This window comes from Tenrec ecaudatus, chromosome 5 (assembly GCF_050624435.1).
Source record: "Tenrec ecaudatus isolate mTenEca1 chromosome 5, mTenEca1.hap1, whole genome shotgun sequence".
Classification (NCBI taxonomy): domain Eukaryota; kingdom Metazoa; phylum Chordata; class Mammalia; order Afrosoricida; family Tenrecidae; genus Tenrec; species Tenrec ecaudatus.
The window spans coordinates 82,575,666-82,718,193 of NC_134534.1; the positions used below are offsets into that span (position 1 = coordinate 82,575,666).

A 142,528-nucleotide genomic window follows, 5' to 3' on the forward strand; every position below is an offset into this window, starting at 1 on the left:
ACTAATAGATCACAAAAACCCCACTCTCCCACTACCAGGAGACCAGAAGAACTTGAGAGTGCCCAGCGACTTACTACACTCTACTGCTCTAGACAAAATCACATAGAAAGTCCCAGTTGCCTACAGATGGGCTTTGGGTTCCCACTCTGCACTCCCCCTCATTCACAATGATGATTTTTTGTTCTTTGATGCCTAATACCTGATCTAATCTACACTCCCTGATCACACAGGCTGGTATGCTTTTTCCATGTGGGCTTTGTTGCTTCTGAGCTAGATGGCTGCTTGTTTATCTTTATCTTTAAGACCCTAGATGCTATCTCTTTTGATAGCCGGCCACCATCAGCTTCCTTCACATTTTTTTATGTACCCGCTTTATCTTCAGCGATCCTGTCAGGAAGGTGAGCATCATGGAATGCCAGGTAAATAGAACTTGCATTGAGGGAGTACTTGAGTGGAGGCCCAATGTCCATCTGCTACCTTAATATTAAACCTATAAATATATACACATAGATCTATTTCCCCATTGTCATATATAAATATATTTACATATATACATGCATGTATTTAGACCTCTGTAAATGCCCTTGGCCTTTTCTCTCCTCTATTTCCTTTTATTTTCCTCTTATCCCACTATCATGCTCAGCCTTCATTTGGGTTTCAGTAGTTCCTCTTGGGTTTACTGCCCTTGATCAATCCCTACCAGGCCTCTTACACTCTCCTTGCCACCGATTTTGGATCACTTGTTCCCTTGTCCCTGGGTTTGTTAACACAACATTTTTTACCCAACCTTCCCCTCTTCCATGTCCCCCTGAAAGGTCGGTCCCATTGTTTTCTCCTCCAGATTGTTTATCCAGCCTATCTTATCTAGATACACCTGCAGAGATAACAATATGCACAAAAATGAGACAGCAAAACAACAAGAAAAACCAATGACAAAAAAAAACAAACAAACCTGTAAATAGTTCTTTAATGCTTCCTCCCCCCACTATCATGACCCCAAGGCTGGAGGCAGGATGGGGTAAAGAGGGGGAACTGATAGCAAGGATCTACATATAACCTCCTCCTTGGAGAATGGACAACAGAAAAGTGGATGAAGGGAGACATCAGATAGTGTAAGATATGACAAAATAATAATTTATAAAGTATCAAGGGTTCATGAGGAAGGGGCAAGTGAGGAGGGAGGGGGGAAAATAAGTAGCTGATGCCAGGGGGTTAAGTGGAAAGCAAATGTTTTGAGAATGATGAGGGCAACAAATGTATAAATGTGCTTTACACAATTGATGTATGTCTGGATTGTGATAAGAGTTGTATGAGCCCCCAATAAAATGATTAAAATTTAAAAAGAAAGAAAATAAATTGGTTAATTCTACTTGCATATACTATTTAAATTATAGCAGATGTGTAAGGGAGTGAACTTTTTTTATTTTAAAATGTTTTTAAACATTTTATTAGGGGCTCATACAACTCTTATCACAATACATACATATATATACATCAATTGTGTAAAGCACATCTGTACATTCTTTGCCTTCCTCATTTTCAAAGCATTTGTTCTCCACTTAAGCCCTTAGCATCAGGTCCTCTTTTTTTCCCCTCCCTCCCCACTCCCCCTTCTCTCATGAGCCCTTGATAATTTATAAATTATTATTTTGTCATATCTTGCCCTGTCCAACGTCTCCCTTCACCCCCTTTTCTGTTGTCCATTCCCCAAGGAGGAGGTCACATGTAGATCCTTGTAATCGGTTCCCTCTTTCCAACCCTCTCTCCCTCTACCCTCCCAGTATCGCCACTCACACCCCTGGTCCTGAAGGTATCATCTGCCCTGGATTCCCTGTTCCTCCAGCTCCTATCTGCACCAGTGTACCACCTCTGGTCTAGCCAGAGTTGCAAGGTAGAATTCGGATCGTGATAGTGGGGGTGGGGGTGGGGTAGGAAGCATTTAGGAACTAGAGGAAAGCTGTAGTCTTCATCGGTGCTACATCGCACCCTGACTGACTCATCTCCCCAGCCCTCTCTGCCAGGGGATCTCCAGTGGCCGACAAATGGGCTTTGGGTCGCCACTCTGCACTTCCCCCTTCATTCATTATGGTAAGATTTTTTTGTTCTTATGATACCTTATACCTGATCCTTCAACACCATTTGTCCTCAGCGATCATATCATGGATGTGTGCACCCAATTATATGATTTTTTTGTTCTTTGATGCCTGATAACTGATCCCTTCAGAACCTCGTGATCACACAGGCTGGTGTGTTCTTCCATGTGGGCTTTGTTGCTTCTGAGCTAGATGGCTGCTTGTTCATCTTCAAGCCTTTAAGATCCAGAAGCTATATATTTTGATAGCTGGGCACCATCAGCTTTCTTCATCGCATTTGCTTGTTCACCCGTTTTGTCTTCAGCAGTTGTGTTGGGAGGGTGAGCATCATAGAATGCCAATTTAATAGAAGAAATTTTTAAATTATGACTATTCTACCCATATCTCTGTAACTCCTACTAAATGATTGGGTGGAATTAGCAAATATGGCACGTGTGACGGTAATAGATGGGATTGGTCCATTTTATTGCCACCCCCCTGAAGATAAGGATGAGCCATCCTGACTAGAGAAGAAAGAAATCTCAAGACCATTGGAAGAAGCACCACCCATGCAGCATGTTCAAGACACAAGTCTGAAGTGTCGGAGGTCGAGACCAAGGGCACCAGAGGCCAAGGCCAGGAGGTCTTGAAACAGAACAGAGAAGCATTACCAAGATTGTAAGTCTGTGAGACAGAGGAGTGAGCTCGCTTCCTGGGTCACGGAGGCAGAGGCCAAGGGACCACAGGACTGAACGGCTGAGGACTGGAGAGAGATTTGACTGCTGACTGAGAGGAGGTGCTGCTGTCTCCTGAATGTTTTCTAATCCTGACTTGTGGAAGCCTATTAATTCTCCTAAGAAAGTTCCATAGAAACAAACTCGCTATCATTGATTGGATGCTTATTCAAGTGACCCTAAAGGACAAGTTAGACTTGTCTCTGTGAGTTTCCAGACCAACTCTTTCCAGGAGTAGAAAGCCTTGTCTTTTTCCCTCAGAGGGATTGGTGATTTCAAACTGCTGATCTTGCAGTTAGCAGCTCAGTGCATAAGCACTATGCCACCAGAGCTTACCAAGGGCCCTCAAACCTTTCAAACAGGGGCCAGTTCACTGTCCCTCAGACCCGTTGGAGGGCCGGACTATAGTTTAAAAAAAAACTGTAACGACTTCCTATGCGCACTGCACATATCTTATTTTGAAGTAAAAAAAAAAACAAATGAGGCAAAAACACCCGGCAGGCTGGGTAAATGTCCTTGGCGGGCCACATGTGACCGGTGGGCTGTAGTTTGAGGACTCCTGGGCCTTAAACTCTCTTAACTGCCCAGGAGTTCTGTGTTGCCATTGCAACAACTTATGCAACCCAGCAGAGAAGTAGAGTGCCCTGGGAGGAACATCTGGGCATGTCTGACCTCTGCCGCCTGGCAATAGGGAGGCCACGTGTGGCCATCCCATGCTATTTAAGACAGAAGCATTCTGACTCTACATCTTCCAAGATATTTGTTCCTTTTTTTTTTTTGCTAACATCACAATTCAAAGGCATCGATTCTTCAGTCTTCCTTCTGTAGCGTCCATCTCTCTCATGCTCATGCGTCAATGGCATAAAGGTCCGGCACATCTCAGTTCTCAAGGGGACATCTTTGCATTTTAACACTTTAAGGAGAACTTTTGGAGCAAATTTGCCCAGTGTAATAAATAATTTGGTTCCTTGATCGCTGCTTCCAAGGGCATCACTGTGGGTCCAACGATATTTTCCAGGTAAAAATTACCTAAATCGTTTCCCTGCTTATCATAATGTTGCTTATTGGTCCAGCTATGAGAATTTTGCTTTATATTATGATATAAGCCACATGGAAGGCTGTAGTGTTTGTTCTCCATTGGTACCTGCTTCAAGTCCTCTTTACTTTCAGCAAGCAAAGTTGCGTCACCTGCACACTGCAGGTTGTTAATGAGTCCTCCTTCAGTCCGGATGCTGCATTCTTCTTCATAGACCAGATTCTTGGTTATTGGCTCAGTCTTGTCGTAGGGGGAAATCATTTCAAAGTTAAATAGTGAGGAAAGACTATTTCACTTGACAGATGCAGTAAAGAGAAAAAAAGAGGTGAGAACAAGGTGACATAGCATCAAAGCTATGTCTGAGTAAGTCCAAAGAGCACTACATGATCTTCTGTTTATATAGAGAATTGGTAGCAGTTTGATCATTTCAATAGATAAGCTACTGTTTAAGTTCTGCAAGGGTCTTCGCTAAAACTTTTTGTAGTAATGACAGTCGGAGGGGGGGGGGGGCTTTTGTGGATCCATCGGGCAAGAATGGGGAGGACCAAGGAGATAAGGCCTTCTGTTCACTTATCTTCATCTTGAGGAGACTCCTTAAATCATCCTTCCTTATTCTTTGCACGTGTTCTAGCTTCATCTGTCTTCCCATAGGTAAACTGTGCCTCCCTACCTTCCTGGATCATTGAGGGAAATTACTCAGGGAATCCTGGTGGTGTAGTAGTGACTCATCGGGCTGTGATCCAAATGGTCAGCAGTTCAAAACCAACAGTAGCTCCACTGGAGAAAGATTGGATTTTCTGGCCCCATAAACAGTTACAGTCTTGGAGACCCACAGGGGCATGCTGTGAGTCGATATTGACTGGATGTCAGTGAGAATGCCTGTCCCTGTCTCCTGGTGGCTTCAAATCTCCAGTTTGGCAGTTAGAGAGTGAATATGGGATGCTCAAAATGGCATTAGGACAGTTCCCATGCTTAGGGGATGAAACTGGGGCTCTGGCTGCAGTGCCTTTGGTTTTCAGCACTAACAGGGGATGCAGATTGAATAAACATGGTGAACGGCTATAGGGTCACTATGAGTCAGAATTGACTGGATAGCAGTGAGTTTTTAGTTGGTGAAGGGATACAACCCTGACACACACCATTCTTTATTTTGAACCATGGAATATGTCTTGCTGTTCAGTTTGAACAACTGCCCGTTGGTCTTCGTACAAGGTCCCCATGAGCAGAAGTAAATGTCCGAGAATCTGCCTTCTTTGAAGAATTACTCATAGTGTGTTATGATTCTTTTCACAGACAATGAAACACAAGTAAAAACCTTTTTAGTGTTCTCTGCCTTCAGTCCCACCTGACTAGCAATAACATCCCTCATTTCATATGCTCTTCTGAATCCAACTTGAATTTCTTACAGTTCCCTGTCAGTGTACTGATGCATCTATTCTTAAATTGTCTTCAACACGGTTGTTCTTACATGTTGCTACTAATAATGTTGTTTGATAAGCTCCTGTATTTTGTTGGATCACTTTTATTTAGAGTAGGCATGTTTAAAGTTGACTAAGTAGCTGCTTCCAAATTTCGTGGCACAGATGAGAGCTTCAAGTGTTATATCCACCGGTGGGATTCAAAGAATTTAACAACCAATTTGTTGCCCAAATGATCATTTTAAGTATAGAAAAATGATGTGCTGAAAGGTAGCTTAGTATTCCATACCGTTAAATAAGAACAATAAATTAGGTACACAAAACTAGATTGTGTCATAAAGTTTTTGAAATATTAATGAAAAATATCCAAAAAATACCTGACCAGCAATTAAATAAATCTGTTAAGATATTTCCATATTGCTTCTTAATTGGTGTTCTCACTTGCAACATTCCTTGCTTTTATCTGAGCATGATTGGCTGTGTGATTTATCCTTAACCGTCTTTCACTGCAGGAGGAGGACCCCATTCCTTTAGCGGTCGGCCAATTGGACAATAGTCACTGTGTTCGACGTCTTAGAAACAAGCTTGCTTCTCCTCTCTGAACGTAGTGTGTTCATCTTGGAAAACACCCTTTCTGTTTTTGCGGCATCTACAGCAATTGTGCTGACAATACTTTTAGCTCTTTGAACACTTGGGAATTGTATGATTCCCTCTTAACATCTTGTGGGCACTAGGGGCACCACACAGAGCTGAACTGAATGACAACCTGTCACCTTCTAGTTGTTTGACACTTTTTCTCTTGACGTGATATATTTGTTTAAGAAAGCAACAAATGCAAGGGAATAATAATGGAGCATGCCGTCAAAGTATAACAAGTTTTGTGAAAATGAATGAAATAAATATTACAAGCATAGTTCCATTGCTTCAAATAAGTGGTTGTGTCGATGAACGTTAAAAAGAGTCAGGTATGAAAGAAAATGATTAGGGAAAAGAATGTGCAGATGTGCTTTATACAATTGATGTATGTATATGTATGGATTGTGATAGGGTTGTATGAGCCCCTAATAAAAAAAAAAGAGTCAGGTATGTAAATTTGAGATTTCCACATTAGAACCTGGCGACTACGAGCACCAATCTGGATAAAATCTGACAGTCACTAAAGGGATGTCCTTGAAGTAACGTGTGATGGCCCCGTCTACAAATGTGAACTAACAGACCCAAAGGAGTGCAGTGGAAAGACAAATAAATAAGAAAAAGTCAACATTTTAATATTGTTAGTTATTGAACCTTAAAAATCTTTAATTTGGAGGTTAATAATCATGTGGAATTGTGACTTCACACACACACACACACACACACACACAGGATTAGGATTGGCACTACTACGAAACAAACAGGTCAGATGAACTGAACACGCATCTGCAATGACAAGCATGATACTGAGTTTAGACCTCAAAGCTCCTTCCAAATTAACTGGAAATCTTCGTTGCACTCTCAGGGGTTTTGATGTTCCGATGTTAGTACTTTTATTTGGACATGATTCTGCAGTTACTTAATTCATATATTCATTCGAAATGCATTCAAGATTAAAATAATTTTTTCACTTGTCTGTAACAAAATCCTATGGTAGCATAAATAAAACAGAAATTAATTGGATGGTTTGCTTAAGTAGAAAGTTCCGGATAGCTGTGGCTTGCAAAAAGCTGCATTCAGATAGCCAATGCTAGGAGGCCTCTCCCTGGAGCTCAACTTCTCTGAGCCCTCTTCCACAGACAGGCTCTACATATGGGACCTAAAGGGTGGCAGTCAGTGCCAGGCACAGTGCCCACTAGTTATAGCACAGGTGACCACGAATAAGGATGACTGCCCTGGGGCAACAAAGCCAACCCACTAACGCCAAGCTACAGAAGAGAAAAAGAGAGAGAGCTTATTAGCAGGTGACACTAGCCAAGAGTCCAACAGCAGCACGGGCTGTCCTAAGAGAATCTTATTTTTAATCAGACGACGTAGTGGTTATACATAATTTACTTTAGGATTCACTTTGGGAAGTCATGTACAGATGATTTACATTAACTCAGCTTTTAAGAAAACCATGGGAAATAATTCCGCTCGCCTCAAAAATTAACCGAAGCCAGGCCAGAGAGAAGAAAAAGGGGAAGTTTATTCTACTCTTTCCAGGAGGGATTCACGGACTCCAGCAGAGCGAGAGCGAGAGCGAGAGCGAGAGCGAGAGCGAGAGCGAGAGCGAGAGCGAGAGCGAGAGCGAGAGCGAGAGCGAGAGCGAGAGCGAGAGCGAGAGCGAGAGCGAGAGCGAGAGCGAGAGCGAGAGCGAGAGCGAGAGCGAGAGCGAGAGCGAGAGCGAGAGCGAGAGCGAGAGCGAGAGCGAGAGCGAGAGCGAGAGCGAGAGCCCCTGAAGTCCTGGGCGAACTCGCGGGCCCCAGTGGGGGGACCCGAGAAATCGCGCTGATCTGTGGTGGAGAGTGAGTTTTAAGCTGGTCAGGAGGAGGGTAAAACAAAAAGAGAGTGGGTAGAAACCGCAGGTGGGTAAATATAGAGGACAGGGAGAGGATTCTCAGCTTCATGGGCTTTAAATGGGTCTCCGTCCGGCCGTAAACATTCCGAGGCAGGGTGGTGCTTTGATCCTTCTGCTTGGCACTGAGGAATTACTGGTCCGATAGGGGCAGGAAGGCTTTTCCTAATGTCCTCAGACCGGTCCCTGACCCATCAATGATTATTGACCATGAGCAAGCAGACGGAACAGGCAGGTTCTTTAAGTTTAAGCCAGTCTCAGGATATTTCTGTGGACTACCTAGATAGCAAGAATTAGCCTTTTGGTCACAAACAGTCAGACAAATAAGAGAAGATTCTCGAGTTTTCTCGTCCTTCCGGGAGACAACGTCAACCTATTTACTTCTGAGCAATGTAGCAAGTTATTAAAAAACACCCACAGAGACTACAGTGAAAGCAAGGCAACCATGACATGAGTTACGCTAGCTACAAACAAGAACATCCACTGTAGGTATGGATTGTGATAAGAATTGTACGAGCCCCTAATAAAATGATTAAAAGAAGAAGAAGAAGTACATCCAGGCGGCGTGCTCTAAGGAAATGAAGGGGTCAAGGCGGAGCGCTATGAGTGACAGTGTCACCAGGGCCACATGAAGGGTCCGCGCTCCCTGTTCACTGAATGAATAAAAAAAGATGTTTAGAAATCCACGGGAAACAAAAAGTAGAGCTACACCATTCCACTGCAGTGCCCTCCTGCCTTACACTTCTGTTATCAGCTATACTTTCACAATGGGGTTGCTTTACAAAACTAACTTGGAGATTTAAAAAAATATTTAAGGGGGAAGAATCTTTTGATTTCAAAGCAGTTGGTTCATCCAATTATGGAAAGACAACTTAATATGATTGTATGGGATATCATATATAAAAAATGGTTTCTATCTTTGCAGTCATGACCATTAAGAAAATAAAAATCATAATTGCCTGTCTTATTATGGCACCGAGGGAGAAGAGCCAGAAAATGATAAGTCATTTGCGGTAACCATATGTGATTTCATTTTCCATTTGCGAGTTGCAAAACAAGTAGAAGAGTACACAGGTCTCCTTGGGTCATTTAATAAGAAAGTTGCTACATCACTTTGAAGCATGAGAACAGCAAAGAACTCTCCCAAGACTTGTGTTTATTCCTTTAAAGCAGTGGTTCTCACCCTTCCTCATGCTGAGATCCTTTAATACACTTCCTCATGTTGTGGTGACTCCCAACCATAAAATTATTTCCATTGGTACTTAATAACTGTAGTTTTGCTACTGTTATGAATCATAATATAAATATCTGATATGCAGGACGTATTTTCATTATTACAAATTGAACATAACAATCGCTGAATATAAAAAGACCAAACAGCATCCAGATTAGGTTCCCATGGTACAGATTTTACAGTGCATGATTTTACATTTACCCAGTAATTATAATTCATGAAGTGTCGTTTTGCCTCCAATGCTGCTGCTTTCAACACAGTAGCTGCTCTCTACACATGTGTGACTGGTTCGCATAAGTACATTATGGCACCAATTCTGTCATATGCACCTGTATTTGTACAGGGTGTATGTGATGGAGTTGGCAGGATGACGTCATCACGCTGGTACTTGTATGTGGGCGTATTTGCATGTGGGCAGACTTGCCTGGAGACAAATAGAGGAGAGATGTCTCGGTTCCTAAGAGCATCAAAAATGTGTTTTCCTATGGTCTTAGGCAACCCCTGTGAAAGGGTCGTTCTACTCCCAAAGGGGTCGTGGCCCACAGGTTGAGAACCACTGCTTTAAAGTCAAGGGTCTAAAACATTACCAATCAGGAGTTATACCCTATTTCTGCAAGTCTTCAGTCATGGTAATAAAACATCCAACAAAATGTCACCTCATGGAGCATTCTTTTCATTGCCTCTCTGGCATAGCAAGAACTGTAACACACTGATGTACTCAAGACGAACTTCAACTATTCCATGAGGACTCGCTAGGTTGTGGGAGTGCTGCTAAGGTGCTACAGCTATTGTAATGAACAAGTTTCCTACAGAAACCTGTCAACTCTAAGTTATTGGTTATCTAATAAAGCCTTAGTAACAAGACTTTCCCCCAAACACTTTTCTGGTACATTAGACTGGTTTCAATTGCTTAAGCTTCCTTCAATGTAATATTTCCATTTACACCCAGGTGCTGTGTAACTCTGTTCTGTTTCCTCGGAAAAGCAGCTGCAGAGTCAGAGATGACTGCAAAAACCTAAGACACACACACACACACACACACACACCATACTCCTTTGAGTCTATTCCAACTCATATCAACCCTACAGAACAGAGTGCTGCTCTGTGATGGGTTCCCAAGACTGTACATCCTTTTGAAAGCAAAAAGCCTGATCTTTCTCCGATAGAGCGGCTGGTGGGCTTGAACCATTGACCTTGCAGCTAACAGCCTAATGTGTGACTACTACACCACCATGGCTCCATATGTAGCTAAGAGAACTGAACAACCTATCTACACCAGCTATGAGGTGGGTGCGCTGACCATGGAGAGACAAACAATAGTGAGGCTGAAGGAAGAGTCCACATAACGGAGAGGAAGCTGCACACCAAAAGGAGGACTCTTCTGAAGGCCTAGGAGTCCTGTGGGAGCTGGGATGAGGCTAACACAGCCATACTAATTATAATTACTGGGTAAATGTAAAATCATGAACTGCAAAATCATACTAATGCATGGCAGATAGTAGGACCTGCTTACTTGCATACCGAGGAAGGGAAATGTGCACTGCTTCACACCAGGGACGATGCCCAGACTTTGACTATCTGATCCTGGTCTGGAGTTGTCCTCTGTTGATCCTGATGCCAGCTGTACTCTGTTACGTCCTTAATAAACTACTTTACCTGTAGGCCTGGTCTGTGAGTTCTGTGTGGCCATGACAATCAGGTATCAAAACCAACAGAGAAGTAGAGTGCCATGGGAGGGAGAGATGGTGTCAGAATCAGTAAAAAAGTTGCAATGGCATGTCTGATCACCACACGGGAATCAGTTTTAGGTTGATCCTGGTAATTTTCCTACCTGAAGTCCGATTCTGATGCTACTTATGATAGATCAGTTGTGTCCAGTTGGCTGGGCCAGGAGTCTCGATGATTTGGTATGTAAGTCTTAGTAATCCACCCTGTTGCTAAGTAACAGGATATAATCAGCACCATAATGGTGTCTGCTGTGAGCAGCCAATCAAATTGTAGAAAATTAGGGTGAAAAGCAACCTCCGTACACAGATTATACCCCTGATCGAGTTTCCTCAAGGGCGAGGCCTACTAATAAGAAGAATATGCTGACTCATATCGACTTATGACATTGGCTATTGAGGCAAGATATCCCTACAAGTGAAATAGATGAAAAACATACTAAATATTTACTTGACCCCCTGGGAACCCAGGCCAAGTGCCTTACAGACTGGGCAATGAATCCTGTATCTTCAAGACACGCAACATGTTCCAAAGGCCACCCCAGAGGGATCCGATGTGGAAACTCCACTAGAGGAATGAGACTACCTCAAACACACCTGTAACCTGAGGACTTTAAGACTGAAATTACCTGGTGTGTGAAGCAGCAGAAGACAACTACACCAAGAGTATTGAACTGACGGTAGGTGAACCAACATTGCCTTAGCGCATCAATGCCCTAGTTGCTGTATTAAGATATATATTATTCGGGCAGACCTGTGATTGACATTGCCAGTGAATATTATTGCAAATTTTGCCTGCCATCTAACTCCCATTGTTGGTGTAAACAGCATCCAGCCATGTAAAGATTCATTCTAAGTGAATAAATCAGGCGTGGTCAGATGTAGTTAGCCTACCATGGTTCAGTCGCCCTCTCTCAATGATGTTTTACAGGTCCAGGCGGGCCGTAGCACAGGATCCCCAGGGCGGTGCTGCAGCAGCTGCACGGGCCAGAGGCAGTGGACTACACATGGCGAGTCTGGAGAGGGAGAACATTCGGAAGTTGCAGGGGGTCATGTGCCCATGCAGCGCCAGCTGTTGTGAGGACAGCCTGGTGTCCATGTGGCAGCTGCACAGAGTATTGAGCGCTGCCGTGCGCCACTCATGCAAGCCCAGGCCCTGGTGACGAGTGACTGAAGAGGTCCCAGGAGCCCTGGCCTGGAGCATCATGCACTGCAATGACAAAGCCAGACTCCATGGAAGCCGGGAGTAAGGAGCTGCAGGTGAAGCAGCTGCTGGAGAGCTGTGTGGCCAGATGTGTGGATGGCCTCAGGCTTCTCATCCCATCCTTCCAGGACCAAGGAGATGAAGGGGTCTCTCAGCCACTGCAAAATAAGTGTCTGTGCCAGTGATCACTGGGGACCAGGGCATGAATCTATATTAAAAAGAAGGGAATTTGGGTCTTTTAAGGGAATTTTATAAAAGAAGAAGAAAAAAGGATAGCAACAAGTTTAAGGAACACCTCCCCTGGTCTGGACACTGGCTCTTTCATTAATTCTAGTTCACAGGACGTGAAGTGGGGAAAACGGGTGCTGTAATTTGGGTTGGAGGTGAGATGAGCGAGTTATATGGAGCCGACACTGGTTATGACAGGTGCTTATCCTGGCCGTTGGTCTCTCCCCTTGCTGTACCAAGCCAAGTCGCCCTGGTTTGTGCAACAAACCAGCGTCTCCAGAGTTTACAGGGACCAGCAGGCTGGCACATTCCTCCAACCTAAGATCTAGTGGACTTTTCGGAGGACTTCTGTTTCCTGCCAACCTCCTGTTTGCAAGAAGTAGCAGCACCCCATTTTCCACAAGACAAAATCCACGAGCGCACAAATTCAGAAGAGCAAAACAGATATGTAGCTTTTTGTTTTGCTTGCTTTTGGTTTACATACAAGGGCCCGACATTGAACCAAGTATCAAGTCGGGTGACAGGGTGGTCTGAGTAAGACCTCTGGCAGACTATGGCCTTCATCTGGCTGTCAAGATATGCTGCTCTTGAAATTCTCACACATGGAAATCTTTCAGCACGGAGACGATGCAAAACCATGAAAGGTTCTCACTGGCAGTCCTGGTGGCCCTGAGGCTGTGTGCAGTAGAGACAGGACGATCTCTCGGTGACACTTCCCCTTGAAAGAAAAGGGGGTAAGGGGGTTTCGACAGTGATGTACCGCACATACCGGGATCAGGGAATGAACGGTGAGAAAGAAACCATTGGCTGCCGAGTGAAATGAAAGCCTAAACGTGGTGTTACTTACTTGTTCCTGTTAGTTGCCATTGAGTTGACCTGACTCGTGATGACCTTTGGTGTAACAAAACAGAATCTTGCCCAAGCCTGTGCAATCGCTATGATCACTGATGTGTCTGAACCCATTGGAGCCGTCTGTCTCCTTGCGGGTTTCGCCTTTGTTGGCCCTCTTCCAAACACGTCATTTTTTTCCCCCAAAACATGTCATCATTTTTACTGATTGGTCTTTCTTGATGGCTAGTCCATCTTCTTACTTTAACCCTTATATTATCAGAATCTTGTTAAACCAGTATCTGGGCAACAGGACATTTAAGGGAGAAAGAGTGCGTGACTCAGGGGTTAGGGAGACCCGTGACTCCTTTAGAGCGAAGGCGGCCAGCCCCCCAATACCAAATCCAACTTTCTGCCTGAGGCCTCTTTAGTCTGTGGTCACTGCTTCAGTGACACCCTATTTCAGTAAGGGACCTGTCACCTTTCTACCAATTTCATACCTGAAGTGATCATATAAACGCTCCATTTGCTGTTTCAAAGCTGTGATAATATTTCCCTAGTGGTTTCATTTAAATAAAAAGTTTTAATCCCCTACCCACCCACCCCAAAATAGTACTATGGGCCAATCAATGACACTATTAAAAGAAGATCCTTATGCACCAGGGAGATGATCAATAAGATTCTCTACTGTACATTAACAAGGAGGTCTCAGATAAAAAACATAGATCTAGGAATGGATTTAATCTAGCTCCAATCTAAAAACAATTTGTTCTTATGACATGGCCCCATTCGATACTTGCCCTCATGGAGGAAACACAGAAGATATGGGTACTAAAGCAAAGTGTGAAGAAATTAGGTGGTGCCCAGCTGTCAGATAGAATAGGCTGCTTCCATACAAGCAGCCATCTAATTGAGATCTCAACTGAGTCCACCTGGAAGAAGCACATCAACACCAGGAACTGAGAGGATTGTAAATTATATAAGTCAAAGCCAAAGGAGGGAATAGTGTCAGAGCTTAAATTGTGAGAATCTGGGTTGCAGAAGGCTATGGATGACAGTGGAAGCCCAAGATACATTTGCGAGATCTACCCAGGAACTAAGCCTCTAGTGATTTGCCTCTAACCATAACCAAGGGATGGGAATAAACTGGTTAGCAGAGTACAGGAGAGACGACTGTAATAGATTAAAATGATGAACCTGACTTGAACGGTTAAGCCTTGTCACTTGATCTCCCCTCTAATATCCCTTGGGCTCAATCTGGTTTTCGATATTTTCTGGTTTTTTTTTTTCATATTGGGGTTCATATCTCCAATGTAGTTTTTCATTGTGGGTAGTCTTCATGAACCTTTGTTATGTGTTTCTCTGCTTTGTTTATGCACCCCATGATTGATGAAGCTACAGATGCAATGAGAATAAGATTCCTAGAGGGAAGTGGGGTGGAAGGTATGGTGGGCAGTGGCAGCGGGGTGGGGGTGGGGGAACAGTAAAAGGAAGCTATTAACAAGGAGCTCAAGAAGGAAGAACATGTTTTGAAACTATGGTAGCAATTGTGCATTACCACTTTATGTGATTGAACTATGAAATGGTATGTCCAGATTGCTCTTAATAAAATGGTTAGGAAAATAAATGTTTACTTGATCTGTACAAGCAGAAAAATTCTACGTTAGATGTATAGCAGTCTAACTCGATCACCAAAATAAATTTGCAACCTTTCGATCAACTCTGATTTGAGACAGTTTTTATACCCACAATCCCTTAAATGAAAGGCAGGCCAGGTCCCTTTGATAAGACTCCCCTACATCACCAGACATTTATAATGTATGTCTTTGCCTAAAGGGATCTGTAGCCCTTTAGAATAATTTTGTTCATTGAGAGTAAGGAAATAATCAAATTTTCATGTATTGGCTCAGAATTGACACCAATTCTAGGAGACATAACACGATTGAAGGCATACTAGTCAGAGTGGGGTGTATGGGGGTCAAGTCGCCAATACAGTAATAACTCAGGTGCAGCCCATAATGATTCAAGTGGATCCCCCAACCCATCCCACAGTTACTTTCCCAGACCAGGCTGCGTAATTGAAAGAGAAATCAGAGCTACCACGATGGATCTCTGAGGCAGGGTGGACTAGGGCTACTGTGGTAGGAACCCAAGGGGAAGCTGTTAGGACTCTCTCTACTTAGGAAAAGAATAGACCAAAGCAATAGTGTGTTTCTGGTGGGATTTCAGATTAGAGTCACCATCAAGGACTTGAAGGAAACAGGAATCCTAATTCCCACCACATTCCCATTTAAATCGCCTATTTTATCTGTGCAAAAATAAATGGATCTTGGAAAATGACAGTGAATTGTCATAAACTTCACCAGATGGTGACTCCAATTGGAGCTGCTGTTCCAGATGTGAACTGCTTGAACAATTCTTCTTGTGGTACCTGGTATGCATCTATTTACCTGCCAATGTCTTTTTCTTACTCCCAATTTTAAATGGCCAGGACAATACACTTTCATAGACCCCTCTCAAGACTGTATCAACTCTCAGGCACAGTGCCTTAATTTAGTCCACCAGGACCTTGATCGCTTTTCCCTTCCACAAAATGTCATATGGGTCCATTACAATAACAGTAGGACCTAGTAAGAAGGAGCAAAGACTAGACTTGGTGAAACATCTGTATGCTACAGGGTGGGAAACTAACCCAACGAACCCTCAGGTGCCTTTCCCCACAGTGAAATGACAAAGGGTCCAGTGAGGGGAAGCATGCTGTGCTATTCCTAAGGAAGGATACAAAGTGCACCTGGCCCCTCCTGCAACTGAAAAGGAGGCAAACGCCTGGTGGGTCTCTTTGGATCTGTGCTGTCCCTTGTTTGGGTGTGCCCGTCCAGCCTGTTTATGAAGTGACTTACTCTCTGTGAAGTGCTCGCTTTGAGTTGGCTCCAAAGCGAGGGAAGGTTCAGGCTGCCATCAGGGTTGTGTCATTGCTTAGGCCACATGACCCAGCTGCTCCAGTGGTGCTTAGTGTTAGCGTCAAGTAGAGAGGCGGTTTAGAATTTCTGGCAGACCCTCATTGGTGAATCACAGGAAAGAACCTTAGTATTTTGGAGCAAAGTTCTGCTACCTGTAGATTACTCTTTTTGAGAAACAGCTTGTCTTGGGCCTAAGGAGAGACTGGATGCTTCACCATGGACCATCAAGTCGCCACGTACCTGAGCGGCCCATGTGAGCTGGGTGTTGGCTGGCCCGGTCATAAAGGTGGACACGCACCGCAGCACTCCGTCATTAAGCGGAAGTGGTAAAAGCAAGACCTGAAGGTACCTATCAGCTGCATATACCAGTGGCCCTAATGCCCATGGTCTCCCCTTTTCTCACACTGCCTTCCTTGTCCCACTCCACACCTGACTTCATGGGGAGTTCCTTATGCTCAGCAAGGACAACTCAACAGTGGGGGGCAGCAGCAGCACAGGAATGCTTTCCAGGACCTCCCTGAATAACAATGGTGAGAATTCTCACAGCGGGCAGAACTGCAAGCAATACATCTGGCGGTTCATTTTGCTTGGAAGGAAAATGGCGATATGCATGATCGTCTATTGATTCGTGGGCTGTGGTCAATTGTTTGACTGGATGCTCAGGAACTTGTAAGGCACCGGACTGGAAAATTAGTGACAAAGTGATGTGAAAAAGAGGTATGTGGACAGACCTCTCTGAGTCAAAAATAGTTTACAAGACTAATGACTTGCTCATAGAAAATACCTTTTTTTTCAAAAAGACAACTACACAGATACCTTCTCTGGATGGAATACACAGAAATCAAACTGACGACATCCTTGGGAAGAGCCAATAGAGAAGCTCAGTATCAGCTGCTAAAAGTAGGCCAGGTGCTGACTGTGGAACTAATGAAAATTAAAACAGGTCCAACGGAGCCAAAAATAGGAGCCTGAGTCTATCGCACCTAAAAGAACACAGACTTTATATAGAAATTATTAAATGAGAAACTAATTTGCATGCTAACTTTCCTCTTACATACAATTAATTTGGGGGAGTTGGGTTAATGTTAGTGGAGGAACAAGGGAGACTTTTTAAACCTTGCTGTTCAAATAAAATGACAAAACATGATAGTCTTAACAAAAAAAACTTTATTGAATTACAAATTTTTAATGGATCATTTAATTTAAAAGTGAGACTACTGTACACTTCTGAAACGTACTCATTTCAAAATGCAATTTTACCTAAAATGACTAAACAATAAGCTAATTGGTAAACTGATAAAGTACAGGTATATGGGTACCAGTGGCCAAATCCTTTATATGGAGATTAACATGAACCTTAAAACATTGTTTTCTGTATCACATCAAATCCATTTCCAATAAGAAATGGGGGCAAGGGGACAAAGGGAAGTAGAAAACAGATGCTGAGGCCTCTCTCCAGGTGCAGACAGAAAGAAGACACAGCATGATAAAATGCGAACTTGGTCACGGTGTTGTCAGATGGCTATAGCCAATGTACACGAAAGATCCAGTGAGATCACGGATTCCTATGCCTAACAAAGCAAATGGCACCTATTTCAACAAAAATAAAATGTAATTGTAAGATCTGTGCTATTACTTGAGTTACAGCCCATGTATCCCATTTGTTAAACCACCTCATTCAGTATGTAACTGAAAAAAGTCAGGAAATAAAGACGGTACGTATTTCCTATGAACTTCCATGTGGAAAGACGATAGCGTTAACGGTTCATACAATCCTTAGCCATTAATGGATCATAGAGCGTGTAAGCATAGTCCTTGGTAAGAATCATGAATAAAACTCCAGTTGTGAAATGCTTAGAATCAGTAAGTACACTGTAGTAAAATGCTATTTCTCTTCCCAGGGTGACTTCCTCTAAGGAAAAAACAATGGTTGGGAGCTTTAAATCTTTGCCTATGTGGGGATTTACAAAACTCCTACCAAACTACAACAGTACTCTTCTGTAAAACTAAAACTACAAAGTCTAACAGGTAAATAAACAACAAAACCAAACTTATTTCAACAAATCCATGTTTCCAAAAGTAAATCCTATTAAGAACAAGGAATATATACATGTATGTGTAGCAAATTACAAGAAATTATGATCACAGTTACAGATGCAAAATAAAATCTAATTATTCTAGGCTTGTGCACAAAATATTTAAAATCAAATGCTCTCAGTTCAAATATTATTTACAATTTAGATAAACTGGTCAAGTATTATTTGAATATATGCCATATTTTAAAAGCCTGATATATTATCTTTTCTCCTTTAATGAGATACATGCCAATATGAAAAAAATTTAATTTCCATGTGAGCAATAGAGAAGATAGCATTTTAGTGTGTATTTTTCCAAACTGCAAAAAGGGACATTTTTATCCTTTAAGAAAATAAAATAAATCAATTGCCAATGTTTAATTGATAAAAATGTAATGTTAACTTATTTATAAAAATGGGGGGGGGGAAACAATAACAGTACTTTTTGAAAGAGATACTGTGCAATTTTTCATGGTCTCCCTACAGATCTGAATCTATGGAAGGCATGTAAGGAAGGGAGGTTATGTTAAAAACAAAAACTAATGTAAAGTATGTATGCTGATTAAAAATCTGATTTGCAAGAAAACTAGTTGGTTAGCCTAGTTTTAAAGCTAATTACAAAATTCATTTTAATGGTCCAGACACCTTGCCAATTCTTCAAATTCAGCAGAACTGTGGAAAAGGAAGAAATATTTTGTGAGACTTTTAAATGTCAACAAAGGAAGTATATCTCACATTTAATACAACATAAACCTTATTTTGCTAAAGAGCCATATTTTTAAAAATTAAAAGATCATTTTATTGAGAACTCTTACAAGTCTTATAGCAATCCATACATCAATTGTATCAAGCACATTTGTACATATATTGCCATCGTTATTTTCTAGACATTTGCTTTCTGTTGAGCCCTTGGTATCAGCTCCTCTTTTTTTCCCCTCCTCCCTCCCCAAAGAGGCATTTTTTTTAAAAAAGATGCTATACTTTTCAAACATGAACTTCCTTAAAACCAATAGTTGCTATATCAGACCTTATGCTACAAACTGCCTATCTCTAACACCAGCTGAAGTAGCCCACTTCTTTTTTTTAGTTGTTTATCTTTTTGAAAGAGACACGGCCTAGGAATTCGCCATTGACGGCTATGTCGAAAAATACACTAGGGTTGACCATGGCTGGGTACAGCAGGGCCAGACAAGACTACAAAGCCAAAGTATACCACTTCTGAGAATAATAATGTTCTATCACACAAAATAAATCTTCGAACACTATCTGAAAAATTCAGGTTTGCAAAAATGGCCATAACAAATGTGCTGTCCTTACCTTAGGCCATGTAAAAAGCTTCTATCAACTTGTATGGATAGAAAGTATCTTGTTTCAAATCATGAGGACATACAATCATCTCCTCTTTGTCTAATTAAATGGCTACTGTCTCCAACACTTCTAAGTTTCTAGGCAGAAAGTCTCCCCATATTTGTAGGGGATACACACCCATGGTCTGTCTGACTTTCAAGAAATACTTTAACTTATGTAAATGATTCTAAACAAGCAGTAAGCTAAAAAGTCTCCATAATTTAAGAAAAAAAAGAAAAAACTTGCATACATTTCTTTAAAATGTATAAAAAATAGTCACCGTTTTTGGAATTCTGATGATTAACAGGCATTTTAAAATTGAACTCAGTGCTATACCCTAAATATATTATTTCCCTTTAATATATAAGACATTCACAGTTCAGTAACCGTTAAGTGGCATGAGGATTCAAAATGTTAGGCTTCAAAGACTTTTTATGTCTTCCAGGTGAGCCTCTTCAACCTCTCCCCTGCCATCACCATCTTATAATAATACAAGTGTTCTTTGAGCTCATGTACATCCAATAAAATCACCCAATTTGAAACTTTATTTTGGTGGCTTAAAAACACTAAAAAAATGAATCATTTAGATGACAAAAATGTACGTGTGTGGCTAATTTAAGGCTAAACAGACAATACGAGTCTTGGTGAAAACCTCCCACATGACAGCATTCATTTATATTTCTAAAAGCAGTGAGATTGATTTCAATAAGGTAACGTAAAATATGATGGAAGTCATAAAGTATTCCAACAAATACTAAGCAAAACGCTCAAATTGTAAAGGTACTCTTTCTAAGCATATCCTTTATCTACGTTGACGGACTTCTGGGGCAGTGCTTCCATCTCTCAGCCCTTCCCCCAAGCAATGTGCATGCTGTGATTGACAGAGAGATGCTACCCCTGAAGGACTCAAATGTCCTTTTACATGGTCTGTGAGCTTAGGGAGCAAAACAGATCTGAAAGGGCAAGATAAGGGTAGATGGGTAAGGTTTCCCAATGAAATTTTCGGAAGACAGCTCTTACCACCCTCAAAGAATCAATCAAGATTACCTGACTGGAATTAAAAAAAAAAACAGGTGCCTAAACCTCCTGAATTATCTATGGCTTAAATTTAACAAAATGAACAGGATTTTCATAGAAGCCAATGTTTCATCGGACTTTGCTCTTGAGATGGTAGTAGCAAACCCAAGTCTCATCTCTAGGTATGATTCCTTCCCAAACTGATCTTCATTACGGTAGCTATCCATGTCTGTAATTCCCACCAAGTACCTGGGTAGGAATATGCACACAGAGCACGTATAACAAGAGCTGCTGGCTGAGGAGTGGTGTTGCTATAGACCAAAACCTATATCCTTAATGTTTCTGATCCTGGCTTGTGGTAACCTATTAACTTTCCTAATACTCACTGCCATCAAGTGGATTCTCACTCATAGTGACCCTATAGGATAGGGACAAACTGCCCTTGCAAGTTTCCCAGACTGTAACTCTTTATGGGAATTAAAAGTCTCCTCTTTCTCTCTCGGAGTGGCTAGTAGTTTTGAACTTCTGACCTTGTGGTTAGCAGCCCAAGTAACCACTATGTCACCAGGGCTCCTACTTCCCTAATAAGCCCCTTTAATTTCGAGTAGAGGTGGTCTTCTTTCACCAATTCCTGGACTTCAGATCCAGTTTCTCTACCTGTTCAGACTGATAGTCTTTCTCTCTCTTCGCTCATTTTGGAGGTCCTTTGTGATAGTTACATAGTCTGGTGTCCGCTTGAGAATATTAAGAATGAGAAAAATAATTTTTTTTTTTTTAAAAAGAGTGAGGGGGTGGAGTTTATCCTATCAATTAGGTCACAGCTTGATGACTTCATTGGGAGGCTCTACGGAAATAAATAGCTCACTGGAGGCCAGACACACTCTCTGCTACGCATTCCTGTTGACAGCCACATGGAGCTACACTAATGAAGCCAGAGCCCTGGAGCTGCAGGAGCCACGTAGAGACCCAGGCCACTCGATCCATCTAACAATTGTATAGGATAGCATTCTCAAACATGTTGCTAAGTTTCAATTATTTGGTAAAATGTCCATATGAATTTTCTAACAAACAGAATTAGTATAATATAAATGAACAATATATGCAGTAGCCCACATTTAAGATTCATTCATTTCTATTACTCATACTATAAAATAATAAAGAAAGTAACAAGAGAAAGAGTATACAATACATTACACCACACAAGTGGTTAGACACTGACTTCCAAAGTACCAGTAAATGTGAGGATCTAAATATATTCACACATCTAAGTAGACTGTTAAAAGTATTTAAAGGAATGAGGCTACTATAAATGATTGTAATATAAATCAAGAGTGTACAATACCTTCCATCGATTTCCACATTCATTACAGACAACAAATGTTGTCATCGGTTCATCAGCACTACGTGTTTGTACCTGCAGCAAAAAAAAAAGTGGAAACTGTTACCTTTTGCAGTACCACAAAGAGTCTGACCTAATAAACAAAGCCTAGATAAGATATATAATACAATGGACCAAAGTCAAGTAAGAGCTTGAAGGGAGTGCAAATAATATCATAACCAAACAAAGCCTGTCTCTAAATTTCATTTATCAACTTTGACCCAGAGAAGTGACAAAATCAACAAGTTACTCGTTATGTTTGTCTATAAGCATATTGATTATTAAGCAGCATGAAAGTATATTAAACTATATCAATTTTCTCTTACTAAATTGGCAAAGGTATGAAAATTAATTTTTAGCCTGGCAAATGCAAAAAAACACTGCTAAAGTCTTTCTAAAAGTGAGTCTGCATCAGACAAAAGTTTTAAATACTCATTCTATTACCTGGAAATTTGATATAAATTCTATTTTAAATCGACAATTAAAAAGGCAAAGAATGTATGAAGAGTATAGTTTTGAATAGCACAAACACTATAAACGCATTAACACTAAATTCATTGAGCTTCAAAGTAAGAATGAATTTGTGATGAGATGTAAAAGCCCCCAATAATTTTTTTTAAAAAAACAAAACAAAAATAAGAATGAATTCATTTGATGGATTATGTAACCATTAATAGATGGAAAGAATACTCAGTTACTGTACCAAAAAGAACCAGCCAACATTCAATGACTTTAGGTGGCAGAGCATAAACAAGGACCAATAGTGCTGAAGACGTCCAATCCACAGTCAAAGTATTAACTAGAACAAGGCTCCAGGAATTGAAGGAATATCAATCAAAATGTTTTAACAAGCTGATGAAACAAATGGAAGCACTCACTCATCTATGGCAAAAAATTTGAAAGACAGCTGCTTGGCCAACTGAGTAGAAGAGATCCCTATTGTACCCCTTTCAAAGAAAGGTGACTGAACCGAAAGCTCACATTACAGAACAATATCATTAATATCACATGCAAGTAAGATTTTGCTGAAGATCATCCAACAATGGTCACAGCAGTACATAGACAGGGAATGATCAGAGGTTCACACATGAGTCCCACTTCACCACCGCTTCAAAGACTGGAGCCTTCATAGTATCCATCAACTACCAACAAATTTGAACTTAAAAGAACATTATGAAAATAGCAGCATCCTCCTCATTGAAAAGCCTTTAGATTAATGATGGTTTGAAAATCTTCTGAAGTTTTTTCCACCTGCTTAATATCCAGTCTGCTAAAAGTAGCTATAAGGAATCTTTTACTCTCTTAGCAACAACTTTTTAATTGCCTGGTGGACACCTGTTATTCAAAGTCACATTGAGTTCATTTTTATCACAACTTCTGACCCCATTCAACTTGGTTCAGTCATGGTTGACAAGTGACAGCAAAATGGACTAAATGAGAAATTAAACGGGGGGAAATTTTCAAGCTGAATGCCTGATCAAACAACCTCTCTCAGTACCATGTGTGCTGAGTAGCAACCGTATTTTTTGACTGGCCCAGTCGAAGGCAACGGAACTCAAAGGTGGTGGCTGCCACACTGCTTTGCTCTAAATGTGTTGCTCTTCCCAGTCTAGTCTAGCAAGAATCAAATCTCTCACATCAAGCCCCGGAAAAGGGTTACTATGCCTCTTCCAAAACTCCAATATAAGGGCTTTGACCTGCATTTTTCCCATTCAAGACCACCTACATTTGAAAACGTTGGGTCTGTTCTATTTCACTTTGTTCAATGACGACTGATCCTGTTTGAACTGGTGCAAAGCCCCAATTTACATCTTGAACTTTTTAAAAAATCATTTAATTATGGGCATCTTGCACTTTTTAAGAGAACAGCTAATGTTTTCTATCAAAAGATAATGTTTTAATTCCAAGGAGGGTTCAGGAACATACACTAACTTCATCATTGGACTGAACTTTTTCTATTAATGATATAAAATTGATATTTATATTCATCTTAGTTGTTTACAGTCTCATTTTGTAAATCCTTAGTGCTGGTAGGACAGAAAAATGGTACAGCCATTATGGAAAACGGCATGGTACGTCTTCACAACACTAAAACAGAAATGTCAAAAATTCCAACAATTTTACTTGTAGGCATCTATCTTAGGGAAATATGGACAGTGACACAAAATACATAGTTGCTCATTGCCACATTATTCTCAACGGAAAAAAGATGGAGACAACTGAAGGGCTGTGCCCTTCAATAGATGAATTAACAAAATGTGGTATAAATCCGTAACAGAATAATAGGAAATGATAAAGAATAATGAAAAGTCCCACAAACATTTTATAACATGGATGAATCTTAAATAAGTCAATAATAAAAGGAAAAATATATATTATTACAAAAATTATAGGTTTATGCACAAAAAGGGCGACTCACTTAAGAGATGGCAAACACATGTTAATTCTGGTTAAGGGAAAGGCAATAAGCACTACAGAGGAAGTCAGCAAAATGTGACCACAGTACATGAAGATATTGAGGGGTACACAAAATTAAAGACTATGACAAAATCCCGTAATATATATATAGTGATGCAGCAAGAGTAATAATAATCAAAAATGTGTGAGTAAGCAAGTGTATGGAAGTGCATGCATATACATATATACAGTTGAGTCTTCGTATACACACATTAATGTATCCTTCTGTATACTTATAAATATAACTGAACACAGAGATTATAGTTAAGGACACTTCTCAACAATATCCATACATCTTACGGATGTGAGTTACTTGGCTTGAAGGCTCAGGTTTGTCCCAGGGTGCTCCAGCATGATGTGGCTCATAAAGATAGTCTCACATCAAGCTACAATGGAGCTAATGGTCTCGTCCACCAAGAGCAAAGGAAAGTGAAAGAAGTCAAAGACTCAGAGAAGCACGTAGTCCACAGTAATCAAAAGAGCAGGGTTTTTTAGCTGCTGAGCCTAACAGGTTAGTAATATCCTATATGAATACAGAAGTCGTCAATACGTTATAAAAAGGAATAAATAGCCAGGAACCAGACAGACTAAATGCAGGAGAATGAAAAACTTTCCTTATTTCATACAACCAACATCATGTTCCCAGAATACCAGAGTGTTTACAGCTTATGAACTCTGAAGAAACATGCCCATTTTACAAATTGTATTTATAAAATACAGCTTTCAAACTATCAACTTATTCTCAATTAACTGCAATCTGTTACTGTTTAGAAAGATCTTTCCTCCATAAAAAATTTTTTTAATTCAAGTATTCCTAATCAGATTGCTACTTGTTGTCAAATATGACCTCCAAACATTCCTGACAGATAAGTAAGAAACTACAACTGGTCACAAACCTGTGTGTAAGTACAATTCTTCTTTTTGCATTTGCCACATGTGAATAAATCAGTCTGGGTTCCACCTGTCTTAGCCATTTGATGCTCTCTGATGGCTTCTTTGGTCAGGTTTTTCCGCATCTCTTTGAGCTCATCACTAGCCATTTCCTATTAGGAAGGTGGAAATACCAATCAGTTATAAGTACTTTCTACACATCTTTAGTGAAAACTATATTCAATTACTGTTTTGAACAGTTGAACACTTTTTGAAGGCTTTAAACAAGGGAACTCTGTGGTGTCCAGATTCTAATAGTAGACAGTGGCAAACCCATCAGCCCAGACCCCCAAAGCAGTCAGGGACCCTTAGAAGAGCAATTGGCTCCAGAATTAAGCCAGAGTCATGTTCTTATGCCCGAGATCAGGAGGGCTACCAAGATTACGGTCACTGTGTCAAATGGATTCAGACATTAACATAAAAGTATTCCTATTGACCAAAGATAAGACGATTTCAGACTTGAAAATAATTATTTTAAAGGGCCAAGTCCTGCTGGATAAATAAAAACCCATGAGTTTGACATGATAGCTACAAAAGAGACAGTGCACACACATGCAAAACCAGAAATGAGCAGCAACTAGGACACCCAGTATCCACTAAAAATTAGTGTTCGACAGCCCATAGCAGGCTCTACTTCTCTGCTCGGTTCTATGATTCAGCTCACAATTATGGGATTTATTATGGACACTAACAGGTAATAGTTCAGGTAAGAAATGCTCGGAATACAGTTGTTCATTCAGGATATATTACAGTGGAAGAATCGCACTGTTACTACACCCACTGATCAATCTCAGTAAGCTAAGGACAGAGCAACAATACTTAATATGCCTCTTAAAATAATATGAAATAAAAAGTATCACTTATTTCCTACAAAAGGGGAAACAAGAGTGAACTTGTGTGGTAGTTATAGAATTGTTAACCTGAGAGGATTGTGAGTGAAGGGGTATAATCTAGTCTGTCAATCAGATCATAGTCAGTGAGGCTTCTGTGTGGGCATGGCCTTCTCCTGAGAATTCTGGGAAATCTGGTATTTACTCCTAAGAGGTGGAGACACTCTGCTCATACCCTGGGAGACATAGCAGCTGACAAAGCAAATGGACCCACCCTGATAGAGACCCCTGCCAGCACTGAGATGCTTCCAATGACCCTGGATTCAAAGACTTTCTACCCCACTGGCCTCTGATAGTCTGCATTCAGCATCATTGCATGTGTTTTGTGAGTCTGAAGAGGACTTTATAGAATGGTATCGGACATATGGGCTAATATCAGATTTATGGGCTTCATCTGGACTGGGCTGGGATGTTTTCTCAATGTTCAATTGCTCTTGTATATAAATCTCTTTCTTACACACATGTGTCAATGGATTTGTTTCTCTAGTCTACCAGGACTAACACAACTTGGTTCTAACTTAGTTTACAAAATCAGATCAGATCCCAGTTTATGGAAAATAGAGGTGATTTTTTAAAAAACAAAAGTTAAATAAAATCATGAGAAAAACAAATTTAGACTGTTTAGAATACTCAACACAGGAAATGAACTGATTTTTTCAATAGTTCAAAGTCTGCCGACGTGGGCACCAGTGCTGACTGAGTAAAACATACTTTTGTAAGTGAGATGGTTTCCTATTCTTTGCTTGCAATTGAAAGAGGACCTAGTAGAGTTGAAAGCTAAGAAGGCATTGAAACTTTTTTTGATGAGACCAATATGATTTCTGTCTCAGAGTGAGTCCAAATAATCAAATGGCAGTACTGTAACAAAATTCTTTCTCTTCCTATTTACTTTTTAAAAAATTAATCATTTTACTGGGGGTGGAGGAGGGGTCTTACAAATATTTTAACAATCCATCATTCCATAGCATTAAGCACACTTGTACATATGTTGCCAAAAACATTTCCAAAACAATTTCTTTCTGCTTGGAAAAAAAAGCTAAATATAATCCTTAAGACATAAAGTAAAAGCAATGAAATCTGTTATGAAGTAAATAATCTGGCAAATAAAAACTAGATTATTACATAAACATTACTGTAAACATCACTGGATTTAGCAATGTCATTCTATAAGAAAATGATAGTATGTTCACCTTCACATGCTCTCAGATCTGTAACAGTACTAGGCATATGACCTGAGTTTCACAGTAAAGGTTTGTAGGCAGCATGAACGGTCCATACACGACTGTTAACCTAAACATTTGGCAATTTGAAGCCACACAGGAGTACTGCAAAAACACAATTCTGACCATCCTCTTCCATTAAGATTGCAACCAAGACAGCTGTAAAAGTGGATTGTGGTCATGACTGTACAACTTTTCTTGATATGTTTGAATTATTGAATTATATGCCATGCAGATGAAGTGCCAATAAAACTTTTTTTTAAAGATGGCAACCAAGAAAAACCCATAGACTAAATATTACTATATAACAAATCAATGATATCATTTACTTTAATATAATTCAGAAAAAAGAAAAAAATGATGAAGGGTAATAAATTCTTGAAAATCCTTAAAACTGGGTGATGGATATATTGGATTTTTGAAATTTTAAAAATTATTTTAACTGTTTTTTAAAATACAAATTTTAAAAATATAGCATTTTATTAGCAATACAAACAGATAAACTCTTTGATGAGTAATAAAATAGTGAGATTTTAGACACACAGCTATTGTTTATAAACGCAAGCTGTTTCATGTTCTTCATATTCCTTACAAAAATTTAAGCAACAATTAATAAAAAGTGACATATTTTACAGTGTTTATCATGAAAAGAACTTAGGAGTACTATGCCTCCTTGCAATAAGAAATTTTTTTCTACTTAAACCTCTAAGTATAACACTTCTGGTTTTGAACAAGGAGTTAATGCAGTCATCCTCAAATCACATTAAACCTGGGACAGTGAACAAAGTACTGTACCCAAAACGAGTAGGGTCACTTTAACTATTTATCTAGGGCATGGTATTTATCAGTATATCAAAATAGCTCATGAGGATTTAGTACATACGTAATACTTCTCTGCACTCGACACCTTGAAACTTTCTAGGAAGGCATACTCACCTCTGCCGTCATTCTTGCAAATAAGTCAGGAGGAATGTTTCCACAAAGCACATTTTTTCTTAAATTTGGGTTCTTTGCATCTTTAAGATTTGATATCCTGCTTCGCACTCTATTTTTGTATTTCATGTCTGTATTTCTTATTTCTTGATATATAGGTAATAGTCCATTAAAGAAAAAAAAAAAGTTAAATTTTCTCAGTAGATCACTTTTCCCCCTATTCTATCAGTAAGAATTCCTGAACTTTCTAAGTAGTTCGCAAACTGCTTCCAATTCAAATAACATCATTACTATCACTTTTTAAAATTGTTTCTTCCTGTTCCTTAAACTGTAATTAGTAAAATTAACAGCAACAATACTTTTAAATGCCAACAGCACACACGTGAACAAGGTTCCAAAGAGTAATTTAGGAAATCAAGCAACTGCGCAAAGTTCTGAAAAGAAATTTGAACTGAACACAAGCTTTATCTTGGCCCAAACCCGAATTCTATTAAGATCCCACAGTCTCAATGACTATCATTCTTTCTGAGGGCCTTCTGAGAACAGACCAATCATGATGCCTCTAGAGCAGTGGTCCTCAACCTTCCTAATGCCACGACCCTTTAATAGTTTCCTCATGTGGTGGTGACCACCCCCCCAACCATAAAATTCTTTTCGTTGCTACTTCACAACTGTAATTTTGCTACTGTTAGGCATCAGGCGATCCCTGAGAAAGGGTCGTTTGACCCCAAAAGGGGGTCACAGCCCACAAGTTGAGAATCGCTGCTAGATTCATTTCCTCCCCTGGCTAGCAAAAACTAGTTTAGCAGGTTCGAAATGTCTCTGCAGAAGAATATGTCCTAGCAGCCGCTGGACCCTGGAAGCTCCCTTTTAACAAGGCTACTTCCTCAAATAGGCTGTACCTATTGCTACACTGTCAACTAGATGTTCCCTGTCCCCTGACTCTACTTTGGCCCCTCTTCTGGAGCTCTTTTATAGTGCCGGCACAAACATCCTTTTCTCTGGATTAGTGAGTACAGAGGAAGGTACGCTCTCCTGAGTTTCCACCACACCACATACTAGGGTTATGTGTTTTCTATGTCCTTAAGCACACCTGTAACTGAGATGATTGGAATAGTCTGTTTGCCAGCCAGACAAATTTGAATGACAGGAAAAACATAAGTAGATTAAAATTATTTAAATGCTCTTCGCCATCAAAACAATATAATCAAGATAGAAACCAGGAAACAAAACCTTGAATTCTAAACAGTAAGAAAAATTATAACAAATATGTAACAAATTATATAAAGCAATTAGGAATATACACAAAGCAAAGGATATCTTCTTCAATCTGAGATCCTAATTCTTCCTCATCAGCTCCAATAGCAATGTAGTCATCTAAAAATAGGAACAAAGAATTGTCAAGAATAAGTTTAGCATTTTACAGGGCAGACTCAAATGCATTTCTTTTCCTTCCCCCCCTCCCTCCCACCCAAATTTGCCTTACATACAGAATCTTTGTAATTTAATTTCATTAGAATCTGGTCCCTTTACTACCCACTAGACTCTTCCTCTGGATTCACCTAAAATCCAGTGTCCTTGCTCACTGAGACGGCTTATCCCTTAAGAGTGGGACATTGCTCTAGCAGGCAACTCCTCATTTCACAACTCCACTCTGGTTGCTCCAGCATAAAGTAGAGAAAGTTATAGAAAACACTGTCTTGTCTCTTGTGACTTAGGTTTCAATGCAAAGAAACCATTTATTTCATCTGCCAATCACATATAGGAACACACTCAGAAGATGCCATAAATATACTCAAAAGGCTAGAAGAAAATAAAAAGAAAGCTAGAAAGGAAAGAAAATGAAGAAATAGAGCATAAAGGAATCAGAGTAGAAAGAGCAGAATACGAAGGAAAACAGGTCAAACTACCAAAGGCTCAGGACAGAAGACAAGGATGAACTTGTAGGAGATAAATACTCCTATGTACAAAACTTTTTTTTTTCAGGGGAGAGCGCAAACGCAGTCCCCCACTACCACAAATCATGCAGTCGAGTTTCCCACATTTGGGGAAATCGCAGGGGTCAGCACATCCGGAGTGCAATGGACAAGCCTCGCCCTGGGAAAACCACCTTCGTGATCATGGTATCTCCCCTGCCAGGTAAGTATCAAAACTCTTTTTTTAAAATGTTTTATTACGGGCTCATACAACTCTAATCACAATACATACATATATCAATTGTGTAAAGCACATCTGGACATTCATTGCCCTCATCATTTTCAAAGCACTTGCTCACCACGTAAGCCCTTGGCTTCGGGTCCTCTTTTTTCCCCTCCCTCTGCTTTCCCCCCTCCCTCATGAGCCCTTGATAATTTATAAATTATTATTTTGCCATATCTTGCCCTGTCCAACGTCTCCTTTCACCCCCTTTTCTGTTTCCATTCCCTCTTTCCAACCTACTCTCCCTCTACCCTCCCATTATCACCACTCACAGCCCTGGTCCTGAAGGGATCATCCGCCCTGGATTCCCTGTGCCTCCAGCTCCTATCTGCACCAGTGTACATCCTCTGCTCTATCCAGACTTGCAAGGTAGAATTCGGATCATGATAGTGGGCGGGAGGGGGGGAGGAAGCATTTAGGAACTAGAGGAAAGCTGTAGTCTTCATCTTTTAAAGTCAAAATTTTACATAGTAAAACTGGATTGGCTCAACTTAATTAAAAACCCATAGATAAACAATGAGCTATTTTCTACTAAAAAAAATCACAAAAATAATAAAATAAGCCACTTAAGAACATGCAATTTACTCAATACTTATCACACTATTATTTACCAGCAGGGCCCACAATTAACATTATTAACTCACAAATTGAGTCCAAAGTAATTAGTATGCAGATTGAATATAGGGACAAAAACAATTTAAACTTCCATGTATTAGAAGGAACCTACATGTTTGAATTACACAGCAAGAAACAGATGCCAACATCTATTTCTTTCTCTGCATCTTTTACTGACCACTATGTCCAACAACTCCCACCAAAGCTAAGCCGTGTAGGCAGCTATCAATCGAAGCACAGGTTCCAAACTTATGAGGCCTACCATCCCTTTGGGTGTGTGTGTGGGGGGGGTGGGTTACTCTTGAGTTTCCCTGGCAATTAAAAACTTTTTACTACAGCCATACATAATCCAGAATAAAGTCTAGGAATCTGCTTTTCAGCCCCCCTGAATTGTTCCAGTGCCCCAGGGCATTACTGTCCACTTAGGGAAACATTGAACTGGATGATACTTGCAGGATACTAGTGCAGTGTGGAGGTAGATGGTGGTGGTGGTCAAAGTATTAAGGAATAAGACAACTTACACTAAACTTACCTCCCGTTCGAAGAGCGGCAGCAAGCATCTCCCTACACTTTAACCGTACAGAATCGGAAGTGCTTGGTGCCCGAGGAAAAGATGAAACATAAGTGTCTCGAGCATTTGTCTCATCCTTTCTGCTGCTTACGTTGCCACTGGAGCTACTAGAATACACGTACACACACACACACACACACACAAATACATACACAAGACAAAGAAATCAGGGAAAACTCTCTTAGTTTATCACTACTATAGCTCTTTGATAACAAAACAGTTAACCTAAATAAATGAGATAGCATTTCAGTGAATCTTACACGAATAACAGTATTTTGCTAGCATATAAATGACCAGCAAATCGTACATCAATTTTCCTTTTAAACATTAAAGAATAGTTTTAACAAGAAAAAATAATATATTATAGCTCAGTACAGTAAATTTAAAAAACAAGGATCGTGGTTGCAATGATAAAGTTAGTTATGACAGCTGTCTAATCAAACCAGAAGGGGGAAAACATGTTTGCAAAACCTTATTCCTACTGGTTCCAAATACAGGGATAACTTGGTTGTGCAACCTCAAAGTTCCACTACTCCATCAGCAAGGTTGGAAAAAATGTCTGCTGGATGTTCACAACTTTGCTAGATAATGGAAGCAAAACCTAACCTGAAAGAACCTGTATGGGCTGAGAGTGAGTCACACATCACATCTCACCTATGGACACAAGAGGTGTACTCATACGCCAGTCTAAGCTCGGCTCTAGCTCATACAGTGCTTGTGTTCGTGCATTTAAACATCTGTCAGGGTGGTGTTTTTGAGCTTCATTTGTGGAAAATATCGTTAACCATGACTCCGAAGAAAGTTAGTGATATCAACAGTAAAGTGAAGAGGAAAACTGAGAACCACGACTGTGAAATTTGAATCAGGTCGCCGCTTGTCTGATCAGGCAACTGAATAAAACAGGACTAAGGTGACATCATCAGCACTTTTGAGGGAATAAGACGTGATTAAAGAGGCTAATGCAGCAAAAGGTGTGAAATCATTAACCAGGAAGCAAGGAACCCAGACCATGGAACAGGCTGAAAAGCTACTGTGAATGCGCATCCATCAGAAACAACTCCACGGAGACAGGTATCCAAGACAGTGATATTCAAGAAGGCTAAAAGCCTCCAACAGTGGACTTATGTGTGTTTTGGGAGCCTCAGGACCAATTATTTGGTTTTCCATTATTTCTTATGGGGAAAATATGTTTAGTTTTTGAATTTTTTGAACGAGTTTGAGTTCAACAGCCAAGATAAGATATCACTGTGCTCCCAAATCTCCCCTAAAATATCAACGCTCTCTGGTCACTAGGCAAGTGTGAATTGTTTTTTCTTCCGTTAACTCCTAAGGAACTTCTTCTATTAGGTTCTCACTAAGCAAGTCCGCTCCAGAACAGTCTGGTTAGTTTTGAGTAACTTTCATCACCTTAAAACCATTGCCTTTCCAAAGACTAGTCATATCACTCGACAGAAGGAACCTCATTGCCGTCTCTCTGAAACAGAGTCCACTGTTAAACTTGACAAACCCACCACTGTGGCCCCATCAGCCATGTCATATGCACATACTTCCTACATCTCGTCATCTTATTCTTGGAGCCTTCTCTGGTTTCCCCCTTGGCTCCCAAAGTCCATACATCGGGAAGAGTTTTTATACTTCCTTCTTTACCAAGTCAGATTCCTAAGAGAAGGCCTAGGACCTACTTCTTTTTATATTTTCAGCACAATGCAAGCCATCTATAAGTGATATATAAATGACCGAGCAAATGTTAACAGTTCCATATGTTCATAAATATTTTAATTAGATGCCCGTCTCTCTGGCCTGTAACCAATGCCTAGCCCAAAGGAGAAATAGCGTTTCCTCACTGGCTTCCCTGCAGCTAGCCGACTACACAATCCTGGGATCTCCCTCCTTCCTAAACACACGGAACCGCTTGACTTGAATTCTTGTGTCTGAAGTGTACACTCCTTTCTCAGCCTTGATTCATTACTGAGCTCTAACGTATCTTCCTAGAGATAATACCTCACACCCATTTTTCCAACCCTTTATTTCTTTCAAAGTGTTTATGAACACTTACTTTACCAGACCTCCTAGCACCTTGCTTTTGATCAAAATAGTGGCCCTATGAGACATGTAACTGGCAGGACCAGTTTGTTTTCTGGGCTCACAAGTCCTCCATCCTTGACAGGGTGCACAGTCTTACTCTTTTTCTATCCTTCTCTACTCATGGGAAATATTTGCATTTCTTACCTTTTGAGGGTTTTACTGTGCCAAGAACTCATCTTTCAGTATTATCTATGCTGTTCTGTGTTCCAGAGGAACCCTGAAGACATAGTGTGTTAAGAGTTGGGCTGCTAAAGGCAAGGTCTTTGGGAGACAAATGCTCTGGTGGCACAGTAACTATAACTGTCTCCTCAGGAGAAAGGTGAGGCTTTCTACTTCCTGAAAGAGTTACAGTCTCAGAAACACACAGGGGCGGGTCTGCCCTTCCCAATAAGGTCGCTAGGAATCGGAAACTCGACGGCAGTGAGTTTGGTTAGATAAAGATGTTACATTATATGTGCTTAAGATTTAACAACTATTATTTAACCTACCTTTGGTTTACCATCAAGCATACTTAGTACTAATATGGGTGGGGTGGGGTTGGTTCAAAAAGTTTATGGAAAACTATGATTAAAAGATAATGTAATTTTCCAGAAACTTTTTGAAGGCCCCTTATAACATAAAACAGTACATGGTATTACTGTTATTTAAAAAAAATAAGAGGTACATTATTAATTTGTAGGAAATGCTGAAAAATAGTTAATAGAGTCTTAACGCTCTAATAAAGAGAGCCTGGTGGTGCTGCTGGGTAAGCGCTGGACGGGTTGGAGGCTCAACCTCAACAGCTGCTCTTTAGAGGAAATAGGAAACTATCTGCTTCCATCAAGGTTTACAGTTTCAAAAACTTTACATTAGGTCGCTATGAGTCGAAGTTGATTCCATTGCAGTATGCCTGTGAATTACACAGTAAGCAAAAATGGAGGGACAGAGTTTGGAAGCCTTTACTCCAAAAGCAGTGTTCATTGTGGATTTGTTTCAGACCACCACAAATAACACAATGAAACTCATTACATGAATTTTTCCACCCAGTGCTTATGAAAGTTATGTTGAATACTATACTGTAATCTACTGAAGGGCCTATTAAAGAACACAGAGATTTGAGTGCCTTCCCCCCGCCCCCCACAAGTTCCAAATGAGCATTCTGGGGTGAGTTCTATGAATCTGCATTTCTAGGCTTCCTAGGAGACTTCCTGCCCTCTGAGGAGCCACACTTTAAGAACCACTGCTCTAAGTTAATGTTTACCGCTAAACTATAAGCTTCCTAAAAATACAGAGATTGCGTTACCATTCATGACAGCAATGTGCTACATTCTGCACAATTTAGACAAAAGAGGGAGAAGTAAATGTAAAGGTCCCATCCTTCATTCTTGTATTACACTCTAAGTTCTTAAGATAAATGGCTAATTTGGGGATGAGGTACAAAGAGAATCAGCTCCCGGTCAAAATAAATAGAAAAGGAGCAACAAATAGGAGAAGTTGCCACTAGAGTCTTTACTTCGCTAATGAATCAATTCTGTCAGTACCTATCCCAGAGATCCCATTCAATTAAACTGGCCAAGCACACTGTGAGCAATCTGATCTTGTCACTAGGCTATTTGGCCCTAAAGGCCTACCTCAGAAATATTGTGGGTTTGTTTCAGACCACCACAAATAACACAATAAAACTCATTACATGAATTCTCCCCCAGTGAAGTGCAGCGGAACAGCAAGGGAATGGAGTGGCAAGGTCCCCAGGGAATGCTGAAAGTGGACTTTGGGGCCAGGGCGTGGTGCCCCAACAGACTGGACTGGAAAACGCTCCTAAGGGCCAGCAAACGATCCCTGAACTAACTACAAGCTTTTCTCTTGTGAACTGTTTTGTTCTGTTCTTTGTCAGTGGTTTGTTTTTGTTGTTTTGTTGTCTGGTTGTACACTGTTGCTTTGTTTTCCTCTGTCTAGTTTTCGTGCATGTTAGTGACTCCACAGGTCTGTCTGAATAGGACAGGCTGGATGAACTATCTGGAGGAAAAACAACGGGACCGACAGTTCTGGGGGGACTTGGGGTGGGGGGGTAGGGGGGGTAAGGAAGTGGTGTTAACAAACCCAGGGACAAGGGAAAAACATGGGACCCCAAATGGTAGAGAAGGGGGAGTGGCAGGCCTGGTGGGAAATGATCAAGGGTAAGGTTGCTTAGAGAAGAGGTATACTCTAGCCCAGGTGGCGATGAAGCATGGTAGTAGGGCAGGAGGAAAGTCAAGGGAGATGGAGGAAAGAGCTAGGAGTCAAAGGGCATTCATGGAGGTCTAGACAAAGACATGTACATGCAAATGTATATAGGAGGATGGAGAAATAGATCTATGTGTCTATATTTATAGGTCAAGTATTAAGGTGGCGGAAGGACCTTGGGCCTCTACTCAAACACTCCCTCAATGCATGAATACCTTCTTTTATTAAATTGGAACTCCATGATGCTCACTCTCCCGACACAACGGCTGGAGCCAAAGTGGGTGAACAAGTAAATGTGGTGAAGAAAGCTGATGGTGCCCGGCTATCAAAAGAGATAGTGACTGGGGTCTTAAAGGCTTGAAGATAAACAAGCGGCCATCTAGCTCAGAAGCAACAAAGTCCACATGGAAGAACACACCAGCCTGTGTGATCGAGTGGTCCCAAAGGGATCAGTTACCAGGCATCAAAGAACAAAAAATCATATCATTGACTGCACACCTCCATGATAGGATCGCTGAAGACAAGTGGGTGCATAAGCAAATGTGGTGAAGAAAGCTGATGGTGCCCGGCTATCAAAAGAGATAGTGTCTGGGGTCTTAAAGGCTTGAAGGTGAACAAGCGGCCATCTAGCTCAGAAGCAAATAAGCCCACATGGAAGAAGCACACCGGCCAGTGCGATCACGAGGTGCCCAAGGGACCAGGTATAAGGCATCATGCAAAAAAAAAAAAAAAGATATAAGTGTGTGTATGTATGTGTATATATGTGTATATGTATATATGTATGTGTATATATGTATATATATATATCATATTAAATGAAGGGGGAAGTGCAGAGTGGAGACCCAAGGCCCAAGTGTCGACCAATGGAGATCCCCTCATAGAGGGGTTTAGGAGAGGAGATGGGTTAATTAGGGTGTGAGGTAGTATCGATGAAGAACACAGCTTTCCCCCAGATCCTGGATGCTTCCTCCCCCCAACTACCATGATCCGAATTCTCCCCCAGTGCTTAAAAAAGTTATGCTGAATACTATACTATAATATACTAATATGCATGGCATTAAGAAAAAGTTTGAAATATGACACAGAAACATGAAATTAACATACACTGTTGGAAAATGGCACAAAAATCTTGCTGGACACAGGGTTGCCACAACTTAAAATGTGTAAAAAAATGCGGTATCTGTGAAGTACAAGAAATCAAGGTATGTCTGTATACATTTACTAATGAAATCTGATTAGAAAATGGAAGGGGGGGTACAGTTATGGAACCTAAAGGCCATGAAGGAAGAGAGGGAGCAGGTAAAGCAATTTCTGACTTTCAAGGTAAGTCAATCTCCATAAGGTGAAATACCTCTCTTCTCGTGCTTCAGGGCTATTCTGCGAGGCAATTGCGGGTTCTTTTTTCTTTTCTTCAGAGTCTTTATCAGTTGAGGGTCCATCTGAAATTTTATAAAATTCCTAAATTACTAACATTTGTGAAATAAAACATGTTAGCTTGACAACGATATGTTACCAAGCTACTCACATAATAAAAATACTAGTATCTTAAGTCTCCAACAAATAAATGAAGTTTATGCAAGCTATTCTATTAACATATATTCTAATATTTTTTACAGTGCACATTCAGTCACCAGTCACAAATGAATGTCCTCATTTGGATGTAATTATAAACTTATATGTCAATGGGAAAGAAGGTAAAAAATATCAACACTGCCATCTTAAAAATGAAAGCAGAATATATAGAGAAATGTCTTAAAAATTTTTCATGAAAAAAAATGTTTTTTGAACGGAAAAAAATTTAAGGTGATACCAAATTAAAAGGCATTTTAAGTTTAGTAAAAAAAAAAAAAGGCAATTTCACAGATCTAATCCCAGTACCTCAGGATTAATAAGGCCTACCAAAGTACTCCTTTTTCTTAGATCTATAGCATTATACAAAGTGAATGAAATTGAAACTCTTGAGGTGAGCAATTAAAACAATGGAAAATAAATGTATATAAAATAGGTTATAACAATACAGCATTTTAAGACTGACAAGAAACAATCATATTTAAATCAATCTCAACAGCCTCAAAGGCAGACAATATTTCGGTCTACTGTATAAACAGTTGCACTTATTTACATTTTGTTCCTTCCTTAAGTAATAAGGACTATTCAACTCTTCACATCCCTATGCATACACTACTGAACCTGTTACATTCAATTGTGTATCAGGATCACCTGGGAACGTTTCTGGCGATCCCAATTTCAGAAATGAAGTACAAACATCTGTTAAAAGTGTCATTCCCCCTCCCGTAAGTCTTATATGTTGCCTAGGTTGAGAATCACTAGTAGAGAACTATCGCCATTACAACTCCAGAATTACCTCGCAAAGTCTAGTTTATCAAACTAAAACGCAATTCAGCCCCTCTATCGCGCAGGCACAAGCACAGGTCTGCTTCCATGCGCTAGGGTGCAGTGCCCTCGCTATGCTTCTGACTCACCAAGAAGGCTCCCAAGTGTGATGATGCTATAGTACTGTGCGGTTGGGGAGAAAAGGTTATTAATGACATGAAAGAATAGGCAAGATCTAAGAAATATTCCAAAAGTACAAGGCAGAAAACATTAACAGGATGACAGTGACCTTAACAAGGAAAGAGCCTACCACAATGATCCAATGTTGTCAGAGAAGCAGTACAATGGATTGACACATTGCTGTAACACAGTGAGAACTGGGACGACCATTTTAAAAAGCAAAGTAGACAGCAACAAAGCAGTAGGAGGCACATATAACCATAAAACAGTCATGCCATCTGACTAAAGTGAGGCATGCTCCAACACTGAACTCGTACTACCCAAGGTCAGATCCTCATTTAACCCAACCACTCACCATCAGAGTGGCTTTGAACTACTGGCCTGGCGAACAACAGCCCATGAATAGCCCGTAAACCACCAGGACTCCTTTCCACTTTCCTCACCGTCACCTCTAAGAGCCACAGGCTGCCTAACTAGTCACATTGGGGTTTTTGTTGTTGTTTATAAATGGGCTGCACACTCTCAGCTCTGGACAGAAGGGAGTAACCAGAGAAGTAATGGCAGGGCTAATTACCTCCACACATGTGCTGCTCTCAGCCTCGGAGAACACCAGAGCCCCTTCCAGAAGTCAACTGAAGCTTTCTTGAACTATCAGAGGGGCATTTGAGGTTTACTAAAGCAGGATAGGAGGGGTTTGTTTGTTTCCAGACAGGAGGGGTCTGGCGATACAAAGGATCTTCCTTTACAGACCCACTCAGCACCAGCAGAAGTTGGCAGTGTGGAAGTTAGCAGGGCTGACTTTGAAATGGCTTTTTCTTTGTTTTCAGTTGCTGGCACTGACCTGGAAAGTTTTTGGTGGGGGGAGTGGGGGGTTGTGAGTGAATGAGTGATTTGGCTTAAAAAACAAAAACAAAAACCATTCCTGTCTTGCTCCACCTAGGGGGGCAACCAGGGGAACAATGACCACCCAACAAAAAAAGACAAATTTTAAAATACCAAAACATCTCAGAAACAGCAAGAATTACATCCAAAGAACAAATTTATACCAAAAAAAAAAAAATAAGGCAGAATGGCACAAACACATCTTAGACACAAAGACAGTAACAGACTAAAAATCAAAGGGTGAAGGGAACAAAATGAAACTCATACTTTAAAAAAGGAAAGGAGTAGCAACATTAATCTCTGATAAAACAGATTTAACGACAAAATCCATCTTACAAGGAAGGGCATTATATAATAACCAAAGCAACAATTGAGGAAGATAAGCATATCAACCAATGAAAGACTTTCAAAACACTCTAATTAATCCTTACAGATTTAAAGAAATAGTTAACATTAAAACATCATTCCTGAAGGACAGAATAATCAAAACGGAACTCAACAAAGACAAGCTTACAACACAATCAATTGATCTCCTTCGACATACACAGAACATCACACCCAACAACAACATAGTACATATTCCTTTCTAGTATCCAAACATCCTCCCCAAACAAATCATATGTTAGGCCACATAAACTTAAAAACACCAAGATACTGCAAACCATCTTCTCTGATCACAATGCTATAAAATTAGATATCAATAGAAGATAAAGGGAAACAATTAAATACATAAAAACTGAAAAAAATATTTGCTTAAAACCTACAGTGTAACAGAATAAGGAATGAAATTTTCAAATTCCTTAAAACAAAAGAGAATAAAAATAGAACATATCAAAATAGATGAGAACAGCAAAAGCAGTACTCAGAGGATCATTCATAGGAATACATGCACACACCAAGAAACAAGAACCAAAACCAACAACTTAAAGCTAAGCTCGCCAACACGTAAAACAGGAACAGCAAAATAAACCCACAGACACCACAAGAAATGATAAAGTTTAGAGATGTAGCCAGAAATCAAAAACAATATAAAAAATTGATGAGAAAAGAAGTTGGATAATTGAAAGGACTAACCAAATTGACAAACCAATCGCAAATCTAACAAAAGGAAAGAGGATGCAAACACCACAAATAAGAACTGAACTGGGGAACATAAAAACAGAACCAAATCAAACAAACAATAACACAATGGTATGAAGGGCTGTACTGCAACAAATCTGAAAACCTAGAAGAACTGGGCAAATTTCTAGAAATGCATGACCTATCTAACCTAACAGAGATAGAAGTAGAAAAACTGAACAAGCCCATAACAAAGGAAGACATTTACCATGTCATTAAAAAATCTCCCAACAAAATAAAGAACAAGACAAGCCAGTTTCACTGGGGAGCTCTCTCAAACAGCTGACACCCTTTTTTCAAACGATCGCAGCATGTAGAAAAGGCTAGCAATTTCTGAGTGCATTTGATGAAGTGAGCATACACTTCATGCTAAACCCACATAAAGAAAAGAAAATTACAACCCAGTATCCCTATGAGTACAGATGTAAAAATCCTAGGCAGTAGAATCCAACAAAACATCACAATCAAGAGATTTATCCCAGGTATGCATGCATGGATGGGTCGGCATTAGAAAAACAATCGATATAACCCACTAAGTAAACAAAATAAAGGAAAAGAAATGCATGATCATGTCAACTGGTGCAGAAAAGGCACATTTGAAAAAAAAATCCAACTCTTTCCTGATAAAAATTCAACAAAACACTGTAAAAGCCCTCAATAAAATGATTTTTAATGATTTTTTTAAATCAACAAAACAGGAACAGAAAGGAAATTTCCTAACACAATAAAGGCCACATGCACAAACCAAGGGCCAATAAATATCTCCCTCCGTGAAGGGAGACTCGAAGCATTCCCCATGGCAACAGGAACAAGATAAGGATGCCTTTTATCACAGTTCTTTTTCAATACTGTACTGGAAGTCTTAGCCAGAGCTACTAGACAACAAAAAGAAATCAATGATATACAAGTAGAACTCTTTATTTGCAGATTAATATGTAGAAACCCCAAAGTCGCAATAACAAAGTTGTTAGAAATACTTGAAAGATTCAGCAACATTACAGGACACAAGATCGGCATACAAAATTCAATCACATTCTTATATATTAAAATCAAGAAATCAAGAAAATAGCATTTACACTAGCCACCCAAAAGATGAAATATTTAGAAATTAACTTAACCAGAGAAGAAGTGACTTGAAGAAAACTGTCAAAAACATCAGGAGCAGGAGCAGCACTGGGAGACAGAGCAGGAAACAGTGAGAGACCTCCTAGCCCACATTCCACAATTAAAGATAATGCTTTTTGTACAGGAGGCTGACTTGTGGAGTGGGTGCCTCTGGGCACTTATGGGGAAGTTGGGCTTGCTGACCCCATGGAAATGGAGCTGAGTACCTTTGGGCTAAGGCAGTGGTTCTCAACCTTCCTAATGCCATGACCCTTTAATGCAGTTCCTCATGTTAAGGTGACCCCCAACATAAAACTGTTTCCATTGCTACTTCATAACTGTAATTTTGCTACTGTTGTGAATCGTGCGATCCCTGGCCATGACCCTTTAATGCAGTTCCTCATGTTAAGGTGACCCCAACTATAAAACTGTTTCCATTGCTACTTCATAACTGTAATTTTGCTACTGTTGTGAATCATGCGATCCCTGTGAAAGGGTCCTTGGGACACCCAAAGGGGTCACGACCCACAGGTTGAGAACCACTGGGCTAAGGTTGAACACGGTAGTAGAGTGCTCCTGGAAACTTAATTCAGGGAGCTGGGTTTGCTGACCCATGTAGCTTAAACGGAATGCCTTTGGGTTGAAGCTTACAGCAGAGTGGTATGCTCCTTTAAACATTTATTAGCAGACCTGACAGAACTTTGTAACATGTCCCGATAAACAACTCAACCCTGACCATTTCTCACTAGCATTACTACTTGTTCACTTTCTTTTTTTTTTAAAGTCATTTTATTGGGGGCTAGTACAACTCTTATCACAATCCGTACATACATCTATTGTGTCAAGCACATTTGTACATTTGTTGCCATCCTCATTCTCAAAACATTATTTATACTTGAGCACTTGGTATCAGCTCCTCATTTCCCCCTCCCTCCCCCCCCTCCCTCATGAACCCTTTATCATTTATAAATTATTATTACTTTGTTATGTCTTACACTGACCAATGTCTCCCTTCACCCACTTTTCTGTTGTCCATCCCCTACTTGTTCACTTTCTTTTTTTTTTAGTGACTTGTTCACTTTCTTAATAAACTCTTTACTCGTGAATTTTGTCTTAGTTTCTGTGTAGCCATTGCAATGGATATTAGAACCCAGAAAACTAAAATAGAAAACACTAATTAACACTTTACAAACATTTGAATAAAAAACATAATACATGTAAATAAAAGACTAATTATACCTAATAACTTTTTCCAGGATTTGATGAGAGACTTTGCTAAAGATGTAACCTCTTCATCTGTACTCTGCTTGCGAATAGCATTAACTGACATTCCAATTCTTGTCGACTGCAACACACAAAAAATTAGGCAATGTTTACAAACGATTTCATTTCAGACTATTTAGTGGTCATTTCAATCATCTTAATATCTCGAGCATGTTTTCTTCTTCCCCAGATTCTCCTTCTTAGACTGCATTATAGAACACTTGCCGTAAGTTGCAGTGAGTATACCCAAACAAAAGTCACCCAGCGCAGAGGTTAAATGCTTCTTTCCTTGCCTATAATCAAACATGAAAATGAACTTCACAGAATATCAAGCATTACACCAAGTGGAAATACTATGTGCCTGGCCTAACTGGAAGTACCCACATTTCCTTAGCTTTCCTAAGAACTTCAAAGTTGAGATCATGATCCCTACTTTTAAAGATGAAGTGAACATACACATAAATAATTTGCCTAGTGTGATACTACTACTAATTAACAAATCTGGAGTTTCAACCTAGGTCTGTATATCTACAAAGTTAATTTTCTTTCTGTCATATCAGTGACTCTCAAAGTGTGCTCAAAGAACACAACTATGACAAGCCCAATTAGAGATAACAATAATGGGAAATTAATAAAGTTGGTAGTAATTTTTCAAAACATGGAGTCTAGGGGGAAGTAATGAGAGGAATGTTCAGTGGCTAAGAAAAAGGCGCCCCTGCTGTAGACTTTACGACAGGGGACACAGGTGCACTTCAGGTTCCTTCTAAAATGCTCACCCTTCAATGAAAAGATTCAGGACAGAAATGTTGTTGAAAAATGTAAAGTATGTTTGCTGCAGTGTCCAGTGTTATATCTTTTGAAAAACTGTGCATGGTCGATAGATTTTATAGCAAAAAGATAAGAGGGGTTTGTTTCACAAGTTCAAAGTCCCCAAATTCCAGGAAAAACACCTCTATCACTGAATAGAGGAAACAATTTTTTACACTCATTTTTGAAGCTTCGCATTGACAAGATTAAGAAAGAAGCAAATTTTAAGGAGTTAGAAACAAGGAAAATTTTAAGAATGCATGAACAAATTGTGCTGTTGAGTAATATATGTATTTTAATTATTACAGGATGCGATGACTAAAAATTCAATGATTATCTGACCTAGAATGTAAAAAATCAGTAATAAGAATATAAAGACTAAAACAAATATATAAAACCAGAATATAAAGAACATAGAGAATAAAAAATGTTTCCAGTTTAACTGGAGCACTGGCGATGTAGGTTACACACCAGACTAACCCCAAGGTGAGTAGTTCAAAATCACCATTCTACAAGAGCAAGGTAATGCTTTCTTCTTTCATATAGTATCAGAAACCCATAGGCAGGTCTAGCGTGTCCTAGAGGGTCACTGCGAATCAGATATAAGCAGCCCTCACAAAGCAGTGAGGAACCCTCAGGTAAAACCAGAAGGCAACACACAGCTTCCAAAGTAACTTGCTAGGTACGGGTTTTCCAACTGGAAATGTGATTTCAGAAGCAGAGAAGAGAAAGGAGTAATAATAGAGAAAGGTGACTGCATTTCCGGGTGGACAGATTGATTAGAAAAGATTTCTCACATGAGTGCTAGTACCTGCTGGCAGGCAGACTGACCACAGTCTTCTCTGGAGAGTATGGGAGAGACAGGAATTTGAAAATGAGATATGAACTCTCCAATCCCAGATAGATCAGAGTGGGACAAGGAGTTACCACAGAGAAGGAGAAGGAACAGATAAGTAAAGGACAAAGGCTCAGTCCAGTTAAAGAGGATTTTGGCAAGGTAGAATTGTGATCATGATAGGAGGGCAGGGGAAGAAGCATTAAAGAAGTAGAGGAAAGTTATATGTCTCATCATTGCTATACTGCACCCGGACTGGCTCGTCTCCTCCCTGTGACCCTTCTGTAAGGGGATATCCACATACCTCCAGATGGGTTTTGGGTCTCTATGCCACACTACCCATCATTCACAATGATAAGATTTTTGGTTTTTTGATGCCTGATCCCATAAACACCGCGTGACCACAGAGGTTGGTATGCTTCTTCCATGTGGGCTTTGTTGCTTCTCAGCTAGATGGCCGCTTGTTTATCTTCAAACCTTTAAGGCCCCAGACTATATATCTTTTGATAGCCAGGCACCATCAGCTTTCCTTTCTTCACCACATTTGTTATGCACCTGTTTTGTCTTCAGCGATCGTGTGTCAGGAAGGTGAGCATCATAGAATGCCAGTTTAATAGAACAAAGTATTCTTGCATTGAGGGAGTACTTGAGTAGAGACTTAATGTTCATCTGCTTACTTAACAATAAACCTATAAATATATGCATAGATTTATTTCCCCATTGTCATATATGAATAAATTTACCTAAGTACATGCCTAAATTCAGACCTCTATAAATGTTCTTTGCCTCCTAGTTCTTGCCTCTATTTCCTTCTACTTTCCTCTTGTCCCCTGATACAGATAAGAACTGGAAACACAAGGAATCCAGAACAGATAAATCCCTAAGGAGCAATGATGAGAGTAGTGATATCAGGAGGTTAAGGGGAAGGTGGAGTAGTAAGGGGGAACTGATCACAAGGATCTACATATAATCCCCTCCCTGGAGAGGGACCACAGAAAAGTGGGAGAAGGGGCAGTGTAAGGCATGACAAAACAGTAATTTATAAAATATCAAAGGTTTGTGAGGGAAGGAGGAGGTGAAAAAATGAGGAGCTGATACCAAGGGCTCAAGTAAAAATAAAATGTATTGAGAATGATGATGGAAACAAATGTGCTTGACACAATGGCAGGATGTATGGATTGTGATAAGAGTTGTACAAGCCCCCCAATAAAATGATTTTAAAGGGTTTTTTTTGCAAGCAGCAAAGTAGATAACACCAAATACTGGGAAACAGTGACCCAAGAAAAATTTACAGACACACAAAGAACAAAAAAATTGGCCTATCCAAATGAACATGACAAAGGGAGTGAAAGTGAATCTAGAAATGACCAAATAATGGAGGGAAGGGGTGACTGAAGAATATAACAATATTAATCATAGTAACAGAACTAAGGGAAAGTATATTAAAAGAGCTGACAAGTTATGTAAGTTGTCGAATCTACACTTTATGAAATGTAAACCCAAACCTAATTCACAAAAAAATTTATTAAAAAAAACAAATGGATATCCACATGCAGAAAAATGAAGCAAGACCCTTATCTCACTCCATGCACAAGAATAAACTCAAGGTGGATCACAGACCTTAAAGTTAAACCCCAAACTATTAGGGCCATCAATGAGGGAATTGGGACCAACTTGAGAACTTTGGCGCAGGGAATACACAGGCTATCAGAAATAGGGAAGGACACAAACACAGAGGGGGCACAAATCGACAAATGGGATATACTGAAGATAAAACACATGTGTACCTCTAAAGAATTCACCAAGAGAGTAATAAGAGATTCCACAGACTGGGAAAACATCTTTAGCAACGACACATCAGACAAAGGTCTTATTACTAAAATCTACAATACTCTGATAGCTTCCAAAAAGAAAAAAACCAATAGCCCACTTGAAAGGTGGGCAAAGGACTTGAACAGAAATTTTACAGGGACAGAAATCCGAATGGCCAACAAACATATGAGAAAATGTTCCCGATCTTTAGCCATAAGAGAAATGCAAATTAAAACAACAATGAGGTACCACCTGACACCCTCAAAGGTAGCACAATTCAAAAAATCAGAAAGCAACAAGTGTTGGAGGGGCTGTGGGGAGACAGGAACTCTCATCCACTGCTGGTGGGCCTGTAAGTATGTACAGCCACTATGGAAATCAATCTGGCGATACCTAAACCAGATGGAAATAGAGTTACCATATGACCCAGCAATCCCCCTACTGGTCATATACCCAGAAGAGGCAAGGAACAAACCAAGACCAGACATCTGTGCTCCAATGTTCATTGCGGCACAGTTCACAATTGCAAGGAGTTGGAAGCAACCCAAATTTCCATCAACTGACGATTGGATTAAAAAACTGTGGTATATACATACAATGGAGTACTACGCATCACTAAAAAGCAGTGATGAACGTATGAGGCACATAGCGGCATGGGAAGAACTGGAGGAAATCATGCTAAGCGAGGTAAGTCAGGCACAAAAGGACAAGTACAACATGAGCCCGCTGAGGTAAGTATAAAAAAAAATTTTTTTAATTAAAAAAAATTTTTTTTAACTATTTTTTAAGGCAAAAGTGGCATAGGGGAAAAAGCTACTGTATACAAACATTTCTGGGGTGAAGACTGTGTAGTATGGCAGAGACCAGATCAAAACCAGGGATGCACATGGTAGACAACAGTGGAGGAGGTGGGGAAAGGAAAATAAAAGGATGAATGTAAGGAAGAAAAGGGGGAAGTGGGGGCAGGGGGCACTAATCCACCCAAGGGGGGGGGCATTGTTTATATCTCCACAGGGAAAGTGGGACCAGACTTCAACCCAGTGCCGCAAGGTGTGAATGCAATATCCAGGTGTGGAGTAGAGCCCAGCACCAAAAATTAAGTGGATTCCTGCCCCTCCCCCAAAAAGAATTTGTTTTAAAGGATGACATTGATTCTGCAGCTCCGGGAGATGGACATGTCTGATCAGAGCACACGGGAGCAGATGAAGGGGCAGGAGGAGACAGTGGAACACAGCCTGGCCCATGAGGCCGTGAGGATGATGTACCTGAGTAGAGCAGCCAGTCCACAGAGAGAACAACATGGCTGGCCCCACTATGAGACATGATGCCCCTCAGTGACTAAGGACAATACAGGGGATGGCACCGGAGACACAGTGTGGGAATTGCACCCGACCTCATCCCACCACACCGAGGCAAAGCACTGGGGGACTGCAGTGGAACAGCAGGGGAATGGAGTAGCAAGGTCCCCAGGGAATGCTGAAAGTGGACTTTGGGGCCATGGCGTTGTGCCCCAACAGACTGGACTGGAAAACGCTCCTAAGGGCCAGCAAATGATCCTTGAACGAACTACAAGCCTTTCTTTTGTGAAGTGTTTTGTTTTGTTCTTTGTCAGTGGTTTGTTTATGTTGTTTTATTCTCTGGTTGTATACTGTTGCTTTGTTTTCCTGTCTTGTTTTCGTGCATGTTAGTGTCTCCACAGGTCTGTCTGAATAGGACAGGCTGGATGAACTATATGGAGGAAAAACAATAGGACAGACAGCTCCAGTGGGGGAGGGGGGGAGGGGACAGACAGATCCGGGTGGGGGAGGGGGAGGAGGGTAAGGAAGTGGTGTTAATAAACACAGGGACAAGGGAACAACATGGGACCCAAAATGGTAGTGAGGGGGGAGTGGCAGGCCTGATGGGGAACGATCAAGGGTAAGGTTGCGTAGAGAAGAGGTATAGCTGTAGCCCAGGTGGGGACGGAGCATGGTGGTGGGGCAGGAGGAAGTCAAGGGAGATGGAGGAAGGAGCTGGGAGTCAAGGGACATTTATGGAGGTCTAGACAAAGACGTGTACATGCAAACATATATATGAGGATGGGGAAATAGATCTAATTATCTACATTTATAGGTTTAATATTAAGGTGGCAGAAGGACCTTGGGCCTCTACTCAAGTACTCCCTCAATGCATGAATACTTTCGTTTATTAAATTGGTACTCTATGATGCTCACTCTCCCGACACAACTGCTGAAGCCAAAGTGGGTGAACAAGTAAATGTGGTGAAGAAAGCTGATGGTATCCAAAAGAGATAGTGACTGGGGTCTTAAAGGCTTGAAGATAAACAAGCGGCCATCTAGCTCAGAAGCAACAAAGCCCACATGGAAGAACACACCAGCCTGAGTGAGCGAGTGATCCCAAAGGGATCAGTTAGCAGGCATCAAAGAACAAAAAATCATTATATGATTGGCTGCACACCTCCATGACAGGATCGCTGAAGACAAATGGGTGCATAAGCAAATGTGGCGAAGAAAGCGGATGGTGCCCGGCTATCAAAAGAGATAGTGTCTGGGGTCTTAAAGGCTTGAAGATAAACAAGCGGCCATCTAGCTCAGAAGCAAAAAAGCCCACATGGAAGAAGCACACCAGCCAGTGCGATCATGAGGTGTCAAAGGGACCAGGTATAAGGCATCATGCAAAAAAAAAAAAAAAAGAATATGTGTGTGTGTATGTGTATATATATATGTATATATATACCACATTGAATGAAGGGGGAAGTGCAGAGTGGAGACCCAAGGCCCAAGAGTCGGCCACTGGAGATCCCCTCATAGAGGGGCTTAGGAGAGGAGATGGGTCAGTCAGGGTGCAAGGTAGTACAGACGAAGAGCACAGCTTTCCCCCAGATCCTGGATGCTTCCTCCCAACTACCATGACTCGAATTCTACCTTGCAGGGCTGGATAGGGCAGAGGTTGTACACTGGTACATATGAGGGCTGGAGGCACAGGGAACCCAGGGTGGACGATACCTTCAGGACCAAGGGTGTGAGGGGCGATGCTGGGAGAGCGTAGGGTGAGTGGGTTGGAAAGGGGGAACTGATTACAGGGATCCACTTGTGACCTCCTCCCTGAGAGAGGGACGACAGAGAAGGGGGGGAAGGGAGACTCCGGATAGAGCAAGATATGACAAAATAACGATGTATAAATTACAAAGGGCACATGAGGGAGGGGGGAGCGGGGAGGGAGGGGAAAAAAAAAGAGGACCTGATGCAAAGGGCTTAAGTGGAGAGCAAATGCTTTGAGAATGATTGGGGCGGGGAATGTATGGATGTGCTTTATACAATTGATGTATGTATATGTATGGATTGTGATAAGAGTTGTATGAGTCCCTAATAAAATGTAAAAAAAATAAAGAAAGAAAAGAAAATGATTAGGGCAAAGAATGTACAGATGTGCTTTATACAATTGATGTATGTATATGTATGGACTGTGATAAGAGTTGTATGAGCCCCTAATAAAACGTTTAAAAAAAAAAACAGCCAAGTTACACTTTCAAAATTTAAAGAGATAATCTTGGATGTAGAAGAGAAAAGCAAACAATCATATGGCAAGATCCTCAGTAAGAGCAAGTTCAGATTTATCTCCACAAATATTTGAAGTCAAAAGGCAATAGAACAATATACTTAAAGGGCCCCACCAAGATGAAAATGAATTTAAAACATTCTCACATAAACAGAATTTGAGCAAGTTTATATCCACGAGACTGTCCTGCTTCCCGCCCAAAATAATTCTAATAGGAATTCACTGGAAATAATTAAAAGCTACACATAAAAACAAAGGCATGTAGTAAAGCAGAATGCAGAGCCCAGTAGAAGGGTTAGTAATGAAGTATTCCAACAGTTCTAAACATTTGGTAATTCGTGTTTTTCAGTAAGAAATACATAAAGAGAAGGATAAAATTATATGGCACATGAATATAAAGGTGTAATTCATGATTAAAAAACAATGAAAGGAGGGACAGGAGTGGTATAAAGAATTCCTTGTCTGTGTTACTGAATTTGATATCAACTTTCCCTACAAGGTTTAAATACAAGCTCTTTAATATTCATGGTTCTTGTTGTTTGGTGCCATCTAGTCGGCTCCAACCCACAGTGACTCTATGTACAACACAACCAAACCCTGCCTGGTTCTGTGCCATCCTCACAACTGTGCTGAAGCTTGAGCCCATCCTTGCAGTCATTGTGCCAATCATTCTCCTTAAGGGTCGTCCTCATTTTGCTGTTCCTCTACTTTACCAAGCGTGATGACCTCTCCTCCTCCAGGGACCATTCTCTCCTGACAACATGTCCGAAGTATGGAAGACGAAGTCTCACCATCCTTGACTCTGGTCATACTTCTTCCAAGACAGATCATTTGTTCTTTTCGCAGTCCACGGTACTTTCAATATTCTTCTCCAGCACTTCAATACAGATACATCAATTCTTTTTCCGTCTTTCTTATTTAATGTCCAACTTTCAAAAGTATAAGACAATTGAAAACACCATGGATTGGGTAAGGCGCACCTTAGTCCTCAGAGAAACATCCTTGCCTTTTCAAGACTAAAGCAGCCTTGTGCAGAAGGCTTACCTAAAGCAGCTCATCTTTTGATCTGTAGACTTGCTTCCATGAGCACTGATTGTGGATCCAAACAAAACAAAATCCTTGACAACTTCAATCTTTGCTTCATTTATCATGATGTTACCTATTGGCCGCAGTTATGAGGATTTTGGTCTTCTTTACATTGAGTTAGAAGATGCAGAAAAATGAAACAGGATGTATGGCTGAGAGCACACACTAAAGCAAAGTCAAAATATATTCATGCCCTGAATGTGCAATCTAATACCATATAATTCTTAAAAGAAGCAGGACCAATGCCGATCGACTTGTTGTTGTTATTAGGTGCTATCGAGTTGGTTCCAATTCATGGTGACCATATATACCACAGAATGAAACACAGTTCCAGTTCTATACAATCCTCAGAATTATTACGTTCAAGTCCTCATTGAATCAAATATAGATTCTCTGTCAGTCCTACCTCTCAATAATTGATTATCTAATACAATAAAAGCACAAATAGCAAAAGACAAAATGAGACCTCTTACAGCCATCAGAAAGATGCAAATCGGAATAACAGTGCGATACCATTTCACACTCCCACTAGGATGTGCTACCATTGAGTTCATTGTGACTCATAATGTCCCAATATATGGCTCCCAAGACTATCGATCTTTGTGGGAGCCATTAGTCTCATGTTTCTCCCACAGAGTGCGTGTTAGGCCAGGCTGACTAGAGAAACAAATCCAGAGACACTCATATGTATAAGACAGAGCTTCATAACAAAGAACAATTGCAATATTAAGAAAACGTCCCAGCCCAGGCCAGATCAAGTCCTTAAGTCTGATATTAGCCCATATGTCTGATACCAATCCATAAATTCCTCAACAGCACACGCAATAATGCCGAATACAGGAAGATCACAGGCCAGGAGGGGGAAAGTCCCGGAGATCCAAGGCTGGTGGATGTATCTCCAAGGCTCTGGTTGCATCAGCGTGGCTCCATGTGGCTTGTCAACAGAACAGGGAAGCAGAGAGTGTGTCCCGTCTCCAGGGAGGAAGAGGAAAACTCCCAGAATCCTCATAAGAAGGCCACAGCCACAAGGAGGCATCAATCAGGCTATGACCTGATTAACAGGCTACTCTCTTCACCCCTACAATCTATTGATCAAGTTGACATGAAATTAAGTAACTACCACAGAGGAGATGGGGTTTTGAACCCCCAACCACATGATTAGCAGTATCACATTTACCCAACGGTGCCACCAGGGCCCCTATGGTTAAGATATTTTTAAAATCATTTTATTGGGGGCTGGTACAGTTCTTATCACAATCCATACATACATCCATTGTTTCAAGTACATTTGTTTTGTTTTTTTTTTCAAGTACATTTGTTGCCATAATCATTCTCAAAACATTTTTTTTCTATTTGAGCCCTTGGTATCAGCTCTTCATTTTCCCCCTCCCTTTTCCCTCCCCCCTCCCTCATGAACCGTTGATAATTTATAAATTATTACTATTTTGTAATATCTTATACTGTCCGACTCATACAGCTCTTACAGCAATTGAATTGGCCAAAGTTGTGTGATAGATTTATGATAACAACACACGCACAAAAAGTACATGCTGAACCTGCTTTATACAACTTTCACAGGACATTCCAGGTGACCAGATTTTAACATTGGTCAAGCGGAAGACCAGGGGGACACCACTGATAAAACTCATATCCTGGCAAAATAGCCACATGGCAGCCGAAAACCATATACCCTAGCTTGTCGTGCATCCTTTCCAAAAATTAGGACTTTTTAAAAACGCCGCGAGACGCAGGACAAATTGTTAAAACTGAGGACTGTCCCACCAAAAGCGGGAACGTTTGGTCACCTAATAATGTGTTTAGTGTTCTGCTCTGCCTCCTATTTCATTATATTAGTGCCTGGGGTCTTAAAAGCTTACAAGAAGTCATCCAAAATATAACAATCTATCTTTGCCGGCAACAACAGAGCAAAAAAGTGATGAATTAGAGGAGGACATGGAATGCATGATTTACTGAACATGTTGATCAGATTCCATAGAAGAACCTTGAACAAAAAGAGCAAGATACCAAACAGAATTTCTAATTCTCTAGAATTTCTGAAGCCATGCAGAGTGGATGAGCCCAAAATCCATTGTCCTGAGATCATCTTTAAACCAAAAGTACCCCCTGAAACCTTCTTGTAACTGAAAAAGAGGTTGGCTTACCAAGTGAAAAAGGTATTGTGGTAGTTACAAAATTTCATGTCTACTTGAAGTGTAGCGGTGGAGTCTAGCCAGATAGGGCACAGCCTGAAGGTGCTTCCTGTGGTCGTGGCCACCTCATAGGAGCTTCCTGGGAACCTTCCTCTCTCCGCTTCACCTTCCTTCTGGTGAGCCACTCAGAGACCTTCAGGAGCCCTGGAAATGTGTCCTCTGCCAATGGATCCACAAGACTTTGCCTCTACAAGCCTGTATTTTGCATCATTGCTTGGGTTGCTTGAATCTGAAAGATTTATGGACTAGTATGGGACTTATGGACTTGATTTGAACTGGGCTGGGATATTTTCTTTCTCTTTTTAAATCATTTTATTGGGAGCTCTTGCAGATACCCTAACATTCACTAGTTTAATGACATCAAGCAATATTGTACAATTACTATCACAATCAGTTTCAAAACATTTTCTTTCTTCTTGGACTCCTTGGTATCAGCTCCCCTTTATGACAACCCTAACTCCCAGGAATAAACATACATACATTCACTTTATTTATTGATCAACATAAAATCTCACACCACCCAATATATCCGTTCACATATAATTTACTCCCTTCAGAGTGGGGTTATACAGTCATCAATGCTATCAGCTCCCCCTGCGCCCCCTTCTCTTCCTCTACCCTCAGGGCTATGATTCTGATGTTGGAGCTTAGAAGGGGAGGTGAGGAGGGCAGTTTGATCACTCTGCTGCCATCAGCTGAAGATGTACTCAGAAACTGACCCAGCTCAGTATCCACAGCCAAGAGAAAACAAGAGCCCTGCTCCCGATCTCCGGCCTGCTCCTGGATCTCCGGTCTGCCCGTGGACCCCTGGCCTGTTCATGGGTCTCCAGTCTGCTCTGGTTCTCCAGCTAACAGCCACATTCTCGTGGTTTTCTGACTGAACAGGAGCACAGAGTAGGTGATTCCACATGGGTACCCTCTTCCTGGAAGTCCCCCTGGGATGTTTTTTTATATCCAATTACTCTTCGATACAAAGCTCTTTCTTACATATTCATGAGTGTCAATGAATTTATTTCTATAGCCAATCCTGCCTAACACAGGTACTTGGGCATTATAATTTCAAATATATATGTGCATATAGATATATATTCAGGATTAAAATGAAAATTGAAATTCAAAAGACTAGGGGGCAGTAAGTTTATGTTAATGAGGAAGAGCAGCTCAGAAAAGATGGTTGAGAATGACTGTACAACATGAAGAATATAGTCAATGTCTTTAAATTACCATATATACTCGAGTATAAGCCAACCCAAATATCCGTTGAGGCACCTAATTTTACCACGAAAACAGCATAAAAACTGCATTATAAATGTGCTGAAAAATTTGGCTTATACATGAGTATATACAGTATGCATGTAGAAATTGTTGGACTAGTACATGGTCCTGAGGGGGTTATCTGTCCTGGATTCCCTATGTTTCCAGGTCTGATCTTACCCACGTACATCCTCTGGTCTAGACAGATTTTTAAGGTCGAACTGGGATCATGATAGTGGGGGGAGGAAGCATAAAGAACTAGAGGAAAGTTGCATGTTTCATCGTTGCTATACTGCACCGACTGGCTAGTCTCCTCCCCGCAACCCCTCTGTAAGGGGATGTCCAGTTGCCTACAGATGGGCTTTGGTTCCCCCTTCCGTACTCCCCCTCATTCACAATGATATGATTTTTTGTTCTTTGATACCTGATACCCGATCCTATTGACACCTTGTGATCACACGGGTTGGTGTTCTTCTTCCATGTGGACTTTGTTGCTTGTTTATCTTTAAGCCTTTAAGACCCCAGATGTTATCTTTTGATAGCCGGTCACCATCAGTTTTCTTCACCACATTTGCTTATGTACCTGCTCTGTCTTGAGCGATTGTTTCGGGAAGACGAGTATCATGGAATGCAAGTTTAATACAACAAAGTGTTCTTGGATTGAGGGAGTATTTGAATAGAGGCCCAATGTCCATCTGCTACCTTACTACAAGTTATGGAATATCTGGCACTGAGGTGTGGGTAAAAAAAAGTTATGGAATATCTTCAGGCAATTATGTATGTGCTCCTTTATTAAAACATCAAGTAACAGCTAGTATTAATGTATAACTCCACCCACTAGGATCAAGTTAATTTCGAGACTGTAAATCTTTATGGGAGCAGACAGTCTCAACTTTCACCCTAACAGTAAGTGTTAGTTTTGAACAGCTGATCTTCGAGCTTGCAATTCAACATTTATCCTATAACACTACTAATTCTCTTTTTAACTAAGGTAAAATACAAATCAATCAATCATTGCCATCATGTCAATTCCAATTCACCGGTTACCACATCTAAGGTTTTATCTGAAGCTGTACATCTCTATGGGAATAGGTAACTCAACTTAATCCCCTTGAGTAGCTGGTAGGTTTGAACCACCAACCTTGTAGCTAGCAGCCCAGAGCTTACCTGACAGCAATACAGCTGCTACATGTACATTAATGTAATATATATATAAGTACACACCTGTAGTAATTCCAAAGTCATGGGGATATTCTTAAGCTCCTTCAGCAAATCCAGTGCTCCGGCCTATAAAATAAAATAATTTCATGATGAATTCCAAATATATTAAAGTAAAAAATAATGCAGTAATTTAAATTTGTTTTCCTATCTATAATTCACTATGGTCCCCACTTTTTCAAGTGAGAACAATAGTGTATGTGCAGATGTACACATATAACTATCATATGTAAAAAGGCCAGTCAAAAATGTTTAAATGTCTCTATGATCAGTGGACAGCTGGTAGACAAGTTCTCTCTCGTCTTAATCATAGGTTACATTCAAAACAAAGGTCCAGTCAAAATCACAGCTTCTGAAAGGATTTTTTAAAAAATCATTTTATTGGGGGCTCTTAGAGCTCTTATCACAATCCATACATACGTCCACTATGTCAAGCACATTTGTACATATGTTGCCATCATCATTTTCAAAATATTTTCTTTCTACTAGAGCCCTTGCTATCAGTTCATCCGCTCCCCGTGAACCCTTGATAAATTATAAATGATTATTGTCATATCTTATATCATCTGTGTCTCTCTTCACCCATGCTTCTATTGTTTGTCCCTCTTGGGATATGGGGGTTATACATCAATCATTGCAATCAGCTCCCCTTTCTCCCCAAAATTCAAAGTAGAAATGCCAGCTCAGAAGTTTAAAGCAACTATTATTTGGGACTCCAAAGGGGTAATTAAGAATCTGTAAATGAGCCAACTGATTTTCAACAAGTTCCCAAATCCATTCAATGGGTAAAGAAGTCTCTTGAACAAGAAGCTTTAGGAAAAATGAAAACTAAAAAAAAAAAACACTAAATAGCAGGATCTGGGGGAATCTGCTGGACCAGTTAAATTCAAGGCAGAGATGTCAACTCGGAAGGTTAAGGCAACTGTTATTGGGGACTTCAAAGGGGTAATCTTGATATATTTTCTCAAAAGACACAGGATAATCATAGGCTTTAAGAAAACTACATTGGAAGGTTATGTCAAAAAAACACACCTGCTCATTTTTTGAGGGTAACAATAGCTGTCTTATAAGAATATGTTGGGAAATCTTGCCCCATCCACCCTGTAGGTCTGATTTTGTCCTTTCAGACTTCTTTTGGTTCCCGGAACTCAAAGAACATTGAAAAGAATATGGTTTGCGTCCCTCAAGGATGCCAAATGCCCTCTGGGCATGATGTAATACAGAATTCTTTAAAGGTTAGAGAGATGGAAACGCCACCTTCAGAAGAGTATAGTCCTAGATGGAGATGGCATTAAAAAAAAATCTTTACATTTTGATAATTTTGTAAAAGTTTCTATGATTACACAGCATTACTTTGTGATGTATCTGTGTGTATTTCTATTCCTCCTATATCAAATATCTTGTTATCGAACATTCCATATTTATAACAATAGTAAAAATTTTACTGTGCGTCATTTTGTGTATTCATGACATACATTGGGAAGTATCAAACACTTGATGTAGCACTGGTCCTAATGTTAAGGCTACGTGATCACTTGGCAGGCCATGGTTCTCAGTGGTTCGGAAGTTATGTAGTGATGTCATCATCTCATGTGTCATATTCCATTTAGGAATAACTTCAGTTTTTGCACAAAGAGCTGGTCTTTGAAACCTACCCACATTGAGAAGTGAGGAGGAGGAGCAGTGGCTTCAAATGAAGGTCGTAATTCAAAAGAGGGTAATAAAAACCCCTTACAAGTTACACTAACACCCAGGAAAAGTACTGCTTTGTGAAAGTCTATTCCAATCTTATTTGCTTATACTAAGTCCCTGGTGGGGAAATGCAAAATATATTTCTTACTATAACGGCATTATAAATTCCACATTTCCAAGCAGAAATCAATCCTCAAATGCATTTAAAAATTCAATGAGCTCAGAATAGCCACAAAAAAAAACACGAAAAAATAACAAAGTCCGAGGACTCATCTTCCTACTTCAAAACATATTATAATACTAACACACAATAGCAGTAATAAAAGCATAGTCATATAGATCCAAGAAACAGAATTAAGAATCTGTCAATGAGTCAACTAATTTTCAAAAAGTTGCCAAATCCATTCAACGGGTAAAGAAACCTCTTTAACAAATGATCTAATGACAACTTATTGAAATTGGACCTATACATCAAATGATTTGTAAAAATTATCTCAAAATGGATCAAGCGCCTAAATATATTAATTAAAGCATGGAACTCTGAAGAGATGCCGGTAGGATAAAACTTCAGGACTTTTTCTCCCAATTAAACTCTTATATATGACAACAAACACACAGTAACACATCAATTAGTTGTCATCAAAATTAAAAACTTGTGCATCAAAGGACTCCATCAACACAGTAAAGAAAAGACACAAACTACGGAATGTAGTAGGATGAGAAACTTTCAGCTGCTGAGGGTTCCAGAATATACAGAGAACTCCTACAGTTCAACAACAAAAAAGCTCAGGTTTACAAAATTAGCAAAGATTTGAGTAGTCATTTCTATAAATCAGATATACAAATGGCAAACTAGCTCATGAAAAAGTGTTTCAATATCATTCCATTACACCACCCCTATTCATTCCCACTGAGTAGATTCCACCTAACTGACCCGATGTAGCATTTCCGAGACCGCCAATCTCTATAGGAACAAACTGCGTCATGTTTCTCCTTTGGAGTAGCTGGTGGATTTGTACCACTTACCTTAGGGCTAGCAGCCAATGTTTACCTCACAGTGCCGCCAGAGTTCGCTCACTAACCACAAGGGAACGACAAATGAAAACAACAACGAGATAACACTTCACAGCTACTAAGATGGCTATTATGAGAACATTTTTAAATGTTTTGAGAAGATGTGGAAAAACTACACCCTTTTTCCATTGCTGGAGAAGCCCTGCTGGTGAGGTTACTCATTGGGCTATTAACTGCAAAGTCAGCAGTTCAAAACCACCAGCCATTCCACAGGAGAAAGAAAGGATCTTCTACTCCTACATAGAAATACAGCCTTGGAAATACTACCCTGTCTTGTAGGGTCACTATGAGTTGGTATCAACTCAAGGCAGTAAGAGTACATTCATTGCTGGTAAGGAGCCCTGCTGGTGGTGTTGGGTAAGAATTAGATGGCTCACTGGTGGATTTGTGATTCAAATCCACCAACCATTCTGCAGAAGAAAGATGAAGCTTTCTGTTTTTATAAAGATTTACAGCCTCAAAAGCCCTATACAGGGAGCTACGAGTCAGACGGACTCAATGGCAGTGGTTTCCATTGCTAATGAAAATGTAAAATGGTGCAAAGCAGCTGCTATTCAAGTTGTTAAAAAATTAAACATAGAAGTACCATATAAACCAGTAATACACTTCCTGTATCAAAAAAACTTGAAAGGAGGCTCACACATAATGGCAGTTGTTCAAATTGTTTAACACAGAATTACCATTTGAGCTGGTAATTATACTCCCAGATAGATATATGAAAAAGACATGAAAGGAGGTTCAAACCTGTTTGTACAGCAATGTTCACTGCAGCATTATTCACTACAGCCAAACTGTGGAAGCCAGCGGAAGAGTACAAAACCAAAATATGGTACACACACAATGGAATACTATTCAGCCATAACGAGAAATAAATTCCAATACCTGCTATAACATGAATGAACCTAGACAGCATTATGCTAAGTGAAATAAAACATACATGGGACAAACATTATACAAAATACATTAAACAAAACATGGAATATCTACAACAGTAAAATTCACAGAAACAAAAGTTTACTAATGGTTACCAAAGGTTGAGGGGAGGAAGAAGAAAGAGTTAAGGCTTAAGGGATAGTGATTTTGTTTGGGATGATGTAAAACTTTTGGAAATAATGGCAATTGTTGCGTAACAGGTAATGCAATTATTGTCAATGAAGTACACATTTAAAAATAACAAATCCAAATATTTTACTGAATTAAAAAAAAATTTCCCTTGAGAAAGTCTACCTGAAAAAAGGAGCCAACTCTGTGAATGTAAGCATGACAGAAAACAGTGCGGCAGTTTTTGCACTGTAACAGTTGTTTACACTCAGGAAGAGTGTGACAGCCTTTCCAAGCAACTCTGCTCGAGTTCTCAGGAGGTCTCTGTATCTCACAAGTCTAACCAGGAAGCAACGGTTCTTGGTAAAAGGCAAATGCTGAAAGGAAAAAAAATCAGAACTAGAATCTATGCTAAGCTCACAAAATTGTTCGTTACCAGTTCTCATTTTGAGAAAAGGTTCTATCTAAATGAAGAACCAAAATAAAACTCAAAGAATAATTATATAAAGTGCCTAAACTTAAAATAAGTGGAATTATACATGTAACAACTGTACCACCTCAGACCCAATATTCAACTTGATACTTAATCTATCATATTTTATAGAAGACAGTCACTTACTCTAGCATACTTCACTTAACCCAACATCACTTAAAGCGCTGTATATAGATACACCATTATTTTATATACTATCAATTTAAAAAAAACACTATCAGAGACCAAAATGTACTAATGATTACCACTGTAGTGTAATTAGTTTTAAAAAAAAGTATCACTTTTACTTAATGAAAGAATTTTTTTTATATTTGGAAGTTTTATAAATCTTTTTACATATAAAAAGAGGACAACACTCATATAAGCAAAGCAAAATGACTGAGGTGTTCCTAATACTACTTCAAGTCCATGGTGGCACATATAGTTAAAGTGCAAGGCCTCTAGCCAAAGAGTTGCTGATTTAAAACTATCCAGTAATGCCTCAGAAGACTTGGCAATTAGCCAAGCTTTATGAACAAAAACAAAAACAAAAATAACCCATAGAACACAGTTCTCATCTGCACAGATAGTTTACCATATTGTTCTTGGCTTGGATTGTTGTTAATTTTAGACTTTAAAAAAGTTTCATTGGCAAATACTTCACATATCATACAATTTAATCACTCAATCTTATTAAGATTTCATGCGATACAAACATCACCACAATACATTTCAGAACATTTTTTTCTCATGCTCATTGTTGGCTCTCCAATCCCCTCCATCTTCTCTTACCAGGCCCCTAGGCAATTATCAATCCAGTTTCAGTCTCTATAGATGTAACAACTATCCTCACTTTCGTACACAGAAAATCTTATAAAACACAAATAGGAGACAAATACACAAACAATCATGACTAGGCAAAACAGAAAAATCTCAAGCTAAAAGCAAGCAGGAAATGAAATGCAATATAAGTAAATCTATGGTGGCAGTAACTGGGTTAATGGTTTCTTGAGGGTATGGCAGGTAAATTTGGGAGGAAATGGGGACTTAATAACAAGGAGTGCAATAAAGAAAAAAAGTTCGAAAATTGTTTATTGTGAAGATTTTACAGCTGCTCTTGAAATAACTGAACTACTTACTTATATGATGTGTGGATTACATCCCAATAAAACTGGTAAAAAATAATTTTAAAGGCCTAGTTATGCCAAGTAAATAAACAGTGCACTAGAAGCCCAATACTACATCACTACTAAAAAACAAACAAGCAAACTTGACCAATGGTCACCATGGGTGAAAGAGGAAAAGTTGTTGCTTAGGGGGTATTGAGTTTATGTCAGTGGTGGTAGAATCATTTGGAAAAGGTTATCAATAGTGGTTATACGACACGAAGAATAAAATCAATGGCACTGAATTATACATGTAGAGGTTACTGAAATTGGAGAATGTTTAATTGTGTATATTTTGGCCACAAAGAAAAAAAATTACATGAACAACAAGTACATGGAAGAAGAAAATGTTCTAGAATTGATGGTGATGATTGTATAACTGCTCTTGATATGAATTATTGAAGTGTATGATATGTGGATAGAGTGTCAGTAAAACTGTTTAAGAAAATTACATGACTGAAGATGAAGGGGCAAGAGGAGAGAGTGGAGCACAGCCTGGCCCACCAGGCCGTGATGATGATGTTCCTGAGTAGAGCAGCCAGTCCACAGAGAGAACAACATAGCTGGCCCCACTATGAGACATGATGCCCCTCAGTGACTAAGGGCGATACAGGGGACTGCACCGGAGACACAGTGTGGGAATTGCACCTGACCTGATCCCACCACACGGAGGCAAAGCACTGGGGGAGTGCAGCGGAACAGCAAGGGAATGGAGTGGCAAGGTCCCCAGGGAATGCTTAAAGTGGACTTTGGGGCCAGGGCGTGGTGCCCCAAAAGACTGGACTGGAAAACGCTCCTAAGGGCCAGCAAACGATCCCTGAACTAACTACAAGCTTTTCTCTTGTGAAAAAAAAAACAAAAACAGAAAATTACATGACTATAAGCATTTATTTGATTTTATATTTAAGAAATGAGGTGATGCCATGGGATCCCATGGTAGCTTCTTCCTTCGGGATGCATAATGAGCTCCAGGCCTGGGGCTTTCCATTGTCTGCACTCTCCTGTGTTTCACTGATTTTTAAGAGACTTAGTTTTCATATTTTAACATTTCAGAAAACAGAATGAATTAGGTATGTTTTGGACGAGATGGTGCTAGTAATGTACCACACAGAGCATTAAAACCCAGAGCGTAAACTTGAAGAACTGGTGTCAGCCTTGGGGGGGGTGAGGCTGGAGAGTGCCGAGGGAAGACTCTTAGTGGAATACTCTCTGATTGAGAGTAAGAGTGGGGATTAAAACAGCTAGCTCAATGAACTGCAAAGCTAGCTTGAGAGCGAATGGCATTTTAGATTTCCTATGGATTCTTTTACTTTGAGTGGACTTGAACCCCCAAACGTTTGATTAGCAGCACAGCGACTTACTTGTTTGTACCACCTAGGGACTTTGAAAAGTCTTTTTTTTAAAACGTCCAGTCATCTAGTTTATATTCCACTGTGGTCTTTGTTCTTTAAGACGTTTTTTCATTCTTTAAATTTAACCCACCAGTTATCATCAATTCAATTCAGATTCATAGTGACCCTGTAGAAAACTCAATTGTTACTTAGGGTTTCTGGAACTGTAAATGTTTACAGGAACAGACAGCATCAGAACAGAATGATGGGTTTGAACCATCAATCTGGTGTTAACAACCCAAAGTCTAACCCGTCGTAACATCACATCTTCTTAAATTTAAGCCAGTACACCTCATAAACACAAATTATAATGATTTGGGTTTTTTTTAATTTTGGGATTAGCAGACATTATAGAAGAGGTAATTAAAAAGATTTTAATCATTTACTTTTAAAAACTTGGGGGAGTGCATAGCTTACACTGTCCACTGTATCCATTCCCCTGCAATTCTATTATTCCGTCCGTTCAGGTGCAGTTACAGTCATCTTTGCTGTCACTTCCCTATTCCCCCCTTCCCCCCCTCACTTACTTCTTTAAAATTCATTCTAATCTTAAAATTCTATCAATTCTCTATGTAATTTACCATAAAAGAGAATTTCAAATAAATCCCTCAATTCCTCTGCTGCAAATCCCAAAGCCAATACACTTATGTGTTTATGTTCTATTTATCCCACTTAATGTTAGAGTCCTATATTATACTATAAAATACAGAATTGCTAATACCTAATTACAGACAACCACCCATATCTCATTGGAATTACTTACACAATATATATTGTATGCCCTATATTAAACCAAAGCAAACCCCCTGTCATTGAGCTGACAATGACTTACAATGACCCTATAGAATTTGAGGTTAAAAATCTTTTTTTTAATAAATCTTTTTATTGGGGCTCATACAACTCTTATCACAATCCACACATACATCAATTAAGCAAAGCACCCTTATACATTCGTTGCACCTGTCATTCTCAAAATTCGCCTTCCACTTGGGTTCCTGGAATCAGCTCAGTTTCCTTTTTTTTTCTCCTCTCCCTCCCTCCCCGCTTCCCCCTTCTCCCTTAATAGTTTATAAATAATTATTTTATCTTATCTTAGACTGCCCGGCATCTCCCCTCACCCCCCTTCCCAATGCCTCTCCTCCCAGAGAGGAGTTACACATAGATCTCCAAGATCGGTTCTCCCTTTCTACACCCCCTTCCCTCCCGGTGTCGCCACTCCCACTGCTGGTGTTGAGGGGTTCATCCGTCCTAGATTCCCTGTGTTTCCAGATCCCTACTGCACCGCTGTCCATCCTCTGGTATAACCAGGTGCGCAAGGCAGAATTGGGGTCATGATAATTGGGAGGAGAGGAAGCGTTCAAGAACTAGAGGAAGGTTTTGAGTTTCATTGTTGCTACACTGAACCCTGAGTGATCCATCTCCTCCCCACTACCCCTCTGCAAGGGATGTCCAGTTGTCCACAGATGGGCACTGGGTCCCCATCACCCACTCCCCCTCATTCACGGTGATGTGATTCCCACCCCCCTGCCTTTGTTGTTTGAGACCTGGTCTCCTCTGCCCTTCACCATCACCCATGTTGGTGTGCTGCTTCCGTGTGGGCTTTGTTGCTTCTGGGCTAGATGGCTGCTTGTTTGCTTTCAAGCCTTTAAGTCCCCAGACGCTCTATCTCTCAGTAGCCGGGCACCATCGAGGCTAAAAGTCTTTGTAGTAGCACATAGCCTCCTGTCTCCTACAAAGCAGCTGCAGTTTTTGAAGTCATGTACTTGTCTGCCAGGTCATCAGGGATCCTTGTGTACCACATTAATCTTTATAAAATCTAAAGAATGAAATTTCAAAATATATTAGAACCTCAAGGCTTTACGTTAAGAGATCATGGGCCTATTATATATATACCATAGACATGTTTCTTCTACTCATGTCTCCATGGATTTTCTGAACATGGAATCAATTAAAAAGGAAGATCAAGAAACGCAGTTCTCAAACTCCCTGCGGTCAAGTCAATTCTGACTCAGAGCAACCTTTAGGGCAGGGTAGAACTGCCCCTGTGTGTTTCGGAGACTGGGTGTTTTACAGGAGTAGGAAGTCCTGTTTTCTCCCACTTCTGGGAGTCCCTTAAAAAGCTGAGTCTCTTGAATTATATTGAATATGATCCTTCGAGCCATAATTCCTTATGTGATATGATTTAGGGCTTTATATGCTTATGATTAGTGTCCCATTTTGGATGGTGTTCTCTACTCACGGGCATACTTGCTGCTAGCTGCCATCAAGTTGGTCCAGACTCATAATGACCCTATGAACAATATAAACACTGCCTGGCCGTATCTTTCCCATGCTTGAGCCCATTGTTGCAGTCACTGTATCAATTCATCTTGTTAAGGGCCTTCCTCTTTTTCACTGTCCCTCTACTTTGCCAAGTATGATGTCCTTTTCGAGGGACTGGTCTCTCCTGACCACATGTGCAAAGTACATAAAACGAAGTCTTACCATCTTTGCCTCTAATGAGCACTCTGGCCGTACTTCCAAGATAGATCAGTTTGCTCTTTTAGCAGTCCATGGTACTTTCAATATTCTTCTCCAGCACTACGATTGGGTTAGACTTAGGCACCTTAGTCCTCTAAGTAACATCCTTGGCTTTCAATACTCTTCTACAGCAGATTTACCCAATGCAGTGCATCCTTGATCTCTTGACTGCTGCTTCCATGAGCATTGATTGTGGATCCTGGTTAGATTGTGGATCCATAAACAAGACAGAATCCTAAAAATCCTTCAACCTTTCTCCATTTATGATGATGTTACCTACTGATCTAGTTGTGAGAATTAGGGTAAAATTAAGACCTGACCTTAGTAGAGGGTTTGAACTCAGCCTCACCCTTGTCTCCTTGGGGGATTCTTTAAGACTCTAGTAGAGAGTGTGAACCTAACCACATGCTTTGTCTTCTTAGGGGCACATTGAAATGCCACCTTAGTAGAGGGTGTGACGTAAGAGACCGTCCTTTGTTTTCCTTGGTTGGGGTATATATACTGGTACCACCATACAGTTATAGAGTATATATAACCCTAACCTGGAAAGCCATACCTCAATTTCCTGGCTGAGCTTTGGTAGAAGCAAGACCTGCTCTAACTTTTTGGGCTTCTTGCACTGGGCTCTGAATTTTGCTTGCCTCTGTCTGACCTTAAGATTTGGGACTGAGCAACACCCACTACATGATATATCTCCTCAAAGTTTTGTGAGTTTCTATGGGCCGTTGCAGTGAGTCAATTACAGAACCCCAGAGACATGAGGGGATGTACTCACGAGGGAAGGAGGAGGGGGTAGAGAGGCACAGAATGGAGCAGAAGATGTGAACATCTGGAACACCTTTACTTTCCAACTCCTTGAGGGTACTCTGGTGTTAATTCTTTGATTATTCATACATATCGATATGGAGGCAAAGTTTATGGTGCTTCCAAACAAAGATAATAAGTGTGCATCCATTATATGCAGTTCTCTTCACTGAAGTTGGGCTAGAGATACATGCCATGGAAGAGAACAGGTTCGGCTCAGACAAAAAAACTATGAGCTTACTCAGAAGCACAGTTATCATTTCCATCAAAGTTCTTTAAAAAGTAGACAATTATGATCCAAAAGAGTAAAACTGAAAAACAGATCATTGTAATACACTGATTCAGCAACAAGCTTATTATGTATTTGATATTTTACATATATATTAGCTCATTCCATCTCACAATAATCCATGTGGAAGCAGGTACTCAATTAGTTTCATTTTCAGAGAAACTGAAGCCTAATTAAGAAACTTGCACAATGATTAACAACTAGAAAGGATGAAAAAAGACTCCAGTTCTATCAAATTACATTCTACGGCCTGCCTCTCAACAAATACTCATTAATCCTAGATTGAGGAGAGCAACCAGCAAGAGAGAAATACTCCCTGACTTCAGGGACTTAAAAAACCATCAGAAAACTCTAAATGTCTGCTTCCAACCCTCAACTACAGAAAAAGAACCGTAAAACCCACAAAGGTCATACAGATAGGTGGGGGGTACAAGAGCAAGGCCAAGGTCTCCTGACCTACCACCACTGCTTCTTCCCATTACAGTTGCCCAGCAGCCCGTTCACTATGTGAACAAGGTGAACAGCATGGATTAAAGAAGCTATATCCTATGCTTTCCCAATCACCATCTGCCTTTTCTAAAGGTCAGGTCTACGAGATTACAGCATCTTGTAAGGATAATGATGCAAGAGGAAGAAAGACTCCACCTTCATTTCAAGAGCCAAATTTAGTTCAAAATATTGACCGAAAAATAAAGTGCAACAACACAGCACTTGATTTTAGTATTCTGAAAATAAGATTTTTTTTTAAACACGGTATTCAAATCTTTTACTGAATATCCCCAAACCATTTAAAATAAAAACACTTACCTCCTCAAAATATTATGGGAGAGCAATAAAGGAATTTATAGTTTAGATATGAGCATACAAGAGTAAGTAAAAAAATTGCTACAAAGCATAACCTGTATTAAACATAAAAATATCAAAATGTGAAGCTTCGATTTCTCAACATATCTTTTGGGTCCATACTCTTCTGAAGGCAGAGTGTCCATCTCTTTAATCCTTCTCCTGAAGAATTCTGTGATCTTCAAAAAGGCAGTTTTATTATTTTCAAAATTCAAAACCAAACTCATTGCCAATTCTGACTCACAGAGACCCTAAAAGACAACGTAAAACTCCCCCTGTGCGTTTCCAAGACAGTACTCTTTATAGGAGTGCAGAGCCGTATCTTTCTCCTGTGGAGCAGCTAGTGGTCTCAAATTGCTAACCTTGAGGTTAACAGTCCAAAACACAACCCACGAGGCCAGGGGTTCTCAACCTTCCTAATGCTGCGACCCTTTAATACAGTCCCTCATGTTGTGGTGCCGTCCCAAACATAACATTATTTTCATTGCTACTTCATAACTGTAATTTTGCTACTGTTATGAATCGGGCAATCCCTGTGAAAGGGTCATTAGACCCCCAAAGGGGTCAAAACCTATAGGTTAAGAACCACTGCGCTAGGCCATCCATGGCTCCTAATGCATCTGCAAGGAACTCAAATTTTGTTCCTTTTTAATGTACTTTGAGTTTTCAGAACAAAAAAGAAGCCTGAAGGGTCAAGATCACGCTCCAGAATGGATGGAGTAAGTTTCCCAACAAAATCCTCCAGGGAAAGCCATTGTAGTCCTGGAATAAGGTAAGTGCATTCTAGTGATAAAACTCCTTGGAACAGCTCTGCTAGCCTTTTTCTCACAAATGTAGTTTTCCATTTTCTTAAAACTCCTTCCTGTGTCCTTCAAAAAATTCTATCAAGATTAGTCACGGTTTTGCTTAGATTTTTATTTTTAAGATGAGCTAATGAAACTAAGTGTATAATTAAGAGAATTTGTCTGCATCTATTCATTGATTGCAGACATATTTAAGCATGTTTTGTTTGAAATAAACCTGTACATAAATGAACTGGAACCCTAGTAGCAATACTTTGGGATTTAATCCTAATAAAGGGCTAAAATGCACATGAACAAGATATTGAACATCTTCGGTTATCTTGGGGTGCCATCGAGTCCATTCTTGCCTCGCAGTAACTCCCTGCGGCAGAGCAGAATGCTCCCCGAGGGTTTTCTAGGCCGCACTCTACCACAGACAGCCTGGTCTTGCTCTTGAGGAGCCACTGAGTAGACAACAGCAGCAACAGTGCTTAGCAACTGTACCACCAGCAGCAACAGTGCTTAGCAACTGTACCACCAGGACGCCTGCCATCATTAGTATCCAGGGAAATGCAAGTCCTAACTACTAAAAGATACCGTTTTGCACCCACAGGAATGGTAATAATAAAAAAAAGTGCCTAATAAGTGTTGACAGGGATATGTAGAAACCGTAATCCTTAAACACTGTCGTTAGGAGTGTTAAATAGGAATGTTAAAATGGTACAGCCCCTTAGAAAAACAGTCTGGCAGGTCCTAGGGGGATTGTACACAGTTACCACATGACCAAGCAGTTCCACAACCAGGTATAAATCAAACAAGCAAAACAACAAACTCACTTCCATAGAGTTAATTTCTGACTCACGGTGACCTTATAGAACAGAGGAGAACTGTACATCTTTACAGGAATGGAAAGTCTCATCTTTCTCCATGGGTATAAACCCACGAGAATTAAAAGATATGTCCACACCATGATATGCATATGCAAGTGATAAGCGGTGTTAGTAGGAATAGCCCAAAAGTGGAAGTATCCCAAATCATCGATTGATAAATGAGTAAACAGAATTGATATTATCAATGGGATACTATTAGCTGATAAAAATGAATAAAACACTAATGCATGCTATAACATGGATGAACCTTGAAAACAGCTATACTGTGTAAATTAGTATCCAGTATTTTACCGTGCTAGTTTCTAATATCCATTGCAATGTCAATTTTGCACAGACAAAATTCATGATTAAAGGGTTTATTAAACAAGTTAAACAATTGGAATGCCAGTGAGAAATGCTCAAGGTAGTTCTTAGCAGGTCACATTACAAAATTTCAGGTGTGCTAATAAATGCCCAAAGGTCCATCCCACTCTGCTATACGCCTCAACCCTAAGCCACTATTCAGCTCAAGAGTCATGGTCAGCAAACCCAGTTTCCAGAAATAGGTGTCTGAAAGCAGCCCAGACCAGAGGCACTCAGCAAATCCAGCTTCCCCAATAACTGTCCACAGGGACCCCATTTGGAAAGGCATCCTCCTGCACAACAGCACTCGTTTTTACTTGCGCCATGGGTGCTCTGGCTTCCCGGTTCTGCTGTTGCTCCTCTGATGATACAGCACTCTCCTAGCAGGATCCAGGAGGTTCACTGTGCAAGGATCTCGATTCCAGTGGACTCACTTGACTCCTGGCTCTTGTTGGCAATGAGATCCCTCCTACTGAATCTCAGAGGGCTCATTATGTACACAACAAAATGCCATTCCAGAGAATCCCACTTGAAATTTCCCACAGGTTAATCCCACAAGTAATTTTCCCCCACTTTCTTATCAGACCCATACAGGGAAAAGTCATTTGGTAGGAATCAAAGATTTGGGTTAGAAAAGCCACATTAAACAATTCACTGCCCCTGCACATTATACTAAGTGAAAAAACAAAACAGAATACATGTTTATAATTCTATTTATATAAAATGTCTAGAATAGGCAAGAAGATAGGGAGTGACTGATTATTAAGTACAGGGCTTCTTGGGGTAATGAAAATGTTATAAAATTAAATGATGATTGCTCAAATCTGTGAAGAACTCTTAAAACTATTTTTAAAATTCCTATCATGACATTAAAGTGTGTCTTATGTTACCATTTTAAAGCTTTAGGTAATCAAACTCCTAAAAAATTCTAACATCCAATTTCAATTTCTCACTGCAATTTATTTCACTCAGACTCCAGCCTTTAATGTAAAAATTAAACATGATTCTCAAAATTTCTTTATGAACTTTTAAAACTCTAAATTCTTTATTTTTTACTTTCTGGAAGCAGCAGTCAAGAGATCAAAGAATGCACTGTATTTTATACATATGTTGCACAAAACCATTTTAAAGTGTTGAAAAGCAAGGAGGTTACTTTGAGAACCAATGTACAGTTGGCTTAAGTCATGGTATTCTTCCAAGTAGAATTCTGGGATCACCATTAGGCAGATGAGGTAGTTCTAAAAGTACAACTAGTAGAAATCTTCTTTTTTTTGTAGTAGAAAATTTTTTTCTTTTTGTTTACATTTTGACATAATGTGAATAACCCAGCATGACTCTTAACCTGTGTTCAAATCCTTACTCTTCTGAATTTTTGGAAGAAAAATCAAATGGTCTGAATTATGTTTCTGGCGAATACTGACAGTACCATGGACTGCCAAAAGAACAAACATCTGTCTTGGATGAAGTACAACCAGAATGCTCCTTAGAGGCAAGGATGAGAAAAGTTTGTTTCAAGTACTTTGGACATATTATCAGGAGAGACCAGTCACTGGAGAAGGACATCGTGTGTGGTTAAATAGAGGAGCAGTGAAAGAAAGACTCTCAACAAGATGGATTGATACAGTGGCTGCAATGAACTCTAACATATGACTAACAGTGGGGATGGTACAGGTCCAGGCGGTGTTTCCTTCTGTTGTACAGAGTTACTAACGAATCACAACCATTTCAATGGCAACAAACAACATATATATTCTAGCCCAGTGGTCCTCGAACTTTTTAAACAGGGGGCCAGTTCACTGTTCCTCAGACAACCGGAGGGCCGGACTATAGTTTAAAAAAAACAAAAACAACTATGAATAAATTCCTATGCACACTACATTTTTTTTAAGAGTGGAGACAGACCCAGTCATGGACACGGCAGCCTGCTGGGTCTCCTTGCTTTATTAATTCCCAGCCAATTAGTTCAGAAAGTTGGAGAGGGTGAGGCTGCCACCAGGAGCTCTAGATGTACTCTCCTGGGGCAGGCTTGGCAGGTACAGACTGATAGGAAGACCATGGATCTGTGGCTGCTCTCCCACACAGATGGAGACCTGGGACTCGGGGGTTGTGCCATGGGCTTGCATGTCCCAGCAGGTCACAGGCCATCAGTGCCCTGGTGAGCCTGGAAGGACTTGACCAGAGCAGTGACCGGGCTGGAGTCGCCGACTGGGACATGGCCTTGTAGTGGTTGCATCTGCTCACACAACCTAGGGGGTCAGCACGGGCCCTGGTGAGGGCTGGAGCCCCTTTGAGAATTGGGGCTCATAGAGGTGAGACCAGACGTGCAGGGAGGGGCCGCCAGGCTGAGGAGAGAAGCCAAGGGTGTTATGTGTTTCAAGACACAGACACCCTAAGACCAGAGTCCCAGCCTCGAGCCTCGGAAGCGGGACTGCCCGCCCCCCCTTGGGGTCATCATTGAGTAACTCATGGCCAAGCCCGTGGCCGCATTTACCGCATCAGGCTGATTGTGCTTGGGCCGCTCGGCCACGCTATCATCACGATGGTCTCCGTGAAGGCTGGCCACGGCGGCGAGCGCGCGTACTCGGAGCGGCTGGAGAGCAGCTCGTAGCCGCACTTGGCACACACGTAGAAAGGGGGTTCACAGTGATTCAGGAAAACCTCGCCTGGGAGAAGCTGCAGAAAGGCAGTGCCACCAGGTTACCGTCCCGCTCTCACACTCGGGCAACTCCAAGTGCATCGACCCCACTGCACAAATCTTATTTTGAAGTGAAAAAATAAAACAAATGGACAAAAAACACTCAGCGGGCCGGATAAATGTCCTCGGTGGGCCGCATGTGGCCCACGGGCTGTAGTTTGAGGACCCCTGTTCTAGGCACTTGCACCATTTTCTACTAATTTGCATTATCTACAATTTGCTTTTATGAAAAAAAATTTTTTTAAACATTTTATTAGGGGCTCATACAACTCTTATCACAATCCATACATATACATACATCAGTTGTATAAAGCACATCCTACATTCTTTGCCCTAATCACTCTCAAAGCATTTGCTCTCCACTTAAGCCATTTGCATCAGGTCCTCTTTTTCCCCTCCCTCCCCGCTCCCCCCTCCCTCCTCTTTTTTTTTTTATGAAAAATATTTTATATAAGTTAAGGAAACTGTCAAAAATCACACAGCTAAGATTCAAAAGAGCCAGGATTTGAGCCCAGATTGAGTCAGACTGGGTTATTCACATTATGTCAAAATGTCAAGAAAAAGGAAAATAACCTAGTAAAACAATTACTACTAGTTGAACTTTTATAACTACCTCACATGGCTAATTGTGGCCTCTTGATTTTACTTGCAAAGCAGCTCATAACACTGCCTGGGATCTCACATACTTGTGCCAACACTGTGGTTGCACTACAGTGAGTTTAGGGAAGTTTATGCCTTGAAACAGCAAGGACCGCGACCTTCTGGTCTTATATTCACCAAGTTGTACCCATTAATGGTTCAAAAACAAATGCAAGCGTTATCTAGGGAGATTTGCATCAGAGTTGTCAGTACTACCTTTAGATACAAACCAGATTTAGATTTACATCTTTAGTTGGTCACTTTCTAGCTGTGTGGATTATTAGGACAATTAATCCTCTGAATATTTAGTTTCCTAATTTTTAAAATGGGGATAATTGTTATTTTGCAACGTTGTCTAGAGAATAAATGTAAATTCTTAGCAGAATACCTTCATGGAATGCTCAAGAAATTAATAGCTATTATCACTTAAATGTGACATCTATCGTCTAATTAAAATTATCCAACTACTATTTTCAATGATTTATTTTTCCACAGTATAAAAATATTTAAAATAACTAATGAAAGAGATCCTTGAAAATCATAGCGTGAAAAAAAATATTTTACCATAATCCTTAGTTTTCTAAACAACTTCTATTAAATTACGAACACTTAAGAAAACCACTTATGGGTTGATTATGTGCACTGTGGAAAAATGAAATTCAAATTTTTTCTCATTCTCTTTATTTCATCTGTGTATTTGACAATAGAGGAGCCCTGGTGGCATAGTGGGCTACATTGAGGTGGTAACTGCAAGATCAGCAGTTCAAACTACCAGCCGCCCTCGGGGAGAAAGATGAGACTTTCCACTCCTGCAGAGTTACACTCTGGGAAACTCACGCTTCTCTTCTGTCCTCTCAGTCAGAATCTTTGCAGTGGCTGTGAGTGGGATTCGATGTAGACAAAAGACCCAGGGCTGGAGATGGGGCTGGAGGGCAAGCAGGAAAAGGGATACAATACTGGTCCAAGCCACAGGAACCAGATGCACAACAGAACAAAGCAATGCTTGGTCCTGTGCCATCCTCGCAATTATTCCTCTGCTTGAGCCCACTGTTAGACCACCTGTGTTGATCCACCTCCTCATAGGGCCTTCTTTTTACCCCAAAATCTTACTTTTTTGTTGTGTGACAAGTTTTCATGTTGGTAAGGTTTTAAACTACAAGTAAAAATTCAATTTGAGTAAAAATTCAATTGGAAGGGGTAAAACAATGAAAATTTACAGATGATTTGTGTTATCCTCAAACTCATTTCCTCTGAAAATATGTTAACTTAGAAATTGCAAATAGATACAATGTAGCATTGTCCATACTTGCTCACTAAAGGATTACTTACCTTAAGAAAAACTTATTAAGCAATAAAGAGGAGGAGAGTGTGAGAGCCAAAGAGGGAGAGTAAGAGAAAGAAATGAAAGAAAGGTTTATTTTGTTTTAAATAAAAACAAAGTAGGAAACTTTTCATTCCAGACCTTAAAACCTACTTTATCGCCACAGTAATCAAAACAGCCTGGTTAAAAAATAAACATTAAAATAGCTTGTTTCTGGTACAATGGTTAGATATGAAGACCAAGGGATTAGAATTGAAAACCCAGAAATACAACCAAGTACCTAGACATATAATTTTTGATAAAGAAATAACACATAAAATGGACGAGACAGCCTTTTCAACAATGGTGCTGAAAACACAGGCTCTCCACCTGCAAGAGTGAAACATGTCCCATGTACTTCATTCCCTGCATCAAAACTCAAGATAGCCTCTAGTTCTTTAATGCTTCCTCCCCCACTATCATGACCCCAAGTCTACCTTACAAATCTGGCAAGACCACAGCAGGTACACTGGTACAGATCAGAGCTTGAAACACAGGGAATCCAGGTCAGATAAACCCCTCAGGACAAATAATGAGAGTAGCCATACCAGGAGGGGAAGAGGATGGTGGAGGGAGAAAAAAGGGAGAACTGATCATAATGATCTACATATAACCCCCTCCCTGGGGGATGGACAACAGAAAAGTGGGTGACAGGAGACATCAGTTAGTATAATATATGAAAAAATAATAACAATTTATAAATTATCAAGGGCTCGGGAGGGGGGAAGCATGGGGGGGGAATGAGCTGATACCAAGGGCTCGAGTAGAAAGAAAATGTTTTGAAAATGACGATGGCAACAAATGTACAAATGTGCTTGACACAATGGATGAATGTATGGATTGTGATAAGAGCTGTATGAGCCCCCAGTAAAATGATTAAACTAAAAAAAAAACTCAAGATGGATTGAAGACCTAAACATAAATTATACATTAAGGTCATCAATGAAAAAATAGGGACAAACCTAGGGACCTTAATACAAGACATAAACACATTACCAAGCATAATGAAAAATATCCACATTATAAAAGACAAAATAAAGAACTGGAACCTACTGAAAATACAACATTTATGCACAACAAAAGACTGCAATAAAAAAGTCAACAAAGAACCCACAGATTGGGAAAAAATATATGCTGATGGAAGGAAGAAAGAGGGTAACATCTAATGTGTTATATGACATACGAACACTCATTTCTTCCTGAATTTGAAGGGAAAACAATTATTCAACAAAAGGCTTCACCCCTTGAGAAATTTCCACAGAATTCTACAGATCCCCTTGACCCGCCAAAAATTCCAATTTAAAGAAAATAAACATTTGGTCTAACCATGCTCTGCCATAAATAACAAAAATGATGAGCTCTCACTATTTAGCAGTGAACAGGGAAATGAAAAAGTTGTTTCACTAGCCACCATTCTCCAGTCAATTCTGACTCACAGGGATGGAACAGAATCGCCCCACACTGTGTACAAAAGCAGAGGGGCCAGTCACAGATTCCAACTGCCTACACGCAGCAGCAACTGCTTAATCCACTTTGTCCTGGGGCTCCTTCTGCCGCAACAGAAAGAATAAATGGCACAGCTAATGGCTGGAACAGAAAACAGGAAATATTTTGAATAGCCACAATTTTAAATACAATTAATATGTATTGAAATCAATGCTGTACAATGCACCTGTAAATGAGGAACATGTCTGAAATCTTAAGAATTCAATGTTAACACTACTATATACTGACAGAAAGCTTATTGTCCAGTGGAAAACCCAGGTTCTGGTTCAATTCAAACTACACAAGAACTAATTAACCTCCTTTACTCAGTTTCTAAATCTGCAAAATATATTCACAACTTTGCTGTAAGAATTTTGCATTCTTTTGACCCATTTTAAAGCCACTTCTTTCTTTCTTTCTTTCTTTTTTTAAGTGAAGGGGGAAATAATACACGTGGATTAAGCTCCTGCTTAATCTCCTCTAATAACGGCCCAAGGATGTAAACAGCCTTGCTATCGTGCAGAATGTGTTGGAAAGTGTATTGATGCAGATGCAATTAGGTTAATATTTAGCATCCTATCGTTTGATCTCCCTTATGATCCATATAAATTTGTCCTCATTTTTAATAGTTTCTATTTCCATCTGTTTTTTTTAAAATTACTGCTATTGTTACTAGTTTTGAGTATTTAGAAATGTTTTCCTATATATGAAATTCAGGATCGGTAAATCCTATAAAGACATTGGATTAATGGTTCATTGAAGGTACGGCGGGGCAAGTTGGGGGGAATTGGGGAACTAGTAACTGATGAGTACAAAATGAAGTAAATGTTCTAACACTGATTGTGGTGATGACTGAAAAACTCTTGTTGATATGACTGAACTACTGAATTGTATACGTAAAGTATATGCCAATAAACTGTTGGGCTCAAAAAGGAATCCTGCAGGTGCTTTGTTAACTATAAAGTTTATCTCTTTACTCTTTCATAATAATTTGACACTAACTTCACTTCATAAGTTATTTCAACTACTGAATAAAATAAATTCAGGTGGATGTTTAGCTGAAAACAGAGGAGTGTGCAAGCAAGCTGTTGAAGGTAACATATACAAGTCCAAACACTACCATCGAGTCGATTCCGACCCACGTGACCCTAAAGGACAGAGTAGAACTGCCCTGTGGGTATCCAAGGCTGTAAATCTCTAAGGCAGCAGAAAGCCTCATTTTTCTCCCGTAGAGTGATTGGTAGTTTTAAACTGCTGACCTGTGCTTAGCGGCCCCTCTGAAAACCCACTACACCCCCAAGGCTCGCAAGGAGCACTCAAAAAGATAAACAAAATGTAGAAAATGAAGACACTACCTCACACAAACCCTAAGAGAATATGTTTACATAAACACATATCAAAAAATAAGATAATGCCAGGGACATTAAATGTAAACCATTTAGCAAGTATCCAGCAATGGTATCTAGTAGCATCACACAGAAATGATTTGATTATTCGAGCTCTAGGTGCACTATCGGCTGACAAGATTACTTTTTTGAAAATGATTAATATTAATTTATCAAAACAGGGGGGAGTGGGGAGGGAGGGGGAAAAAAGAGGACCTGATGCAGAGAGAGGGCTTAAGTGGAGAGCAAATGATCTGCGAGTGATTAGGGCAAAGAATGTGGGATGTGCTTTATACAATTGATGTATGTATATGTATGGATTGTGATAAGAGTTGTATGAGCCCCTAATAAAATGTTTAAAAAAATACTTCATCAAATGAGTAGAAATTGAACCCACAAAATGGGAAAAAAATATCTAGCAATGATATATCAGATACAAGGCTAATTGCAAAGATCTGTGGAAAACTACAGTACCTTAATAAGAAAAATACAAATACCTCTATTTTAAAATGGACATAAGACATGAACAGACAATTTACTACAGATGACATGTAGGTGGCCCAAAAATTAAGAAATACTCCTGATCATTAGTTATTGTGATTAAAATGATGAATACCACCTCACACTGACACTCATGGGGGAAAAAAAACAAGCAGAAAATAAAATACTGGAAATGATGTGCAAAGATTGGAACATGCATATATTACTGATGGGGCTGCAGACTTGTACAGGCACTATGGAAAACAGTATGGCACCTCCTTCAACAAACATGAATGAAAATACCGTATGATCCTGCAATTCCTCAACTCAGAACATTGGGACAGAAATAAGAAACAGGTCTGAGGCTGCCGCTTAGGTTCTGCATGCCGCCTTCGAAGCGGGAGCTGTCATATCCCCTTGTCTCGCCATTACTGATCTATAAAGACTTCGAGCCACACACACAAAAAAGAAAGAAAGAAAGAAGAAACAAAATACACATTCATGCATACCCACATTTACCGCGGCAGTTTCTAGAATGGTAAAAAGATGAAAACAGTCAAAACTCCCATCTGTGCAAGAATGGATAAATAACCCTGGTACATACACACAATCGAGTGTCAGGCATCCTTTAAAACAATGACAAGGATGCCAAACACTTCATGACATGGACAAAGTGGAACACATTACCCTCAGCAAAGTTAGTCAATCTCATAAGGATAAATACGTCATGCCATCTTTATGATAAAGGGGGAAAACGGTTTTTACACCAAAGGAAAAGCTTATGGGGGCTGGGAGGGAAGGGGCGAAGAGCGAACTACCTGGTGGGATTAACAGGATACAGTTACTGTTACTGTTGAGAGGCGCTATGCAACAGTGTAGAGGGTTGACTTCCATTCTAAAGAGAGCGAGCAGGGGCACGGCCTTAAAAACCCTCCAGCTCCCTAAACACTGGTCAAGTAAAATTGAAAGTGACTTCGATTCTTCTATGAGACACGAGCTAGTTCCAAACAAACACAATTAAGACCTAAGGATTTTCAAGAGATCAATATGATGTTTGAAGCACACCCGAACACATATATGGAACCTGATGATCTATTTGAGAGATCCGGATTCATTTAAGTGACCTATTTAGTGTCATTTCTCTACTTGCCAACATTCACGGTGGAGGGAATTTATTCCTTTAAACAGCGAGGGTTTTTCTATACGCTCCAATCCTTAGAAGCTGTTTCAATACCAGGAATGTCCATGAGAAGAACTGGGGTGCAGGGGGGTGTGCAATGAAAGGCGAGCATGCCCTGTCCCTAACTTGATTAGGCTTTTTAAAGGGTACCAACAACCAGGCACTTCAAAGTAGCAAGAAGGAGTCGCAATGCCTTTCAAGGCGGGAGCCGCACTCCCCTGCCCCGGCCGCGGCTCTAGCGCGAGTGGAAGGGGGGCCACGCTGGGACCCGGCGCAGAGCTAGGTCCTGGCGTCGGGGGGCAGGTCCCGACGGTGCAGAGGCTGCCCTCGCCGCGCCCCGCCGCCGGCACGGCCTCCCCCGGCCCCCAGGCCTCCCGCAGCCTAGGCCCCGCCGCCCGCCCTCTCCCCCTCAGTCGCGGCCCCGCCGCCAGCCGGACTCACCGCGTTCTTTTTCTGCACCATCTTGTCCATCTTCTTGGCAATACGGACCACCTCGTCCTCCATGGCTCCCGCGGGTCTTCGCCGTGTCTGTCCCGACGAGGATGTGAAGCAGGCGGAGCGGCGGCAGAGACCACGCCACAAGTGGAGCCTCGGCGCCGGCGAGGGCCTACACAGCAGGCCCGGGCCTAGGCCCTTCGCGATCCGACGCTGCGGCGGCGGCTGTGGCGCTAACACAGGCGGGCGGCCCAGGCCGTGGCGGTGCCTCCGCCTCCTCCCAGGCAGTGCTAGTCGAGCTACACGCGCGTCGCGCAGGCGTTACCAGTAGACCGCAGATCTGCGAGGAGGCGCCCGTGAGGCTAAGCTGGTCTGGACGGTTTCTGAGCTTCCCGCCTGTTATTCCGAGGCCTACGTTAGCGAGGCGGTTGCGTGTTCCGGTCCCTGCGGAGCACCTAGAGAGATTGAGAACCAACAGAGATCTCCGTATCTCAGAGCCGAGGGTGAATTTGGAAAACGAAGCTTTTAAAGTCTTGTTAACGCAAGCAGTGTTTCCACGTAATTGGCTGCCGGGGGGGAAAAAACAAAACAGAAAACTACCCATGAGTCATATGCTGTCCAGACTCAAAAGCCCTGAGCCAATCTTCTACGTTTTTCTATGTAGACTAGTGCATCAATCAGTGCCCCTTTCCTGACTCTGTGGTGCCACCTACAAATGCGATGGCTAGCTCCTTCTCCAGTTAGACTTGTGTGGCCCTTTCCTTTGTTTTCCGTGCCCTGTGTAACTGAGGGTTTCTACAAATCCTTGGGCACCAATATGGATGCATGCTGATGGTTTCCCTCAAGTGAATGATGTGCCTTCGTATTACCTTTGTACTGTTTAAGACTTAATAAATGTATCTCCATAAAGTTTCTCCTCATCAGTGGCTGTAATCTTCATGAAAGCTGACTGTCACCTCTTCCTTCCCAGGAGCAGTGGAGCATGTGGTGGGTTTGAACCTCCAGTCTATCAGTCAGCAGCCCACTCAACCACTGCCTGATCACCACCGCTGCTGCCCACTACCATCCAGTCCATCTTCCCAGTCCCCCTAAAATAGCCCCCTATGACAGCGATAGAATCATTTCAAGTCTTTTTTTTTTAATCTTTTTATTGAGGGCTCATACAGCTCTTATCACAATCCAGCCATCCATCCACTGAATCAAGCACATTTGTACATTCATCGCCATCATCATTTTCAAAACATTTTCTATCTATTTGAGCCCGTGGTATCAGCTCCTCATTTTTTTCCCTCCCTGGCCCTCCCTCATGAACCCTTGATAATTTATAAATTATTATTATGTTTTCCTGTCTTACACAGTAGGTTACAAATGCACTACAAGCCACAAGGTCCGCAATTTGAAACCACCTGCCACAAGCACTGAGGGAGAAAGATAGGACTTTCTATTCTCCTGAAGAGTTACAGTCTAGGAAACCCACTGGGGCAGTTCTAGTTTGTCCTGTAGAGTCATTATGAGTCAGAATTGATTTGATGGCAGTGTATCAGGGTAATCCTGCCCCTAACACTTCATCACCGGTCCAGTAGGTGCCATTGTACAGCGATATTAAGTCAAGATTCTAGTAAAGTCATAGCATAAGAGATAGAAGAGATTGAAATAATGGAGTCAGACACATTTCATAGTAGCATGCTCACCTCAACCCCACTTGGTGGTCCACGTGGAGAGAGTGAGAGATTTATTACTAACCAAAGCTTTTATATTCCCTGGGGACATGCAAGCCCCCTAATTACAGGTGAAGGCATATGTTACAGGAAAGGGTTGTGCTATAGGTAATACAGTAATGGGAGGGGGTGATCTAGGGATATCCACATAATAGGCAGGGGGAGGTATTAGGGATATATATGTGATAAGATGGGCAGGATCCTAGATTCAGGATGGCAGCCTAACTTTGGATGTCACTGAGCTGGTTTGGCCTATTCTCTGACTCACCATACAGACCATTATTAGTATGGTGTAAAACTCTACCGATAAGCACTAAATCGATCACTGTAAGCATCATGACTGTAAGCCTTTAGGGAGAAGTAACCCATTGCCTTTAACAGCAGGGAGCTGGCCATACCAGTCCAGACAGTTGTTTGGCAACTAATTGCCTTCAGGAAGGTAACTTGACCATCATTTACCATTAGCTGCCAGCAGTGTCCTAAGTCTAACAGCATGGAAGGGAGGAATGGGGGTGGGTGGGGGTGAGGGTGCAGAGACCAATAAATCTTTCTGTTTCCCACAGCAGTGAATTTGTTTCTTTCTTTTTAAAAATCAAATTATTGATAAACTGGTTGAAATCTGAGACTTTATCTTGTTTTGTTTTGTTTTTTTTCTAACTCATAAGATTGTGCATAGTACTTTAAATATGGTTGAATGGTTGTCTTAAACTTCTGATCAAAGAAATTATCAAGTCATTTAACCTTTTTCTGAAGTTTCATTCATGATGTTAACATTAAGAGTTATGGTTAACACAAGACCAAGACAGAAAATTGAAGTGGTCACATTCCTGGGTTCATAGGATAATGGACATGGTTAGTAGCTGCCAGAGCTAGGCAAACTCATTGTGACCCCATGTACAAAGGGATCAGACTATTCAGTAGATCAGAAGGCATTTCTTCCTAGATCACTTCAGTATGGAAGCTCTGCTGAAACCTGTTCAACACCAGAGCAACACACACGCTTCTTTTGACAGGAGGGTGGGGCTCCGCTGAATGAATTCACAGGGAATCACCTGGGGTTTCCTGTCCGGAAGCAAGAATTCTAGAACGAAACAACTGCTGCTCCAGGAACCTTATAAACTCCTTCAGGTTTTTCACCAGTTATCTCAGGATCAGTTTTGTCACTAGGTGGATACAGAGAGTGCAGACTCTCCAGTGTGACAGCAAAATGATTGTCTGTAAATTGTTTGTATAGTTTTTCAGCAGCAAATTTTAAAATAAAATATTCCAATAGTTATAACAAGAATGTTTTTTTTCCATAAACCCAGCTTACATGCATCAATAGAACGACAAAGCTAAAATTCCAAGATAATGTTTAAGCACTGGCAACTACAGGCCTGTTAGTTTGAACCTATCATAGGAGAAAGATGGCAGCCTGCTTCCTGCAGAGTTACAGCCTCTGAAACCCGAGGGTTGCGGTCAGTCCAACTGACTCAACAGCCATGGGTTTGGTTTAATGCTCTCTAATCAGGCCAGTTATTACTTCAATGACACTTTACATCACTTGGTTTTATGTTCATGAGCTCCAACTATACACGGCTGTTTTGTCACTACTAGCGTTTCTATACTTGCTGATTTAGTCAAACGTTCTTGTGCTTTATCTATGATACGGTAGACATTACTGTGGGATATAAAATGACTTTTCCCCAGCTTCTCTCCCCCAAATACGTGTCAGACCTAGGGCGCTGCTTGCAACTCATGGTAAATGATTGTTGAGTTATCACCCTGAAGGTACCAGCCATGCAGAGCAATCAGAACCTATTGATAAGGATAGAAATTGTTTCCATGAAGAGCCAGAGAAGTGGTCAAACATGCTCAGTGACATCCAAAGTTAGGCTGCCATTCTAAATCTAGAATCCGCCCATCTTGTCACATGTGTACCCCCAATTCCTCTCCCTCCTTTTGCTTGTATTGCCTATGTTACAACCCCTTCCCATGACGTAGATTGTTATATGTAATCAGGGGGCTTGTATGCCCCCAAAGAAATAAAACCTCAAGCTCTCTCCTGCCTCTAGACTCCCACCTCCACGTGTACCACCAAGAGGAGCTGAGGTGAGCATGCTACCATGAAATGTGTCTGATTTTATTTTACTGTCTCTCCTATTCTCTATGACTTTACTATAATCTTTATATACCTTAACCATACAGTTTGTATTAGTCTAGCTACTTTAGCATCAAGAAAACATCCCAACCCAGTGCTGCCCAAGCCCACACGTCCAACACTAGCCCATATGTCCAACACCAGTCCAGAAAGTCCTCCTCCATCTCACAAAACTGACACAATGATGCCGACCGCAGGAGGAACGACCAGTCAGTGAATGTGGAAGCATCTTAGCGCTGGCAGGGGTCTCCACATGAGTGCTCTAGCATCCAGGGCTGCACCAGGGTAGGTCCATGTGGCTTCTCCTTGGGGATGTATTGTAGGAAGTCAGCCTTGACAGCTGAAGCAGGGAACTGGCTAAGGCAACTGCACCCTGATGTGACTACCACAAAGCATGAGACCTGAGAACTCAAAAGGCAAGACTCACCCATTTATCCCTCTGCCTTTCAATTAACCCCACATGTGTTTATCGGCCAGGTTGGGACAATAAACTAACTACCTCACAGTTGCTCCTACTGAACCCGTGATTAGTTGTGGGGAGCTGGTTTCCCCCATAAATTCATATTTGTGAATCTGTATCAATAATATTTTGGAGAATAAAGTAGTAATTAAAGTAAAACTACCCCAAACTCATTACCATTGAGTCTATTCCAACTCAAAGTAACTTATCACAAGGTATAGGTGCACTGTGGGGTTATCGAAGATGTAAATCTTCATGGAGACAGGCTGCCACGTATTTCTCCCATGTATCCATTAGTGAGTTCTAATCGCTGACCTGTCAGGTAGCAGCCTAGTGCTTAATTAAAATAAAAGAAGAAAAAAATCTTAAAATGATTCCATTCAGTTACTATTAATGTTGTAACTAGGGCTAGAGCAAGTTCAGGGTAGAAATATTTGACAAGACAATTCTGTGGTTAATAGATATGTATTAAGCAGTTCCCTAAAAGAGAATTCATCATATATTGTTCCATGGAAGTCATCAAAAATGCAATGTAATGTATAAAGACCCATCCATACCCTAGGCATGGGTGAGCTCAACTGATCTGGAATTGGTTATTTTGAATCAGATGTTCATATGACTTACTATGCCAGAATGAGAACTAGGAGAAGAATGGGGTCCCATTTGTCATTAAAAGGCTCTATTCTGAGGTAGGAGAGGACAAAGGAGGGTAAATTACTGGTTCGAGGTGAAGGACGGTGACAAACACGATGGTGGCAGGGAGCCACTGGGAGGAGTGAACTAGTTAGAGGCAACAGACATGAGTAATATTTTACACGATCCTGAATTATCCATTATTTATAGAGGCACAATATATGCATTTTATTATCTATATATGTATCACTGACTCATTGATCACTAACATGGAGTCACTTCTGACCCATATAGACCCTATAGGACAGAGTCCACCTGCCCCTTAGGTCTTCTGAGGCTGTAAACCTTCATGAGAGCAGAAAGCCTCATATATATATATATATATATATATATATATATATATATATATATACACACATATACATAAAATAATCAGTTCACTGCCCTAATGACCATTTTAAGTTAAAAAAAGAATATATTTTTATATAGTTAATACATTAGTAAGAACATTACAGAGGTGCACAAAACTAGGTTGCTATAAGAATGCTTTAAATATTAATTTTAAAATATTAAATAATACCGAAAAAATAAAACTGTTATTTAAGATATTTCCACATTGCTTCTTGATTGGCATCCTCACGTGCAATATTCTTGACTTTTATCCAAGCATCACCAGCTGTATGATTTATCCTTAACCAGATTTTCACTGTAGGAGTAAGATCCTGCTCCTGAGCGGTAGGTCAATGAGGCAATACTCACTGTGTTTGACATATTCGAGACAGGTGACTTCTTTCTCTGAACACATTATGTTCATCTTTTAAAAATCCCTTTCCAATTCTGCTGAACTGACAGGCAATCGTTCTCACAATAAATTTAGCTCTTTTGAACACTTCTAGGAATTGCATAAATCACTCATAAGATCTCCTGGGAATTTGAGTGTAACAGAAAGCTGAAACAAATGACAGTGTATCACCCTCTGGCTCTTTAGTACTTTTCCTCTTTATGCTACATGTTTGTTTACTGAAGTAACAAATGCAAAGAAATAAAAATGTATTTCATCCAACGTGTAACAAGTTTATGAAGTGAGTACATAAATATGACAAGCATTCTTCCACCTAATTTTTTATAGCTATGGGTGGATGAACGTTACTAAGAGCACTTAAGAGTATGCGTTGCCCAGTGAACGTTAAAGAGTCAGAAATGTAAAATTGTGATTTTCACATTTGGCGGCTGGGTTCAGAGAGAACCCTGATTAAAAGTACCATTTTAACAACTGGTTCACCAAACTAAACATAAAATAATAATAAGGGGGCAGCCAGCAAACCCAGGGAACAAAACGAGATCTAAAACCTAAGACCAGGAAGACATGGAATGCCTGGTGGGGTTTGAGCAAATACAATGTAGCTTAGAGGAACTAATGAATGAAGGTCAAACATGACAGTGGGACAGAAGAAAAGTAAAATGAAATAGAGGAAAGAAGTAGGAGGAAAAGCCATGTATAGAGGTATAAAGAGGCATGTCCATATGCAAATATATTAATACATAATGATAGGGATATAGGTCTATGCTCATATGTTTATAGGTTAAGTATTAAGGTAGCACATGGACATTGGGCCTCTACTCAATATCCCTCTCAACGCAAGAACACTTTTTTCTAATAACCTGGCATTCTATGATACTCACCTTTCTGACACTATTGCTGAAGACAAAATGGGTGCATAAGCTACTGCAGTGAAGAAAGCTGATGGTGCCTAGCTATTACAAGATATAGCATCTGGGGTCATAAAGGCTTGAAGTTAAAGAACTGGCCATCTAGCAGAGAAGCAACAAAGGTAGAAGAAGGACACCAGGGGTAGGGGTAGGCACTGCAGAGTGGAGACCCAAAGTCCATCTGTAGATAATTGGACATCCCCTTACAAAAGGATCACAAGGAAGCGATGAGCCAGTCAGGGTGCAGTATGGCACCAATGAAACACACAACTAGATCTTTAATGCTTCCTCACTCCCACTATCATGACCTCATCTACCTTACAAATCTGATTAGACCAGAACATGTACACTGCTACAAGTAAGAGTCCACAGCACAGGGAATCCAGGATAAACAAAACCCTCAGGATCAACAATGAGAGTAGAGATACCAGGAGAGAAAGGTGGGGGGAGAATGGGGAAATTGATCACAAGGGTCTACATATAAACCTCTCCAAGGAGCATGAAGAACAGAAAAGTGGGTGAAACAACAGAGGACAATGTAAGATAAGAAAAAAATAATCTACAATTTAGCAAGGGTTCATAAGGGAGGGGAGGGAGAGAAGGGAGGAGGGAAATGAGAAGCTGATACCAAAAGCTCAAGCAGAAAATGCTTTGAAAATGATGATGGCAACATATGTACAAGTGTGCTTGACACACTGGATGAATGTAGGGATTGTGATAAGAGATGTAAGAGCCCCAATAAAAGTATTTAATTAAAAAAAGAAGCACCCCAACCTGTGTGATTAGGAGGTGGCGATGGGATCAAATATCAGGCATTAGAAGACCCAAAAAAACAACCATTTCGATTTGAACAAGGGGGTCAGAATGGAGACCCAAAGCCCATCTGTAGACAGTTGGACATCCCCTCACAGAGGGATCACAAGGAAGGGACCAGCCAGCTAGGGTGTAGTATAGCACTGACAAAGCACACAACTTTCCTCTAGTTCTTTAATGCTTCCTCCCTGCCACTATCATGACCCAAGTTCTAGCTTACAACTCTGGCTAGACCAGAGCATATACCAGAGCATGGTACAAATAAGAGCTTTTGACCCTCAGAATCCAGGACAGATAAAGCCCTCAGAACCAGTAATGAGAGTAGCGATACCATGAGTAGGGGGAACCCAATCACAATGAAGTACAAACACTCCTTCCCCCAGGACACAAACAACAGAAACGTAGTTGAAGGGAGACAGTGGACAGTGTAAAATATGAAAATAAAAATAATTTATAAATTATCAAGGGTTCACAAGGGTGGGAGGGAGGGAGAGGGAAAAAGAGGAGCTGATACCAAGGGCTCAAGTAGAAAGAAAATGTTTTGGAAGTGAATGGCAACATATGTGCAAATGTGCTTGATACCATGGCTGTATGAATTGTTACAAGAGCTGTGTAACACAGGAACTCCAGAACAGATAAACCACCCAGGACCAATAAGGGGAGCAGCGGTACTAGGAGGCTAGGGGAAGGGGGGCGGGGACAAAGGCGGAACCAATGGCCCCCATCCCAAGGGGACGGATAGCAGGAAAGCGGGTGAAAGGAGACAGTGGTCGGTGTAAGACATGTAAGAATAATAATAATTTATAAACTATCAAGGGGACATGGGGGAAGGAGGGGAAAAGAAAAAACTTGAAAATGAGGAGCTGATACCAAGTGCTCAAGTAGAAATAAAATGTTTGTGTGTGTTTGTTTTATTTTTATTAATAATTTTATTGGGGCTCGTAAAACTCTTTTTTTAAAAACATTTTATTAGGGGCTCATACAACTCTTATCACAATCCATACAAACATTCATTATGTCAAGCACATTTGTGCATTTTTTGCCATCATCATTCTCAAAACATTTGCTTTCTACTTGAGCCCTTGGTATCAGCTCCTCATTTTTTCCACTCTCTTCCCGCTCCCCACTCCCTCATGAACCCTTGATAATTTATAAATTATCACTATTTTGTCTTATCTTACACTGTCCAATGTCCCCCTTCCCCACTTTTCTGTTGTCCACCCCCAAGGGAGGGAATTATCTATAAACCCTTGTAATCGGTTCCCCCTTTCCACTCCACTTTCCTTCCACCCTCAGGTATCGCTACTCTCACCACTGGTCCTGAAGGAATCATCTGTCCTGGATTCCCTGTGTTTCCAGTTCCTATCTGTACCAGTGCACATCCTCTGGTCTAGCCAGATTTGTAAGGCAGAATTGGGATTATGATAGTGGAATGGGGAGGAAGTAGTTAGGAACTGGAGGAAAGTTGTAACCCTGAGCCTGCATTGATTGATGGCAGTGAGTTTGGGTATATATACATATATACGCTTCTCTGGTTTTGCCTTTTTTAGGAAATCTAGTCTAAGACGTTTGGTACCGGGAGTAGTTCTAGAGAAATGCAATCTTGATGAGTTTTCTACATGTTGTGTATCTAATTAGTTTTAAAGGCACTGATTACTCTGCCTTCATTAGTACACATAATGCATCCAGAAAAGCAGGGTCTCTACCTGCCACCGAGGCCAGGTAAAAGCACTCCAGCACAAGCTTTTGGCAAGAGGAGGACATTAGTGTGACATTGGTGATGCAAGGGCACAAGCTAATGTTTCTTCTAACTAATGATTGTTATATCATTGAAAAGGGGGAGATCTGGAGAAGGGACATTCAGAATGTTGAAACCCGCTTGAGGGGTATTGGTGAAGAGACATCGCATCTTCTCCTGCTGCTGCTTTTGCTCGGATGGTCAGTATGCCACCATGGCTTGGGTAGAACAACGACCCGAGACACCACAATGGAACAGGCAATGGTTCGTAACAGTAGCAAAATTACAGATATGAAGTAGCAACGAAAATAATTTTATGATTGGGGGCTCACCACAACATGAGGAACTGTACAAAAAGGTCGCGGCATTAGAAAGGTTGAGAACCACTGCTCGAGGGCCATCAAAGTAATAGCGGTATCTCCAAGATTTGGGGTGCTGGCTAAGCTCTCTGGGTTATGAGTGGTGACCCCTCATTCATGGGTTTCAACTTAGCCTTTCAAGCTCTCTGGGACTGCAACTTTGTTCCCCGGGCTTTGTGTGACCTTACTCTCATCGTCCAAATGAACAAACACCTCACCCCTCAGCCCTTGATCTAGTTCCCCTTCCACTAGACATTACACTGGCTCCTTATATTGATGATGTTATACTGATTGGCCTTAATAAAGAAGAAGTATCACCAACGACTCTACACTGCTTGGTAAAACACTTCCTTGCTAACGGGTGGGAAACCAACCTGACTAAAATTCAGGTGCCCTCTTCTTCAGTGAAATTTCTAAAGGAATAGTGGTGTGGAGCATGTCAAGATATTCCTGCGAAAAATGATGTATTTAGGCCCTCCTTAAACTAAAAAGTTCATTTGCTCCCTTCCCAAGCTACATCTATGGCCTTATGGGAAATGTTTTATGATAAGTTAACGGGAAGAGAAACCTTATGCCTAGTTTACAGATTCTGCGTGATACGCAAGCACCTTGGAAGTGTACAGGCGCAGCTCTGCTGCAGCCCCTTTCTGGGACCTCCCTCCTGGAAGGACATTTGTCGGAGGATCGCTTATCTAGAACAATATATATAACCATAGATATAAAATTCACACACATATGCATACTAACACACACACATTCTCATCTCAAAGAAATGGTTCACACTGCTTTAGAGCCTGGCCATTTCTATATTGATGTGTCAGATGTCATGCTGGAGGCTTCTCCTGACTCAGCTGTGAGTGCTGATGAACCCAAGATTGGCAGGTGACATGGCAGGCTGCTGACTCAAGTCAGATGATGGGACAGATGCAGGATACAGACCCAGTAAAACGCACTCGCACTTTGATAGAGAAGCAGGTTACACTCCCAGGAAACCTCCCTTTCAAGTGCTTGGCTCTTCACAGAAAATCCCACCATGGCAGATGACGACATCTGCTAACACGTTGAAAACTTTGGCCCAGCCAAGATGGCACACAACCATCACCATCACAACAGTGAGGAAGGGCTTTCCTCTCAGGGAGAAGAACTTGGCTGGCTGTTTAGCCGGCTGTTCACGTTGGAGGAAGAAATGGCCCTGTGCATGATTACACATGGATTCATGGGCTGTTGCCAATGGTTTGGCTGGATGGTCAGGAACTTGGAAAGAAAACTGGTGACAAGGAAGGATAGGCAAATGATGTGTGAATAGACACACCAAAAAAGTGACTTTTGTGTTGCATGTGTAAGAGTACCAAAGAATGACTTCATCAGGGGAAGATTTTAACGATATGAATAGGATGATGTGTTCTGTGGAAACCAATCATCCTCTTTCCACAGCCACTTCTGTCACTGCCTAACGGGCTCTGGAACAAAGAGGCTATGGTGCTAAGCGCTGCTCAGCAATGTGGACCTCCATTCACCCAGGGTGGCTGGCTACAGCCACTGCAGTTCCCACCCTGCCAGCGGCGGAGACCAACATGGTACCCTCGATGTGACACAGAACACTGGTAGCAAGTTGACTACATCTGACTGTTCCATGAGGGAACAAAGTGCACCTTGTCTTAATGGGATAGACTCTTACTCGGGATACAGATTTGCCAGTGTCATGGTATCCCACGCAGCATTGCCTGGGCTCAAGGAGCTAATTTCAAAGCTAAGGAAGGGTGGCAATGGGCCCATCCTCATGAAATTCCTTCATCTTACTATGTTACCCATCATCCTGAAGCAGCTGACTTGATAGAACATGGAATGGCTTCACTTATAGCACCACTAGCTGGCAATACCTTGCAGGGTTACAGCAATGCTCTTCGAATGAATGAATGAATACATACATACATACATTATATACATACATACTAGCCAATCTCCCTCCAATGGAGTCTATGTCAACTCATAGTGTCCTTAAAGGTGCAGGGCTTCAGCTCTTGGGCTCTAGAGTAGCTTCATGTATCTTCTCAACAGGAATGTCTTACGGAGGCTGTGTCCAACCTCCAGTGAGCTATTTATCTCTGTGGTGCCTCCAAATGAGGTCATCAAGCTGTGACCTGATTGACAGGCTAGACTCCACCCCTCCACAAGTTGACACCAGATTATGCAACTCCTGTAGATGGCTAGTGTGAGAATGTTTAAGATGAAGGAATAAGCAAGTGAGAAAACATGAGATTATAACTTGCAGGTAGGAAAAAAACCCCACCAACCTTTAGAAATAAAGGTCACGTAAATGAACAATCTCAATGGAGAAAGCATTCATTTGGCAATAAAATGACCAAAGGATGAATAAAAGTGGACCCACTCAATAAGCTATTGTCCATTACCAGTAGAATATTATGCAACTACAGAAAAGGAATTAGGATTCTCTGTATTTATTGAGAAAAGACTCAAGATATAGTATCAGATTACACACAAAAAATAGGTAAATAACCGAATGGTAAAGAAAAGGTCTCATATTTGACATGGGTAGAATTTACATTAGACAGAAGGATCTTATCAAATGAGTTATGGAGTGAATTAGCGCACACAGGATTCACAAGGGAGCAAGCCTCTGGATATTCTTTTACCTAGCCTTTAAATTTTTAATCACATTTATATATGGTCTATTTAAAAATAAATCATGTGGATGAGGTAAACTGCACAACAGAATTGGAAGATATTCTAAGAAATTCACCCAGAAGGAAGGAACTTAAGAAAGGAAGTTAAGAGACTAGAAAAATAAAATAAAGGGATCTAATAAATCCACTGGAAGTTACAGATAGAAGGTAGAATGGAGGAGAGGCAATCTTTGAAGACGAAATGCCTGAAATTTTTCCAGACATCAAAGGGAAGAAAGCTCACACTCAGGTAACAGAAGTGCGTTACAACCAGGTAAATAAACTAACTCTTTACTGAGGTACATTATAGTAAATTGTGAGACAGAAGAACTTCACAGGAAAAGAGAGGTTCTTAACAGTCATCAGAGAACAAAACTTATACTCTAGCAGACAGTAGGTTCCGAAAAACATCATCATAGATGAGAAGGAATGAAATTGTATTAAAGTTGAGAGAAAATACCTGACAAAAATACAATAAAGCTATTAAAGATTTTTCAAAAAATAATAGCAATCGTCAAATTTTCTACCTAAATAAAAACTCACTGTCTGAGAAAGCAAGGGACATGGGGGAAGGAAGCAGCAGAGGAAGGGAGCAGAGAGAACAACTCATAGACAGGGGAACTAGGGATTAAAATCAAAGGGAGGATGAAGAGATCCTGGGGGTGTTGGAGCAGCAGCAATCTAGCTGAGAGAAACTACTAAGAGGCAGAAGAAGGGCAAGCGTGATAGTGGGCAGGAGGAAGATAAAAGGAAACAGAGGAAAGATCTAGGAAGCAAAGCTATGCATAGAGGCATAAACATAGGTATGAACTTATATAAATATAGCCGTTCATAAATATAGAGGCATTGGCCTATGTACATATATTTATATGGCAATACATTCAGGATGTGGACAACTTTGGGCCTCTGCTCAAGCCCACCCTCAATGCAAAGACACTTTGTTCTGACAACTTGAACTTCTGTGATGCTCATCCTCCAAACATGATCATTGAAGACAAAATGGGTATGTGATAGTTACATAATCTGTTGTCAATTTGAGACTTAAGAGTGAAGGGCTGGAGGTTAGCCTGTCAATCAGGTCACAGCTTCATGACCTCATTTGGAGGCGCAAAGGAGATAAATAGCTCGCTGGAGGTAGGACGCACTCACACCCTGCAAGACATTACTGAAGAAGAGCTGGATGGAGTTATGTTGATGCAACTGAGGAGCCATGTGGAGACCCAAGCCAAGCCAGCACTGAGATGCTTCTACAACCACTGGATCCACAAGACTTTCTATCCACTGGCCTGTGATCTTCCTGCACTCAGCATCATTGCATGTGTTGTGTGAGTCAGAAGATGAATTTATAGATTGGTATCAGATATCATACTTATGGACTTGATCTGGACTGGGCTGGGATGTTTTCTCAATAGTCAATTGCTCTTGTATATAAAGATCTTTCTTATACACATATGAGTGACTATGAATTTGTTTCTCTAGTCAACCCAGCCTAACACATCATCTAACACATTCTATGTATATTCCTGGTTGTATACTTGTAAAAATGGAGTGGAGACATAGACCCATATTAAGTAACTCACTGCACCACACTCACACTACACTTTGTCTTTTGTGTTAACTGATATTTGTCTCAGACTAGATTTAAGGGACCAAGGGGTCTTGTCTATTACATTTTCTCTGAGCCAGGTCCTTCGTAAAGTATGAACTCCTTGCAATTCCATTTTGCTATTTTAGGCCAAATGGCCAAGCCTTGGACCTGGAAATTACTAAGGGCAGATTGCTTATTTCAAGCTCCATTGATAGCTGTTCATCCCTCTCCAACCAGATTCACGAGCAGGGACCTGAAGCCTATGAGAACGGTGGGGGCACTTGGGAGGATTCACGTACAGGAGGCCATTTACCAGGCAAGTGCTGAGGGGCAAAACGAAGTGAGTTAACTCTTAGGGGGCACATCGTAAACTTGGGCAAGTACAGCCCAAGTACAGCTATTTGACAATGAGCAGAAAGTGATTCCTGAGCCAACCTTGGTAGATGCCTCACCTCGCATCCAACCTGGAGATTGGGTGCTGGTGAAAGGATGGAAAGAGAGGGAACCATCCCAGCAGCGGAAGCACCATGGGAGGGATCTAAACAAGAGCTGGCACGCTGCTCTGGAAAAGTCCACAGAATTAGAGTGAGAGCGTCGGTCCCAAGTAACACCATCTCAGACTCCCAAGAGAATCAGCACTGAACAAATAGAAACTTTCTGGTGTGAGCCTATCAACGGCTTGAACCTCCTCTTTAAGAAGCAAACCCCTGAAACGGAAAAGTTGAATGGACCTGACCCCTGTGCCCGAGGAGACATATTAAACAGGGTAATTAATGCCTGGGGACCAAGATTAGGGTTAATGTTGACTCGGGCTTTCATCCTTGTTTTCATCTGAGTCTTCAGCTTTGCTCTGCCGTTTGGCCGCACTGTTTTCCTCCCTCATTGTTATTCTGTTCATTGAACCAGCTGCGTTGACGTCAACCCTCCTTCTGGAGGAACTGGCCATAATTAACCCGGCGGTAAGGGTGTTGCATCAATATTCCCTGGAGAATACGTGGAAGGGCAATTGTTGAGTGTTTCTGCCTTTCTCTCCTGCCAGTTATGGAGCCAGGGCTTACTGATCCCTGTCCCGCTCACAGAATGGACCAGACATAGGTGCTGTTGTGATGCTTGGGGGGGGGAGGTGGGCATGGATAGGGGATCGATCTTCAGATACACTGCTAAATGCCTGACTTCCCACCTGAAGCCTAGCCTTTTCCCTACACGGGGACTGACAGGGACAGACAGGGCTTTGGTGCCTGCTCAAGGAGAATGAACAAAGGACCCTGTGAAAGAGGCTTGGCAAACACCTTAACCTTGAAGCCAGCCCTGGGGAATAGCCTGAGACAAGACTGCAGCCGGAGAGAAATCCCAATGCATGCTGACCTGAGATAAATTTGAAAGAAACGATGCACGAGACCCAAAGTTGGACTGAGTTACTAATTAGAAAGCTGCTTGACCATTTGTGGAGCTGTAACACCTCCTGGCCCACCCCACCCCCACGCATTCCCCCCCACCCCCATATCAAGTGTCCTTTAAAAACTAGATACCTTCCCCTAGACACCATTCCTTCTTAAGTCTGGCGGGGGGAGGTGCTCCCCCACCCCACTTTGCTCCCAGAATGAAGTCTATTTTATCTAGGCTGGCAGGGTCCCACTTGATTCCTTTTGAAGGGATCCTGTGATGGAATAAGACCATGGCCTAACTCTTTGCCGCCACCGCCGCTGCTGTGGGTGTGACTGGCCTATCGCCAAGCCTGACAAACCCCACAGGCGTGGAGCTTGCTGGTTCCACTGTGGCTGACAGCCCCTCGCTGAACTTCACAGACCCCGCTCACAGAGACTGTGCTTTTAGCAGAATGGGCTCCTTTTGCTTTGCCAGAACAGGGTTTTCAGGCATGAATGAGGGAACCGTCCCTGTGGCTCTATGTAACTTCAATGTAACATTAAACGTCCCCAGAGGCCACAGGGACAAGCAAGAAACCACCATCATTATTCCTCGGGGTTTTGGCACAGGTGGAGGGAGCGTAGAAATCAATTGATGATCCCCTCTGGTAGACAGGGCGGGCCTCTGTCCATTCTACCCAGGGACTCTTGAACACACACTCTGGGTTCTGTCAGAGCCCTCCTCCCACACGGTAGAACGCATGCCTCTCAATTTTCCCATGAACGGAGTGTACCAAGAACACTCTGAAACATCAGTGTCTGCTGATCCCACGGTTAACTTTCCTCTAGATCAGTGGCTCTCAACCTGTGGGTCACGACCCCTTTGGAGGGTGTCGAACAACCCTTTCAGAGGGGCCGCCTAAGACCATCGGAAAACACATCTTTCCAATGGTCTTAGGAACCGAGACACCGCTCCTCTATCCGTCTCCAGGCAGTCCACCCACATGCAGATACGCCCACAGATGGGTACCCCAATGAAGACTTACCCATGGTACACCATGCTTCAAGACAAAATTTCAGATTAAAAAAATTTTTTCATCTATTTGTAATTAGAAATAAATATTTCACTATACAATTATATATTGTTTTTGTAATTAATCAGTTTTGTTCCATTTGTAACAATGAAAATATATCCTGCATATCAGATATTTACATTACAATTCCTAACAGTCGCAAAATGACAGTTATGAAGTAGCAACGAAAATCATGTTCTGGTTGGGGGTGACCACACCATGAGGAACTGTCTGCAAGGGCTGCAGCATTAGGAAGGCTGAGAACACTGCTCTAGAGTCTGGATGGACACCAGAGAATTTCTGCTGCATGTAGAATACCACTGGTGGGCCACATCCCAACCCTGCGGGACCCATCCAACGATTGCTAGCCACATCCATTCAGATTGGCGAAGTATTTTGGTGGTCTGCATTTGATTTCAACATCTGCCTCAATAGAGAGGGGATTTTCTATGTGGATCCAGTACCTAATTGTACCTTCCAATCAGCTGAGTAGGCACCTTCACCCTAGTGTTCCAAATTCTTGACATTTCTAGATCCCCCCTAGATACTGAAATTCCCATCCCGGTAGCTATTGCCTTTCCTGCTATCCACAATTCTCAAAGGAAGAGGGCTGTTCGCTTGGCGCAATTCTTTGTGTCACTCAGCTTAGTAACCTACATAGGACGCACCGCTGGAGGGCTAGGTGTGTCCCTGAGTGTGTTTCAGACACTTTCCCAGGCATTGCCCTGTAATCCCAATGAGATCGCTGTGTTAGTCTGGGTAGACTAGAGAAACAAATCCATGGAAACTCATATGTATATAAGAAAGAATTTTATGTACAAGAGCAGTTGAATATTGAGAAAACAGCCCAGTCCAGATCAAGTCCCTAAGTTCGATATTAGCCTATCTGTCCGATACTAATTTACAAATCTGTCCGATACTAATTTACAAAGTCTTTTGACTCACAAAACACATGCAATGACGCCAAATGCAGAACAATCAGAGGCCAGTGGGTTGGGAGTCTTCAGGATCCAGTGGCGTTGTAAGCATCTCAGCACTGGCAGGGGTCTCCATGTGGTTCCTTCAGCTTCGAAACTCGACTGCCTCAGGGTAGCTTCCTGTGACTTCTCCTGAGCAATGTCTCACAGGGAGTGAGCAGAGAGGAAAACCCAGACTTCCCAGAAATCAGAAGGCCATGCCCACACAGAGGTCTCATTGGCTATGATCCGTTTGACAATCTAGACTCCACCCCTTCACTCTTAATCCTCTGAAGTCCCAAATTGATACCAGATTATGTAACTATCACAATCACTCAGGGGCTACAGATACTTCAAAACCAGATTGATTCCCTAGCAGCTATGGTCTTGCAGCTGACTGTGGGGGATTCTATATTGCCCTCCAGGGAGAACACTGTTTCTACACCAACCAAGGTGTTCAGTAGAAACTCAAGAACCATGCTTCTTTCCTGCAACAGCAAGCAAGAGGACATGTGCAGATTTTTCTCAGTATCTTCTGAGATGGCTAATCCCTCTCTTAGGCCCCCTCACTACTATTACTTTCATTGCTACCATGACCCTTTGAGTAATGTATATTGAGATTATTGTTCAAATTGGTGTCCTTGCCTTTTCTTTCTTCTAGCACAAAAATATCTTTTTTTTTAACCAAAGGGATGACGACCCAAATTAAATCAAAACTTTGAAATGGCTCTATGTAAAATGTTTGTGATAGAATTTAATACAATAACCAAAAACAAAACAGTATGGAGATTTGCTCATTGAACTTGTCCATTCTCACAGCGGATCCCTGCCCAAGTGATGAGTGATTTTTTATTCTACTTTTTCATAGGTCAAGTACGGATGACATTGTTAGCACATCCCACCACGATTTTTCTTATCGTATTCTCCTTTCCATCACCATCTGTGAAGCTGCAGTCTGAATTTCCCTGCCATCAGCTATAGTTTCTTCAACCTTCTCTCCAAGGTTATTAGGAGACGGGGCAGCTTTCAAAGTGCTCTCAGTTTTCACAGTGAGGATGACACAGTTAGGCTTGGCCCCCGAACCTACTTTTCGCAAAGCCTTTCCCACTCCTAGTTCCTTCATCGAAGCCTTCACTGGCTACCAAGCACCACCTCCCTATCAGCTGCTGAATGGTGGCCATGGGGACAAGTCAAGTCCAGTGGGAGCGTGGGGCCCCTAAATTTCAAATGGCACTCCAGCATCATGAAGACATAGCAGCACCTACACCATATCAGACACTTGTCCAAGCCAATAGAGTCCCTACTATTGAGAATCATTCAACACCCGAGGTTGTCCATCAGCCCTATTTAATCCCTAGATCAGTCAGTCTGCATTTTTCTTTTGGGTCACTCTGTTCCCAGTACAAGAGTCCCCTGGTTAAATTAGTTGTCCAGTTTTGTCTGTTCAAGTCATCAAGATTGGGGAGTGGGGGCACTGAAAACCACTTGCAACCAGTTAGGGCAAGTGCAGGGCACAGGCTCTGCACAGGTAGGTCAACATTCTGTCAGCAAGAAGTAGCCATTGTAGTTGTCACCCGATAAATTCAGAGTCCCATCGTCTTCAAGGAGGAAATGTGAGGCTCAGACCAAATATTGAGTCTACTCCCAGGAGAACTCAATGGTTCATGACTTACCCCCGAGCAGCCTGCCCACCCTCTGCAACAGTAATGGCTCACCTGCCTGCCACTTCAAATGATAATCAGGAGTCCAGGCAGCAGTACAAGGGCCAGTCATCAAACATGACAATGAACCAGTCGATATGAACCTCACCAACCCATGAGGCTGTCCAAAGAGCCCATTAACGAGAAGCCTCAACTCACCAAATAAACAACAGGGTTAGGACCAAGGAGAGAACTCAGCTGGGGCTGAAACTAGCCAATGGAACTCTGCCCTATACCCCTATAAAACCACGTGCTTTATAAACAGACTGGCTTTCCTTAACTCACAAGGCATGCTTTGCTTTCCTGAAGCATACTTTATTAAGCCTTATTTCACTTTCTGACCTATTGTCATACCGTCTTGCGGTTTTATGTGTGGCTCCTCTGTTTTATGGCAAGCCACTTGGGAGAAACTTACTACTATCTCTGAGAAGAAATATTTAGTGACATTGGCCTAAAACAGTATTCACTTGTGGTAAGTAGATTGTTCATGCAGTTTGTAATTCTGGAGTTTGGAACTCATTGTTGGCAGGCCTGAACCCCGAATTGAGGACGACTCTCTCACCTTAATAATGGGTTTGCCTATCCCAGGCCCCTCAGTGAAATCACATCAGTGTGATTTTCTGTTCATTAGTAAGTTTACATGTTTCCAGTGCATAAATGAGCAAGCTACAAATTAAAAATGCATGTGAGGATAAACTTCTAGCTAAAAAATGCTCTATCTCCATATTCAGAATCGAGGCCAAAAGGCTTCCTCCTCTCTTCCCTCTCACCTTTGCCACAGCCTTGGCTTTATAAAAGTGAAATTATTTCAAAACCACATTTCAGAGGCTTTCACTTCACCCCCAAAGCTAAGTATACCATGTGGGCTTTCTGGTTTTTGGGGTTTTTTTTAGTGCTTGTGGCCACTGGGAATTGCAGGGTCTTTATGAAAAACTGACTGTATTTATGTCTAGGTGTTTGGTATTTTGTGAAAGATATATTTTGTGTATGTGGAAAAAAATATTTAAATGGACTTTCGGTAAGAAATAGCGGCCTGCGCAAACATGCTACAGAGACCTGCAACAAAACTAGGAGAACTCAATACAAAAGAAAAACCGGTGGCACTGATTCTTTGAGGGAGAGCTGAGTGGAAGTCCTTCCAGGAACAAGCAAACAAACACCAACAAAGTCTCCAGGCTAAGTGCAGATGGGAAGGACGGGAGAATTAGCGAATTGCGTGGGTCTGGCAGGCCGTATCACATGGGGAGGCCCTTACAGCCAAGACTGAGCTATCCGTTTCCCCAGGTTCCAGAATATCTGAGCACTGGGGCTGTCTGAGCGGATTTGGGGTGTTTCTTTCCCTACCCACCACCTCCCCCAATCAGTAAATGGGGCTGGCAGGGAGGGACCTATACATTCCAGCCCTCCTTATCATTACCAGTCGCACAGAGCTGGCCAAGATCAGAGCTTTTCTTTTTATACAACAGAACAGCGCTAGCAGATGGACCCACTACATGTCTGTGTGCTGGGGCTGTGCTGAATGCTCCAGACACACGTAGCATTGATGGATATTGGCAGTACTTTGAGATTCGCAGGACTGGCTTGGGAATTTTCCCCTTTTTCCTTTTACTATTATGTATTTAAATAATTCCTATCTTGCTCCACCTGGTGGAGACAACGGTCCCCACACAAGCTAGCCACCCTGGCACTTCCAACTGCAGCACCTAGTCACAGTGGATCCGGACCACTGCCCAACTCCAGTACTACCTGAGAAAATACACAAATGTTTTCCATTTTATTAAACACACAAAGTAGAAGATTAAATATGTAATACATTGAAAGAGCAAAGCAGACTAGGAGAAATGCAAGGCTGAATGAGTGCGCTTGAAGACAATTGTCTCAACACCACACCATGAAAAGAACTATGCATAAAATGATTGTTTTAAAAGAAAAATCCAAAGAAAGCCTAAGAAGTTTGAAAGATACTATCAAGAGGAATAACATACATGATAGGAATTTCAGGATAGGAATAAACAAATAAAGCACAAAGAAAATTAGTTGTCTGAGGCCTGCTGAATAAACTTCCCTACCATCATGAGAGAAACTAGCCTCCAGACCTAGGGCAGACTTTCCAAAATCAAAGACAAGTAAAACCACCTGAGAGCAGAAGTAAATTAAGGCGTTATCTACAGAGGAGAGCCAATAAAACAGAGCTCAGGCTTTTCAACATAAACTAAGCAAGCAAGGAGTCAATGGGATAGTATATACAAAATCTTGAACTAAAAATAGAACCACCAACCAAGAATCTGTAATCTAGCTAAATCGTCTATCAAATATGAGGGATGAATAGGAGAGAGGGAGAAATGAAGGATTTCGTATAAACAAAACCAACAGCTGAAGACAAACCAGGTGAATAAGCAAATGTGGCGAAGAAAGCTGATGGTACCCGGCTATCAAATGAGATAGCGTCTGGGGTCTTAAAGGCTTGAAGATAAACAAGCGGCCATCTAGCTCAGAAGCAACAAAGCCCACCTGGAAGCACACCAGCCTGTGCGATCACGAGGTGTCAAAGGGATCAGGTATAAGGCATCATCAGAACAGAAAAATCTTAACATAGTGAATGAAGGGGCAAGTGCAGAGTGGAGACCCAAAGCCCATGTGGAGATCCCCTTGCAGAGGGGTGTAGGGGAGGAGATGAGTCAGCCAGGGTGCGATGTAACATCCATGAAGAATACAGCTTTCCCCTAGTTCCGAAATGCTTCAGCCCCCCTCCCCCACCCCCCCAACTATCATGATCCGATTTCTACCTTGCAAGTCTAGATAGAGCAGAAGATGTACACTGGTGCAGATAGGAACCACAGGGAATCCAGGGTGGATGATCCCTTCAGGACCAGGGGTGTGAGTGGCGATACTGGGAGAGGAGAGGGAGAGGGGGTTGGAAAGAGGGAACCGATTACAAGGATCTACATGTGACCTCCTTCCTGGGGGATGGACAACAGAAAAGGGGGTGAAGGGCGACGTCGGACAGGGCAAGATATGACAAAACAATAATTTATAAATTATCAAGGGCTCATGAGGGAGGGGGGAGCGGGGAGGGAGGGGAAATAAAAGAGGACCTGATGCCAGGGGCTTAAGTGGAGAGCAAGTGCTTTGAAAATGATGAGGGCAAAGAATGTACAGATGTGCTTTACACAATTGATGTATGTATGGATTGTGATGAGTTGTATGAGGCCCTAATAAAATGTTTAAAAAAAACACTTTAAAATCAAAGGATGGAGAATAAAAATCAAGCTAGTAATGACCACAATAAAAATCAGTGGCATTATTAATCCCTAATACAAGACTTCAAGGCAAAATCTACCTTTAGATACAATGAAGGGCATTTCACAATGATAAAAGGGACACCTGAGCAAGAAGACATGCAATAACAAGTACCCATGCATCAATGAAAGATTCTCAAAACTTTCATCAAATCCTTACAGATTATAGACAACATTAAAATAATATCAGGAGAAAAATATTAGGGGGCTTCAGTACACCGTTCCCAAGGGAGGACAGAAGTAGGAAGGAAGTCAACAAAGACAAAAGCAAGCCTCACTGCCATCTGGTCAAACTGGTTTTGACTCATGGCGACCCTTTAGGTCGAGGTGGAACTGTACCTGAGGGTTTTCAAGACTAACTTTTTATGGGAGGAGAAAGCCTCATCTTTCCCCCTCAGAACAGCTGGTGGTTTTGAACTGCTGACCTTGTGTCTAGCAGCCAAAGTAACCACCACACCACAAGGGCTTCTTAAATAAAAACATAGAAGTAAACACCATAATTAATCAGCATGACCTCTTAAACATACACAGAACACTCCATCCAACAACAAAATAGTCACTCTTCTGTACATATGAAACATTCTCCAAGACAGACCACCTGTTAGGTCACAAAGCAAGCCTTAAAAAAAAATATTAACACAAACCATCTTCTCAGAACCAATGCTATAAAATCAAGAAAAAGATCAAAGAAAAAAATGAAACACATTGAAACTGAATGATGCCGTGTTTATAAACTGTATTGTATATTCTTTTTATTTTATTTTTGTAATGTATATTCTTCTGGATATGCTATTACGTTCCTACTTTGCGTTACAGGTAGCCACGTCAAAGTAAACTCAAATACGAAAATACTTGACAACTGAAGTGTGAGAATTAAATTTTATTTCACATTGATAGAAATTGTGAAAAAGATTTACATTTTCCCACATTACAGCAAAATACTTCAATGAAATAAGAGATTTACCATAAATAAAAATTTGCTAATTTGTATAACTAAAACAAGTGTTTATAGTTCTTAAAGGAAAATGACTTAGTAAATGATTGTTTAAGATCTTAAAATTCAGATATAAACATATGGCTTCATTATTAACATTCTACATAGTACATTACTAAATTATTTCTATGAATAATTAGCACCCATTTACAAAGATGCACTTCTATACTGTTTTGATCAGCTGCAATACAGCAAAAAAAAATTAACAGTTCAAACATACAAACCATACATTTCTGCCATTACTGTATAGTAAGTACACCATTTGCATAGGGTTTTAACTAACTTCTAATATCTATAAATTTGCTTTTCAATAATTATTTATAAGCTGAAATTTTTGACTGTCAAATGCTTAAATTTTTTGTTAGCACAAAAACAAAATTTTAAATATCATTTGAATGACGTCAAAATTTCAAGTAAATTCTGATGGATTGCTAATTTCTACAATAGTTGGTTTCAAACATATGCACACAGTAAGTAAGCTCTATGGTATAAGAAATCTCATCTTAGACCAAATTATCTTAGAAGTTACTTAGAATTTTTAAGATTGAAGTCTTAAATATTTCAGAACATATAACAGAATAAGACCTAATTCTTCTATCAAATGATTACACAAAAATATAACTACTCAATTATTCCTGTTACCTCAACTAAAAAATATAATAACTAGGACTAAAGTACAATTTCAGAAATAAGCAGTGCAGAAATTTTAAGTGATGTCTTATTTCTTAAAATACAAATTCATTTAAAATACCATATGTATAATTTATAATGTCAAATTATAGCTTTCATTAACAGATGTCTATGGCAGAGAGGCAATATTTGGTCTATTATGAAGGGTAAAAAGGAAAAAAGACATTTTTTTTTCCTGGAGAAAATAATATTTTAAAAATGACATCAGGAAAAAAGGCCTGGTCCCCAAAATAAAAGGGCCACTACTTGAGAAAAGTAACACTATTACTCTTTCATTAACACGTAAAAGCATTATGCCGACTATTAGAAATAGTGTAATACCATCTCAGTCTTTTTCTGTGTTAGTCATTATGCATATACATGTATAGAAATACAGATACTGCATGGTGACTAAGAAATTTTGAAATAAATCCATAGTTTGTCACAGCATGCACAAATGATTTATAACTGTTCATTTATATGTGAACAAATTTCCAGTAAGCTTACCAACAAATTTCAAATAATGCAATAAAAAAATCTGGTTTCACTATCTTATTTTGCTGCACTACATTTGAGAAGAAGCTCGCTGCTTCATCTATTTTAATACTATATTCTGGATCATATTACACAAGTATATATCTAGAAACAGAAAAGATCATACGTTTCCCATAAGAAAGCATGATTTGGTTTGTCACTGGCTTATATTTCCAAACATTTCAACACTGCAAACAGGATAGTTTCAGAGTCGGGCACGGGAACGGGTTTCTACTCTACTGTTAGGATGCTGGTGTACTTCCTACACGAGGTCTCTTACTGCCATCAATCCACTGGAGGTAGGAGCTTTTCAATGAATTGCTTGACATCCATCATTTCCTGTGTGGAACAAAGTAATTGAAAAGGCAGTTATGTAAACCAGAAGTCAAATCTCCACAAAAATGTTTCCACTAAACTGCTGATAATGATATCTAGCCATATCGACCCTAGAGTTTCTGAGACTGGAAATCTTTTTTTTTTTTTTAACAAGCAAGGGACATTTTATTGTCTGCATATTGAGACTGGAAATCTTTGTGGGAGCACAGTCTCATCTCGGTTTTTGCCTCATCTCTTTCTTATAGAGCAGCTGGTGGGTGTAAATAGCCAACCTTATGGTTAGTAGCCCAATGCTGGGCCCATAGTTTAAGTCACAGTGCCACATAGGTAAAGTTAAAGCTTATTTTTACTACTACAGTTAAATAAAAATTCACAACAGAAAAATGAGGTATAATAGGAATTTCTGTATATTTCCTATGATTACTCTTTTGGTACAAATTATGGCTCTCATCAATTATTTAATCCCAGAATCAATGGCTGTATTTTGCTATAGTTGAACAATATAAAACAGCTGAGGGAGGGCTTCAAGGTGAAAGCACACTTAGTACCTTTATGAGCCGATGCAGTATGTATGCAACCACTGACAGCTACAATCAGTTGAATAACCTAAGCTTAGCTTAGTTTGTCCCTCATTGGACTGAAGGGGGGCTCTGGTGTAGTGGCTATGCATTGGGCTGTAAGCCACAAGTTCAGCAGTTTGATACCACCAGCCAGTCCTAAGGAGAAAAATTAGTCTTTCTACTCCCATAAAATGATAGTCTCAGGAACCCACTTGTGGGCAGTTCTACCCTGTCCTATAGGGTTAGCATGAATTGGAATCAACTTGATGGCAGTGAGGCGGCAGTGAAGCTTTTTTTTGTTTGTTTCATTAGACTGAAATGGTTCATATCATAAAACATCTTGTGCTACATATAAATAATTCTCAGAAAATAAATATGTACTCTAAAATAACCTGAAAAGAATCAATACACCAAGCATTTATTTTAAAAGAAACTCATTCCTAGACTTTTACATCTGGTTCAGTTTTCAGACCTTTCTAAACTAACTGACTATCGTCATCTCAAGACTTCAAACCTCAGCCTCACAGTTCTACAAACTCGCAGTGCAGAGAAGCCTCAACCAGCCACATGAAAGTGCTCTACTTACGAACACCCTTTATTTTACAACATTCTACCAGTCCATACCAGTTAATGGTAGTCGACTCTTGGTTCCGAATCACTTAGTCGACTCAAATGTGATCACACCAAGAATCTTCTAGGGAGCTTTCATTCTAAAGCTACATACCTACAAACCGGATGCCCGAGTTCACCTACTGTCAGACTCTGGTCATCTATCTGTATTTTAAAAGCTCTATGTAATTGTAGTGCAGATGCTGAAAACCAATGCCCTAAATCTTCATATTTGAGGATGACTCTCTCTCCTTCTGAATTCAAGACATTACCATGGTTTCAACTATGTCCTCAATCCAACTATGTGCCCAAGTCAATTCCACCTCACAGTGACCCTCTAGAACAGAGTAGAACTCCGCCCCCACTCCACCCCCATAAGTTTTCAAGGCTGTAAATCTTTAAGGAAGCACAACAGCATATTTTTTCCAGCAAAATGGTTAAGTAGGATCAGTTAGCAGCCAAGTACTTTAACCACTGCACCACCGAGGTTCCTGTTTTTCAAGGCACCTTAAAATACTAGCCTCTTTTTCTTTCTGGATGACTCGTATACCTCCTGCTCTTTCTCCCCTGCAAATGATTTAACCAGGCAACATAACGTAAACACCAGTCTTAAACCACTTTAATGCTTAGAAATGAATAGTTTTTATTTAGGCTTTTTGAAGCCTCCAGACCTGTCCAGGTCTTTCTGATTAAGTGACTACTACTTTACTAAAGGAGCCCAGGTGGCGTCTTGGTTATGAGTTGGGCTGTGATCTATCTGTGTGGTCGGTGAACAGCCAGCACCTCCGCTGGAAGATTAGTCTTTCTGCTCCCATGATGCGTCAGTCTCAGAAACTCACAGGGGTCCGCGATGAGTCAGCACTGACGTGATGGCAGAGTACTACTTTCCTAAAAAAATATGGAGCAACTAATGTGAACTTCCAGGTCCTCTGTTCCCTACATCATCCATTTTCCTTATCTTGATTCCAGTGTTTTTCTATTTTAAAGTGAAGGCTTCCAATTCTTTATATAAGCCCCCGAGGACTTACCCTCCGAACTTTCATCTTACCATTGTATCTTCCTGTTTCCTCACACACAGGTTTCTTTCTTCCATCTTTTTTTTTTTAAACAGCAAATTAGGTTCCTTTTCACAATTTCTAGCCATATTGTTTGGTGACATTTTCCAGTGCTAGCATTCTGTTTCCATTGTGATTGATGCAATGCAGTACCCTTTCAAATATATTCCTATATATTTTCCATGCTTCTATTCCATTCCTTAAAGATCAAAAAATTTTTATAGTCCAGGAAATCTAGAAAATTGTTACTTGAGTATCCCCCTTGTGATAGGGCTTCAAAATATTCACGGAAAATTCCATGATCATTTAATCCCATTTTTCTGCAAATATTTTTTTATCTTGTTTAAATTATACTTTGTAATGCTAACCTCTGCAAATATTTTGAAGTCCCCTCTTATAGCGTCCTTTCACATGCCTTGGTATTGATATTATTAGATGCCATTGAGTCAGTTGAGACTCATAGCAACTCTGGGCGCAACAGAACAAGACTACCCGGTCCTGTGCCATCCTTAAAACTGTTACCTTTGAGCTCCTAGTTGCACGGTGCCCGCCCCTGCTGTCAGGGCCTTCCTCTGCATCGCTGCCCTCCACTTTACGAAGCATGGTATCCTTCTCCGGGGACTGGTTTCTCTTTAAAACATGTCCAAAGACCTTGTGATGCAGTCTCTTCATCCTTGGCGCTAAGGGACATTCTGGCTGCACTTCTTCCAAGACAGATTTGCTTGTCCTTTTGGCAGGCAAATGCTATTACCGATATTCTTTGCCAGTACCATAATTCGAACGCATAAATTCTTCTTCAGTCTTCCTTAGTCAATGTCTAACACTCACTTTCATATGAGGCAAATGAAAACACTATGGTTGGGTGAGGTGCACCTTAGTTCTCAAAGTAACACACTTGCTTTTCAACACTTTAAAGAGGTCTTGGGCAGATTTACATAATGCAATGCATAATTTTGTCTCTATTATTTAAATCCAATACTTCAGCCTTTTCTCCAATTACCACGATGGTAATTATTCATTGGTCCAGTTTTGAGGATTCTGGTCTTCTCTATACTGAGTGGGAATCTATCTGAAGGCTGAACTCCTGATCCTCATCAGCAACAGCAAGTGCTTCAAGTCCTCCTCACTTTCAGCAAGCAAGGCTGTGTCATCTAGATGATGGCAAGCAGTTAGCAAGACTGTCTTCAATCCTCATGCCACATTCTTCATAGAACCCGCTTCTCTGATGATTGGCTCAGCACAGATTGAACAAGTACAGTGAGAGGAGGCAGCCTGGGCACAACTTGCCCGATTTTGATGCGCTATTTCCTGACTGTTTTCACAACTGCACAATGGAGTGTTCTGGCATTCCCGTTCTTCTCACGGTTGTCCATAGTTTGCGATGGTCCACAGGTGAATGCCTTGCACAGTCAGTGCAGCACAGACAGCTTTCTGGTATTCTCTACTTTCAGCCAAGATCATCTGATGCTGGCAGTGCTGTCACTCGTCCCATGCCCTCTAACATCTGGCAGTTCCTGGTCAATGACGACTCATGGAGACCATCTACGTCAGGCTACAGCTGCCCCAGTGAGTTTCCAGGACTCTTTATGAGAGTAAAAAGCCTCCTACTCTTCCTTGGCTATTGGTTTTGAACTACTGACCTTGCAGTTAGCAGCCCAACATGCCACCACTATGCCAATAGGGCTCCTAGATTGTAATGTTATTGTTCTATAATTTAAGCAGAAATTCTGTTGCCTCACTTCCTTTGGAATGGGTAAAATATGGACCCCTTTTTAGTCAGTTTGCTAAATTTTCCAAATTCCGTGACATAGAAGAGTGAGCGCTTTCAGTCAGTGCTTCATCAGCTTGTTGAAACATTTCTGCTGATATCCCAGCAATTCCTGGAGCTTGTTTCTGGCTGATGCTTTCAGTGGAGCTTGAACTTCTTCCTTCTGTACCATTGGGTTCTTCCTCATATGCTACTTCCTGAAGTGGTGGGTTAACTAGTTCTTTTTGGTTCGGTGACTTTATTCTTTCCATCTTTTGATGTTTCTTGCATAATTCAGTATTTTCCCCATAGAATCTTTATCTTTCAAGATTGCAACTTAAGGCTTGAATTCTTACTTGAGTTCTTTCAGTTTAAGATATACGGAATGTTTTTTTTATTTTTTTGGTTAAAAGTTTTTACACATTTCATTATGTTTTACTTTTCTTTTTACTTTCTGGAGTTTCCTTTTGAAATTTTCTGTTCGCTCTTTGGCTTCATCGATTAAGAACAAGTTTCTGAATTTTCATTTTATATTCACTTTTCTTTTTTCCCTTTTTAATAACTTTTTGCTTCATGAATATTCCTGATGTCGTTTACAGCTGATAAAATCTTGTTTCATTCATGTTTAATGCAGCAAATCTGTTCTTGAGATGTTCTCGAAATTCACTGAGATTGACTCAAGCTTGTATTTTGGCTCTTGTGACTGTTAAAATTTTTCTTCAGCTGCAACCTGAACTTACATATGAGCAACAGGTGGTCTACTCTAGAGTCAGCCCATGATCTTGCTGCTGATACTGAACTTTCTATTGTCTCGGCACAGATGTAGTCAATTTGATTTCTTTCTATTCCTTCTGGGCAAGTCCATGTGTACACTTGCCGTTTGCGTTATTGAAAGGGCATTTGCTGTGAACAAGTTGTTGGTCTTACAAAATTCTATTCATGCAATCTCCAGCTTCATTTCTATCACCAAAACCATATTTTCCAATTATTGTTCTATCCTGTTTTCACCATTACATGTCAGTCACCATAAAATTTAGTTCCCTATCATTCACTTTCCTGTAATTCTACTGCCCAAAGTAGATTTCCTGATTTTAATTCAAAGCTATGTCAGACATCAGACATCCTTTACTACACTTCTCTTGATTCCCTCTTTACAGTTTTCCTTTTGAGCATCCAGAGAAATTGTTATGTCCCTTACATCATCCATTCAATTCTGTCTAGTAATCTGAAAGTTTGTGTTCTTTTCTTGATTTCCTCCTTAATAAAAAAGACACACTAAGGGTTTTGTCTTAATTTTCTGAACCGTCACACATCCTTTTGAAAAAGTTTCTATTCTTTTCCTTTCACCAAAACCCTTTCTAAAAGATTTGCTCATGTTGCCTCTACTCCCCCAATTCCCTTTACACTTCTCATTCCTCTAGTTTGGCTCTACTCTTGCAAAGTTTGTTCATTTTTGAGTCACCTGTCACTGCTCCCTCATTGTGAAATTCTCTCTATCCACACCCTCAGTCGACATCTCACGCCCTTTCTTCTTAGTCTGAATCTAAATGTAGGCATCCCTTACAGTTCTAGTTCTCAGCTTTTTTTCTCAAGATATTCTCCCATGAAAGTCCCTTATTGATATTGATAATGATCCCAATCTCTTTCTAGGTTTGAGGTTTAAATAAGTGGTTCCAACAATTGATTTTGCTAACAAGAATTACATTAATCTCAACAGCTCCATTAAAGTCAATATTATCTCCCTCATGTCATCATCCTAAAGCCATTCCCTTGTCACTGAGTTTATAAAAACAGGTCTTAAGCTAAACAAAGTCTTAAGTCCTCTTTGATACCTTCTTGTTTCTCACCTTTTGTTTCACTTCTCTTGAGCATATAAAGTAGATCAGATCTTTCAACCAGAAAGTTAATGGCTTCCTCCTGCCTAAAGAATAAACTGATCCTCCCCATGTCAGCATTCTTCATGAGCGTCTCCACTCTTTATGTTCTGTTCTACAGCACCAGCTTTTCATGAGAGATGCTAGTCATACTGGCTAACTTGCTGGGCCTCTTCTATACTCCCTTCACTGTACACTTGCTGTCTCAATACTACCCATATTCCAAGGTCTAATGCTTCCATTATTATTCCTATGATAAATTTACTCTCTTCTCAGTTTCCAGACCATTTAAAAACACCTGATAATTAATGTAATATCCAAACTTACTGCCACCGAGTGAATTCTGGCTCAGTTATTCTATATAGGGTTCTGAGGGTAAACAGTTATTTTACTGGAACAGACGGTCTCATCTTTCTCCCAAGGAGCAGCTGGTGTGTTTGAACCACTGACCATGCAGTCAGCAGTCCAAAACATATCTTACAGTGGCACCAGGGCCTCCTTTTAATGTAATAAATGTAATATGCCATCTATAAATATTTATTGAATTAAAGTGAATAAATACTGATCTAATGACTTGGTAATATGATTCAACATGTATGCATTAATTAGCTCTTTTAAACAAACCCAGTCAAATGTTATCTAATTTTTAAAATATCACATGAAATATAACGAACATATTAAATGTCACTGAACTGTGTACATGTAAAAAAAACTAAAATGACAAATATTTTGTACCTATATATTCATTACTAAAAAACAAGTCACATGAAAGTTAAAAATAGGGCTCTATAACCAATGCTTCCAAACATTTACCTGTGGACAGGAGCTATGCATCATGCCTTCATAGGTCTTGAAAGTTACATTGGCTGTATCTACTAATGTTTTTAGCTTTTCCCCTGTAAGGGAACCAAATCGTAGAGGAACTAAAGGGTCACAATCTCCATGGCATTGGAGAATAGAAATCTCTTTATTAGCACCACTAATAGGACCCTGCCAAAAAAATAATAAAAATCATTTAGTATATTTATTCAAAGGTACAGTTTTACAGTAGCCATGACAATTATAAATGGATATATACACCTAATCCACTGCCCCTGAGTTGATTTCTACTTACAGTCCGCCATACAAGGCAGAGTAAAACTGCTCCCTTGGGTTTCCAGGGATGTAAGTCTTTATAAGTGCAGAAAAAGCCTCATCTTTATCCCATGAAGCAGCTGGTGGGCTTGAACCACCAACCCTGTGGTAAGTAACACAATTTTTTATCCACTCCACTAGGAGAGCTCCAAGGATATACATGCACACAATATGTAACTCCCACCTCTCTTTTTCTACATTTTTATAGGATATAGAACTACTTAGTCTCATATGTTTTCCCACTGAATTAGTAGCTTGAAGGATATTATGAATTAATTTATAGAAAGAACCCTAGATTTTAAAATGAATTTTTTTAAGTTCACATATCCCACTTATACCAAAGTATTATACATTATTTTGTACTGTTAAACAAATAGAAATATTAAATGGCAAATATACTTCTATCAAATATATTAAACATTCAAAAATATTATTTGTATGTTAAAACAATCTGTTACGTGTCCTACTAATATCCTTCAATTAGAAGATTCAGGAGAACAGGGATTCTTATTCCACTCTGCAACCCATCCCACATAGGACATCATAGTGTATAAATAAAGCCTAGTAGTAAATCACAAAAGTCTACGGAAATGCTTGCCCAAGTGATGGCACCGCATCAACATTAAGTGGTCTTCTTTTAGTTCAGGACTAGCACGGCGTGCGTCAGTCAGCTACCTGTGGAAATGAAGCCCGAAGTGGAAGCCAGCAACTGAGCCCAATGATGCCTGCTAGTTTCTGCTGTGTGGTAAGAGCAGTATATAAAGACAAAGCTCCTCCCTGGAAAAGAGGGTAAGTCATGTCAGTGGAACATGTAAGTGGTTACACGTATATGACTGTGTTCTTCTTAAGACTGATTTCTTATTAACTAGAATGCCCACAAAAATCATACTGGGTGGCAAATGTCAAATCAAATCAGATATGCAAGCAGAGATACATGGAAAGTACATGAAGTCATAAAGGATACTGATTCTCAAAGTGCTACACTTACTGCGTGTGCTTTGGGGATATTCTAATCTGATGATGATAATCATTTTCTCCTTTGAGAAATCTTGGCCATAAAATGAAATCTAGTCTTTGTAGGTTTATTTCCTAAATTCCTAAAGGAATTCAAGGAAAGACCAGAGAGCAAGCACTCACAGAACTCCACAGCGGCCGAGGCTCTGGAACCGCAGTCCCACTGTTGACTAAGCTATCTATGGGCTTCATGTGTCCCCACCAGATGCTTTTCCTTGCAGAACAGTCATATTCTGTCTTGAAGGATTTTGAAATTGGGATTAGGTTCTTTGCATGGCTGAAACGGAAATGTAAATTCAAAAGTAATAGGAGCTATGAGGAGGAGATGCCGAAGTCAATACAGTTGAGCGAAGATGAAGTAGATGGGCAGAAAAACACTGGTGAAGAAAATCCCGTTTTCCATTTCGCTCCTTCGTGATGAACTGCCACATTCAAGTTCCCTAGTGCAATCCATAGACTATCCCTTTCCCCTTCTGTTTCTTATTCTTTGATCTTCATGTTATTAAAATACGTACTTTACTGTTTTGGATAAAGGCCCACCTGCAGTTGCAGTGCCGTGAATGATTTAATATAGCTCTTTTAGTCACTGCCCTTTGTCCCTCTGACCAAATGACCTTCATTTTCTCGACGGGTCTCAGTAAAAAGGAGGGTGAAGAAACGGAGTGGATTGCATGATTCAGATACGAGTGATTGTTAACAGGGTTTATTCTGACTCCATCCTGTTTGGGATGGCGGGGAGGGGAAGAGGAGGTGTGTGTCTGTCTCACTACCAGCAAGAAAGAAAAGCCAGGAGAAGACTACATCTTACTATCGCACTTCCGTCTACAGCAGCAGAACCAGGAGCCAGAGCAGAGACTTCCCAGTGCACTGAACCAGTAAGGTTCTGTGCAAGGGGCAAGGGGCTGGCTGGTAGAATGGGGTACCTTTGGGTACTCTATTGGGAGACCTGAGTGTGCTGACTCATGGAGCTTTAAGTTGAGTTCCTTTGGGTTGAGGCTTACGGTGAAGTGGTAATGCCTTGTGAGCACTAACTGGCAGCCCTAAAGAACTTTCTAACACTACCTGAGCAAAGCAGAAGCCAAACCAAGAGGCTGAAGACCGGAAAAGAAACTGTCCTGACTGAACAACTGTCTCCTAAGCATCTCTCACCTGCATTTTAACCTGTTAACTTCCCTAATAAACTCCATTCTTGTAAGTATTGTCTGGGAGTGGTCGATACAATGACTCTTGGAACAAGAGTAGAATTGTCACAGCAGAGAGCTGTGAGGGAGAGCGCTGGTCTAAGAATGGGGTGAGAGGAGGGGAGGACGGAAGCATGTCGGACCCTCTGCCTTGTGATAACCAGCTAACAGAGGTTAGACGCGGCTCCCACACCATTTCAGCACTCAACAATTCCTACATAAATGGTCAGTGATAGAGGCTACACTCTTCACAGCATGCGAAGCTTCCAAATTGATCCATTTGGTTATTTTATTTCCATGCCCCTTATGTCCTCATCTTTGTTTTAAAGAAATTATTGATTGTTTGGTTTCATAGTTTTTTTGTTTTTTAAAGGATCACCAACTTATGGGTGCTATTCACTAGGTTTTAGGCCAATTTGTTATTAAATCAGAAGATGACTTCAGGGGTTAGTTCTGATTCTAGGGTGTGCTGGTTAGGGGTTATGTAACAGCTGCTCCTAGGGGCAGAGCCCAACCTATCAATTAGGTCACAGCCTGATACACGTCCGTGGTGTCCTAAGCCTTTTTGTATGAGAGACCGGGCAGAGCTGAATTCTCTTTGGTCCTTAGGCTTCTGCCGGAGCTGGATCTTGTGTCTGGTTCCTCAAACTTCTGCTGCGTTGCCTGCTACCCTCAGGAACCATTAACAGACTACCAATGGATTCATTTGGCCAACTCTGGACCTCTGCATCCACCAGCCTAAGCTTGTTGCCCTCTCCCCACACCCACTGTCTCTGTTTTGTCATTCTGCTTCCTGTTTGTCAGCTTCCACAAGTCAGGAGAAACCCGACTTGAACCGGAATAGATTTTGCTATTGATACAATTGTGTGAGCCATGTCTTGATATAAATCTCTATATGCAACACATACAAGCTTCACTGTTTTTGCTTCTCTAGAGAATCTGACCTAACACAAAGACAGCCTTAGGCAAATAGCTTTGGGGAGTCTTCCAGTCAGGTAGTTGGCTTTTTGTGTTGTTTTTTTAAGGAATTTGGGATTTTGTTCTCATTCTCACCCCCCATCCCAACCCAGCCACCCCCCCATTGTGGTCCTGATTAGAATGGCTAGTAGTGATTGTCAGACACCATCTAGCTCTCCTTATCTGAGGAAAGATGAAGGCTAGGCTCACGTATCTTCCCTTTCTTGCTTAGTTATGATGAGTTTGTTTTTGTAAATCACAGTCAATGAATCAAAAATAAACTTTTCATTTTGCACAAAAAATGTTTGTTATAATATGCATTACAATGTATATCATTTGTGAATTTCAACAAATCATTAATATACCTCTCTACTGAACAGTATCATCTAAAATAGTTTCAAATTCTGACATTTACCTAATTCAGATATAAAAGATTTGCAGATTAAAAGCATGGGCAATTTGGGGTTCTGCTAAAGACATAGGTCAGTATGAGATCACTGGGGAGAATGTAGAAGGTAGGAGAATAAGTTTAGGAAGGAAGTGCCAAATGAGCAAAAACAAAATTTAAAACTGATTTTTCATCATTAACAGGAAGACATTCTTTCTTGGTCGTATACCTTACTCTTCGTTGGGTATGGTACAAAAGCTTGTGCCATTAGAATTCTTTTTAGTTAGCACACAGTAAAATCCAAACATGGATGCATTCCAAGTTCCATTCAATTTACTCAATAAATTTAAAGATATAACACTAAATAAAGCCTTCTGCTAAAGAAATTAAAAACTAAAAAAAACAAGAGTCAGAAGTGGAAATTATCTTGTCTACTTAAGACTTAATTTAGCATTGTCGTCCTCGTGTGCCATCAAGTTGTGACTGCAACTCACAGTGAACCGGCCCACTGGCTTCCCAGGCCACCCTCTGCATGGAAGTTGTCAAGGACTTCATTTTCCCTGAGAGTCATAATTCCACTCAGGAAAGCAGGGCTCAAAAACAGCAACAATGTATGCTTTGGGCAAACTGGCTGCAAAAGACTCTTTTTAAAAGGGTTAAAGGGAAGAAGCACAACTAAGGTCCCTTAGAAATGAGAATGGCTTTGTCTCACCTACTTGGACAGGCTATCCTGAGGGACGAGGCTGGCCAAGTCCTTGACAAAGGGGTGGACACAGTGGTTGCAAGAACGGTGCAGGGCAAAGGGTGCCGGGCCGAGCGGGGTTCAGTCTGTTGTACACAGGGTTACTATGAAATGGAACAGATCTGGGGGCACCTGACAACACTCTTCAGGGAGTAGACCCCCAGGTTTTGTCTGCCATGGAGCGGCTGTGAGTTCAAACTGCCCATTTCTCTGTCCGTGGCTGAACACTATACTAATCAGTCAAACGTCTATATCTCTAAAGGAAAAAAGATCACATCATAGCAAAAAGAAATAAATCACAGCCTTCTAGTTAATATATTTGATACTGACACATTTCTCCAACTTCACCTTACCTGAGAAAATCCTCCCAAAATAATTCTGTTAGAAGGAATTCCATTCTTCACCTCTTGATCTATCAATGCTTTGACTAAAAACAACACAGATATTAATTACCAATATTTTCAAAATTATTCTCATTGATAAAATTTAAAAATAGTAAAAAACCAATACTAGAAAAACGCTAAGTATACTGAAGATAAGAAAGGAACGAAAAATACATTCTAATTTTTCATCAGTATCATTTTAACTTCTGAACCTACTAAACATATTTATGAATACTTTGTTAGCAAAGAACCCTTGCGGCGTGGTTATGTGTTGTGTTACACGTCAGTAGTTTGAAACCACCAGCCGCTCCTGTTGGGGAAAGCCGGGCCTTTCCGCTCCTATAAAGAGTCCCTGTACAGAGACTCACAGGGCAGTTCTTCTCTGTCCTATAGAGTCACTGTGAGTTGGCACTGACTTGATGGCAGTTTGGTTTGGTGGTTACTTAGCAAATACATCTGAACTTACGGTTTTCTGCAGCTTGCTTGATTCCATGTTCATCCTCCTGTGCATCTGGTGAAAGTCCAATAATATCAAACCTATAAAATAAGGCAAAAGTTTAAAAGGATCTTGTGATTCTCAGAAAAACAACACTTGAAATGTTCTTACTAAACTCCTTGCCACCCTCACAATCATTAAGTCCACTGTTGTGACCTTGTGTACTGTGAGGGCCTTCCAACCTCGGAAGTCTGTCTTCTAGCACTGAAGTGCACGAGATTCTGTTGCGGTCTACACGGTGTCATTGGCTAATTTTCCAAAGGTAGAGGCCAAGTCTTTCTTCGTGGTCTGCTTCAGTTTGGAAACTCTGTTGAAACCCTTCTATTATGGGTGACTTTTCTGGTATTTGAAATACTCGTGATCTAGATTCCAACATCACAGCCACATACAAACTACCGCAGTACAGCAAGCACACACACACAGGTGGTGTGATGGTTCACGTTATATGTCAGTTTGGCTGGGTTATGCTTCTCAGTGACTTGGCAGACACTAATCATTTTCCATTTTGTGATCTGATACGGAAGCCACAGGATGTGCTGCTTCTAGTATAAAAATGGGTGTCTGGCAAAGCTCACTCTTTCTTAATCCTATATGCTTCTCATTGCCTGACCGATAGTTCCTGGCATTTATACCTGGAGAAGCCACCGCCTTGCTTTTGGACCTGGAGATGTCCCATTCCTCAGCCCCAGCAACCACATGAATTAACCAGAGAAGACATCTTCAGCCTGTTGCCTGACCCACAGCTTTGGAATTTGCCAGCCCCCATAATTACCTGAGTTATACTTTTGCAGTAAAGTTTTCTCAGTATATTTACATATGCTTCACTAGTTTTGCTCCTCTAGGAAAGCCAGACAAAAAACAGTGGCCACCAACTAGACACCGACACTTGGCATCCTCATGCATGTCAGAGGAGAATTATGCAGCTTACGGTTTCCAATGGCGGATTTTTCTTTCAGAAATAGATCAGGGCTTTTCTTTCATGGTGCTTCTGGGTGGATATGAGCTTCTGAACTTTCAACTCGCAGCTGAGTGTGTAACCGTTTGCACTATTCAAGAATTCCAAACTCAAGAGTAGCTTGGATAGACAGAGCTTTGAAACTTAGATTTACACAGGCCAACAGGTCCAAATGCATGACCCCAGTCCTGCCTTTCAGTTCTGGCTAGACCGGAGCATGTACACTGGTACAGATAAGTGCTCACAATACACGGAATCCAGGTCAGATAAACTCTTCAGGTACAGAAATGGTACTAGCGATACAAAAGGGAAGGTGGGCGGAGGAAGAGGGAACGGATCTCAGTGATCAATGCATAACCACCACCCGGGGGAGACAAACAACAGAAATGTAGGTGAAGGGAAACAGCAGTCAGTGTAAGATATAAATAGAAAAAAATAATAATTATTTATAACTTATCAAGGGGTGATGAGGGAGGGAAAAAAAGAGCTGATACCCAGGGCTCAAATAGAAAGTAAATGTTTAGAAAATGATAGCAACATATGTACAAATATGCTTGATACAATTGATGTATTGGGCTGTTAAGAGCCCCCAATAAAATAATCTTTTAAAAAATTTAGAAAATAAAAACAGCTAGGTAAAAGTTACTGCATATATAAGCATTTCTAATAAAGAATTATGGAATGTAAATGAAAATTTCATAAGAAATTATATAATTCTTACTTACCAAGAAGGCATAGTCATGTTCATATTTAATGTAACGGGCATAAGTGGCCTGTGTGGAAAAGAAAAAAAAAGCAAAATAAGAACAATAAGACAAAGCATCAACCTGATCATCTATTAATGATTGATTAAATAGATTACTGAGCTGATGTAAAATGGGTGGCTACTATTTTAACACATGGATCACCGAGCTGCTCCAAGACGTCAACTCATGTCCTGGAGAGGCCCTAGCAATCAGAGCTGACTCAGTGGTGGTGAGGCCCTCTGATGCATGCAAGCCAGAGTGGCTTCAGGAAAAGACTAACTCTGACTCATGAAAACCACTTTTCTTTCTCAACTCCTCTTCATTATGGCTTAGAACTGAACAGCTGGTAAGGCGACAGTTGAGTCTGCTGTAATTGTACAGGATGAGGCTCAGACTGAGGATCCTGCGCAGTCTGTTGCAGACACTGTTCAGATATTACAGTATCGTCTAATTCCTAACTCCTACCTAGGTACTGGCTTCATTTAAATAGCGAAGGGAAAGAAAGGATTTGTATGGGAGCCTGACTCGAAAACCTGTTTCCCCACAATATGAAGAAGCTTTCAAAAATCGGTGGAACAGAAATTTTGTTCTCTCGCTTTTAAAATACTGTTGGTGGTTTTTTCTTTCTTATTTTCTATTTTTAGCTTTATATTATTTCTTCTTTCGGCTTCATTTTGTTTTTTATTTTTTATGTTAGTTCTCCCAGTTTATGAAGCCAAAAGAAGTGCATGCACAGAGACAATAACTGATGCAGTGATTTATCAGGGACATGGGGGTGAAGTGAATGGGGGAGCAAACAATGAATATGGAAGTGGGGATGGAGCAATAGAACCGATTGTGATGTGTGTACAGCTCTTTTAAAAAGCGAGGTAACTTTGGAAATATATATGTGAATACTACCATCAAGAAAACTACTAAAAAAAAAAAAAGATAGAAACCAAAGTTGGCCAATGGTTACCATGGGTGAAGGAGGAAGAGTTTCTGCTCAATGGGGATTGAGTTAACGTTAACAGTGGTGGAATAATTTGGACTAGGATCTCTATAATGGTTGTACAACAGAGTATAATCAATGGCACTCAATTATACATGTAGAAGGTGTTGAATTGGACAATTTTTGTTGTGTATATTTTTGCCACAGTTTAAAAACTACACTAATAATGCGTACGAGGAAGAAAATGTTCTAAAATGGATTGTAGTAATGATTGCACAAATATACTTGATATGATTTAACTATTGAATTACATATGTGGAAGGAGTGCTAATGAAACTGAAAGAAAAAATAGTACGTGGAAAAATTCCATTATCGTTTAATTGCATTTTCTCATGAATATTTTAACACATTGTCTTTTATTGGTAAAGTTTAGGAGTATTTCCAATACCACAGATTACTAATAAAATCTGAACAATAAATTCCCTTCAGAGCTAACCCCTAGACATTGGTATAAATTTATATACCTCAACCCACTGCCATGACGTCAGTTCTGCCTCACAGCCACCCTATCAAACGGAGCAGAACTGCTCCCGAGGGCGTCCACGGCTGTGAACCCTTACAAGTGCAGGAGTCTCATCTTTCTTCCACGGAGCAGAGTCTGGAGGGTTCGAACTACCGACCTTGTGGTTAGCAGATCAACACATAGCCCATTAAGCTTGATTATCTAAAAAAAAATGTTCTGGCTATAAACAAAACTGACCTCCAACAGAACAATCAATTTCTCAATAAAAAGAAAGGGTAAGATGATTAAAAAATAATTTAATCAAGAGATTATTTTGTCTTGCCTTTAAATAAAATCCATTTTCATTCTTATCCAGAATATTTAAAAGACAAACTAGCCTTACATGCTTTTCATGAAACTAAATCTATCAACCAAATCTATCAAATGCTTTAACTAGATTCTTCTTCAGATTATAAATGAAGAGTTTAAGATTAAAAATACTTACGCGTGTGGGCAGATATATTTGATGTGTGAAGTTCTGATACCTGCAAAGGCTTCTGCCCATCCATGCCTAAGGGAGAAATAATTTGAATAATACTATTAGATATTTAGGTACTATTTTTGTTATTTAATGTAGATATAACAAAAATACCAAAGAAATACGGTTTTCACAAACAAAATTTATTCTTTCAGTTTAGGAAGTTAGAAGTCTGAATTTAGAAGGAATTACTGAAACCCAAACAAAGGCTGAACATGATAGTGGGACAAGAGGAGAGTAAAAGGAAATAAAGGAAAGATATAGGAGACAAAGGACATTCATAGAGGTTTAAATACTGGAATGTACATATGTAAGTATAATTTATATATGATAGGAAAATAGATCTATGTACACATATTTATATGTTAAGGATTAAGGTAGCAGAAGGACATTGGGCCTCTATTCAGTACTCCCTCAATGCAAGTATTCTTTATTCTAATAACCCAGCATTCTGTGATGCTCACTTTCCCAACACTATCGCTGAAGACAAAATGGGTGCATAATCAAAGAAAAGAAGAAAGCTGATGGCGCCCGGCTATCAAAAGATAGACCATCATCAAGGGTCTTAAAGACTGGAAGGTAAACAAGTAGCCAACTAGTTGAGAAGCAACAAAGCCCACATGGAGGAAGCACACCAGCCTGTGTAATCATGAGGTGTCAATGGGATTAGGTATCAGGCATCCAAGACCCAGAATAAAAATCGTATCAATGTGAATGAGGGGGATTGTGGAGTAGAGAATAAAGCTGTATAGACAACCGGACATCTCTTACAGAAGGGTCACAAGAAAGAAATGAACCAGTCAGGATACAGTATAGCACTGATGAAACACAACTTTCCTCTAGTTCTTTAATGCCCCCCACCATCAAGACCTCAACTCTACCTTACAAATCTGGCTAGCCCAGAGCATGTACACTGGCACAGATAAGAACTGGGATTCAGGGCAGAGAAACCCCTTAGGACCAATAATAAGAGTAGCGATACCAGGAGGGGAGTGGGGAAGGTGGGGAGAGAAAGGGGGAACCGATCACAATGATCTACATATAATCCGCTCCCAGGGGGGTCAGACAACAGAAAAGTGGGTAAAGAGAGACATTGGTCAGTATAAGACATAGGGGAAAATTATAAATGTTCAAGGGTTCATGAGGGAGAGAGGGTGGGGGAGGGAGAAAATGAGCTGATACCAAGAACTCAAGTAAAAAGAAAATGTTTTGAAAATGATGGCAACATATGTACAAATGTGCCTGACACAATGGTTGTGTGTATGGATTGTGATAAGAGATGTACGAGCACTCAATAAAATGATTATAAATAAATAAATAAAAGAAGTCTGAATTCAGGATGCCAGCTATAAGGGAAGACACTAAGCACAATCTGAGAGTTGTAGGCTTACTTGTGAATATAAAGATGTCTATATTTACCTATATATATGAGAATAAATGTGTATGTGTATGTGGACCATGTGCACATATGGCTAAGTGTGTATGCATATATACAGGTATACCTCAGATCTATTGTGGGTTTGGTTCCAGATCATAGCATAGATCACTACAATAAAATGACTATAGTAATAAAGCAAGCCACACTGGTTTGGTGGTTTCCCAGCACATATAAAAATTATGTTTACACTAGACTGGAAATTTATTAAGTGTGCAATAGCATGAAAAAGTAAAAACCGAGCGGCGGGCTGTCGGAGGGGGAGAATGGCAGTTGCGGCGCTGGTTCTCGAGAGCGCAGCCGTTGGGCCAGAACTGCGGAGGAGGAGTTCGGGAAAGCGGCCGCCCCAGCCGAGAGACGCCTGCGCGGGCCCGCCAGAGGCTCCCCTGAACTTCCTCCGGCTCGCTGCTGCCGGGCGATGGGCCTGCGCGCCCGCCGCCCGCGTCGCGCTGACGAGTGGAAGGTGGTCATCTATGATAGCAAGCTCCTGGAGTACGTTGGACTTTCTCAAGAATTCCCTGAAGAAACCAAATAATGATTTTCTTACATCATGACTTAATCTGAATGCAAGAGCAAGAAATAAGTTTTGTCTTTAAATATAATGAAGGGTTGTGTGTATACACTGACCCTGACTTAATTCTAATGAGCGTTTTAGACATGAGTTTACATCGGCAAATGGGTTCAGATCGAGACCTTCAGTCTTCTGCTTCATCTGTGAGCTTGCCTTCCGTCAAAAAGGCACCCAAGAAAAGAAGGATTTCAATAGGCTCTCTGTTCCGGAGAAAAAAAGATAGTAAACGGAAATCAAGGGAGCTCAATGGCGGGGTGGATGGAATTGCGAGTATTGAAAGTATGCATTCTGAAATGTGTACTGGTAAGAACTCCATTTTCTCTACAAATACCTCCTCTGACAATGGATTAACTTCCATCAGCAAACAAGTTGGAGACTTTATAGGAGTGCCCTTTGTGCCTGCTGCGGCATTCTAAAGACAGGTTTCCTGAGATCATGACTTGCCATCACCGATCTTGTGTGGATTGCTTGCGACAATATCTACGGATAGAAATCTCTGAAAGCAGAGTTAATATCAGTTGCCCAGAATGTACTGAGTGCTTTAATCCCCACGATATTCGCTTGATATTAAGTGATGATGTCTTAATGGAGAAATATGAAGAATTTATGCTTAGATGGTGGCTTGTGGCAGATCCAGATTGTAGGTGGTGTCCGGCACCAGACTGTGGGTAAGAGAATTTACTGACTATTGTTGAAAAGAAAAATCGGGAAGGGCAAGGGGAAGGTGAGGGAGAACGGGGGAACCGATCACAGTGATCTCCATATAACCTCCTCTCTTGGGGACGGAAAACAGAAAAGTGGGTGAAGGGAGACATCAGTCAGTGTAAGACATGGAAAAAAACAATAATTTATAAATTATCAAGGGTTCGTGAGGGAAGGGGCAGGGAATGAGCAGGGAAGGGCTCAAATAGAAAGCAAATGTTTTGAGGATGATAGGAACAAATGTACAAATGTGCTTGACACGATGTATATATGGATTGTGGTAAGAGTTGTACGAGCCCCCAATAAAATGATTTATTAAAAAAAAGAAAAGAAAAAGTATGACAGAAACATGAAGTGAGCACAGATGGTTAGAAAAATGGTGCTAACAGACTTGCTCCATCCATGCAGGGTTGCCACAAACCTTCCATTTGTAAAAAATGTTACGTTTAATAAGTCAAAGCAAAATAAGGTGAGGGATACCTCGACGCAGATAGATGTACATGCATGCGCAACGTCAATCTTCCAAACCATTGTGGAAGGTACTATTACCCCCATTTTATAAATGAGAAACTGAGACATTTAAGAACATGTCCAAGGTCATGTGTCTATAAGCCCCCCAAATTATATGCAAAATTCAAATATGTAACAACAGCAATCTTTGCCCATGAATATTTAGCAAAAAGAAGAGGAACACTTAATGCTGCTAAGAAGGGATTATGGAAAATATGGGCTTAAAACTGGGGTTTCTCTATTCTATCAATGAAAAAGGAAAAAGTAACATTTTATCATGCCAGAGCATAAGAAATGTTCTATTTATGAAGTGGGCATTTCAGAAACACACAAAATGTAAGATATGAAAACAATGATAATTTATCATTTATCAAGGGTTCACGAGGGTGGGAGGGGGTAAAGGAGGGTGGGGGGGAAGAGCTGAGACCAAGGGCTCGGGTAGCAAGAAAATGTTTTGAAAATGATGATGATCACAACATGTAAAAATATGCTTGATACAATTGATGTATGGATTGTTATAAGGCTGCAAGAGCCCTAAATAAAATGGTTTATAAAAAATTAAAGGCACAAGGCAGCTTGAGGGGCTCCTACAGGTCCAATTAGGAACAAATAGAGTATAAAAATAAATGATAACAGATTGCTATCCATTGAGTATAAAAGGAATCCATAAGTTCATACTCATGCAAACATATTGATAAAACAATTAATGGGGAGAAGGGAAAACTCTTTGATATAGTAACAGGCCAACCCCTAAGTATTAAGAAAGGACAGAAGCAAGCAAACACATAACCACTTTTTGACAAATGTCCTGCAGGGTGGATTCAGGCACTAGCTGCCAATGGATCCTTGCAGCTGATGGCTTCAGACCTAAAGAGCAACAAGATGCTGGCACGAGCTCAGCAAACCTCTCCCCAACAGGGGACGCCATTACGGAAAGAAAGCTGCGTAAGATGGAGTTACCTGGCAGAGAGCCAAAGAATCAGATGACTGAAGTCAACATCTCCAGTGGTCATGTGGGTCAACATAGCTCTCCTGGAGTGATGCACTGAGAAAGGCAGAGCATCCCTGCGACACTCATGCCTGTCAATGACCGTATGATGTTGATTTCCTAATGTGGGAATGTTCTATTCTGCGTATGCGCTGCTATCTCTGTTCACAGGATACTCACATTGGTACAATTAAATGTGAACAAAGCTCATTCCTGAAGGCTGACCTCTAAAACTTAAAAAAAAAAAGTTTATATTTATGTGTGTGTGTGTTTGTGTGAGTGTGTGTGTAAGAATTTATAACAAAGTTTGAGTTACAGAGCAGTATGTATAATAACCACTACTTGCCTGTCACTTTGTCATAATGTAGTTATTTATGATCCTGGAAGAAGCTTGGCCACGAGTATTTCAAATCAGATGACCAGCTAAGGTGAACAGGTTTACAGATTAAGACAGGCTATAAAGTAGGACATGGTGATCTACTTCTGAGAAAAACCAGTCAGTGAAACTTTAGGAACAGTAGCGGAACAATGTCTGATAGAGTGCAATACGATGAGGCCCTGGGCTGGAAAGAAATCAAAATAACTTGAGTATGTGCTTCCTCCACATAGAGGCAGCCTTAGTGATGTATAGGGAACAAAACTTTCAGGTCGACCCACTTAAATTTACAGACTATCTCAAGAACAGCTATGACACATCATGAAAAACACAGGAAGGAAAGAAAAGACCAGAGTAGATGTCAGAAGAGATGTCAGAACTTGCTATTAAATGTGGAGCAGCGACAGGGAGCTGCAAAACAATGACGTCAATGGCTTGAGCAGAGGCTTCAAAGGGTGGTTCTCGCAAACAAAGTATTGAAATGAAGTGTGCACAGACCTGGAGATCGAAAAAGAAAGAGCAAACATTTCTCAAGATGGAAGAACTGAAGGAAAAAGTCAAGCCTTAAGTCACAATAGCAAAGATTCTACGGGGAAAAGGCACCACTTGTCTGTGAGTTTGTCTCATTCGTTGTAGTTTTCATGTTGGGATGCTGGAAGCTATGTCACCAGTATTTTCAAGTACCAGCAGGATCTCCCACGGTGAAGAGGCTGCAGCAAAGCTTAAGCTTAAGAACAGACTTGGAGGAAGGACTAGGCTGTCCACTTGTGAGTGATTAGCTACCAAGAACCTCGGGACCAGCGGCAGAACACACAGTTAGGCCCCATGCGGGAAGAGGAGCTCCAGGTTGGAAGAGGAGCTCCAGGTTGGAAGGGACTCAAAAAGCAACAAGGAAGAGCTGCTTCCTCAAGTAGAGTGAACCGTTTTGTAGATGGGATAAGGCTTTCGGGATCTTCATTGGCTGATGGGGCAGGACTTAAAATGAAAAACAAAACAAAGCACAGCTGCAAAAATACCCCTTAATAATTGAGATGTGGAATGTACAAATTATGAAATCTAGGAAAACTGGACATTGCCAAAAAAGAAATGGAATAAAGATCCACATCCTAGGTAAGCTGAAATGAACTAGTAGCGGCCATTTTGAATCACACAATTATGGCCCGCTACACCTGGAACGACAAATCAAAGAGCAATAGACAGTATCGCATTCACCTTGGAAAACACCAAAAAACATTTCAAGACCTATCTTGAAGTACAAGATACTTATCTTGAAGTATCCTGTCCTTGACAGAATAATAGCAATACTTAGAAAGAAGTTCAGTTAATACTACTATTCAAACACATGTACAAACCACTAAAGCTAGTGATGAGCTGCAGAAATCTACTACCTTTTTCCATCTGCAATTGATTAAACATGCAATCAAGATGCACTGGTAATTACTGGAGAATTGGAAAATCCAAAGTTGGAAACAAAAAGGAGCCAGAAAATATGGCCTTGGTTTAGAAATGAAGCTGGAAGTTGAATTATAGAATTTTGCAAGACCAGTGACTTCTTCATTGCAAACACCTTTTTCTCAATAAAAATGGTAGTAAATCAGGAAAGGTATGCATCTGGGTTGAATCCTTTCACCATTCTTATGCTGGTTGTATGAGCCCCCAATAAAATGACTTAAAATAATATATGCTGAGCAAATAATCTGACACAGTGGACTATCGGTGGTTCTCAATCTGTGGGTCAATGACCCTTTCACAGGGGTCACCCGATTCATAACAGTAGCAAAATTACAGTTATAAAGTACCAACAAAAATAATTTTATGGTTGGGGGGTGTCACCACAAAATGAGGACCTGTACTAGTCGGGGGCATTAGCAAGGTTGAGAACCACTGGGACTCCATGAACAGAATGCAGCATCACGATGGGAGGAAGAGTTATTAACAAGCTGAAGTATACAGATAAGTCAACCTTGCTTACTGAAAGAGGGCTGGAAACACCTATTGATGCTCAACTATTACATTCGTAAGTATGAATTGAGCCTTTGTGGCAATAATAGGTTACAAGTTGGGCTGCTAACCATGAGGTTATTGGTTCAAAACCACCAACCAGTTACTCTGTGGGAGGAAACGATGAGGCTTTCTCCTCCCATAAAGAATTAGTATCATAAACCCATGGTCACTTTTACCCTGTTCTACATGGTTGCCACAAGTCAGAATAGACTCGAGGGCAGTGTTTTGAGTTATGAATTAAACTCAACATGAACAAAAATCCTCACAACCACATCACACATCATGATTAACAAATAGTGGAAGTTGTCAAGGATTTCGTTTTGATTGGATCCACAACTAATGCCAATGGAAGCAGCAGTAATCAAATGACATTTTCTATCAGTTAAATTTGCTACAAAAAGAATTTTCTGTTGCCTTCTATGCATGCATGCTGAACATGTCAGCATATTACCACCTATTCAGTATATTTATCTTTTTGGTGTTAATAGTCTGTTTTCTAGGTAAAAGTTCCCGTAGGATTTGAAAGAATATTTCACAATACATGTGTAGGTAATTTTGTAACTAATATACTGGCATTTCAGTGTGAACAATAATAAGCAACACTCTCCAGGAACGAGAAATACGTGATATGAGCCGCCTCTCCCAGATCCTGGGCTCATCCAAACATTACTAAGCAACGAAGGCACTCTGCCAGAGCCATACTTAAGATCCTTGACACTCTACTCCAAGCAGCTTTGAAATGTGAAACCCATATGGCATTCCTGCAAAAGGTAACAGTAGAGTCACGGTATAAAGTATCCTCTCCCCGGTACTGCTGATGTCCACTTTGTGCATGCCTTTTCAAGTTCCTGAGAATCTCATTACTATGGATTCTGTTTCAGGATTTCTGCTAATAACCTCCAGGAAAACTAAATGAGCCCTAAACACTCCATATTTATTTCAACTAATTATAGCTTCTGGAATGCACACAGAAAAGCAACCTTCACTTCCATTAGAGACTAAAACTGAATAGGTCCAATGACAGGTCTCAACACATTATGATAGACGCTGACTTACTGTGAGAAGCTAATGCAAATGGTTTTATTCTCTTTTACTTTCACAGAGTTACAAAGTTCACCAAGGGGTAACGATTTAAGGCAATAGTCATTTAGAGAAACAAGCAAATAAACTTAAAGTTTTGTATGTTAATTTTGGACTTATCCGTAACATAGCAAAGCCTTGGCTATTATTTTCCCTGTATAAAAGAGCTCTATACTGCTGGATTTTAATGTTCTTATGGCTTTTTGTAGCATATATATGTGGTGGAGTAAAAGTTCTTAATATGGCTCTTCTATCCAAGTTTCTGTAACTCGTGCCAAATGATTGGGTGAGATTATGCAAATAGGGCTGGTGGAACACTGAGAGGGGACTGGTCAATTTTCCGTGTCTATAATGTAAGTCCAGAAACCCTGAGGACCTTGGAAGAGTATTTTCAAGATCTGTCTGAAGTGGTGGAGGCCACAGAGCACAGAGCCATCAGAATTATGGCAGAGACTCAAAGGAGCACCCCTGACACTATCTAAGAGGTACCTTGTCCTCATCTGGTCTGAGACTATGGAACTATGGACAGAGTGATAGGCAGGCTGCCTTCATGGCCCATGGAGGCAAAGGCTAAAGGACCATGTGAATGAGAAACTGAGGATCAGAGAGAGGCAATGACCATATACTTATTTGCTGCTGGTTTGTGGTAACCTATGGACTCTCCTAATGTACCGCCTTAATTGTGAGTACTGTCTTGTCAGTTTTGTGTGGGCATTTCAACAAATTATCGAGCCCAGCATAGATGTACAGTGGCATGGGCGGAAGACTTGGTGTCAGATTAGGCAAAGAAGGATGGAGCCTGAAGGTCTGTCTGATGCCTGCCTGAAAATACCATGGCTTAGGTCAGGTGCACCTTAGATTTGTCCTTTTCAATACTTTAAAGAGGTCTTTGGCAGATCTGACGGATGCAATACATCATTTGATTTCCTGACAGCTGCTTCCAGGGGAATTGGTGTGGATCCAACAAAAACAAATTGTTTGATAACTTCCAATATACAAGGAGGTTCCCACAAAAAACCCGGAACTTTCCCCCCCCCCAAGCTATGTATTAAAATTTTTTTACAAAACAGCTTTATCAGCTTCAAAGTACTCTCCATTACACTTAATACACCTGTCAAATCTGCAACTCCATCCTGAAAACATTTTTCAAACTAATCTGTTTGGATGGCTGATAGCACCTCCCTCGTTTTTTCTTTGCTTCTAGGTTGTCAAACCGCTGTCCTTTCATGTCCCTCTCCATTCATGGAAACAAAAAGAAGTTGCACGGAATGCATTCAGGTATGTGTGGCAAGAAAGCCACATTGTTGTTGTTGTTTCCCCTCCAAAACTGGCACATTGAGATGGCTGCTCTAGCAGGTGCACTGTCATGGGTGACAAACCTGTCCCCCAGTTGCCACAAATCAGATATTTTTTGTTGCACAGTTATGCAATCTTTTCAGAACCTTTAAATAGAAAGTTTGATTAACATTCTGACCTGGTGGAACAAACGCCACATACACTACGAGCAGACATTTTCTATTCAGGAAGCTGGCAGATGTCTAGAATGAGGTTTGGCATCAATCAACAGTTCACCTTTTTTGCAACAAGAAAACCACCTGTACTCGAGTTTTTCCCACAGCGCTGTCCTTGTAAGTGTGTTAAATATCACAACAGTTTCTACAGCATTTTCCTGAGCAGGAAACAAAATTTCCCAGGCCCACCATCATAAAAATCGAGGTTCGAGTAAAGCCGCTTTTACAAAAAAATTCACCATGACAAGAGAGAACCTTCCTAGGCAAAGTCACTGGGTGCACTGAGAGCGAGTTGGTCAATGCTCTCACCTAGCAGGAAAAATACATACTATGAAAGCTTTGCTCTGTCTACTGCAATTCTGGGTTGTTGTTTTTTTAGGGGGGGGCGGTATCCCTCGTATTCTCTGTTTATCATGATGCCAGTTATTGGTCCACTTATGAGATTTTCACTTTCTTTTGGTTGAGATATAATCCTATTAAAAGTTGTAGTCTTTGCTCTTTATCAGTAAATGGTTCAAGTCCTCTAACTTTCCATCCTGATGTAGGATTCAAGTCTAACTTCTTAAATTACTTGTTCAGCATATCTATTTAATAAGTACAATGAAACACCACAACCCTGACTGCCGCATATCTCTCCTGATTTTAACCAGGTAGTATCCCCCAGTTCTTTAGAATGACTGCCTCTTGGCCTATGTAGAGGTTTTTCAGAAGCACAATTAAATGTTCTGAAATTCTCATTACTAGCAATATGGTACCTCTGATCTCATAATATACTAAACCTTCAAACTTCTTTAATTCAGGACAAGAGAATAAGAAAATAACATACTTCTGTGCATAGTCAACAAAACACAAAAGTAATTCTAGCACAGTTTCTAAAATACAACCAGAGATTTTTAATAAATAAATTTTTAATCACCTACGTAAGGTTGTACGTCCCCATTTAATTATTCTAATAATGGTACCTACCCGGTGTCTCCCAATCCATGGAGGAAAATAACCTAGGGCAGAAAGAAGCAGAAAAACCATGAGCATGCATGTCATACATAAAAACATTCTACACTGTAGCTTAGGGGTAACAAGTAAAACAAAATGAGGGCTCTTGAAATCTACTCCAAAATGATGGACTATTTCAACAAGTTAGTTAACCTCTCCAAAGACCAACAAGCTCAGTGCCATTGAGTTGATGCTGACTCAGTCAGGTAGAACTGCCCCTGTGAGTTTCCAAGTCACCTCTTCCTTCCTCAGAGAAGCGAGTGGTTTCAACCCGCTGACCTTGCAGTTAGTAGCCCAACGCTTAACCACCACATCCGCAGGGCTCCCAGTTTACTTCTAGAAGTGTCACACACACACACACACACACACACACACGTCACAGTGACACAAAGACCAGGAGAGTTCTCCTGCGGTTGCGAAGGCTGTATGTAATCTCTGCGGACACAGATGGACAAATCTGTCCCACTGTCGTCCCTCCCTGTCCAGGCGCGTGCCGGTGGACTTCAATCTCCAACCTCTGGTTAGCAGGCTAACCTTTAACCCGGCTCAACATGGCTCCTGAGCCAAACTCACCAGCTGATCGTGGCTACAGGCCTCTTAAAACGACCAGCATACTCCCACATGACTTCCTTCTCTCTGGGGTGCCTAGGATTAATTAATTTGGGGCTCTGGCGACTTAAAAAGTCCCAGTTGTAAGCGCAAAGCATCAAGCTCTTGAGGGGAAAAAGTCTGTGTCGAGTTAAACAAAGTACTAAGTTTCCCATGGCGACTTTCTTTCCCCTTAGAAACAGGAACCTTTGGGGAGCCTGTAAGTTTGAGACTCAAACAAAAACCCGCTCCCCCTCACACCAGCTCTTCGCCCCTCTTTAACTGCGCGCCAGAAAGGGGCGCTCCCGCGGCCCGCCGCGGCCCTGAGCGACGGGCAGGGCAGACACGCACTCGCAGCGCACGCCCGCCCGCTGGCCCCCGGTCCCTCGCGCGGCGGCCGGGCCCCCGACCCCCAGCCGGGGGGCTCCCGCGCCCCCCCCAGGCCCGGGCCGCGCGCCCACCGAGCGAGAGGGGCGTTCCAGCCTCGGGCCGCCGCCCGGCCGCCGCGCCTCCGCCGCCACTCACCGCGGCGGTGGCCTTCCGGGCGGCGGGCACTATGGCGGGCAGCTGGGCAGACATGTTATTGCCGCACATGCACCCGCTCCACCGCTCTGCGTCGGAAGCGGAAGGGAGCTCGGCGCCGGGCCGCGGCCGCGGGCGTGTGAGCGCCGAGTGCGGGCCCGCCCCGCCCCGCCGGGCGCGCGTCCACGCGCGTGCGCGCCACTGCGGCGCACCGAGGGCCGCCGGCTCTCTCGCGCGCGCCCGCCGCCGCGCGCCGCCGCCGCCGCCGGGCTCGCCCCGCGCGCGTCACAGAGCCCCGCGGCGCCCCCGGCCGCGATTGGCCGCGCGCCCGCCGGTGACCTGCCTGCCCTTCGGCGGCGGGCCTCGCGCCCCGCTCCCGTGCGGCCAGCTGGCCGCGGCAGGCGCTTCTGGTTTGAACGTGGCCTTGCCTCGAGCGCAGCCCTGTTTCCACCCTGGCTATTCTAGGGACAGTAACGAATCTGGAGCGGTCACACTCTGCGCTGGACACCCGACCTCCGACAGCCGGCGGCCGCTAGGTCCTGAGTGCCAGGAAGGGCTGGGCGACACCGGGAGAGCGCTGGGCTCTAGCTCCAATTTGGCGACAATCGTTGGAACAGAGCGGAGGGTGTGTGGGCCCAAACCCCCAAAAGGAAGAGACTCCCAAAATAGAATCGCCTAGAGCCCGTAAAACGGACCTGGAACCAAACAGGGCTTATTTTATTCGGTTTACAAGCCAGGGTGCCCATTCCCGCTGGTCGCTGGAGTCCAGACAGGGCAGCCAGCGGGTGGAGGTGGAGGGAATGCAGTTCATTCCGGCTCTCCCTTTTATGCCGAACAGTAAGGTGGGCTACTGAAGAAAACCAGGCGCGTTAACACGGAGCTCCCGGAACCTCAGCTCAGCGGGGAGGAAGCGGAAGCACTCACAGTGCCTCTGGCTATGCTGTGGCTACCTGTGCGGGAAGGGTCACACAGGTGTGCCTGCTTAGCTTAGGTGACCAGATTTTAACATTGGAAAAGTGGGACACCATTGATAAAACTCATCTCCTGGCGGAATAGCCACATGGCAACCGAAAACCGTATACCCTAGCTTGTCATGCATTCTTTCAAAAAATCGGGACTTTTTAAAAACGTCGCAGGACGGGGGGAAAATGGTTAAAAATCGGGAAGTCTGGTCACGTTAGTACTCGCTCAGAAACCTAGAGCCATTTCTACCCTTTCTTACAGAGTCGCTGTGAGTTGGAATCAAATGGATGGCAGTGAGTTTGAGAGTTTTGGTAACAACCTGGGCTAATATCAAGGACAGCAGATCCGGTTTAGTGCATAAAAGAGAACCCACATCTCAAGCTTAATTTAAGGAGACCGTTTTTAAGTTTTAAACTGGACCAAGACAAAGACACCTCACTGGCCTGAGGCCATCATGGCATGGAAGCGTTTGCTGAGATCCCAAAGAAACCTCAACTCACTGGCATGAAGTCAATTGTGACTCAGCAACACTACAGATAGGGTAGACCTGACTCTAGGTGTCTGAGACTGAGAGGCAGCTTTTAAAAAGCAATGGAAAGGAAGGCAAAGGAAATTGCCACAAAAGCATGATTGATGACTGATGGATACATCATGGTTATGTTAGGTTTCGGGAGTGGTATATTTCAGTTCTTCGCAATGCTGAAAGAATTCACACGGTCGAAGCACTTTTGTAAATCCAAGTAGGTAGCTTTTATTAGGGAAGGGAAAGTTTCAGGTATTCCAGTCTCAGAAAGTACATGCCACTTCTAGAAAGCGAACAAGGCTGTGCGGGAGCTTGCAACTGAGTACAGCCACTTCAGGAGAGCATGAAAAACCACACGTGAAAAGAATGCCAGAATAGGAGGTAGAAAACAAGGACAGGAAATGCCCAGAGGCCAAGAGAGCAAGTGGGACCTCTGGCCCTGCCTTTATCTCCGCTCCATCCGCCCCCCCCCCCTGCATTACTAGAGGGTCTGTGGTTGGGATATTGGCCGACCTTATTGGCTGAGGTCAGGTGCACCTGGGTGATAGCACATCGCCAGCGCCTAGGTGTTTTCTCCTAAGTGCCTGGCCGGTGCCTGGCTTCCCTGCAGCCCCTTGCTTGTGGCGTGGACAGCTATATTGCATTTACTGTAGACATTAGAGGGAGACAATGTCCCTTTTGACCCTATCGAGCTACCCTTCAGTTACAAGTAGGACTACAAAAGCTGGGACAGAAAATTTTTTTTAAGCTGGGACAGGACACTTCACTATGTTAGGTAGAAAAGCTTATAAGATTGGTCCAAGGCCTTCCGATCAAGCCTGTCAGGGTGATAGACCGGGTGAAAGAATTCTTCTGCAGGTAATCCAGAAAAATAACGTAATTTTGTAAGATTGAGGAAAGAATTCAGTCACAAGACTAGGTGGGTTGCAAACAGCAAAGTTTCTTTCTGGCTGGGATGCAGATGGGCTGAGGCAGAGCCACACATCAGTCCTGGCTGAAGCTACAACATCAGCCCTGAGCTCCAGGACTATAGTGCCTTTATACACTGTACAGAAATGAGGAATAGGCTTGGTCCCTCTGGGGTGGAACAAAGTCTTCTTGATCGATTGGCTTCATAAAAGCTCCAGATAGTCATCTTCAGTCAACATCATTCGTGGTTCACTGATTTTTCATGGTTGTCACTGTCCTTGGCTTTCTGGTTTCTCACAAGGGTACATTATTTCCTATTTGTGCAGAGCTTTGTACAGGGTCAGCCTTGCGGGAGAACTTTATAGGGCGGTCTTGGGGGCAAACGTGGAGGAACTTTGGTTCTTAGCAGACTCTATTAAGTCTTAGAAATTTAAGATTTAGTTTGTTAAAAATTCTAAATGTAACTCCCCTTGTAAAATTTCCTTTCAAGCATAATCAGTAGGGAAAGTCTGACTCAGGAAGGAGGCTAGCAAGACCATTGAAATAAGTAGCCAGTATCAAAAGATATAGCATCCGGGGTCTTAAAGGCTTGAAGATAAACAAGCGGCCATCTAGCTGAGAAGCATCAAAGTCCACATGGAAGAAGTACACCAGCCTGTGTGACCACAAAGTGTCGATGGGATCAGGTATCAGGCATCAAAGACCCAGAACAAAAATATCGTATCAATGTGAGTGAGGGGGAGTGTGGAGACCCAAAGCCCATCTGTAGACATTTGGACATCCCCTTACAGAAGGGTCACAAGGAAGAAACAAGCCAGAGTGCAGTTTAACACCGTTGAAACATACAACTTTCCTCTAGTTCTTTAATGCTTCCTCCCCCTCACTATCATACCCCGGTTCTACTTTATAAATCCAGCTAGACCAGAGCATGTACACGGGTACAGATCAGAGCTCCCAACACAGGGAATCCAGGAGACATAAACCCCTCAGTACCAATAATGAGAGTAGCAATACCAGGAGGGGTAGGGGAAGGTGGGGGATAAGTGGGAACTGATCACAATGATCTACATACAACCCCCTCCCAGGGGGACAGACAACAGAAAAGTGGGTGAAGGGAGACATTGGTCAGTGTAAGACTTGAAAAAATAATTTATAAATTATCAAGGGTTTGTGAGGGTGGAGGGCTTGGGAGGGAGGGATCGAAATGAGCTATTACCAAGGGTTCAGGTAGAAAGAAAATGTTTTGAGAATGATGACGGCAACAAATGTACAAATGTGCTTGACATAAGGGATGGGTGTGTGATTGTGGTAAGAACTGTACGAGTCTCCAATAAAATGATTTTTTTAAAAGAAAACATCAAGAACACATACTCTTGGCAGGATAATTAAAATAAAAGGAACAAGTAGCTTTGATTTCCACGTTCATTAGTACATAAGATAAATTTGTATCTCACAGTTAAAATTCATACAAGAAATTAGTTTTCCCCAAGAAGAAACATTAAATGTTAAAACTCTATTATTCTATTTTTAAGAGAGAGGTAGTGTGTGAAAGGATTCTTACTAACATATTGAATTCCATGTACCCCTTAACATTATAAATGAAATTTAACCTACATACTAACATCCTTTCGCCATTGTAGTCAAATTTCAAAGACTTACCCAATGTTAAACCTGGAATATAACAAATGAAATCAAAAACAAAAAGCAGTGGTATATCAATGTAAGAATTTCAGGGACTTCAACAACAAGACAAACTACATAGAATTGCATGAAGTGCCAGTCACATAATGGTATAGGGATACTATGTTTAGTGGTAATGATGTGAACAAAATACAATATTTTGGGTCAAGTGATTTTCATTTAACCAAAGATTTTTATATCTTCTCATATTTTTACCCTAGAGAAAATATCCTCTGAGAACAGACTCTAACTCTTTAGAGGAACAGGAAACCTCATCTTTCCCCAGAGGAGAAATGGCTGGTGGTTTTGAAAGGCCAGCCTTGTGATAAAGCAGCCTGATGTGTAATCACTACACCACCATAGCTCCTCCTCCTTGTCACATGGTTGAAGGTATTTTAACTTGCTGGGTTGAGACTGAACTCTAAAACAGTTCAGAAAAGAATCCTGGCTATTTTCCTTCTGTAAGCTGGAATACACTTAGCATTTCTGGCTTCAACCTGGTCTCTGTTTTCGGCAAATACAGTGACAGGCTTCCCAGACCCCTTGCAGTCCACCAGCAAGGGTATGACTTATAGGACAGGAATCTAACCTAGGCAATTCCCAGTAAGCAAGGTGAACTCCAGCAGGGACATGCCCAGGGGAGCCCTGAAGGAAGAATGGCCCTCCCTGGGCTGGCTGGAGAGTTTTTCTTCTTGTTAGGTGTCACTGAGTAGGTTCCACCCCATGTCAATCTATGCACAACAGCATGAAACACTGCAGCATCCTGCACCAACTTCACAATTGTTCCAATGTCTGTCTGAGCCCATTGCTGCAGTCATGTTGTCAGTCCATCATCCCCGTAAGGACCTTTTCACTGCCTCTCCACTTTACCAAGCAGGGACTGATCTCTCCTGACAACAGGCGCAACGTATGTAAGATGGTGGCTTGTTATCCTTGCCTTTCCGAGCACTCCAGCCGTACTTCTTCCAAGACAGATTGGGTTGTGCTTTTAACAGTTCATGGTTCTTTCAATAGTCTTCACTAGCACAACAATCAAATAAATCGATTCTTCTTTGGTGGTCCTTATTAAGTGTGCAACTCTCACATGCATATGAGGCAAGGAAAAATACCATGACTTGGGTCAGGCACACTTTCGTCCTTGTGGTGATTACACAATTTCATGTCAATCAGAAGAGGCAGGGCAGTCTCTCTCTCTGCTTCACCTTCTTGTTGAGGAGACACTCAGTTGAGTTAAAGAAGCCAGCACTGAGATGCTTCCACTGCCATTGGATCCATAGGACTTTCCACTCACTGGCCTGTTATCTTCCTGCACTCAGCATCATTGTATGTGCCATGTGAGTCTAAAGAGGAATTTATGGAGTAGTATCAGACATATGGGCTAATATCATACTTATGGACTTGATCTGGACTGGGCTGGGATGTTTTCTCAATATACAATTGTTCTTTGATCTTTTTCTCTTGTATACACATATGAGTTATCTCTGGATTTGTTTCTCTAGTCAACTGGACTATGGTAACACATTATGATAGATTTATACAGCGAGAAGGAATATAATGGCTAATTAGTCCCCGCAGCAGTACAGAGGGCTCACTTCAAATCACCTTCGTGGACCAGTTCTTTTTTTTTTTTTTAATTTAACAATTTATTGGGGCTGATACAATTCTTTTCACAGTTCATACATATACATACATCAGTTGTATAAAGCACATCTGTACAGTCTTTGCCCTAATCATTTTTTTCTCTTTTCTTCTTTTACATTTTATTAGGGACTCAAACAACTCTTACCACAATCCATACATATACATACATCAATTGTATAAAGCACATCCATACATTCCCTGCCCCAATCATTCTCAAGGCATTTGCTCTCCACTTAAGCCCCTTGCATCAGGTCCTCTTTTTTTTCCCACCCTCCCTCCCCATTCCCCCCTCCCTCATATGCCCTTGGTAATTTATACCTCGTTATTTTGTCATATCTTGCCCTATCCGGAGTCTCCCTTCCCCCCCTTCTCTGCTGTCCCTCTCCCAGGGAAGAGGTCACATGTGGATCCTTGTAATCAGTTCCCCCTTTCCAACCCACTCACCCTCCATGTGGACCAGTTCTTATACTGAAGGTCCTTCAACTCCTGTTGGCTGCTGGCCCAAGGTCAAGGAAGCAGACAGTGGAGTCTTTCCTCAGGCAAGACAGGCAGAGCCTGCCCACAGGCAGCAGGCTCGGGCAGCAACAGTGGCTCGGGAGCTTCACAAAGCAGGTCTCGATGAGATCTTGAACTCAAGTGGTGCACAGCTATGATGCACAGGGACAGAATCCCAGCCTCAAGTGATATATGTGTGAGCAGCATGGGGAAGCAGGTCTGAAAGGTGCCTCAAACTCTAGCAACAGAGGTAGTGCAGCACATGGTTAAGGCAAAGTACTAGCTCAAGCAGCAGCACGCTGGTCCGATCACCAGAGAGGAAGAGAAACTGGATGCCGGACTTAGAGAGTATTTATCTTTATCACCCTCCAGTCAATCTATGACCTGTTTAAACTCTGCCCACATGTTCCTCTGGAAGCCTAGTTGGCATGATAAACCTAACCATCACAGTCCTCCAAGTAACATCTTTACTTTTCAATACTCTAAAGAGGTCTTGTGCAGAGGATTTACCTGATGCAACTTATCTTTTGATCTCTTGACTTTTGCTTCTTTGAATATTGATTGTGGATCCAAGTAAGACAAAATCCTTGAAAACGTCAACCTTTTCTCCAGTGATGATGTTACCTATTGGTCAAGTTGTGAGGATTTTGGTCTTCTTTATATTGAGGTGTTAATCCATACTGAAGGCTGCAATCCTGGATCTTCATCAGCAAGTGCTTCAATTCCTGCTCACTTTCAGCAAGCCAGGTTGTGGCATCTGCATACCACAGGCTAATACGTCTTTCCTCCAACCCTGGTGTCATGCATAGCCCTCTGCATATGGGGTGCTCAGAATTGAAGGTCTAATACTAGACTGAACGAGGCCTGGAAGACTGCAGTAACATTTTGAACATCATGAAAATTTCCCTTTATGTGCTTATATTTTTCTCCTCTTAACATCTCCCCTCATATCTCATCCTGGTGGTAGATATGCTATATACTTTTGACCAAATTGCGTTTTCAGGCTGTGAACAACCTGTCCAGAAAAGGGGCGGTTTTTAGAGTAGCTCTGGACCAGGTGGAATTTTGTTCACATAAGGTTGCTATGGATCAGAACTGACTCAATGGCACCCAACAAAAACATGGATGACAGTGAAAGCCCCAAATCCATTCGCAGGGTCCCACTTGGAGTAAGCAAGCCTCCTTTGAATTCTTTCAGATCATTAACTAGGGATGAGGACAATCTTGCCCTCTAGCAGAGTGAATTGGAAAGTGGAATAACCAGCCACTTTCTCCAGCCAGCAGTGAGGCATTCTCCCTTAGGGGCTTGCCTGAATTTGTCTTTGATGAACAGGATTAAGGTTGAGATCGTCATGAGTCATGCATGATCAGTCATGCCCTGAACAGACTAAGAAGTAAGAACATAAGACTCTGTCTTGGAAGAAAAACAGCCAGAAGGCTCTTAGATTCTAGCATGGTATGACATTGTCTCACATATTTAGAACACGTTATCAGGAGGGGCCAGTCCCCGGAGGAGGACATCATGCATAGAAAAATAGACGGTCAGTGAAATAGAGAAAGACTCAACAGCATTGATTGCCCTAATGGATGCAACAACAGGCTGAAACACAGCAATGATGGTGAGGACGGTGCAGTATCGGGCAGTGCTTTGTTCTGTTTTACAGAGATAGGGCTGCTATGGGTTGGAATAGTCTCAATGGCATCTAAAAAATAACAACACAAAAACAAGTAAACATAACTTTTATGAAATATCGTAGAATCAATGGGTAATTTAAAAATAAATAGAATTCAGGAAAGTATACAGATTCCTAGACCCACCCCTAATAGATTGCAACTTAGTAAACATGGAATCAAACTCATCGCCATTGAACCCATTCTGACTGGTCGCCACCCTAGAGGATGGAGTAGAACCACCCCTGTGGGTTTCTGAGACTGCGAATCTTGATGGCGTAGAAAGCCTCACCTTTCTCCTGAAGAATGAGCGTAGTCTTGCACTGTTGACCTTGTGGTTAATATCTCAGACCTCATTTAACACACATTCAGGTGATCATGGTGCATGTCGTCCAGGTGATATATTTAGAAAAACAAACTGAAACAAACTCACTGCCATCAAGTGGATGTCCCTGTGCATTTCCATTACAGGAGTAGAAGACCCATCTTTCTCCCTCGGAGTGGTTTCAAGCAGCTGCTCTGATGGTTAGAAGTCCAACATGGAACCACTTATCTATTAGAAAGCATTGCTAAATTGAATCCAGAAACAATTCAAAAGTAAAATACAAGAAAAACAACCCAGATGAGATAACAACAGTAAGAGAAAATATTTACAAGTCAAAAATCAGGTAAGGGAATTGAATCTAGAATTCGTTAAAACAAAACAAAACAAAAAACCTCCCATGGCAGTTCAGTTAAAAATGAGGGACAGGACTCTAATGGCCATTCCTCCAAAGACAAGATACAAATGAGCATTGCAACATGAAAAGAGGTTCAGCATCCTTAGCCGTCGAGCAAATGTAAATGAAAATAAAATGAGATATGCACACACCAACATATAAGGAAGACAAAGAGTAGTGTTAGGAAGGATGGGAGACTTCAGGCATTGCTGCTGGCATGTGAAATGGTACAGCCACTGTGGGTGACAGTTCCTGAAAGATTTTAACAAAGTGACTGTGTTAGTCTCTGGGTAGACCAGAGAAACAAAGCCATAGAGACACTCAGATGTGTGTAAGAAAGAGCTTTACATTAAGAGTAATTGCACATTAAGAAAACATCCCAGCCCAGTCCAGATAAAGTCCATAAATCCAATATTAGCCCATATGTCCTATACCAATCTATAAAGTCCTCTTCAGACTCAGGAAACACATGCAATGATGCCAAATGCAGGATGATCACAGGCCAGGGCGTGGGGAGTCTTGTGGTTTGCAATCAGTGCCGTCAGGGGTCTCCACGTAGTTTCTCCAGCTGCAAGGCTCTGGCTGCTATCAGCCTGTCTCCATGTGTCTCATTGAGCTGCAATGTCTCCCAGGGAGTGAGCATGTGGCCCACCTCAAGCGACCTATTTGCCTACTTATTGCCTGCAAATGGGGTCATCAAGCTGCCACCTGGTTGACAGGCTAAACTCCACCCCTTCACTCTTAATCCTCTTAAATTGACAACAGATTATGTGACTGCCACAGTTACCATATCACCCATCAATTCTACTTTATACAGCTAAAAATTCATACACAAGCCTACATGAAATTTTGACATGTTTGTTCACAGCAGCATCATTCATGAAAGCTAAATATGGAAACAGCCTAGAGGGCTATCAACTGATGATTGAATGGATTTTTTAAAAAGTGTATCCATATGGCAGAATTTTATTTAACAATAAAAATAAATGAAATACTGAGAAAACAGGTACAACAGCAAGTAAAAATCTTATAAGCTATGTTAAGCTATAAAAATTTCTGCCGGAATGTTATAAATTTAGATGGGAGTAATGATTGCAAAATGCTGGATAACTACAATTATTGACTTACACTTGAAATATGTGGATTGTTTGGTGTATTAATTATATAAACATAAAAGATTTTTTTAAAAATCTGTTTTGTGTGGTGAAGTGAAATTGCTTCTTCTCTGTAGGAACTCATACCAAATGACTGTGTGGGATCATGCAAATAGGGTGTATGGGACTAATATGAAGGATTGCCATTCTGCTGGATATAAAGTGAGCCATTTCAGAGGCAGAAAGGGTGCATCTCACAACCAGGATTTAAAAAGCACAAGTGTGTGCTCAAGATCCTCCACATGGTGGAACAGTAGAAGCAGCAGCAAACATCATGAGACACAGCAGTGAGTTTCCAAACCTACAGAGCCAGTAACGCAGAATGCCACTGGGTAGGAAGCTGGCAGGAGAACAGGGTCAGGGGGTAGGAACTTTGGACATTTCTCAGCATTAAATGGGGTTTGTAACACTTGTCTAAGTGTGATCAAGACCAAGGGGTCAGTGTTTGAGGCCAAAGACCAGATAGATAAGCTTGTGATCCTGCAATGAGATGATTATTCATCCTTTTCTTATTGAGGAGTTGTACTTTTAGAGATTTTTAGAATTTGGTCCCTTGTCCAATGTGTTGTTGCCTATATGTTGTCATATATATATATATATATGTATGTATATATATATATATATAGTCCCTTGTCCAATGTGTTGTTGCCTATAGTTATATATATATATATCCCCTGTCTGTAGTTTCTTGTTTTACTCTCTTGATGATATCTCTTGATGCACATAGTATCCTGTTCTTATGAGGTCTAGTCACCTAGTATGTCTTCCATTGTGTGCGCATTTTAGTCATGTTTGGTAGTGTGTTTATGCCACGCATAGTGGGCTATGTATTGAGCTGCTAACTGCATGCTCAAACCACCAGCCAGCCCCTCTGCAGGAGAAATGTGTGGCTTTCTACTCCTGCAAAAGTTACAGTTTGGAAAGTGGTGCCCAGTCCTATAGGATCGCTATAAATTGGAATTGGCTTGATGGCCTTAAGTGAAAAGTTTCTCTCTAACTGATCATTGGTGGTCTTATAGCTCTGGGATTTACATTTAAACCTTTAATCCATCTTGATTATTTTTATATATGCAGTGACATGTAGATCCTGTTTTATTTTCATGCAGATGGAAATCCAATGTTGCCAGCATCATTTGTTGAAAAGACTCTCTCTCCACATTTAATGTATTCTGGTCTTTTGTTGAAAATCAGTTGCCTGTAGGTAGATGGATTTATTTCTGGGTTCTCCATTCTTTCCCATTGCTCTATGTACCTATCGTGTGTGGCTATGTAATATGAGTAGGTATGGGGGTTGGGTAATGAGAGGTCTCCAATTTTGTTCTTCTGAAAACTTTGCTTATACCGTGTCTCTTCCATTTCCACATACATTCAGAAACTACTTTTCTTTCCAATTCTTTAAAGAATGGAGTTGGGTCTGGATCAGAATTGCATTGTATTTATAGATTGATTTGTGTAGTATTGATATTTTACAAAACTTTGCCTTCCTACCCATGAACATGGAATATTCTTCCACTGTAGAAGTCTATTTTCCTGTGATAGTGTTCTGTAGTTTTCTTTATACAAATCTTTGCTCTCTGGTTAGGTTTATCCCTCGATATTTCATTTTTTTGTGTAGGTACTATAAATAGTATTTGTGTTAAGCTGGTTTGTCTAGAGAAAAAAACTATTAGTTTTCTATTGGTGTCGTGTCTACAATTTACCATTATCAAGCCGTTTTGACTAGAGTAGCTTGAGCTTGGGTTCTGAGAAGGTTGGTTTTGAGGTTGGGATCTAAGAAGCCTCTCACTTTTCCTTCTTATTACATAGTGCTTTGTTGATCCTGGGTTTCTTTCCTTTCCATATAAATTTGGTATGTTAGGCTGGGTTGTTTAGGGAAGCAAAACCATTGACACTCATATGTATAAAAAACTTTATATCAACAAGTAATTTTATACCAAGAAGGCATCCCAGCCCAGTACAACTCAAGTCCATGTTCCAATACTAGCAAGAGCCCTCTTCAGACTCACATAGTTACAGGTTGATGACACAGAAAGACGAAGTCGGAAGCAGGGAGGCCACAAGCTGGTGTAGTGGCACAGAGACCCAAGGTTGGTGGGAAAATGGAAGGCTGCTGACAGTTCTCTCTGCATCGGCAGTAGAGGCAGACAGAGAGTTTGAGCAAGCAGGGAAGGTAAAGGTCAGAAGAGAGAAATTCTCAGTGTCTCTCTTAATTAAAGACCACACTCCTAAAGAGATATTACCAGGATAGCACCTGATTGATAGGTCATAAGAGCTAACCAACACAGTTGGTAGGCAGTTCTTCCATTTCTTTAAGCCTGAAACAAGTGGTCTGGATCTAAATTATATTTACAGATTGCTTTGTGTGATATTGACATTTTCACAATGTTAAGCTTTCCTAT

The 142,528-nt window shown here is 41.1% G+C and overlaps 2 protein-coding genes and 1 non-coding gene across 4 annotated transcripts; all 3 read right to left on the bottom strand.

Moving 5' to 3' along the window:
* Positions 1-17,115: 17,115 nt before the first annotated feature.
* Positions 17,116-78,903, bottom strand: TCEA1 (transcription elongation factor A1). Of its 2 annotated transcripts, none has more exons than XM_075549670.1 (10): positions 78,521-78,903; positions 55,556-55,618; positions 42,746-42,851; positions 37,239-37,326; positions 31,562-31,704; positions 29,536-29,592; positions 28,219-28,373; positions 25,139-25,285; positions 21,750-21,821; positions 17,116-18,715 (listed from the first exon to the last, which is right to left on the bottom strand). In XM_075549670.1, exons 1-10 carry the CDS (start codon positions 78,581-78,583, stop codon positions 18,707-18,709), a joined length of 903 nt encoding a protein of 300 aa, XP_075405785.1. In that variant the 5' UTR covers positions 78,584-78,903; the 3' UTR covers positions 17,116-18,706. The 2 variants fall into 2 exon arrangements, with proteins under 2 accessions (XP_075405785.1, XP_075405783.1); XM_075549668.1 differs by having other exon boundaries at positions 31,562-31,707; positions 78,521-78,820.
* LOC142449520 (U1 spliceosomal RNA) lies at positions 30,199-30,362 on the bottom strand. The gene has a single exon (XR_012784674.1). It is a non-coding gene; the product is annotated as a U1 spliceosomal RNA (small nuclear RNA).
* A 22,759-nt stretch (positions 78,904-101,662) lies between the features above and the next one.
* LYPLA1 (lysophospholipase 1) lies at positions 101,663-130,527 on the bottom strand. Its single transcript, XM_075549671.1, has 9 exons — positions 130,378-130,527; positions 129,238-129,269; positions 119,062-119,127; positions 117,103-117,150; positions 115,393-115,463; positions 114,897-114,970; positions 110,937-111,038; positions 109,941-110,117; positions 101,663-103,285 (listed from the first exon to the last, which is right to left on the bottom strand). Exons 1-9 carry the CDS (start codon positions 130,444-130,446, stop codon positions 103,232-103,234), a joined length of 693 nt encoding a protein of 230 aa, XP_075405786.1. The 5' UTR covers positions 130,447-130,527; the 3' UTR covers positions 101,663-103,231.
* Between the last annotated feature and the right edge of the window lie 12,001 nt (positions 130,528-142,528).

Excerpts from the sequence above, each read along its gene's own strand:
- TCEA1 (XM_075549668.1), bottom strand. The coding sequence starts at position 78,583 with ATGGAGGACGAGGTGGTCCGTATTGCCAAGAAGATGGACAAGATGGTG. Across the intron at positions 29,593-31,561 it reads TGCCGCTCTTCGAACGGGAG|ATGACTACATTGCTATTGGA; the intron begins GTAAGTTTAGTG and ends TCCTATTTTTAG. Across the intron at positions 25,286-28,218 it reads TTGCAAGAATGACGGCAGAG|GAAATGGCTAGTGATGAGCT; the intron begins GTGAGTATGCCT and ends CCTTCCTAATAG.
- LYPLA1 (XM_075549671.1), bottom strand. The coding sequence starts at position 130,446 with ATGTGCGGCAATAACATGTCTGCCCAGCTGCCCGCCATAGTGCCCGCC. Across the intron at positions 117,151-119,061 it reads AAATATATCTGCCCACACGC|GCCACTTATGCCCGTTACAT; the intron begins GTAAGTATTTTT and ends TTTTCCACACAG. Across the intron at positions 114,971-115,392 it reads CAAGCAAGCTGCAGAAAACC|TCAAAGCATTGATAGATCAA; the intron begins GTAAGTTCAGAT and ends TGTTGTTTTTAG.